Source organism: Netta rufina, assembly GCF_964035555.1.
Source record: "Netta rufina genome assembly, chromosome: 14".
Classification (NCBI taxonomy): Eukaryota; Metazoa; Chordata; class Aves; order Anseriformes; family Anatidae; genus Netta; species Netta rufina.
In genome coordinates, this window is record NC_140137.1 from 14,725,772 (window position 1) to 14,856,579 (window position 130,808).

The 130,808-nt window shown below is 61.0% G+C and overlaps 12 protein-coding genes across 20 annotated transcripts in view; 6 read left to right on the forward strand and 6 right to left on the reverse strand.

The window, feature by feature from the left end:
- Positions 1-3,071: 3,071 nt before the first annotated feature.
- ANXA6 (annexin A6) lies at positions 3,072-15,231 on the forward strand. 3 transcript variants are annotated; one of them, XM_084295075.1, is made up of 26 exons: positions 3,073-3,335; positions 5,658-5,718; positions 7,442-7,526; positions 7,724-7,818; positions 7,988-8,101; positions 8,186-8,276; positions 8,377-8,456; positions 8,533-8,589; positions 8,722-8,815; positions 9,060-9,155; positions 9,257-9,315; positions 9,532-9,654; positions 9,878-9,936; positions 10,151-10,229; positions 10,905-10,986; positions 11,139-11,233; positions 11,627-11,740; positions 11,987-12,077; positions 12,197-12,276; positions 12,405-12,458; positions 13,240-13,257; positions 13,658-13,754; positions 14,019-14,114; positions 14,326-14,384; positions 14,669-14,791; positions 14,910-15,231. In XM_084295075.1, exons 2-26 carry the CDS (start codon positions 5,701-5,703, stop codon positions 14,967-14,969), a joined length of 2,019 nt encoding a protein of 672 aa, XP_084151201.1. In that variant the 5' UTR covers positions 3,073-3,335; positions 5,658-5,700; the 3' UTR covers positions 14,970-15,231. The 3 variants fall into 3 exon arrangements, with proteins under 3 accessions (XP_084151202.1, XP_084151201.1, XP_084151200.1); XM_084295074.1 differs by having other exon boundaries at positions 3,073-3,304; XM_084295076.1 differs by lacking the exon at positions 13,240-13,257 and having other exon boundaries at positions 3,072-3,304.
- A 5,600-nt stretch (positions 15,232-20,831) lies between these two features.
- Positions 20,832-31,428, forward strand: TNIP1 (TNFAIP3 interacting protein 1). Of its 2 annotated transcripts, none has more exons than XM_084295305.1 (18): positions 20,832-21,001; positions 24,287-24,457; positions 24,901-25,023; positions 25,307-25,386; positions 25,492-25,560; positions 26,660-26,851; positions 27,091-27,185; positions 27,264-27,345; positions 27,535-27,627; positions 27,734-27,799; positions 27,944-28,075; positions 28,150-28,278; positions 28,591-28,713; positions 28,886-29,011; positions 29,416-29,496; positions 29,608-29,802; positions 29,954-30,044; positions 30,429-31,428. In XM_084295305.1, the coding sequence occupies exons 2-18, from the start codon at positions 24,325-24,327 to the stop codon at positions 30,452-30,454; spliced, it is 1,836 nt and encodes a 611-aa protein (XP_084151431.1). In that variant the 5' UTR covers positions 20,832-21,001; positions 24,287-24,324; the 3' UTR covers positions 30,455-31,428. The 2 variants fall into 2 exon arrangements, with proteins under 2 accessions (XP_084151431.1, XP_084151432.1); XM_084295306.1 differs by having other exon boundaries at positions 27,538-27,627.
- Positions 31,429-31,573: 145 nt separating this feature from the next.
- GPX3 (glutathione peroxidase 3) lies at positions 31,574-33,702 on the reverse strand. The gene is made up of 5 exons (XM_084295307.1): positions 33,497-33,702; positions 32,711-32,864; positions 32,479-32,596; positions 32,293-32,392; positions 31,574-32,195 (listed from the first exon to the last, which is right to left on the reverse strand). The coding sequence occupies exons 1-5, from the start codon at positions 33,581-33,583 to the stop codon at positions 31,989-31,991; spliced, it is 666 nt and encodes a 221-aa protein (XP_084151433.1). The 5' UTR covers positions 33,584-33,702; the 3' UTR covers positions 31,574-31,988.
- A 4,589-nt stretch (positions 33,703-38,291) lies between these two features.
- On the reverse strand, positions 38,292-40,191 carry SMIM3 (small integral membrane protein 3). The gene is made up of 2 exons (XM_084295040.1): positions 40,156-40,191; positions 38,292-39,219 (listed from the first exon to the last, which is right to left on the reverse strand). Exon 2 carries the CDS (start codon positions 39,069-39,071, stop codon positions 38,901-38,903), a length of 171 nt encoding a protein of 56 aa, XP_084151166.1. The 5' UTR covers positions 39,072-39,219; positions 40,156-40,191; the 3' UTR covers positions 38,292-38,900.
- A 1,775-nt stretch (positions 40,192-41,966) lies between these two features.
- On the forward strand, positions 41,967-52,350 carry DCTN4 (dynactin subunit 4). Its single transcript, XM_084295027.1, has 13 exons — positions 41,967-42,156; positions 42,886-42,956; positions 43,335-43,513; positions 44,419-44,462; positions 45,231-45,338; positions 46,873-46,946; positions 47,043-47,155; positions 48,463-48,572; positions 49,571-49,644; positions 50,059-50,113; positions 50,598-50,705; positions 50,997-51,094; positions 51,781-52,350. Exons 1-13 carry the CDS (start codon positions 42,022-42,024, stop codon positions 51,992-51,994), a joined length of 1,383 nt encoding a protein of 460 aa, XP_084151153.1. The 5' UTR covers positions 41,967-42,021; the 3' UTR covers positions 51,995-52,350.
- Positions 52,351-53,704: 1,354 nt separating this feature from the next.
- Positions 53,705-60,576, forward strand: RBM22 (RNA binding motif protein 22). The gene is made up of 11 exons (XM_084295085.1): positions 53,705-53,846; positions 54,355-54,408; positions 55,341-55,370; positions 56,131-56,263; positions 56,547-56,647; positions 56,864-57,036; positions 57,620-57,820; positions 58,324-58,488; positions 58,964-59,052; positions 59,597-59,728; positions 60,398-60,576. Exons 1-11 carry the CDS (start codon positions 53,793-53,795, stop codon positions 60,526-60,528), a joined length of 1,263 nt encoding a protein of 420 aa, XP_084151211.1. The 5' UTR covers positions 53,705-53,792; the 3' UTR covers positions 60,529-60,576.
- Positions 60,577-62,081: 1,505 nt separating this feature from the next.
- On the reverse strand, positions 62,082-67,645 carry MYOZ3 (myozenin 3). The gene is made up of 7 exons (XM_084295232.1): positions 67,424-67,645; positions 66,379-66,465; positions 66,131-66,285; positions 65,899-65,967; positions 65,641-65,785; positions 65,186-65,357; positions 62,082-63,303 (listed from the first exon to the last, which is right to left on the reverse strand). Exons 2-7 carry the CDS (start codon positions 66,407-66,409, stop codon positions 63,141-63,143), a joined length of 735 nt encoding a protein of 244 aa, XP_084151358.1. The 5' UTR covers positions 66,410-66,465; positions 67,424-67,645; the 3' UTR covers positions 62,082-63,140.
- A 1,018-nt stretch (positions 67,646-68,663) lies between these two features.
- On the reverse strand, positions 68,664-81,061 carry SYNPO (synaptopodin; the record flags this gene model as incomplete). The annotated part of the gene is made up of 4 exons (XM_084295461.1): positions 68,664-69,823; positions 71,213-72,606; positions 73,066-73,533; positions 80,797-81,061. The coding sequence occupies 4 exons, from the start codon at positions 81,059-81,061 to the stop codon at positions 69,044-69,046; spliced, it is 2,907 nt and encodes a 968-aa protein (XP_084151587.1). The 3' UTR covers positions 68,664-69,043.
- A 14,622-nt stretch (positions 81,062-95,683) lies between these two features.
- NDST1 (N-deacetylase and N-sulfotransferase 1) lies at positions 95,684-112,112 on the reverse strand. The gene is made up of 15 exons (XM_084295150.1): positions 112,007-112,112; positions 103,181-104,102; positions 102,325-102,807; positions 101,947-102,034; positions 101,550-101,704; positions 100,263-100,448; positions 99,891-100,019; positions 99,573-99,755; positions 99,162-99,258; positions 98,895-99,018; positions 98,531-98,705; positions 98,141-98,311; positions 97,438-97,547; positions 96,763-96,865; positions 95,684-96,594 (listed from the first exon to the last, which is right to left on the reverse strand). Exons 2-15 carry the CDS (start codon positions 103,688-103,690, stop codon positions 96,475-96,477), a joined length of 2,634 nt encoding a protein of 877 aa, XP_084151276.1. The 5' UTR covers positions 103,691-104,102; positions 112,007-112,112; the 3' UTR covers positions 95,684-96,474.
- A 6,367-nt stretch (positions 112,113-118,479) lies between these two features.
- Positions 118,480-121,401, forward strand: RPS14 (ribosomal protein S14). Of its 2 annotated transcripts, none has more exons than XM_084295189.1 (5): positions 118,480-118,604; positions 119,747-119,897; positions 120,202-120,363; positions 120,568-120,644; positions 121,290-121,401. In XM_084295189.1, exons 2-5 carry the CDS (start codon positions 119,749-119,751, stop codon positions 121,355-121,357), a joined length of 456 nt encoding a protein of 151 aa, XP_084151315.1. In that variant the 5' UTR covers positions 118,480-118,604; positions 119,747-119,748; the 3' UTR covers positions 121,358-121,401. The 2 variants fall into 2 exon arrangements, with proteins under 2 accessions (XP_084151315.1, XP_084151316.1); XM_084295190.1 differs by lacking the exon at positions 118,480-118,604 and adding an exon at positions 118,643-118,787.
- Positions 121,402-125,821: 4,420 nt separating this feature from the next.
- CD74 (CD74 molecule) lies at positions 125,822-130,534 on the forward strand. Of its 2 annotated transcripts, none has more exons than XM_084295610.1 (9): positions 125,822-125,943; positions 127,211-127,386; positions 127,600-127,691; positions 127,780-127,842; positions 128,031-128,126; positions 128,258-128,348; positions 128,870-129,058; positions 129,285-129,356; positions 129,488-130,534. In XM_084295610.1, exons 1-9 carry the CDS (start codon positions 125,873-125,875, stop codon positions 129,493-129,495), a joined length of 858 nt encoding a protein of 285 aa, XP_084151736.1. In that variant the 5' UTR covers positions 125,822-125,872; the 3' UTR covers positions 129,496-130,534. The 2 variants fall into 2 exon arrangements, with proteins under 2 accessions (XP_084151736.1, XP_084151737.1); XM_084295611.1 differs by having other exon boundaries at positions 128,034-128,126.
- A 77-nt stretch (positions 130,535-130,611) lies between these two features.
- TCOF1 (treacle ribosome biogenesis factor 1) overlaps positions 130,612-130,808 on the reverse strand; it is a 19,044-nt gene continuing 18,847 nt past the window's right edge. For all 4 annotated transcript variants that reach the window (XM_084295606.1, XM_084295607.1, XM_084295605.1 and 1 more), the window contains one exon: positions 130,612-130,808. This exon is cut by the window's right edge. The gene's annotated coding sequence lies outside the window, so the exon portion shown is untranslated.

The following is a 130,808-nucleotide window of genomic DNA, read 5'->3' on the forward strand; positions in this document are numbered from 1 at the left end:
CCCAGCATCGGTGCTGGAGGTGGGGCAGGCACAGGGGGTGCCGTGCCCAGGGCACCCAGAGCTGCCCCCATCCACGGGGCAGGGCTCCCACCTCGCCCTCCTCTCCCCGCCGCCCCCTCCAGCTCCATCCCACAGCCCCCGGGGGTGGCTCCCACGGCTCGGGCACGTCCCCGCTCACCGCCACGCCAAAGCCGAGCCCTCCCCGTCCTCCCCCATGGGGGAAAACCCCTCTGCGGGGTCGCGGCACGCGGGAGGGACCCGGGCTGGATGCACGCGAGCACTTTCCCCTGGGAAGAGGGGCCCTTCCCGGGGGGCTGCGTAGCCGAGGTGCGTGTGTCTGTGCGTGTTTGTGTGTGTGTGTGTGTGTGTGTGCACGCACGGGGCCCACGTGCTACGGGCTGGAAGGATTACAAGTCTACAAGAAGCAGCAGCCTCAAGAATCCAGCGTTGGTGGTGGTTTTTTGGGGAGGTTTTGGTGTTTCGGGCAGCATCGCGCGGCAGGGCCATGGGTAGGGTGGGAGCTGCGGCCCCATAGGAAGCCCCCCCACTGCTGGGCCCCCTTTTCTGTCTTCTTCCCCCATTTCTTTGGGTTGGGTGCCCCCACCCCCAGCAGGCACCTCAGCATCTCAGCAGGCGTTTCCGTCCTTTGTGCCGATCTTATCGGGGGAAGGAGGCAGCCAGGAAGGCAGAACCAACCCCCGTGTGCCCGCCCTGCGTCCCCGCTGCTCCACTCAGCCCTGGGGGGGTTTGGTTTTGGGTGCACCTGGGCAGGAGGTGCTGGGAGGGGGGCAGCAAACCCCCATAAAGGCTGCCCAAGGGTAAGGAGAGCTCTTTTCTCGGGACCTGCTCTGGTTTGGGCGTAGATAGGAGCCCGTTATCCAGCCTGCGAGATGCAGGGGGAAGAAACCAAACCCCCACAGCCCCCATGGAAAACCCCCTGAGCTGTCAGACGCCTCCAGCCGTGCTTTATTAAATGGGGATGCAGGAGGGGTCTGGCTGACCCGAAGCTGACAGCACAGCCTGACCCCACACAGCCCCTTCCCCATGGAGCTCGCCCCCTCTCCATCCCCGAGGTTTGGCTTTTCATTCTAGCCAGCACGGGGAGCAGGAGCCCTCAGCCCCTTCAAGCCCCATCGTTTGGGATTTTATAGGGCCAGGAACCCAGCTGGAAGCCCAGCACGCCCCCAGTCCCCACTGTGTTAGGGATCCCCAGGGGACGGGGACAGCTCCGCAGCACACCACAAATCCCACCAGGAACATTTTACCATGATAAAAAAATAACCCAAAACATATCAAAATCAGCAAAATTATTAGGATTTTCCTGGCAAGACAGGCTGCTTCCCCTGGCGGTGCTTTTGGCAAACCTCTCCAGATGCACACCAGAGGGGAAGGAGCACCAGCCCCAGCAGCATCCCTGCTGGCACTCCTGCTTAACCCCCTTGTGAGCCTCTTAAACCCCTTTGGAGCCTCCTGGCCCTCCCCTGCCCTCTGCTGACCACCCCTGCAGCAGCACTAAGGGAATTTACGCAGAAATATCTTTCCCACAGCACCTTCCAGATCGTGCACGCATGCACCCACCGCTAATAGCCTCAGGGCATCATTAGAAGGGGGTTAATTAATGCTCCCAGGCTGCTGGCGCAGGTGGAAGGAGGAACACCCTCCCTACAGCCTCCTTTCCCTGCACCAGGAGCCCCCAGCCCAATTTGTGGAGCAGATTTGGGGGAAAAACAAGCAAAAAGAAGCAGAAACACAGCCAGGGCGTAGCACAGCACAGCAAGAGCTGGCAGCTCCTTGATAGGGACACCAGAGGTGACCCCAACCTCATCAGGTAGGACACAGCCCCCCCAAAAAAAAAACAACAGGAGGAGGCCTGGGGCTGGGCTCAAATCTGTGGGTGGGGGCCACGGATTTAAAGTTATATCAGTGCCCTCGGGCCCCAGCACAGCCCCCAGGCAGGGATGTGCTAGTGGGGGGTGCTATGGGGTGGTATGGTGTGACCTGGCTGTGCCCTGGTGTTTGGGGAGAGGGGTACCAAGCCTGGGCGCAGAAAAGAGGTTAAAAGATGGCGTTTTGGGGGTGAAAAATAAAAGCAATTTAGGTTTATTTTGGGTGTTGTCTGCAACACGTCCCCAGCACGCCCCGCGGGCAGCAGCACCAGGAGCAGAGCGGGGCTGTTGTCCTGCGTGGCAGGGCGCACAAAGCCGTGCCTGTCACCCACGCAGCCTCACATGAGCGAGGTCTCCGGCCACCAACGCCACCCCAGCCCGGGCTGGGTGCCTCCAGCAGGGTCCAGCACAGCCCTGGGGGGTGTCACGCTGCACCGGGGGGCTCTGCAGCCCAGGATCCCCCTCCCAAGCCGGGCTGAGCAATGCAGCTGCCCTGCAGCCCCCTGCGATGCTGCTGCAGGCAGCAGGAGCCAAAGGGGCTGGGCTGAGAGCCAGCAGCTGCTGCCCCATGCGTTTTGGGGGGATCCCAGCTTTCCCCTGCTCCTGCTGGGGTCACTGCAGGGACATCAGAGCCTGCAGGTGCCCCGCCAGCTCCCCTGGTCCTGCTGCAGCCTCGGTGCTGGCTGGGGGAGGTGGGAGGGAGCCGGGGCTGCCAGGAGCAGCGCGGAGCTGCTTGCCCTGCATCCGCACCCGCAGCTCTGCTGCAAGGTCTGATCTCTGTGTCTGCGGCACGGGAGGGAAATTTGGGGAAATTGGCACCCCCGGAGCTGGGGTGCACTGAGCACCTCTCCCCAGCTCCCTGCAGCATCCAGCTCCAGCCCCGTGGGTGCTCCTTGCTCAGCACCTGCCCCCTGAGAGGGTCCCGGAGGGGGGCAAAGCCTCCCTCGGCGTTTGCAGGGGACAGCAGGGATGGAAGCTCCCCCAGGGAAAGGGGGTGAGTGCTGGAGCTGTCTAGCAGCGGGACCAGGTAGCGGTGCCCCCATCCCCCAGCATTAGCCAGGAAAATGGGGGCGATGACATTTCCGCAGCTGAAATGCAATCCCGGTGTCACCCTGCGCCCTGCGTGTCCCCGCGCTTGGCACGCAGCCCCCAGTGCGCACCGGCGGGGTCTCGCCCCCCCGTCCCCCCGCACCGTGGGCACCCAAAATCAGGGGGACAGGGTTGGCCTGGCGGTTGGCTCGGCGAGGGTGGGAGCACGGCTCTGACCCCGGGGGCCCGCGGCAGGCGGGGACTGGAGGCTTCTCGGTGACGTTGTGCCGAGGGGAGGAAGCAGCCGCACGGCAAGGGCGAGCGCACGGCCACGGGAGCGCCAGGAGCGTGCAGCGGGCGGCTGGTCCCCGCAGGCCTTGGAAGCACTCGTGAGTGTGCAGCGGTGTGCAAGGGGCTGAGGTGTGCAAGGGGCTGGGCTGGGGGGCAAAGCGACCGCATTTGGGGGAGAGGGGAGGCAGGAAGGGGGGCAGCCTTGGGTGGGGGCGCGCAACGCCAGCGGAGGGTCCCTCCGAGAGGTGGCTGCGGGGTGGGTGGGCACCCAGCCCCCTTTTATAATATTTTTATTATTTAAAAAATTATTTCTTTTTAATCAAAGCCTGGGGCTGTGCTGCGGAAAGAGGATTTGGGGGCGCTGCTGCGGGTTCGGGGCCCATGGGTGTGTCCCGGCCGGCCGGGGATGCGGCTTTGTCTGCTCCCGGAGCTGCAGCACTCGCAGCAGTGCCCGTCACCGAGCTGGAGCTGCCCTCCCCGTGGTGAAGCAGCCCAATTTCTGTCCCCACTGAAGTTCTGCTCGGGGAAAGGCACCGTGCACCGCCACCAAGGCGCTAAAAGCGCAGGGGACTTTTTGGCGCTGGGGTGGGGCAGGGGATGTCGGGGAGCTGCTTTGCCTCAGGGGGAGGATGGGGACGGCTGCTTTTGGCCCTGCAGAGCCCCGTTTCTGCCCCACGGGCTGGCCGAGGGGGGTGCTGGGCGTGCCACGGCCTCCATTGCGCTAGCGGTGCGGCCGTGCCAAATTGGTGCTGGGCTCCCGGGATGGGATCCCCCAACCCCAAGCCCTGGTGGGGCCACTGGGGTGTGGGGTACGGCAGGATCCGGCCAGCTGCAGCGGGCTGCAAGCTGTCGGGGGGAGAAAACAGGGTTTGGGGGAAAAAAAAAAAAAAAAGAGGTTTGGGGTAAAGGCTGCTCGCTCTGCAAAGGGCTGAGAGCAGCTGGGAAGCGGGGAGTGCCGCGGGTGGGGTGTGCATCCTTCAGGGCTTTTTGTCCAGGGGGACCCAGATGCAACCAGGGCCACTCCCTGGGTCCCTGTGGGTGCCAGACGCAGGGGGAGCCCCCGCAGCAGCGTCAGGAGCAGGGGACAGGGGCGCTGCAGGGGCTGGGTGTGGCAGGGGATCCTCCGCCGCTGCTGAGATGAGCCGGGAGGGCTCAGCCCCGCTGCTGCATGCAGCATCAAGGGGAAAAAAGGCAGGGGGGCTGCACTGCAGGGCTTTCTCCGTGATGCAGAGGGGTAAAGCTCATGAGAATCTGCATCGTTTGCAGATTAGGATCTCTGGTTCTCGTGGCTGCAGCAGCACAGGGGCACGAAAGGGTGGGGCTGAGCCCCCTGGCACCCCCCCAGCCGCCCGGCGCACTGCAGCCCTGCTGGGCACGCGGGGGGCTCGCCGAGCCCCAACCACCACGGAAGGACAGCCGAGGTGCACGGCTTCCCCATCCGAAAAGGGAAGGGCAGCGGGGAGGTGGGGGCAGCTCTGGTCTTCTGCAAAACTTCCTGCGCTCAGCCAGACGCCCGCAGAAACGTGTGGGGCAGGGGGTGCCCCGCGGCACCGGCTCGCCCGCCTCGGGTGCCCCCCGGTTCCGGCTCTCGCATGGGGTGAAGCTGGGGAAGCTCTGGTGCTCTCCCCTGCTTGCTCCCCAGCCGAAAATCCTCCCGGAGAGGCCTTGCTGCGCCTGGTGCTTCCTTGCAACGTGTCGAGGAGGGAGGCCGGGCGCTGGCTGGAGCTGGAAGGGGGACGGCGCTCGCGGCCGGAGGCGCTGAGCGGCTCGGATGACGTTCGGGGACTGGTTCCCAGCCACCCTCCATTTTCCAGCTGTTTCTCTCTTTCCGTCGGCTTTCTCCGAGCAAACCCTGCTGCCTGGGGACTTTCTCCCCGGGGGTGGGGACGCACGGAGGTGGCCGGCGGCTATAAACGGCACCGCTTGTAGAAAACAAGCCGCGGGTTACCCGAGAAACCGAGCTGCGTTTCCTGGGCTCGGCTCTGCTCGCTGGGCTGCCGGCAGCCTTCATTTGGTGTGTGGAAACCCAGGCAACGCCAGCGGGTGCTACCCAGCCCCGGAGGGCTTTCTCCAGATGTATTTAGAGCCTGGATGACCCCAGGATTTGGGGGGCTGCGGGGTGGGACCCCAGGAGCCAGGGGAGCGCGGTGGCGTGCAGCGAGGTCAGCGCTGCAGCACGGTCCCTGCGGAGGATGCTCGGCCCATTTCCACTTATTCAGCGCTTTCTTCCCCTCCCGGTTTGTCATCCCCCAGCTGGCAGGAAGCTGTGCGGGGGCACGTCTCTGCTGTGCCCAGCCTGTAGGGTCCCCGACTCGCTGCCTGGTGCCAGAAGCAGCTCGGGTCTCAATGCAGCTCACATCTGGGGAGCCCCGTCCCCATCCCAGGGGTGGGGGTGCCCAGGGTGCAGAGGGGTCGTTTTGCTCACATCTGCTTTTCTCCTCCCTCCTGCAGCTCCTCCGTGCCCTCGGCCCTGTGATCCCCGGCCCCACAAGCCATGGCACCCAAAGGAAAGGTACGGACGGGGGAGGCCGGTGGGGGCAGCAAAAAAATCCCTTTGGGGCCACGGCGGGATGGGAGAGAGAAACGGGGCTGTGGGACGGGGAGGAGGACGGACATTGCGCTGGGATTTGGGCTTCAGCTGGGGACAAACCCCGTTTGTGTCCCAGCCTGCTGCAAGCCCTCCAGCCTGGGGGGTTTCTCCCCCCTCCAGGCTTGGGGCTGAGCGAGGCAGCAGCTGCCCGAGCAGGTGTCCCCATCCCGGCGTGGGAGGGAAGCCGCGGCTGGGCAGCTGTCACCAGCTCCCCGTTCCCTTGAGAAAACCCACGGTTATCACCCCGGGTGCAATTAACCACGGCTCCCCCCCGGCTGATGAGGGGACGGAGGCCTCTAGGTGGGGAAACCGAGGACCCCTGGGGGGGTCCCGAGCCCTCGGAGCCGTGCTGCGGGGTGGGAGCGGAGCCACGCCGGGAATTTTGCCTCCGCCTGCTCGGCCCCAGCCGAGATTATTTTTAGCTGCGAGGTCCCAGACAGGCTGGGATGAGTCAGAGGCTGGAGGAGGGGACGTGGGGGGCCCCCGAGCCGCTGCAGCAGGGGGATGGAAGGGGTGGAAGGGACGGAGGCGTGGGGAGGGCGCAACCTCGGGGTGCTGCTGCCCTGCTGCGTAATGCTTCTGCACCTCCTGGACCCGTTCCCACGGGTGCAGGGGGTGATGCTCAGCGCTCAGCTCCTGCCTGAGTTTCCCTCACCCCCGGCTGCTCACCGGGCAGGGCTGCAGCCCTGCTCCCCCGGGAGACCCCAGCACCCCCCGGCCACCCTCGTCCCTTCCTTATTGCCTCCGGGCGCCTCCTTTGCCTTGCAAATCTTTATCAATTGCCTTGCAAATCCTTATCAAGGCTGAGCAGGGGAGGTGTGGGAAGGGCTGACGGGAAGCGGGGCTAAATGCAGCCCTCCAGTAAACCTGCAACACAATCTGTCCCCGGGCCTGCACGCCTCCTCCCCAAGGACAGCTGGCCTGGCACCCGCCACGGGGGACAGCAGGGCTGGCAGCACCTCCCGGGAGGGCGAGGAGCCTGGAAAATAGAGCCAGAAAAACACAGGCGGGCTGCTCCTGTTTTCCTCCAGGCCCTGCCTGCGATGTGATGTGCTGGGGCTCCCTCGGGTTCATTCCCGGAGGCACCCCCTGGGTTGGGGATGCCGGCCGCTGTCCTGCCCCGCTGCGGGAATTCCCAGCGGGAGGGTTTCTGTTCGGCTGTCCCCACGCCGGGGTCAAGCAGGGCCGTGTCTGGTTCCTTCTGCTGAGCCCCCGCGGGTGGTTTCACATCTGCTTCCAGCCAGGGACGGTGCTGGTCTCGTGCAGGGTCTGGTGCTGTGCTCATCCGGGGTAAATTCGGCGCTCAGGCGGGCTGTTTGCAGCCCTGCTGCTTCTCAGGGCTTTCTGTTTAGCAGCTCGTGGGGATTTGTAGATTTGTCTCACTGCCCAGACCCCATGTGGAGCCTGCTCCTACTCATCGTCCTGAGGGTTTCCCTGCTCGCCGCGGGTGGCGGAGGAACGACTTCCCCTCCTTTGCTTTGAATCCGACGCCTCTAATTCCTCGTGGCTGCATTGCAGGGGGCTGGCCCCGGTCCCTGCCTTCAGGGCCTCTCCCTGGGGTCCCCCTCTTGTGCCCGAGGCTGAGCTCTGCCTCCTCCAACCCTTCTGCTCCGTCCCCCTGCATCTCCTCACCTCCTCTCCCCAGGTCTACAGGGGCTCGGTGAAGGAGTTCCCGGGTTTCGATGCCAGCCAGGACGCAGAGGCCCTGTACAATGCCATGAAGGGATTGGGTACGGATGGCTTAGCAGCGTGCCAGGCCCCCTGGCTCCCCCTCCTCTTCCTCCCTGTGCTGCCCCTTGGCTCTGCTTCTCCTCCTGCCCCAGCCGGGAGCGGTTTTGGGCACGGCAGGACCATGATGCTGAGCCCAGAGGGGGGTGAGAGCCAGCCGTGAGGCCGAAGGCAGCACCCAGCCGTCTGTCCCCCGCAGGCAGTGACAAGGAGGCCATCCTCGACCTCATCACATCCCGGAGCAACAAGCAGCGCGTGGAGATCTGCCAGGCCTACAAGTCCCTCTACGGGAAGGTAACGGCAGGGACCGTCCCAAATCCGTGCCCCAAAAGCGAGCTGCAGGGGCTGCCACCCACGAGCCGTGGCCACGCTGGGAGATGCTCCCCTGCTGCGGAGCTAAAGGGGTCCCAGCCCCTTCCTCCTCATCCTCCTCCTCCTCTTCATCCTCCTCCTCCTCCTCCAGGACCTCATCGCCGACCTCAAGTACGAGCTGACGGGCAAGTTCGAGCGGCTGATCGTCAGCCTGATGCGGCCCCCAGCCTACAGTGATGCCAAGGAGATTAAAGATGCCATCGGGGTAAGGGCAGGGTCAGCCCCCCGGGACCCCTCTGGGGATTCCCAGCCCATCCCACAGCTCACCGGGCTGCGTCTCTGCCCGCAGGGCCTCGGCACGGACGAGAAGTGCCTGATCGAGATCCTCGCCTCCCGCACCAACCAGGAGATCCACGACCTGGTGGCCGCCTACAAGGACGGTGAGGGCTGGGGAAGGGCAGGGGCTGCCCCGTGTCCCCTGGGGGGCAGAGTTAATGGGATCCGGCTCCCCGAGCCCTGATCTTTTTCCTCTTCCACCAGCCTACGAGAGAGACCTGGAGGCCGACATCGTTGGAGACACGTCGGGGCACTTCAAGAAGATGCTGGTGGTTCTGCTGCAGGTATGTCCGTCTGTCCGGACCCTGCTGGTGATGGGGGACCGAGTTCAGCAGGGCTGAGCCCGTGGCTGTCCCGCAGGGCGCCAGGGAGGAGGACGACGTGGTGAGCGAGGACCTGGTGGAGCAGGATGCCAAGGTGAGGCTTCGCGGGTGCCATCCGGGCTGGGATGGGGCTGGATGGACCCGGAGCTTTGGTGGGCAGTGGGGCAGAGCCCTGTGCGAGCAGAGCCCTGATTTGGGTCCTCTCCATCCCTCTCCATCCCACCAGGACCTGCTGGAGGCCGGCGAGCTGAAGTGGGGCACGGACGAGGCGCAGTTCATCTACATCCTGGGCCGGCGGAGCAAGCAGCACCTCCGCATGGGTGAGCGCCTCCTCCTGCAGGGCTCGGGCACCTTCCCCTGCCAAGGCCACCCGCCTGGTCCCCTGGGCTCCTCTGCCAGCTGCTGGGGTGCCCTGCGTGCCCCACGAGGGCTCGTGGGGCTGGGCTGAGAGGTGGGGACGCCCAAGCCACCGGGACACCCTGCCCGTGTGCCCCAAGGGGATGCTGGCCCCGCTGCTGGCCGTCCCCAAAGGGCTCAGAGGCTTTGTCTGCTCTCATCCCGCAGTCTTTAACGAGTACCTGAAGATTTCGGGGAAGCCCATCGAGAGGAGCATCAAGGGAGAGCTCTCTGGAGACTTCGAAAAGCTGATGCTGGCAGTGGGTATGTTGGCACGGGGGGCAGATGTGCTGTCGTTGGGCTGTGCTGGGCAGTGGGCAGGGGTGCTGGGGTCCCTCCCCTCACTTTGCCCGTTTCCCCTGCAGTGAAGTGCATCAGGAGCACGGCGGAGTACTTTGCCGAGAGGCTCTACAAGGCCATGAAGGTGGGTGCCTCGTCCCAGCCCCAGGAGAGCTCCCCTCGCCACGCTGTGCACGGGACCTGCGTGTCCTGGGCTCTCTGCTCTTCCTCATTCAGACCCGGGGCTGAGGGGCAAATCCGATAGCACCCCAAATCCGAGCACCCTCCCCAAGCCCCCTTGCAGGCAGGACCGAGCGGGTTTGCTGTTCTGGGGCTTGACGTGGGGGCTCCTCCCGTGCAGGGGCTGGGCACGAGGGACAACACGCTGATCCGCATCATGGTGTCCCGCAGCGAGATCGACATGCTGGACATCCGGGAGGTGTTCAGGACCAAGTACGAGAAGTCTCTCTACAACATGATCAAGGTGAGGCTCGGGGCTTCCCGGCCTCCCTCCCCACACTGAGCCCCCTCCTCAGCCCCGGTGCTGGGGGTCCAGCTGGGAGGAGGCAGCTGGGGGAGCCCCTTTCTCCCCGTGCCCTCCCCACGGCACCATCCCGTACCCATGGCACCATCCCGTACCCATGGCACCATCCCATGCCCATGGCACGTCCCTGCCACGCACCCTTCTCACTCTTGCTCCTTTCCAGGAGGACACCTCCGGGGAGTACAAGAAGGCGCTGCTGAAGCTGTGCGGAGGGGACGATGAGTAAGACCTCCCGTCACCCCCCCGTGCACCCCTCCTTGTCCCCACGGCACAAACCTCCGGGCTGAATCCTGGCAGAGCTGGTGCCGTGGTCGGTCCCCCCGTGCCCAGCACCCAGCGGGTGCAAAACCCTTTTTGGCCAGGCTTTCTGGGGGATGGGGCAACCTCTCCGCAGGGCGCAGCTCACCGCCCGTCCCCCCTTGCCCTCCCCTTGCAGTGCCGCGGGCGAGTTCTTCCCCGAGGCGGCGCAGGTGGCCTACCAGATGTGGGAGCACAGCGCGTTGGCCAAAGTCAAGGTCAGCACCCCCAGACCACCCCTGAGCCCCCCCCTCCACTCGCCACCGCCGCCAGCTTTTGGGACCCGGCCGCTCCTCTGCGCCGCGGGGCACGGCCACCCCGCTCCCTGCCTCTCGCTCTGCGCCTTCTCTCTCCGCACTTCTGGCTCTTCGGTTCCTCGGGCGTGAGGTCGGCATGGCGTAAGCCTCGGAGGCTGCCCGGCCTCTGCACCACCACTGCGGGCTCCACTAACTCCTCTTTCTGAAGCCTCTCTCTCGCTGTGGCAGCGGGTCCCGCATGCGCCCCGGGCACCCACCCCACGGCAGGGTAGCGCAGGAGGGCGCAGACACAAAGCTGGAACCCTTTCCGCGCCCTCTCCTGGCTCTCAGCTGCTGCACCCAGCTCTCCCCGAGGTGCCTCAGCACGGGCACGGCACCGAGCAGCGCTGCGGGACTCCGGGGACTGCCTGCAGCCTCCTCCCCACCCTCTGCCCGCCTGGCTGCGGCGTGCCCTCGGATGGAGGGGCCGCCCAGGTGGCGGGGACGTCCTCCCCCAGCCCCAGGTGCTCGCACTAACCTCACCACCCGCTTGCGCATCGCCTCTCCGGGCGGCACCGTCCCCGCATCCGTCCCCCCCCCCCCGCTGCCACCACCCCGCTGTCTCGGGGCAGCCCCCGACCCCTCTGTGCCCCGCAGCTCCAAGGCACCGTGCAGCCCGCCGCCAGCTTCAACGACGACGGTGACGCGCAGGTGCTGAGGAAGGCGATGAAGGGTCTGGGTAAGCAGCAGCCCCTTCTGCTGGCACCACGGGGAGATGCTCCCCGACAGATTGGGGCAGAAAATTCACACAGGGGGATGAGGAGCTGTGGGTGGGTGGCGGTGTGCCCGGTTGTGGCCTCGGGGCTGCAGCTCTCGCTGCTGTCCTTGCAGGCACGGATGAAGGGGCCATCATCGACGTGGTGACGAAGAGGAGCAACGCCCAGAGGCAGCAGATCATTAAGGCTTACAAGGCTCACTACGGCAGGGTACGGCTGGCCCCGCTCCCACCCCACCGCCCGCGTCCTTCCCCCTCCAACTTCCTTCCCTCACTGAAAGAAATCCTGCTGGGGCCGTGGTGGGCGGCCCTGCTGTGCCCCATAACGACTCCCCCATGGCAGAATGAGGTTTTCCGAGCTGCCTCCCACTCGGGGTGCACCAGCAGCCCCAGGGAACATCCCTTCCCCTTTGTTTTTCCCCATCCTGGAGGCCTCCAGAGCCAGCGTGTCCCCAAACCCCCCCTGAATGTGACCTTAAGCAGCCCCAAGGTCTTCCCAAAAGCCTCCCCCCTCCCTACTTCTCTCCCCACTGTTCTCCCTGCTGTCACCTCGCTCCGTCCCCATGAAGGATCGGGGCTGTGAAACACCCGAATGCCTTTGCAGGACCTGATGGCGGACCTGAAATCGGAGCTGTCGGGCAGCTTGGCCAAGCTGATCCTGGGGCTCATGCTGACGCCGGCGCAGTACGACGCCAAGCAGCTCAGGAAGGCTGTGGAGGTAACTGCGGGAGCGATGCGAGCGGCTCCAGCCTGCCCAGATCGAGTGGTTTTACACCATCCATGGCAAAAGCGGGGTAGGGGAGATGTTGGCTGGATGCTGCAGGCTTTTGGCACGCTGTGGCACTGGGGTTGGAGCAGCTCATCCTTGGGGGGCACCAGCGGGGTGATGCCGTGGTGTCCCCATGCAGCCCTGGCACCCCACATCCCACATCCCACCCCCATAACCCACCCCGCTCTCTTGCAGGGGGCCGGCACGGATGAGAGCGTCCTCATCGAGATCATGGCCACGAGGAACAACCAGGAGATCGCGGCTATCAACGAGGCGTACCAGCAGGGTACGGCACGGGGGGAGCACGGGGGGCACCGAGGGGCATCCTCAAACCCATCCCGTGGTCTGGTGGGCGGTGGACCCGCAGCCGGGGTGCAGTTCTCAGCTTTCCCCCCCTGTCCGCAGCCTACCACAAGCGCCTGGAGGACGACCTGAGCTCCGACACCTCGGGCCATTTCAAGAGGATTCTCGTCTCCCTGGCTCTGGTACGGGGATGGGCCCCTGCGTGCTGCGGGGAGGGTTTGGGGGACGTGGTTTGGAGAAGACAGAGCACGGGAGCACTTGGTGGGCACCTCCCAGATGTCCTCTCCATGATTTCTGTATCCAACCACAGGGCAACCGCGATGAGGGGCCGGAGAACCTCACCCAGGCACACGAAGATGCCAAGGTAAGGAGCTTTTTTAATTACTTATTATTTATTATTATATTTTGCGCCCCGAACCCCGAGCGTATTGCATCCCCAGGGCAGCACACGGTGCTAAAATCTGGGACTTCAGCTCCGGAGGCAGCCCTGGGCTGGCCTGCAGGAGGCACCCACGTCCGTGCGGTGCATGGGATAACCCCGCAGCTCCGGCTGCTTTGCACTTCAACCCAAAAAAACCCTCACATCCTGAGCTGAGTGAGCCAGGACTGGAAGACACTGAGGCACCAGGAGTGCTGGGCCCATTGCCTGGCTCAGCTTTGGTTTCGGCTGCCGGCAGAGGGAGCGGTGCTTGGCTGGCCGCGCGCTGCAGAGAAAGAGAGAGCCAGGAACGACACGCACACGGGGACGAGCCAGGCGGGCAGCGAGCTGTCCCAGCCCCAGCTGGTCTTTTCCTGGCAAAGCCACCCCGGGCAGGCTGGTGGGAAGCAGCTGGGGGTTGTTTTCAGCCAGCCCTGCCCCGGGCAGCGTTCCCATAGGGCCCCGTTGGCCGCGGTGCTGGGGTCACACAAGGATGCTCCCCGAGGAGCATCGGGCTGGTACCCAAGCCCCAGGGGTGTGGGGCTCGCTTTGCATGGCCAAACCCCCTCCCGACAGCCAGCGGTGCTGGGACAGATCAGGCTGACCCCTGGGAGAGGTCATTTTAGGGGTTTTGGCTAGAATTCCCCCACTTTGTCAGGGGAGGATAAAGGTTGTGCAGCACCTTCTGACCCTGTTGTCTTCCTGTCTCTCTCTCTCTCTCCACCAGGTTGTTGCTGAGACCCTGGTGAGTGCCTGCCCTTTGCCTTGCACATGGCTGGGGGGGGATGCTGCGGTCCCTGGGTGCGGGGCTGGGGCTGGGGAGCAGCCCCAATACCCGGCTCCTCCGGCCACGCTCGGGGCTGCAGGGTCCATAAGTGAGGATGGGGAAAATAAAAAAGGATTTTGATTTTTTCTCCCATAAAACCCAGAGCACACTGTCTCTTCTCCCAGATAGCGTGGTGGTGCAGCTTCACACCTTCACATCCATGCACAGAAAATGCCATTTAGCTCCCCCAAAAAGCCCATAAGAGGCCACCCACCCCATTCAGGACCCGCTGTCCCGGGAGGAGCCGCCTGGCGTCCCTTCCCCTGTCCCCTACACCCATCCCCTTGTCCCCCCTCCTCACTGTTGATTCCTCTCCCAGAAACTCGCCGACGTCTCCAGCAATGACTCCAGCGACTCCCTGGAGACCCGCTTCCTCAGCATCCTCTGCACCCGCAGCTACCCCCAGCTCCGCAGAGGTAGGGTCACCGCGCTCAGCACCCACGGGTCCTGGGTTGGATGTCCCCACGGGTGACACCCGGTGTCCCCACGGATGATGGGGGCAAGGTGGCAGGAGGACAAGGCACAACCCTACATTTGGGGAGGCTGGTTGAGGTCACCCACACCCGCGTGGTCCAAAAACCTCCACGGCTGGGGCTCGGGTCCCCTGGGAGCGTTGGGGCTGGGACGAGCGGCTCGGCGGTGACCCCCCCTTTTATCCCCCCCTCTTTTTTCCCCCGTAGTGTTTCAGGAGTTCATCAAAATGACCAACCACGACGTGGAGCACGCCATCAAGAAGCGGATGTCAGGGGACGTGAGGGACGCCTTCGTGGCCATCGGTCAGTGACGGGCACGGGGCAGCAGCCCCCTCGCCTGCCCCTGCCAAGCACATCCCCACACGTCCCTGCTTCTTTGGGACCAGCATGGAATGGGGTTGGGGTGTTTATTGGGGCCGTGCCTATGCCCCTGTACCGAGCAGGGGCGCAGCTCCCGGCTGGGACGTGTCCCATGGGTGCCCCGAGCCCACCCCGTCCCCGCTGTGTGTTGCAGTGCGCAGCGTGAAGAACAAGCCGGCCTTCTTCGCCGACAAGCTCTACAAGTCCATGAAGGTGTGTGCGGGCTCTCATGCAGAGGGAGGGGGCTGTAGGGCCTCTGGGGCTCTGGGTTAACCCCCCAGCAGCAATGGGGCTTGGCCTCCCGCTGTCCCCACGGAGCAGGGCTGAGCTCAGAGCGATTCCACATCAATTTTCTGGATAAATGTGGGACGGGGCAGCTCGTGCTGTGCCAGCAGCACGTCTCCAAGGGGACAGCTCCGGCTTGGGCTGTGCCGGAGGAGCCACGAGGGTCCTGGACTGTGTTTTTTGGGGTTATATGCTCGAGCTCCTCTCCGCAGGGTGCCGGCACGGATGAGAGGACCCTGACCCGCATCATGATCTCCCGGAGCGAGATCGACCTGCTCAACATCCGCGCCGAGTTCGTGGACCTGTTCGACAAATCCCTGCACCATATGATCGAGGTGAGGGCACAGGGACACCCCTCTCGGGCTCGGCACCATCTCCAGCCTGGCCCCCGAGCCCTGGGCAGGGGCTCCAGGACCAGAGGTGGTGGTGCTGAGCCTGCTCTGCCCCCTGCAGAAGGACACCTCCGGCGACTACCGCATGGCTCTGCTGGCCCTGTGCGGAGGGGAGGACTAGGGGGCCGCGCCAGCCCCGACTTCTTCTGAGCCAGCAGCACGCACACAGCCACCGCCTGGGCCTCACTGCAGCTTCGGGGGCTTGGGGGGGTCGCTGGGGACCCCTGTGAGCCCCCCTCACTTGGAGCGGCACCGCATCGCAAGGAGGGAGGGGAGCCTCGGGGAGGGGGGGTCACCGTCTGTCTGTCTCGGTGCAGAGTAATTCGTACCCAAACGTGCCACTTAACCCAGGAATATTTACCCGCGGGGGCAAGACGGTTTTCGGTCTGGTGAATAAAACCTTACTGTCGCTGAGCGGGGGGTGAGAGCAGCCCCTATGGTTGGTTGGGATGGGGCCGGTGCGGGGTCCCGGCGGCTCCGTGCTGCTGCAGGCAGAGCTGGGGAGGGGGGACCAAGCTCCCCAAAACCCCCTGAGGCCCCCCGAGCGGCACCAGGCCAGGCACAGGGGTTGGAAACGTGCCTAGGGCTGTCCCCGAGAGCTCCAGGCCGTGCCTCTGAAAGCCCCTGGCAGGTTTCGTGCTGCTCCCCTGCAGGCTGCGGTCAGGGGCTGGGCTCTCGTGCGGATGAGGCTTGTTATAAACCAGAGATAGAAATCAGACTCGATGGCACCCACTCGCCCTCGCAGACGGTTTCCTGTGCTTTCAAGTTGCCACGGAGGCAGCCGGAGCACACATGCCACAGAGGCTACACCCCCAGCCAGTTTGTGTTTGCGCTTCCCCCGGCTCCCAGAGGAAAGAACTGGAATTTCCAAAAGCGGGAAATTCCAGCGCTTTCAATTGTTTCCAAGCCCGAACAAAAAGCCTTCAATACCCGCGTTTTCCTCAAAAAAAACAGCCCGCTGAGGGAAGGTTCACCTTCCAAAATAGCAAAGGGGCACGGGGAATAGGAACAGCGCTGCTCCAGCACCTCAAACCCCGCCGGGGTCGGGAGGCAGCAGCGTGCACAAACCACAGCAGCCAAAAGGCCTCGGCGTGGGGTGGCTGCACTCAGCCTGCCCTTGGTGCCCTCCTGTAAAACATCGTGCCACAAACACGCTTTTCTCGGGGCTGAATAACCCCAAAGAGGCTTTTTCGCCCTCTGGTAGGGGTTTGGGCTCCTCGATGTTCGCTGTGGGTGGAGGTTACCCACCCCTCAGCAGCTCGTGTTTTGGTGGGGAGCTGCCGCAAGGGCTGCGAGCAGAGCACGAGGGTGCTTTGAAGGGAGGATATGACCCTGATCCTCATCTGCCCAGCTCTTCCCGGGGCACAGCACCGTAACGGTGCAATCCTGATGGAGAGGGACCGGGGGGAGCAGAGCTGGTCCCATCCAGGCTGCGCACTGGGAGCTGTGCTGGCCCTGGGCAGCCCCTGCAGCCCCTTCCAGGCTGTGCCATAAACCCGTGATGGGTGATTCCATCGCTCACAGCCTCTTGGAGCCCCAGCACCCCACTAAGGGCCATATCCCCGCCAGCCCCCCCTCCAGAAGCCCGGCTGACCCGGGCACCCCGCTCCCTCCACACCAGGAATTCCCCTGGCACCCGCTGCCGCTCACCGCAAGGCCAGCGAGATAGCAGAGTCACGGCGTGTTTGGGGACAGGGAGGGAGAGCGAGATGGGATTTCCTCCTCCGAGGAACTCCCTGCCCTGGAAGAGCTCTCCTGGCAAGCCCTGCTGCCCAAACCCCTCCGTCTCGCTTCCTGCGCCCTCCAGCAGCTGCTCTTGCAGCTGGGGCAGAGGACAGCCAGCAAGGTTTTAATTGCTGCGAGTGCCCAGAAACAGCGTTTGGGATGGATCGAGTGGAACCTGGAGCCAGGGGAACTGCGACGAGGGAGGGCAGAATGCTCAATGCTTGTGTGTTGTTTCATGCACAGACTGCTGACTAGAAATGTGTACTAACTGGCAAAATCTTTAATCGAGTACGAATTTCCCAATCTGGGACTGTTTAGCCCACGACAAGCCTCCACACAGGGCAGGTCACAGAGCCTTCAGACGAGGCGGCTTCAGCCCTGCAGCACCCCGGCTCTGCAGGAAAAAAAGAAAAAGACCCGTGTTGCACTGCAGGAACATCTTTCCACCCGTGGGATCCAGCCCGTGGCAAATGGCAACACGGGAACAAGAGGACAAAATGTCAGGGCCAGGGGCCTGCAGCCCTGCACTGCCCAGCTAGGTTTCACCGGTTGCGACATCCAAAAAACCCCACGAGCCCTCGTTGTGTGTGCAGAGGGTCAGATCCTTGCCTCTGAGTCAGCTCCAGATCCTCTTTGGTACCGTACCTGAGAGGGGCAGGCACACGGATGCTGCCATCCCAGTGAGATGCTCCCGATTTTCACCCACCGTGCTCCCCATCCCCTGCAAGGGGGAAACTCCTCGAGTCCTGAGAGTTATTCCTCCAGCTTTTTTTCTTCCCGGGACAGAGGAGGAGGAAGCGGCGCTGCCTGCACATCTGCGTGCTGCTCGGCGGTGGGTGCTCCCCACGGCGAGCTGAGGCTGGGAAGCGGCCGAGCGATTGCAAGGGGATGAGACACGGCCTGGGCAGAGAGGGAGAGGGGAAAATCCCCTCTGTTGAAGCACGACGTTGGGATTCCGAATCATCGGAAGCTTAAAGCACGCCAAACCATCTTGGAGCGCTCCTGGGGCCTGGCTCCTGGAAGCTCTCGGGGTGTCCACAAGCTGCTGCGTCCAAAAAGAGGGCGAAACGAGGCAGGTGACAGCAGCCTTGGGACATCCCCACATCCACGAGAAGCCACAGGGCAGCCCCGAAGAAGGCAGGGGGCTGCGGGAGGCCTGGAGGAGCAGGATCCCTCCCCGACATCTCCCTGCACCGTCCCCCCACCAAGCTCTCTCCCACCCGAAGCCCTCCCGGCAGCCCACCGCCCCAGCACCTCTCCCCCTCGCCCTCCCAGACCCCCCAGGTTAATTGGAGTTGCTGATTTGCATAGGCAGCAGATCACAGCCTTCTGGAAATCCCCTGCTGCGGCCGGAGCTTCCTCCCCGGGCTCTTGCAGCGTCATCGTCGTCCTTCTGCTTTCCTTCCCCCGGCAGGGTACCGGGATGCGGCAGGTCAGTGCGGTGTCAGCAGCAGCCCCCAGCAAAACCCCACTGCTGCTGCCCACGGGCACCCTCGTGAGGACCTAAACCCACAAGGGTCCCAGGCAGATCTAACCCAGAAGGGGTCCCGGGGCCCCGCAGAGATCCGGCAGCCGCCGGCACGGCCACCCGGGGTGCCCGATCCCATCGTCTCCATGGGGTGAATGCACTCAGCTCGCCTGGCGGCATTTAGGGCAGGATTTCTTGGGTGCTGCGGGCTGCTGCTCGCTGAGGAGGGCGAACCCAAAGGGAACGTAACCCTAAAATGAGCAGAGGGCAGGAGGATTGCTCCCACAGGCTGCCCACGCTCTCACCCCGCCGCAGCACGGGCTGGCCCCGCAGGAACCAGCAGCAATGACAGTGCCTTCACGTGCACCAGGCTGAGGCTCCCCCCAAAAAAAACCCTGGTGTGTAAAAGCAGCAGCTGTGAGCTCATCCCCAGAGCTGCTCCTGCTCGCCCGTGAATCACGGCCACCGTTAGGTGAGCCCCGTGAGCACCGAGGGACCGGGGGAATGAGGAAGAAGCGATGGGACGAGAAAGCTCTGCTGTCAGCCGGCCCCACACAGGCGGAAATTTGTCCCAGCCAGCCTGGGGGTGACCCAGGAACGCAGAGAGCAGCCGGGGAAAGTGGAGAGCTGTTTGAGGGGGCAGAGCAGGGTCCCCCGTCCTCCTGGCCCTATTGCAGGAGGGATGTGCCTGGCATGTCCCCAGTGGAGATGTCAGCTCCCCCAGGCTTTCAGGGGTAACTCAGGACCACGGGTGAGGAGCTCAGCAGCTGGGTTCAGGCTCTCTCAGATAAACATTTCAGCCTGGGGTGTTTATTCCAGCTCCAGCTTTAGTTGTGAGCACCTCAGTGCACGGTCCTTGTGTCTGGCACACCAGCCTGCCTTCACCAGCAGGCACAGCTCCTCCCTGCTGCCCCACGGAGCATCCTCCTATTTCAGATGGCCAAAAAGGGGACAGAAACACATGGGGGACAACGACAGCGCCTCTTGCAAGCTGCAGCAGGTTCCCTGGGGATAAGCACCCAGCGTTTGCAAACCTGCAGCCACTCAAAGGCAACCCAAGTGATGCAAGCCGCTCCTCCAGCAGTCCCTTGGTGAATCACAGCCTCCCCGGCAGCCCCCTCCCTGCCTGCGCTGGCTGACTAAGCCCTCGCACCCCTTGGATTGGGAGGAATGGCACGGGAGAGCCCTTTAAGCGCTGCCTGGCTGCCTATCAAAACCACGCAGAGGCTGTCTGGGGCCTCCATCATGGGGAATTCCCCTTCTCCATGCCTAAAAGTAAACTCAGCTGGGCCGGGCTCCTGCAGTCGGGGATCGCAGCCGGAGGGTGCCTGCACCAAAGGGCTCGTGGGCTCCTGTCCCCTTCCCCGAGCCCCTCCGCGCCCGGCCGGGTGAGTAGCACGCAGCTTCGTTCGGTGGGCAACGGGATGGGGAAGGGGGGGATCGCAAGAAGTTTTTCGGCCCCCAGCCCCAAAGCTCTGCAGATCAGCTCTCCAGGTCACCCCTCCTGCCCTCGGAGGAACAGGACTGGGTTTGGCTCTTTTTTTTTGCTGGAGGGAAATGTGGTATCAACGGGATGCTTTCTGGGTGCATGGGATTGCAAACCCTCAGAAAACCCTCTGAAGGCGGGTTTTCTGAGGGTTTGCAGAACAAGATTGGGCCTCTGAGGTAAAACCAGTAATTTGGGGAAGAATTGGGGGAGATGTTGCCTGTTCAGGGGTGCCTGGCTGAGGAGCACAGCCCCGTCCCCACGGCACCAGCACCCCGACCAGCACCTCGGGGTGCCAGCACCTGCCCAGCTGCCTCAAACCCCAGCAGGGCTTCAAGGGCGACATCCTGCTCAGATGGAAGAACATGCAGGGAAAGGAATTTGTGTTTTAAAAAGCTTTATAACCCAGAGAGCAGCCCAAGACCTCAAATTAGCGAGGAACAATGGAAGCGAGCAAAGAATAGGGCTGGGACAGCTGGAAACAGCACAAGCCCCACGAAGGCCACCTCGGAGAGCACAACTGTATACAGAAAGGAAGCAATGTGAGGGCACAGGCTTAGTATGGGGCTTCTCCACTTTATTATTTTTATTTTTGAATACCCTTGTGGTAAAATAGGGGCAGGTGAGGCAGGCAGGTAGCATCTGAGCGAGCTCCAGAGCCCCGCAGGAGCCTGAAGGCATTCCCCACGGCTCCTGCTCCTCTGGCCCATTCCTGCAGCCCACAAAGCCGCGACCACCGGCACCGAGAGAGGATTGCTGGGCACGGGCACTGCAGCTGGAGGTGGTAATTGCTCCCCTGTAATTAGAGCCAGCTGTAATTAGAGCCAGCGGGGAATTCTCCCTGCCCCAGCTGCTTATGAGGAAAGCTCTGTTGGTCCTCCAGCACACGCTCTGAACAGACAGCCCAGGGTTTCCACAGAACCCCCTTTTTTTTTTTCCCCTTTTTTTCCCCTCACATCAGCTCTCCCCCCTCAGGACCCCAACCCACCACAGCGGGGGCTCAGAGGGGGCTTCCCACCAGGAGGGGCCCGGCCATTTTGTGTGGCTGTAAGCCGGGGGAGGAAACCGACAGCCGCGGGCCTACTGCCCACCTCACGAAAATAATAATAATAATTTTATTTTAAAAAAAAGAGCGAGGGTTCACACAGCCCCCCGCCCCCTCAGCACCGCCCCGGCCGCCATTACAGCGCGCACTGCCCTGCACCGCCACAACCCGCCCCTTTTATAGCTCGTAGCCCGCTCCGATTGGCTGCGGCGCCTGTCGGTCAAGCTGGGAAATTCCCGGGGGGGCGGGGATAGCGCTTCCGCCCCGCTTCCGGCTGGGCTGAGGGGACCGGGACCGGCACCGGGACGGGACCGGGACCGGGAGCAGGACCAGGGCCGGGAGCAGCGCTGGGAGCGGGTCCAGAACCGGCACCGGGACCGGATCCAGCACCGGGAACGGCACCGGGAGCGGGTCCAGAACCGGCAGCAGGTGGGCTCGCCCCGCGGCCGTGCCGCCGTTGCCCCCCGTAGGGCCCTCCCGGCCGCTAGGCCCGAGGGCTCTGCCCCCCCCCCCCCCCCCGGGCACGGGGCCCGCTCCTCCCCTCCCTTGGGGTCCCATAGCCCGGCCTTCCCCGAGTCCAGGGGGCTGCTACCGGGCTTGGGGTCGCCGTTTGGGGTCCCTACCGAGGGCTCGGTGTGGCCCCGGGGGCTCGGTGTGGGCTGGAGGGCTCTGCAGCGCCTCCATCCCCTTGGCCGAGCTGTCAGGGTGCTGCTGCCTGGCCCCAAGGCCAGGTTTTTATTTGCCACCTCCCGGGCGGTGAGGAAGGACGTGGAGCACCGGGGGCAAACTCCAGAGGCTCCGGCGAGGCACCGTGGCACGGCCAAGCAGGCGATAAGAGAAGCAGAGGGTGTGCGGCCAAGCAGCTGTGTCCTCTGCCATCCCTCCTGAGCACGGCAGCAGAGGTTTTTAACCCAAGGGATGTCTGGCCGTGGAGCTGGAGGGGATAAGAGGCTTGGGGCCGCGGCGTTTTGCTGCTTTCCAGCAAAATATGCAGATAAAAACACCCCCACGGCGTGCAGCTGGGCTCTGAGGGATGCTGAGGACGGGTGGCCATGCCGTGGGGGGTGATGCTGTAAGCGTGCAGGGTTTACTTTCCTCACAAGCATTCCTGCTGGGGAGGAGGCTTCCCAGGAACAGGGTGCGCCGGGGCGAGGAAAACCCCGCTCTGCATCACGGGGGGAGCTCCGCCAGCCTCGTGCCCCCTCCCGAGCACGGGGACATGGCAGAGGGGACAGGTTCTGTGTCAGGTGGGGACCTCGCAGCATCCCACGGCTCTGCTCCCCGGCTATTTAAATGCCAGGCTGTTTTCAGCTCCTCCTGGGAGTCTCCGCTGCCCACTCGCTCTGTCATTCTCTCCTCCTGCTGAGCTGTCGTGAAAATTTACTACCTAAAGGGCCGGCGGCCCCGCGTCTTCCACCCGGCACCCGCCCACGGGCAGCAAACGCCGAGCTGCCGGCGGTGACCGCGGCGTCTCGCAGCCTCTCCCAGTGCTGCCACCGAAGGGTTTTCTGCCTCCCTCCTCCGGGAGCATCTCGTGACCGGCGAGGAGTCACCGGGAGGACCCGAGTGGTTTTAATCAGACGAAAAAACCCAGCCAGCCCACCCGAAACCCGGCAGGCGTGGGGCTGGGGAGTGCCGGCACGCCTCTCTGTTGTTCTCTCTCCTCCCCCGTTTTTGGTGAAATGGGAGGTTTTTGTTGCAAGTCGCGCATTTCGGCACTCCCAGCCCTTTTAGAGAAAAAGGGAACTCTGAGAGCAGGCCTGGGAACTGTGACCTGGTCCGTGTGCCTGTCCCCGGGGTGACAGCTCTGTCCTAGGGCTTCTGTGCAGAAATTGGGCTGCCCCTTGACCCCGTGCCCCCCAGCCAGGCTCGTGCTGCCACAATGCTCCGTGCTGCCTGCGCCTTGCTCGCTGCTGAATTCTGTCTCGTGGGGGGATAATTTGCAGATTTCTCTCCCCGAGGGAAGTGATAAAACCACAAGAACTGGGAATTAGCAGAGCCTGGAGCCTTTTTTTTGGTTTCATCCAGTCTGGTTGTGGTCCACCCTGCGGTGGACGTGCTGCCACCTCCCTGAGCACCCCGTGTGTCCCGCTGTCACATTCCATGACCCCCTCCTCACCCGTGTGCATCCCTGGGCAGGGGACGGGGACGTTTCACAAGGCTGCGGTGTCACCGCGGTGCCACTGCGGTGCCAATTCAGCTGCCCGCTGGCCCCGGGAGCTGGCGGCACAGAAACTGCCCTGCTTCTTCCTCAGCTTCCTGCCAGCTGCTCTCCTCCTCCAGAAATAGCCCTCCCTCGGCCTGCCGGGGGCTGCAGCCGAGAAGCCGCCGTCCCCCCGCTGCCGTGTGCCCCCCTTTTGGGGGTGACGAGCCCCCCGTGTGAGCTGCGCCATCCTCCCTGTGCTGCGGCCCCCGGCACAGACCTGCCGGCGAGCAACCGTGCCTCCGCCGAGGCCAGGAGGTGCCGTTCCCAGGGCAGGCTCCTGCTGATGCTGTGCTTAATTACCTCCCGAGGAGGCGGCTGTTAATTGCTGCGGGTGCTGCCAGGTGGCGGCTGTCAGCCGGGAAGTCCCCAGGTTTGCCAGCCCGCCTGGGTCATCGGCCCAGATTGCGCCTGGCACGGGCACGAGCCTGAGGTCGAGACGGTTTCGGGGCTGGGCTTTCCCTTCCAAAACAGCCCCCCTGGAGCCCTTCCCATTCCCAAGCTTTGGGACGGGCACTCGGGGAGCTCTGTGGGGTCTGCCCCGTGTCCCCATCGCCCTCCTGGGTGCCGAGCCGCCCCTGGCACTGGCACAAACAGGCACCAGGGAACTGTTTTGGCAAGCGGGGCTGTGATCAGCAGGAGCTTCACCACCCATGGGAGTGGGAACCTGCTCCCACGAAGCAAGGAGTTTAACTGGGACACCCACACCAGCAAACAGTGCGCTGCCTGCAGGGGTTCCCCTCCCTCGTGCCGTGCTCCCGGCACTGACCTGGTCACCTCTGGGCACCCAGTTTCAGGAACCTGTTCCGTGGGGACCTGGTTTCTTTGTCTAAAGCCGAGGGCACGGCGTGTCCTGGCTGCTGGAGCCTCAGCCCACGGAGCTCGCAGGCTGCTCCTCACCCTGTGCCCTCTGTTATTTTCATTTGCAATGTGTGCAGTGCTGGGGAGCAGAGTGGAAGCATTTGGTGGTTTGTTGTTATTTTCCTCTTTTTTCCCTCTCCGCTCTGTTTTTGGTGAGAAATATTTGCAGAACTCTTGGTCTGAGGGGCTTTCCAGTAGGATGTTGGCAGGCTGGGTGTGTTGGTTCGGCGCAGTGTTTGTTTGCCCTGCTGCGCAGGAGGAAATTGTGACTTTGGTTTAAGACTCCGTCCCTTTCGCACTCGGGAGGAAAAAGCATTCAGCAAGAAAACACAAGCCTGGCCCCAGATCCTTCCCAGAGCCTCCTGAATGAAAAGGAGAATCCTCCCGGCTGTGGGGATGCCCCAAAAGCTCAGGGCCTCCGTCCCCAGGGGGATGCGGGTGGCTGCCACCTCCCCGGGGACCGCTGGTGATGCCCACTCTCGTGACGGCTCTCGTGGCCGTGACTCAGCCCGGCACGTTCACCCACGTGGGGTCGGAATGAGTGGAGCCATCAGGGCGAAATTCCTTCACCTGGTGCCCTCCGTGCTCGCCGTGGTGGGGACCAGGGACCCGTGGGGTGCGGAGAGGTGACGCCGTGCTCGTCCCCGCAGGGATGCCCGGCCGGGAGGTGGGCGGCTGACTGGCAGGCATGGAAGGGAGAGGCCCCTACCGCATCTACGACCCCGGCGGGGGCACGGAGGAGAATGGATCCGCGGCTTTCGAGCGGCTGATGGAGGAGAACGCCCGGCTGAAGGAGAAGATGCAGGGGATAAAGTGCATCGGTAACTCTGTCGGGAACTGCTGGTGGGCAAGGTTTGGCTGCCGGGCAGCCCCAGCCTCGCAGCCTGCGCCCCTTCCCTGGCTGTGTAAAAAGGGTGCCCAGAGCCAGGGCTTTAACACCAGAGCTTGCAGAGGGGCTGGGACCTTTGCTGAGCTCCTGGGGCGCTTTGCAGCGGGATGCAGGGCTCCAACAGCCGGGACGTGCCGGTGCTGGAACGCCCCAGCCCAGCGGTGCCACCCCCCTTTCTCCTCCTCAGCCGCCTTCCCCCACCCCGGGTTTTGCTTTCGGTGTCGTGACCCAGCTTCCGCTTTCGAGTCCTGCTTCTGCAGCCAAATTTCCACCTCCCTCGTGAGCCCTTGGGGCTCATGGCCGGGGCTGCGGCAGCGCGGGTCCCCGGGGAAGGGGGGTGAGCAGCGGGTGAGCGTCCTACTGCTGCCCCCCCAGGAGAGCTGCTGGAGGAGTCCCAGGTGGAGGCGTCCAAGCTGCGGCAGAAGGCAGAGGAGCTCGTGAAGGACAACCAAATGCTGATGGGCTCATCCGCCTTGGAGGAGCTGGTGGGAAGCGGAGGTAGGAGGCAGGAGGCTCGCCGAGCAGGGCTAGGCTGACAGCTCGGGGCAGGGATGGGGATGTGAAGGGGATTTTTCTGAGGGTCAGTGCAGGAGCACTCACCTCTGTGTTAAACAACACAACCTGGCTTCATCCCAGCCTCCTTTCCTGGGAACTGGGGGGAATTTGGGAGATGGCAGCAGGGACGGGACAGAAAAGGGGAAGCTGCATCCATGCCTGAGCTCACAGTCCCTGCTCTCTGCATCCCAAAACGCTCACGGATCTCTCTTCTCCCCTCTCACAGCCGCCGGCCCCAAGCCCAGTTCCACCCTGGCCGCCCCAGGCAGCGCCCAGCCGGAGGCAGAAGCGCGGAAATCTCCGAGTGTGAGTGCTGAAAGCATGAGCTGCTGGGGGATGCACGGCGGGGAGATGCTCCGTCCGGGGGCTGCCGCTCCGTGTCAGACCTGACCTGGCTGCCTCCTGTTGCAGGGCTCCTCGTCGGAGTTTGAGATCGTGGCCGTGGAAGCGCAGGGATTCCCCCAGGACAGCGGGAGAGCGGTGAGAGTGGGGCTGGGACCAGGCTGGTTGTGGGCAGGGGGAGCTGCACAGCCCCGGGGCTGTGCTCCCCACACCTCGCTCCGTCCCACCGTGTGCAGGGGGCTGGGGGAAAGGTATCCGTGCCCCTGCCATCTGGGGACACTGGTGTGGCAGGGATGGGAAGGGCCGTGATGGCCTGGTGAGCTGCTGGGGGTGCCCTGACTCCAGCCATCGCAGCCCCCATGGCAGCACCAAGGGGACAAATATTAGGGGACACCCTGTGCCAGGCTGGGGGCTCGTTGGACACCCGGCACACACCCGTGGGGTGATAAAGGACCAAGTGGGTGGGGTCCCTGCCATGCTGCACTCCCTCCCGTGGCAGTTTCGGGGCTGTTACCCCAGGTACAAGGCACTGGGGCAGGAGGGGCCGCTGGGGATGCCCAGGGAGTTCCCGAGGGCGGCCGGTGAGTCAGCAGGGCTGGGAGCGCTGCGGGCAAAGGTGTGCCAGCGTGTCCCCGGCTGGGAGGCAGCCAGGGCCGGGCCGTGTTGTGCCGGTGCTGCCACAGCTCTCCCAGGCATGCAGGAGTGCAGCAGCCTCGGGCAGGGAGGACGAGCCCTTTAGGGACACCCTAAAGGTTTGTGCGTAGGGAGGGGTGTGCCGTGACGCCTGAGGGTGTGCCTGACCCGAGCTCCCCCAGCCTCTGATAAATGTCCCGCACACCGCACGGGGCTGCAGGGGTTGGGCATCAAACCTTTATGAAGCCAACGCAATTTTATTAGTGCGCTGAGGGCTGCTGCAGTGCCTCTGTCCTTGGCAGGAACCTGGGTGTTGCCACGGCCTGAACGCTTGCAGTGCTGCCCTCTGCTCCTCGCTTCCTTCGTGGGTGGTGAAGAACTGTGGGGTCAGAGGAGCACAGCCTGTAGGTTTAGGGCAGGTGTCTTTGGGGCGCAGCAAGGGCAGCACTGCCCGCAGGCACAGATGCCATCAGAGGGAGGGGATGTGTGAGCAAGCAGCCAGGAGCAGGGCTGAGACACAACCAGAGACAGAAGTGCCCAACAGGGGGGCTCCGCGCTGCTCCCTGAACCCCTCTGACCCCAATTCATCCCCTTCCCTGCCCAGGACCTGGAGCCGCTGCCCACCGAGGACGCCAACCTGCTGCCCCAGCTGCAGCAGCTGGAGAGCACGCTGAGCGGCTGCACCCAGGAGGCCAGCAAGGACCAGGTCTTCGTGCGCATGGGCTACATGGCCTCCGAGCTCAAGCGCCTGGCCTCCAAGGTGCACAAGAACGAGCAGAGGACGTCGTTCCTGCAGGTGAGTCAACCCTGCCCATTTGGGGTTTTGTTTTTTTTTCCTTTTTATTTAACCAGACCCGTTTTGTAGCAGCTCTGTGAGGTGGGCACCCCCCTACAGCTGGGAATGAAGGAGGGTCTCGTGCCAGGGGCTTGGTGCACACCCAGGGAGGGTCTTGGGGCCGTCAGCTTTGGTAAAAGAAGGGTGTTTGTGTGCAATGGTGCCAGGGGGTCCTCATGCTGCTGGTGTTCGCCCCGCAGACGCTGTGTGAGACGCTGCACACTGAGAACAAGGAGCTGCGAACCAAGCTGGAGAGGGACCTGGAGCAGAGGAACCAGGCCCTGGAGAAGCTCAGGTGAGGGTGGCCGGCAGGGAGAGGATGGGGTCGCCCCGGGGGGTTTCTCCCCGCTGACCCGGGGGTCTCCGCCTGCAGGTGTGAGAACCAGGAGCTGCGGAGGATGGTGACGCTGAGCAACCAGGAAAGTGCCAAGAGGGAAGCTGCCGAGCAGCAGCAGGTACGGGGGCAGCGTTGTCCTCGGAGGGGCTGGGGAGGGAGCAGGGAGCCAGCAGACACCCGGACAGATATCCCCCACCTCATCTGGGTTCTCTCCCAGTGTGACTGGAGCACCTTCTCAGGGTCTTTAGGGAAGGGGTGGCTGTGGGAAGGAAAACGGCTTGCAAAAACCCCGCGTGTGCACCCACAGCAGAGCGGGGCAGGAGCGGAGAAGGCGCTGGGCAGAGGAGACCTGGAGGCCAAGGAGAAGAAGGTGAAGATCCTGGAGCACCAGCGCAGGGAGGTGAGGATGGGGCTGGGAGGGAGGCAGCAGCACGGAGGATCGGGGTGGGTTTGGGCTGTGGGGTTGCGTGCTGGGCCCCTGCTCAGCTGGTGCTCTCTGCCCGCAGCTGCTGGAGGTGAACAAGCAGTGGGACCAGCACTTCCGAGCCATGAAGCAGAAATACGAGCAGAAGGTAGGGCTTGGGGCTGTGTCCTCAGGGCTCATCCCTCTGCTGGGCACAGAGGGTGCTCGGAGGAGACCCCGCATGGGGAAGGGGCTCGGGGCAGTGCCTTGCTGAGCTCCAGGTGGCCCCAATGTCCCCGTTCCCTGCTGGCAGATGACAGACGTGCACCAGGAGCTGGCCGAGGCCCGGCGGGCGCTGACCGAGATGGAGGCAGAGCGGGAGCAGAAGCAGAGAGATTTCGACCGCAAGCTGCTCCTGGCCAAATCCCGCATCGAAACGGAGGAGGCGAGTCTCCGGGGTCGGGCGCTGGGAGGCTGCTGGCCCCGTCCCCCTCCCCTGACTGACCCCAAACCCTGCAGGCGGAGAAGGACAGGCTGGCCATGGAGGTGCGGGACCTGCAGCAGAGGATGCGGTTCCTGCAGGAGCAGCTGGCGCCGGTCACCAGGCAGAGGGAGTACCAGGAGAAGGAGATCCAGAGGCTGAACAAGGTGAGGGACGGGGCACGGCCCCTGCAAAATGGCTTCTGTGCTCTTCTCCTCCCTCACATCCAAAGCTGATCGTGTTCAGCCCCTTCCAGCCCAGCTCCTTGCCCAGGAGCCATGGAAGAAGCCCCCTGCCCCATGCTCACCCTCTTCCTGGGGGTGGCAGCATCAGGAGATTCCCACCCCATCCCTCTGGGCTCCCTAGAGTGGGGATATTTGTGGTCCTTCACGCCCTTTCCCAGCTGTACCCCCTTCCCACAGTCCCCCAGAGATGTCACCCACTCTGACACCCTCCGTGTCCCTCTTTTCCCTCACTAGGCACTAGAGGAGGCCCTGAACGTCCAAGCCTCCCCACCGCCCATCTTTGCTGCCACCCTGGAGCCGGCCGGGAAGGTGCCACAGCAGGAGCTGCTGACCCAGAACGAGCTGCTCAAGCAGCAGGTAGGACAGGAACAAGGGGCACGGTGGTGCTGGGGAGCTCAGCATCCTCCAGTGCTTCGCTGGACACGTGTGCCAGGGGCTTGGTGCAGCTGATGGGCTCAGGGAATGATAACGCAGCAGCGGTGCCTGCCTGGGGAGAGCCAGGCACCCACCCAGCCCTGCTTTCCACCAGGTGAAGATTTTTGAGGAGGACTTCCAGCGGGAGCGGAGCGACAGGGAGAGGATGAACGAGGAGAAGGAGGAGCTGAAGCAGCAGCTGGAGAAGCTGCAGAAGCAGCTGGTGGTCTCCAACAACCAGGTGAGCAGCGCCGGGTCCTGCGGGGGCAAGTCCCCGTCAGCACGGAGGTCACTGTGCCCACCTCAGAGCAGGAGCTGAGGAGGGATGAAGGGGGCAGAGAGGTGGTTCTGCTGCCACTTGTCCTTGCCAGAGCTGGATTGGGCAGGCTGAAGTTTGCCTGGATAGGTGACACAATGCACCCGTTGAGCCTGGCGCAGGAAGGTGTCTCTGAAAGGTGTCAGCAGCTATCCACAGTGAGCCTGACGTGGTTGTGCCCATGGGGAGGGCTCTGGGGCTGTCTCCTCCCAAGTATCTCCCTCCTGCTCTTCTCCTGGAGGTCTGGTCTGGGGAGACTGGTGCAGGCAGTCCTGTGGGGCACCAAGCATCCAGGTGGGCTCTGCACTAAGCTGTCCCCTTACCCCCAGCTGCGGGCCTCCAAGGACGACTGCCAGAGGGAGAAGGAGGAGAAGGAGAAGCTGAAGAAGATGCTGAAGCAGCACAAACAGGTGGGACGAGGGAAGAACCCCTTCTAGCCTCGGGCAGGCGGGGCTGGAGGACGGTGCTTGGTGTGGGTGGGCTGCCCTCGGGCTCTCAGCATCTCCCCCGGCTCCTCGCAGGCTTCTGGAGAGCGGCTGCACCCCGAGCCGCTGCCGGGGCCGCTGGGCCCCGCCTGCCCCATGTACCAGTACCAGTACAGCCCCCCCGTGCCTCACCCCGTCTACCACGGCTTCGACGAGTGGCAGCAGATCCGATACCCGCCGGCAATGCCGGGCGAGCACGCGCCGGGACAGAACTTCCACCATTTCCCCCCGGTGAGCACCTACCCGCGGTGGCACAACGGGGAGTACAAAGTCCCCTGGGCGAGCAGGTTCGGGGTTTGGGGTTTTTTGGGCTGCGTGGAGTGCAGCCTCGTGCTGTATGTGCCTGGTCACTCACCGGTTCTGTTTCCATCTGCTCTTGCAGCCAGAATACCCCTGGCGCCCGCCCTGCGCCATGTCCCGGAGCCAGAACGCCCCGGCCGTGCCTGGGGTGAAACCGGTCCCCAAGGATTTGGGTAAGGCTCCTTCTGCAGCCCCAGGGCCAGCACACCTGCTGGGGAGGCATGGGATGGGTTTCCAGGCAGTGCTTTCCCCTCAGCCCCCACTGATTTGAGGAGATGGGCAGCGAAGCTGCCGTGTGCAGCACCCAGCCTGGCTGTGGGGTCAGTCCCCGCTCTGTCCCCCTGCTCATCCCCTTCCCTAAAGCCCCCCAGCCACGAGGGGCTGGTAGCAGTGCTGGAAATGTCTGCGGGCGCTGCACCCCGAGCATCCCTGGGGTTTATGGCACTGGGTGGGAACGGCTGTGGGCTGGGGCCCTGCACTCCTGCCCCTCGTCCCAGAGCGAGACGCGGTGGCCGAGGAGCGGTGCTGAGGCCGTGCTGGTGTCTCTCCTGTCTCAGAACAGGCAGGCCCCGGATTGCCGTAACGCCCAGGAGCGCCGTCGCCGTGCCACAGGCTAGCAGCAGAAGGAAGTAGGATGTGTGTGTGTGCCCGTGTACATAGAGCTAGGACCTTCCTCCGGCCCTTCGCCCTGCGCGGAGCCGGAGAGCCCCGCGAGGAGAGCGCGGCGCCGCCGGAGGGCCCGCGGGTGGCATGGCCGTGTGCCCGGCTGGGCGAGCGGGGCCACATCTTCGGGAAGAGGAGCTGGCGCTGCCCAGGGGCTTCCCATGGTCCAGGAGCTTCGCCTCCTCCCCATGAGGAGCATCTCCCCCAGCGGGTCCCCTCCCGGCGCTGGGAGAGCCCGCACCCGCAGGCGAACAGCCGGGCCGAGGGTGGTTGGTGTCGTCGTATTTATTTAAGGACCGAAGCTAAGCTGAATCTCTTTTGTTTTCTTCCTGAAAGAAAAGCTTTCTCCGGAAGAGCCTCGGTGTAAATGCTCGAGGTGGGAGTTGTCTAGACTGTTTTTCCAGATTTGTTCCCATGTAGCCACGTGGCCAGAGCAAAACAGGAACCGAATCGCTGCACAAGCAACCCCGTATTTATTTATCTGAGAGCCTGCTCTGCCTGCTCAGCCCCCTGTCCCCTGCGTCCCCCCGCTCCCTGCGGCTCTGCGGCCGGGGCCAGCTGCTCCAACTCGAGCTCGCTCCAGGAAAACAAGTCTGGAGGGGGAAAAAATAAAACCCAGCCTGCAAGCGTCACTGTCACGCGCGAGCCAGCAGGAGCCGTGCAGCCGGGGCATGCTTTGCTCCAGGACCTGGGTGCTGCTTACAGCTCGCAGCAGCGCTCCTCCTGCCTGTTTTTGCCCGTGGTTTTTCCCTTCTTTGCTCTGGACTGAAACCTGATCAGTGCTCCCCTCGCTCTGCCCTGGCCCCAGCCTGGCACGGCCAGGGGCTCTGGAGCCAGGCTGATAAATCCGTGATTGCTGTAAGCCAGAATAAACACCGGGAGGTTTTCCAGCCGGGGGTGGCTGCAGTTGTCATCCCTGCCTGGAAATGCTGTCCCCTATCCTCGGCTTGTCCCCTGCCCCAGAGCCGAGGTAGGTGACGCCTGTGTCCCCTCTCTGTCCCCACCTCGGTGCCCCCCACCCCTGTCGCAGAAGCAGGGCTGCGCGTTTGCAGAGCCTTTATTTGGCATTTCTAAGGGGGGGGGAACACGGGGTCCGGCCCCCCGGGCTGGGAGAGGAGCGCGTCCCTGCGCAGCACCGCGGGCAGCCTGAATGCACTGAAGAGCTGCTCCGCGCCCGGGCAGGATCAGGCCCGGCCCACCCCACAGCAAGGGCTTTAGGGCCAGGCCTTCATGGAGATGCGGACTTCTGCCCCCGGGGGGGCGACCCCAGCACCCGCTGAGCTTTGGGGTGAGCTGGTGGCCGAGCTGCTGGCTTGGGGGGGGGTCACCAGCAGGGGTGGAGGTGGGAAGGAGGCGGTGGGGACTGGTCCTCGGGGAGAGGGACGGGGATGCAGCGTGGGGTTGGGTCTTCGGGGGGGAGAGGACATTTTGGGGTGACCCCCTCCTCCCCGGCCCTACTGCCCCCGCTGCTGCCGCATGTAGGCGATGATGTCGTTCTTCACGGTGGCGATGTTGGCGCGGTGGTACCAGCGCATGACGGGCACGCCGTCGGGGCCCACCAGGAACTTCTCGAAGTTCCACTTGATGTCGTGGTTCCGCAGGGGCTCCCAGAAGAGGTTCTTGGGGTTCCCGAACTCCTCCGCCACCGGTGGGCAGGAATTCTGCAAGGTTGGGGTGACAGGTCAGTGCCTCGTGTGTCCCCCTCCCCAAAAAGAAAGCACGCTGGGTGCTGGCCCCCCCCTTTGGCACGGCACCCACCTTCAGGAAGCTGTAGACCTTCTGCTCCTTGGCCCCGTTCACATCCCCTTTCTGGAAGAGCTGGAAGTTGGGGACGAAGCCGCCTCCTGGCCGGACGTACCTGCAGGGGGACAGCAGGGGGTGACCCACACCTCACCCGCAGGGGGGGCTCCCAAAAACCTCCTCAGCAACCCCCACGGTACTCACTTCAGCGCCGGGAGGATCTCAGAGTTCTGGCCAGGCTCCTGCTTCCCGAATTGGTTGGAGGGGAAGCCCAGGACCACGAGCCCGTAGGGCCCCAGCTCATTTTGTAGTGCATTCAGTTCTGCGCGCAGAGACAGGGCTGGGTTAATGGGGCCGGGAGCCAGGATCCTGCTGCTGGGGGGGCAGCGTCCCCCCTTCCCCAGGTCCCCAAGGCCCCGAGCTGTCCCCTCCTTACCCAGGTACTGCAGGGTGAGCCCTCAGTAGGTGGCCACGTTGACGAAGAGCACCATCTTCCCCGCGTACTTCCTGAAGGGGATGTACTCGTCCCCGTCGATGGTCAGGGCCCCGTAGTCGTAGATGGTGCCCCGCACCGAGTCATAGCATTTCACCTGCGGGACGGGGAGCGGGGTGGGGGTGTCCCAGAGCCACCCGAACCCACGGGACGGGGCCGGTGGCTGTCACCCTCACCTCTCCTGCCACCCCTGGCTGCGGTGCGCCCAGGTGGCGGCGGTGAGCCGGGCAGCTTTACGCACACACGCGTGTGCAAAGAGGTGCACGCTCACGCAGCGGGGTCAGGGCTCGGCAGGGATGGTTTTTTTTTTTCCAGCCGGGATCTCTCAGCGAGGCGAGAGGCCAGCCAGCAGCCCCAGCCTGCCAGCGCCCGCAGGAAAACAGCCCCAAAAAGGGCTGGCACCGGGCACTGGGCACCGGGCGGAGCGGGGCAGGATGGGGTCCCCAAGGAGAAGTGCGAGGGTGGAGCAGCAGGGGTTAACCCGGGGGGGGGCACCTCGCGATCCCAGGGCACCCAAAGTGGCACCCGGGGGCTATTTTGGGAGCTGGCAGGACGCAGAGTCACGGGGAGGGGGGGCTCTGCCGGGGGGGGCTCAGCCTCCGTGCGGCCGGATCCTGCTCCGCTCCGCACCCCGGGCGCACACGAGGCTTCCCCCCCGCTGCTTCCCGCGACCCCACACCACCATCCCCGCGGTCCCCCGTGCCGGGGGGGCCGCCCCCCACCCCATACCTTCTCCCTCTCCTGGCTCTGCCCCGGCTGGACGAACCCGGCCAAGACGAGGGACAAAATCCAAGCTCCCCGGCACCAGCTCCCCATGGCTGGGGGCGGCTGCGGGGGGGGGGCGGTGGCGGGCACCCCCCGATAAAACGGCACGGAGGGGCTCAGCCTCGTCGCCTTCTGCCCGTTCCCAGCCCGGTGGCGACGGGGAAATAGCGGCGGGGCCGCCCCGCGGAGCCAATCGCCGCCGGGAGGGACGGGGCCGCGCGTTAACCGTGTGCGCCCTGGGGCGGCCGCTGCGCAAAGCGCCCCCGCCCTCGGGGGGGGCGATTTTTTAAGGAGTTTGGGGTTTATTTTTTTGGGTATGGGGGAGGTGGCGGGGCCAAGGTGGTATTTGTGGGGCGTGGGGTTTGGGTTTTGTGGGGGCAACGCGCTGCGGGGTGGAAAGGGAGGGGGTGTTGGGTGGGGGGCACCACGCCAGTGGGTCACCGGGCTGGGGATGGGGTCTGGGGTCACTGGCCTGGGAGTTGGGAGCTGAGCACCACCAACCCCATCACATCCCTCCGTCAGCATCCCTCGGGAGCCTGGGCAGGGGTCTGTGGGGTCCCCCCTCAGCTCCAGTGCCCTCTCCCCCCGTGGCCGTGCTGCTCAGGGGTGCAGAGGCATCCATCGAGCTTCACGCCTGCAGCCAGAGCAAATGGGGCTTTCCTCTTCTTCCCCAAAGCCACCCCGGGTTTGGGGGGGCTTTGCCCCCCGAGCGATGCTGTGCTCAGCGGCCGGGGGCAGGGCACGGCGGTCCCTTAGCCCTCATTGTCCACAGGGACAGGAATTTCCAGGGCCTTGCTTGCCTAACCAGGGAATGCAAACATTTATCCTGGGCCGGCTCCAAGGAAATATCCGTGGTGAGGTGTAAATTCCCTTAAGCCCTTTAAAATAATTTAATGGGAAGATCGACCAGCCGGAGAGGAGCTGGGGGGAGGCTGCGGTCAGGGGGTGACCGGCCCGGGGCAAAGGGTGGCAGTGGGGGAGCCCCGGGGGACCCCAAACACCCCGCTGCCAGCACCGGCGTGGGAGTTTGTCTTTGCTAGAAAGCAGGGCCAGCCCTGCCAAGGCTTTGTCAAGGACCTCGCTGTCAGAGCAGCCTCCCGGGAAGGGCAGCGAGGCCACAGCTTTGGGGGAGGCTGGGAGTGATCCCCGTCCCACGGGGAGGGCAGGAACGGGACGTGCTGGGACAGGCTGGCTGCAAACCCACAGAGCTGGGCAGGGGGTGGGTGCACAGAGGAGCTGGGATGTGGGAAGGGGCACCCTGGGGGGCTGCATTTGGCACCCACAGGCAGCGGTTTGGGGTTTAGGGGCTGATGCTGGTGCAGGAGGGAGCAGCGGGGACGCTCACCGTGCTGGGGTGAGCGGCCCTGGGGGCTGCTCGGGGCCAGCAAGGGGAAATGCTGCAGGCAGGGACACGCTGCTGATGGGAAGCAGCTGGGATTGCTCAATAAATCGGGGAAATGGGGCTGCAGAGCACTGAACCTCCGGTCTTTTCTAGGGACAGAAGGGACGGGGCATGCCCGTGGTGGGGACAGCCAGGGCAGGGTCTCCTCCCTGCACTAGGGAGCGGTGCCTCTGGGTGGAGGGGACCCCACAGCCGGGCCGTGGGGCAGTCGCTGCGGGTCCCTCTGTCATTTGGGTGGCATTTCCCCAAGGATCAGTGGCGTAGCCCTTCCCTAGAGCCTGTCCCGGAGCGCTGCGGGGCGGTCCTTCAACTCCACACAAACAACAGCAAAAAATAAAAGTGCCTTTTTGACCTCTCCACCCCCGGCTGGAGATTCCTGGCTCGGGCAGCGGGCTGCAGGGTGGGAGATGAAATCCTCCACAACGCTCAGCCCCCACATGGGGAGCTCAGAGCCCCGAACGCCGTGCTCCTGTGGCAGGGGGTGCTCGGGATGCGCCGCTCACCCCTCGCAGACGTGGCCGTGGGCGGTGTGAGGCGGCTCCTTGCCAAAACCAGAGAGGTTGCAAGAGCCAGAGCAAGCAGGCTCGACCCTCCCCTCCCACCTCCTGGGCTCGGGGGGTGTTTGGGATGGAGGGGCTGCAGCTCGGGGCCGGCACGTCGCTCACGTCCCGCAGCCGGCGGGGCTGCACACCCTGGGCACACGGAGCTGCTCGGGGCTCCCCTCTATTTCCCATCACGGGAAGAGCCTCCCACTCCTGTTCCATGCCCTAATTGCCCCTGTGTGGCTTTGGTAGCTTTCTGTCATTCCCAGGGATTTGGGGCCGGGAGGAGGGCTGCACACAGCCGCGGCTCCCCACACATCCCCGATCGCCTCCACGCGCACGGGAGGGCTGACCCGCTCCTGAACTCCTTTTTTTTTTTTCCGAAACCAAACTAAAATAAGGGGCTGACCACGCGTGAACCTCCCTCCTCGGATGTTTTTCCTCCGGAGCCGGGCTGGAGCCAGCCCCCGCCTGCTGCAGCTGTTTGGCAGGGGGCTGAGGCTGGGGGCCAGCGGCACTTCCAGCCCCCGTCACCGCCTCCCCGGGGGCCAGCAGCATCCTGCCCCTCATCGCTCGGGTGCGCAGCACAGCACCAGGTGCTTTTCAGCCGATCACATCCAAACCCGTGTCCCCTGGCGGTGCTTGTCCCTTCTCCACAGCACCAGGGGTCCCCCCGTGCGCCCTGGCCACAGCCTGGGAGCCGGCGCGTGGCACTGGCACAGCGTCAGGCCCAGGGCAACCTCTGAACTTTTGTTCTAGGTGTGCAACGGGAGGGAAAAGCAAAACAAGCTCTGATGGGAGAGAGGCCCGGCCAGGCAGGGGAGGGGATGAGGGTGGCCGCTGGGTGCTCCCCATCTCCCTCCGGCCAGAGGAGCCCCCGGCCATGCCCCCGGCTGGGATTTGTTCTTTCCCAAAGTGGAGAAATGAGGAGCCCACGGGGTGCGAGGACTCTGCTGGTTGTTCCGCTGCAGCCAGGAGCTCAGAGGGCGGTTTGGGAGCCCGTGAGCCTCCCTTTAGGGCTTTGGTGTGGGCCCTGTGCCAGCAGCTGCTGCAGGCAACACCACCTCTACCCCCCTGGGCAAGATGTTTGGGGTCGGCTCCTGCTCTCCTCTGGAAATACATGACCAAACCTCTTAGGGCTGCACAAACCCCATCCCCTTCCCTGGGACCTGCAGGGACAGGCTCAGAAGCTGGAGCTAGCACAGGGGGGCTGCTGCCGGAGCCCCCCGCGACCCTCCCGAGGAGCCCCCACCTCCTCGGCGCGGCTGGGCAGCGTTACGCAGGAGCCGTGCAGGCGATGCGGCTGCCGCTGTGCTCCTGGCAGCTCTCGTCACCGCTCGGAAGCGAGCTGAAAAATAACATCCTGCGTCAGCGCCTCGCCGCAAGCAGCCTCCGCGTCCCTGGGGCCGGCAGCCTCCCCCCGGCACGCTCCAGCACCTGCCCTGACCCCCCCCCCCCCCCGGGCGCACACATCGCGAGCCCCCGGCTCCCTTTGGGCAGCAGGAGGCTTTTTTCTCCTGCAAAACGCCAGGCAAAGGCTGCCCAACACCTCGGGCGCTGCTCCAAGCGAGGGCCCCGCGAGGATTTGCTTCTCTTGCTGGCTCTCGGGAGGAGGAATTTCCAAGCGTGCAGCAGCCCCAGTCCAATCCCCCCACTTGTCATGCCTTAAAAATGTCTCGGCTCCCCCTCGCCCTCCCCTCCGTTGCCTCTTGTTTTGTTCCGAGTGGCTTCTTGCCTCCTTGCCCCTAACAAAGCCTCCTTTTCACTGCCTTTCCTGGAAACCTCTGCCGTGCTTCCCAGAAAACTCCCACCACAAAAGGCGACCTCACGCACACACCCCAGGAGAAAACGAGGTTCGGGGAGCTGGAAACGGCCCCGGGAAGGGCTGGGGGAGCAGCTCAGGCTTTTCCTCGGCAGCGTTTCGCCCCCGGCCAGGCTTCCCTCGCCGCCCACAGCCTGGCGCGTGGTTTTGCCTCTTCCTCTCGCGGCGCCGATTCCTGGAAGCTGCATCGGTGCCACCGCCGCTGCGGATTTCCCTGGGGGCTGCCGAGGCTGCCGGCAGCCCGGGGGGGACGGGGAGCAAGGGGGGGAGCAGAGCAGGGGCTGCTCAGACCCGGTGTAATCGCCTCCAGCTGCCGGCACCGCGTGTGCCAGCGAGGGAGGGCGAAGGGAGGAACAAAGGACAGACAGAGCCGGGTGGAGGACAAATAACTCCGGGTGGAACCTCCAGGGCTGCGGCTCCGGAGGGGAGAGCTGAGTAAAAACGCATTTCCAGGCTGGGTGAGGAATACGGGGGTGCCCCTACCCGGCACAGCCACATCCCACAGCTCCAGGGTGGCCGTCCTCGCTCCCCAGGGTCCCCATCCCCACACCGGGCTCCTTCCCCCCCCCCCAGCCCCATTTCCAGCCTTCAGCACCCAAGGGGCCGACTCCTCAGCGGTGCGAACAGGGTTTAACCCGCTTCCCACCGCCGCCTTTCCCACATCCCAGCCTGATTCACCCCGTTGCTCACGGCCCCTCTGGCGTTGAGTCACCGGGACGCCGGGTGCCGCGGGGCTCCTGCCACGTGCAGGGCTCCGGGCGAGCCGGGGTGGCTGCGGGGGCAGTGACGCAGCTCGCCCACGCCTGAGAAACGTGGCCACAGCCCCACAATGTGCTCAGCACCGCCAGGAAGCCCCCGGGCACCGGCAGCCCCTGCTGAGGATTCGTGCTGCAGGAGGCAGGGGGCCCCGCGGTGCGCCCCGACACCAAGCGCAGCCTGCATGGAGCTGCAGGACGCACGTGCAGAGCGAAGTCCTGTTTATTTTCTGGCAGTCCAAGAGATTTTCAGCCCTTCTCAGTGCCTGGGCACGAGCCCCCTTTGCTGCCTGTGCCCCAGGGAGCGGGGCAGGCGAGGGGCACACGTGCACAGGCTGCCCACGCTCCTCAACCCCGCGAGATGCGCAGGACCCAAGCGCCCCACGGAGTTCTCCTGCGGTTTCAGCCGATAGCTGGGACGTGGAAAAGCTGCTGCCAGCTGCTGCTCTGCCCTGCAGCAGGGACGGGCTCCTTCACCGACTCTTTAGCAGAGTTTCTGGATGCGCAACCAGAAGCCGCATCCCTCCTCCTGCTTCCACGCTTCTTTTCCAAGCACCCCCAGAGCTGGGACTCCCAGGATGGAGCAGCTTTGCCGGGCATTTAGGGCCGTTGCTGCCCAGCTGCTGATGCCAGGGAGGGTCCCGATGGGGAAATAACACAGCTGCGAGGGGCCGGGGTCACCAGCAAAGGCGCGCTCGGCACCGTGGGACCAAGCTGCGTCCATCCAGCCGTCACCTCCCCGTCCCCACAGCCCCCCAGCTCCGGGGCCACCGCCTCCCTGCTGCTCCCGGGGGGCTCGGTGCCTTCAGCCCGGCTCCTGCCCCATCTCCTCGTGCCCAGCCCGGGCTCACACGATGCTGTTGCGCGTGGGGTGAGTCCGCACCCGATAGATGATGACGGCGGTGGCCGGGCAGAGCACCAGGGCCGTCATGACGAGGACGGTGGCCAGGATGATCAGGACGATGACCCAGATGTCCAGGATGTGCTTGGGGAGGGCGGTGGGGTCCGGGAGGTCCATCCTGCAAGAAGGGGGGGCTCCCCGAGCCGCAGGGCGCTCAGCACCCCGGGGAGATCGCCTCCAGCCTGGGCTCCTCGGAGAGCGCAAAGCCTCGGCCAAAGCTCCTCTGGGAAGGCTGAGGGAGGATTTATGGCGCGCTCCGATGCGGCTGGATGAAAGCCAAAAAGAAAAGAAAAAAAAGTTCCCTGCTAATTGCTGCTGTAATTAGAGGAGCTGATGAAGGCAGGCGGCGTCCCACCGCTCCCCCCAGGCACTGCCCCAGCCCCGCAGCGGGGTGCCCGGGCTCTGGGGGGGGAGTGCAGGTTCCCGGGGGGCAGCGGCTGCTTCGGGCACCCCAACAGGTCCCAACCCCCCCAGCATGGCACCCCCACACCTCCTGGCCCCTCCCGCAGCTCCCCGCTGAGTCACACAGCCCGTGGCTTAATTAGCAGGGCTCGTTAATGGAATAAGGGCACAGAGGGCATCGGGGTGGTCTCGGGGTGCAAAGCACACGTGGGGCTGTGCTCCCAGCACCAGCACCCGGCCATCACAGCCCCAGCACCCACCAGCACCACCAGTACCACCACCAGCACCCATCCCAGTACCATCATCACCCAGCCCAGCCCCAGCACCCTCCCCAGCACCCATCCAAGCCCCAGACCCCATCCATCCCATGCCAGCACCCATCCGTCTCAGCCCCAGCACCCATCCCAATACCCATCCCAGCCCCAGCACCCATCCATCCTATCCCAGTACCATCCATCTCAGCCCCATCCACCCCATCCCAGCACCATCCCAGCACCCATCCCAGTCCCAGCACCCATCCCAACCCCATCCATCCCATCCCAGCACCATCCCATCCCCAGCACCATCCCATCCCATCCCATCCCATCCCATCCCATCCCACCCCGACCCCCTTGGGGTGCTTCCCCCCTCGGGGTGCTTCCCCCCTCCACAGACAGAGAGAAACCCCCCGGACCCTCCCCCTCCGTGCCGGGGGTGCCCCGGGGGCCACGCGTTTTGGGACTGGGGCCAGCAGCCCCGGGCAGCCCCGAGACCCCGTGGGGCCGATCCCCGAAGCCCCCCCCCGGTGCCCGACCCTCACCGGCGGCGGGGAGCGATCGCGTCCCGTCCTGCCCCGATCCCAAAACCCGGTCCCGGGGAGGCTGCAGGGGGAGGGACGGGGCGGGGAGGGGAAGGGAAGGGGAAGGGATGGGGCCGGGCGAGGGAGGGCAGGGCTGCGAGGAGAGGAGGGGAAGGGGGAGCACGGGGAGACCGGGGGGGGCCGGGGGAAACCGGGACACCGGGGGGGAAACGAGGGGCTGGGGTCGGGAACGGGCATGGGGGGGTGGGGATGGATAGGGGGACAGAGACGGGGACAGACACGGGGACAGGTATGGGGAGAGACACGGGGACAGATAAGGGGAAAGACACAAGGATAGACAGAGGGACAGATATAGGGACAGACACAAGGACAGACACAGGGACAGATGTGGGGACAGGTATGGGGAGACACACGGGGACAGATATGGGGACAAACACAAGGCTAGACAGAGGGACAGACACAAGGACAGATATGGGGACAAACGTAGGGACAGGTATGGGGACAGGTGTGGGGACAAACACAAGGCTAGACACAAGGACAGACGTGGGGACAGTTGTGGGGCCAGACACAGTACCAGCAGCAGGAGAGGCCCACGAGAGCGCTCGGCAGTGGGGCAGGAGGGCACGGAGCCTGGCCCGGGGCTGGCTGCTGCCGTCAGATGACGCTGCCGGGGGTTATCAGCACGCAGAGGAAGCCTCGCGGCTTCCCTCCGGAGCTGCACGCAGAGACAGGGGCTGGGGACGGGGCTGGGGGGGGCACACGCTGCAGGACACCCACGGGAAGCCTCGGTGGCATTGCCAGGACCCGAGTCCTGATGCACCTCATGCCCTCTGAGCACTCCGCGGGGTGCTCAGCACCCTCAGCACCGAGAGCTGGGGGGTTTTTGGTGGATCCCACGACACGGGGCTGCTGCTGGGTTGCTTGGTTTGGTTTGGTTTGGTTTGGTTTGGACACTGCTGCGCCCCACAGCACCCACAGGGCAGGTGGGGACCCTGCTACTAGGGTGTGCCCTGTGCCACCACGTCCTGCATGGGCAGGCGCATGCCTGACAGCACTGCACGGCCACTGCAACGCTGCAGGGGGCACACAGGTGATGCACGGCCACTGCACGCTGCACAGAGCCTTGCACAAACCCTTGCACACTGCATAAAGCCGTGCACAGACCATTGCACATTGCACAGACTCTTGCATAAACCATTGGACACTGCACAAACCCTTGCCTAACTCATTGTGCATTGCACAGACCCTTGCATGCTGCATAAATCTGTGCACAGTCCCTTGCACGTTGCACAGAGCCTTGCATAAACCATTGCACACTGCATAAATCCGTGCACAGACCATTGCACACTGCGCAAACTCTTGCGTAAACCATTGGACGCTGCACAAACCCTTGCCTAACTCATTGTGCATTGCACAGAGCCTTGCATAAACCCTTGCACACTGCATAAACGCGTGCACAGACCATTGCACACTGCACAGCCCCTTGCACGCTGCTCAGACCCTTGCACAAACCCTTGCACGCTGCATAACTCCGTGCACAGCCCCTTGCACGCTGCACAAATCATTGCACACTTGCATAAATCATTGTGCATTGCACAGCCCCTTGCACAAACCCTTGCACACATAACCCCGCGCACAGCCCCTTGCACACCGCACAGCCTTGCACACACCCCCCCCCGCTCCCTCGCGGCACCGCAGGGGTTAACCCCGCTGGTCACGTGGCCTCCACCCCCCCAGCAGGGGCGGGGCAGGGGCGGGGGCGGGGCGATGACGTGTCCCCTCCCTCCCGCGCGCGCGCGCGGTGACGTCAGCGCGGCGGCGCGGCGCGCGCGCGGCGGCGGCGGCGGCCGCACCTCCCCCGGCAAGATGGCGTCGCTGCTGCAGTCGGAGCGGGTGCTGTACCTGGTGCGCGGCGAGAAGGAGCTGCGGGCGCCGCTGCCGCAGCTGTACTTCTGCCGCTACTGCAGCGAGCTCCGCTCCCTCGAGTGCGTCTCGCACGAGGTAACGCCGGCCCGGCCGCGCCGCTGCCCTCCCATTGGCCGCCTCGCCCGTCGCTCTTTCTTATCCCGCCCCGCTATTGGCTGGCGGCGCGGCTCGGGGGGCGGGCGCAGAGCGGGGAGCGGTGGGTGTGGGAGGGGGAGGGAGCCGGCGGTGGATTGGCTGAGCGCTGGTGTCAATCTGCGCGGGGAGGGCTGTGATTGGTGGAGGCCGGCGGGGGGGGCGGGAGTTGTGAGGGGTTAGTGTGTGAGGGGAGGCGGGGGGTGACAGGGCGGGGGGAGGGCGAGAGGAGGGGCGGCCTCGTCGCCTGCTCTTGGCTAATTGCCACAGTGTTAATTAATTATAATTAAATGACCCCAGGGCAGGGGTGAGGCGCTTGGGGAGTGTGTACGGTTTGGCCTGGTGGGTGACCAAGGACCCGATAATTGTGAAAAATAAAGAAAAAAGTGGTCTATTGAAGCTTTCTGTCACAATAACGGCACAAATAAGCGGGAAGCGCCTCACGGAGCCCCCACGGGCAGCCCCGGGGGCTCAGGAGGGCCCCTGCACGTCTGGTTTGAGCCCCTCGCTTTGAGGAGCCTCCCCACGTAGGGATTAATTAAACAGCACCTTGGGCTGAGGGCAGTGGGGTCAGTTTGGGCTGGGAGGGGCCGATCCGAGCCAAACCCCACAAATATCCCCAAACCCGGAGCCTCACGGGGCGCCTGGGCCCGTCCCTGTGCTGTTCCGCAGGTGGACTCGCACTACTGCCCCAGCTGCCTGGAAAACATGCCCTCGGCCGAAGCCAAGCTGAAGAAGAACAGGTAAGGGTGGGGCCTCCGCTTCCCTCGGCCACGTGCACCTGAAGCTCTCCTCAGAAATCACATCACTCACTACATCTTAATCCGTTAGGGGACAAAGTGCCTTCCCACGATGTGCCACGTACCCTTGGTGTCATCCTTTTTTTGGTGACCTGCTCTCAAACCACAAAGAGAAGCATTATTTCTATCACCCAAATTTTTCTCATTGCTGCCATTCTTACATTGACCCTAAACTCCTCCATTCCTCTAGTGCTGCTGCATTAGATAAGAACATTTATTATTTTAATCATGATTTGCTCGTTGAAAGCATTCTCCTGTGCCTGTGGGCTGCGTTTGGGCCTTGTCAGCTCACTCTCACACATAGGCTTTCCTCTTTTCCAGGTGTGCCAACTGCTTTGACTGCCCCTGCTGCATGCACACCCTTTCTACCCGGGCCACCAGTATTCCTGCTCCGCTTCCCGATGACCCAGCCAAAACTACGATGAAGAAAGCCTATTACCTGGCCTGTGGGTTTTGCCGCTGGACTTCCCGGGATGTGGGCATGGCAGATAAGTCTGTTGGTAAGTGACAGGCAAAGGCACGAGGCTAACAGCAGGAGTCTGGTGTCTTTCGGAAGTTAAAAGATAATCAAAGGTGGTTTCTGGCTGGATGGTGGGTGTAATGTTTGCCTAGGTTTTGAGTCACAGTTGGGGAATTCACAGGAAAATGATTTGTCTCTGAAGTCTTGGCTGCAGAGCTGAGTGCGTGTAACATCTGGCCTGCTGCCAGGCTCGTGTTACCTGCCTCATGAGGAAGCTGTAAAACACAGGGCTCTGACAGTCGGTGGGCTCTGCCCCTTCTGGAGAGCTTGCTCGTTCGCCTTCAGAGTCTTTGAAGTTGCTCAGTCTAACAGCATAGAAACCTAGTTTATTTTCTGTCACTTTTGTTTACTCAGGCTTATTTCAGAGGTGCTAGTCTTTGCACTTGTTTTTTTATTCTATTAATGACAGCACTGGAACAAAGCTTTTATCTATTTCTTGACGTGTAAGGCATGCAGAAAGCATCTGTCTGGCTCCAGGAGCGAGGCTGAGTAGACCAAGCAGGTCCTCTTTGATTTCTGGTGTTCTGTGACTGTAGACTTGGAGCTGAAGATGCAGGGACACAGGCAGCTAGAAACAAGAGAGTGTTCTTGTAAACTTAATTGCATGCTGCTGGGTGCTGTGCTGAGCATCTGTCAAACAGCAGTTGCTTAAAAACACAGTATAAAAGCTGGGCAAGTGACTTCCACCCAAACCTGCCTGGGAAAAGCTTTCAGAGGTAGATAGTTATGCAGGTATGAGCTTGAAGATTTGTAATGATAAGCGTAGCGAGCATAGGGCAAGCCATGTTTCATGATTAGGACCAATGTAGTTCGAGTGTTGGTGATTTCTGTGTAGAATCAAGAAACCTTCTCCTGAGGAGTTTGTTCTTTCTCTTTCTCACGCAGCTAGTGGCGGCTGGCAGGAACCAGAGAATCCACACACGCAGAGGGTGAGTGAAGGAGAAGGCCGTGCTTAGGCTGAGGTGGCATCAGGTAGAAAGAGCTGTTAGAGGTGCTGAGCCCTCTCGATCGCTTTTTCTGCACCTGTGTAATTCTTCAGCTGCCAGGTCCAGCTCATGATCTCTATCTTGACTGAATTCAGTGGAAGGGAGGCCTCTGAGAGGCTCTTCCTTGGATGCCACGGTGTGAAATCCAAGTTCAGAAGAAACTTGGTTGCAAAGATCACGTCTAGCAGCACTGTTAAAATGAAACTAGTGGGCATGTTGTGTCTGAATGTCTTGGGGAACTGGGGAAACGTGGGGAAGGCTGCTAAGGGAGAGTGCTGCTAACCTGTGACAGAGCACATCAGATTTTGCTTTACTGGTCTCCATTTAAAACTCTTACTGCAATCAAGTTTAAAAACTTGCACATTGCTCTGGAAGAAGAAAAGGCTTGATTCTAAAAGGGGCTTATGTCCAGGTACTACCATGCAGTGTGCTTGGTGGGCTTTCTTCATGTGAACAGAACTTATTTTCTGATCAGCAGTGCTTACAGGATCCGGAAAACAGAACTGCACCTCTGTGACCTTTCCTTGCCACCAGTCAGGGCTCTGCACTAAACATAAATCAGCCTCTGGGTGGGGAGATGCTGATTGCAGCACTAACCCAAACTGCTAAGACACAGAATTAAGACACAGAAATACTGTGACGCCGGCTCCTGCAGCTGGTCTGGAGTTTGTTCTCCTTTCACTGTGTATCTGTTCCTCCTCGCCCCTGCAGATTAACAAGCTGGTGGAGTACTACCAGCAGCTGGCTCAGAAGGAGAAGATCGAGCGGGACCGCAAGAAGCTGGTGCGACGCCGAAACTACATGCCGCTGGCCTTCTCGGTGAGCTGTGAGCACCGTGCTGCCAGTGCAGGAGAAGTGATGTGCAGCAGCAGCAGCAGCTTGGAAACTTAGACAAGTGGTAGCATGATAGGGCTGCTCTGCTTTTTTATTTCTTCCTAACTGAGAACATGAAGAAAATGCGCTAGGGCACGTGGGTTTCTTTGGGGACGAGCAGTTTTGCACGCGTTGTGTATTGCCTTGCCTCACTCTCTGATAGTCCTCTCTGATAGCGCCAGAAGGGTTTGTAGCTGCCGTCTGAAGGAACACGTTATCCAGCAGTGAAATGCAGCACAACTGCACTCATGATACCGGTGGTAGCTCTCAGGATAGTTTCATACCACTGCTCGGTAACAGATCAGAATTTACCCTGCGCTTTGCTGCGTGAAATCTCAACTGAACTGAACTTTAACACTCGATTGTGGCCTGAATAACTTGTTTATTGTACCTGCCAGGTAAATGCTTACTTTGTTCAGCTAGGTGACTGCGTACGCTTGCTACTTCTCAATTAACTGTGCCTGCTCTGTGCCCTTGCTTGTGTCTTATGGCTGCATTTTTTGTCTCCGTTGCTACCTGCTGCTATTTTGGGGGCTCTCCACAGCAACACACTATACACGTAGTGGTAAGTCTCTTCCCGGTTTCTGCTGGTGTTAAAGCTCTCCCGGTACCAACTGAAGGGCAGTAACGTGTCCTGCTCGTCACCTGTCCTCAGGGCCTCTGACTTGAATGTGCCTAGAACAAAGGCACCCGAGGGCTAGCTAGTTAGAGGGGAACGTGGTACAAGAAGTACTGCTTAGAAGCAGGCAGTGCCTTTGGGTAAGTAGCATGTGATTTAAAAGCATTCCTTCACAAAGCCTGGCCAAGACACAGACATCTTAACTGCCGGGGGGGAAACGGCGCTGACATCAGTCTCCTGATCCTTGAAGAATCACCAGGGCAGACGCTCACATTTCTCATTTGGTGAGAATTGGATTTTCAGCTCTGCCCGGAAGGAAGATTGCTTCCTAACGTCTTGTGTGCTTCTCAGCTGTAGGAAGCTGGGGGGTAGCTCAGCTGTTCCTGCCGAGCCGTGGTGCCTTGCGAGAGAGTCAGAGTAACTAAGTTAGAGCTGCAAGGCTCAGAGGAAGCTGAACGCTCCAGCTGCTTCTAGGAGTGCTGCAGAGCTTCTCAGATGGACACATAATCGTGTTTACCCGGTTTTTAGGCAGTTGAACTCTGATTCTGCACTACTTGTTCAGTACAGAGAACATGTCAGTAGTGCAGGCTGGTGGTTAAGGGAAGAAACGATTTTATAAGCAGTACACACACACCTGCCTCTTCCAGTCTGCAGCGTAGTGGTAATTGTTTTCTCCTTACTAACAGCTTGAGCAGGAAAAATAATCCTGAGAGACCTTGAATACCTTTCCCTTTTTGCTTTAATTTGCTTGTTTCCCTATGCTTGTCATGCAGTTTTAAAGGGTGAGTTTGCAGGAGGTCTTTTTGTCCTGGCAGGAAGCAGGACAGAAGCTATTTTCTGACAGCACCTTTTTCCCTGTAGGACAAATACGGCCTGGGAACCAGGCTTCAACGCCAGAGGCCCGGCGCCCCGATCAGTGCTCTCGCTGGACTCTCGTGAGTTCCTGGGCTGGGGTTATCTCTGGGGGAAGGACAGGAGGTGTAGGGGAGGAGGTGTTCTCTCTGACCACATTTTCCCTTATTTTGCGTCAGTCTGAAAGAAGGCGAAGACCAAAAGGAGATCAAGATTGAGCCAGCTGATGCAGTGGAAGAAGTGGAACCTCTTCCTGAGGATTACTACACCAGACCAATCAACCTGACAGAGGGTAATGCCTTAATGTCCTGGCACTTCTGCCGTTCCCTTTTATAACATGGGCAGTGCTTGGAGACGTGCCAGTAGAGTTCCTAGTGCTCTGAGGCTTTAGTAATTTTTACATTGTTATTGAAATTGTGTGATTTTGATTTTTTTTTTTGACCTTTCAAATGGTAATTTTGATTGCAGCTCAGCTTTGTATTATATGTGAAAAGCTCAGAGCCAAAACCAACAGGCCTCTTTACTATTGTTTCCTCTTTTTTTTTGGTCTTGGTTCCTCTGCATGCGAAATGTCAAGATTTGGATGGAGGAAAGGGCTGACATTCTTTTTCAAATAGTAGCAGGAAATAAGGAAGTGGTTGTGCTGCTGGGGAGTTGGCACTTTAATTGGCCTGTTCAGTTACAATTGTGCATTATTTTGACATCAGCTTGGAACAGCTTGCGGACGCTTTAGCTGGCTCGTGATTTAATCAGCAAATATTGTAAATTGGCCCAGAAAACTGGGGAGCGAATGGGACAAAACAGCGGGTACAGGAAGCGATGTGGACTTCCTGCTGAGGTGGCTTTAAGCAGGTCAGATGTCCTCAGTAGTTCTGTGGGACCACAGAGTCCACCAACATCAGTTCATGAGGGCTTTTTGGAACGGGGCAGAGCATCTTTGTGGTAAGACTCCGTCAGAGTTGTGAAAATACGATGCTGGTGGAGAAGACAACTCACAGTGGTTCCCTGGCAGGGGGGCTGCCAGGTGGCTCGTGGCCTGTTAGGCACTGGGGTATTCACCAGGAGCCTGTTTTGGGGGAGAAACCCACGGGGAGTTTGGCCACTGTGGTTCCTTGCCTTAGGAACTATGCAGTCACTAATTCTCTGCGTGAGTCTGAATTATGCAAACTCCTTACGGAGAAGCTGGATGTTCGACTTGCGCAGTGCCCCGCTGTGGCAGTAACAAAGCTATGAAATCTGATTTGCCCTTTGCAAAAGCATGGTTTGTTTTCTAGATGTCAATAAAATACTCTTGCCATCTCAGCTGAGCTTCAAAAACAGATTGCGGTTTCTTGTTCCTCCTGGCTTGGCACTTGTATTGTACAAATGTTACCATGCCCAGTCAGGGCAGCCCTTTTTACCCCTCTTACCCTTGTGTTCATTCACTGCTAGGAACAGTGACACTTACCAGTGGCTTCTGAATTAGTGGGTGCAGGTGAAATTAAATTCTGCACAGCACACTGCACGCTTGCAGTTAGCACAGCACATATTTACAGTCTAGCTTGAGTTCCAGTGCCTGGGTAAGACTTGAACTTGGTTTGTTTTCTCTTGTGCACCCAGTGACGACCCTGCATCAGCGTTTGCTGCAGCCCGATTTCCAGCCGATCTGTGCTTCCCAGCTCTACCCACGTCACAAGCATCTCCTGATCAAACGCTCGCTGCGCTGTCGGGTAGGTGGCTAAACAGCACTTGTAGGCTCACAGGAATTGGGCTGCGGGGAAATGGGCTCTGTATTTCTCTTTAGAAGAAGCTGCTCAAATGCTTCTTGTTGTTGTAAGTTCTCTAGAACGTTCTCTCGGTGCTGTTATCAGTTACAAGGGAAACTGTCACATCTCTGATGTGACTACGAATGTGAAGGGGTAGCCACATTCACAGACACACAAAGACACAAAGGTGGATTTGCAGAAGTGTCTGTGCACCGTGCCTAGCAGAGGACTTACAGAAGGCAGCCAGTACAGTTGGCATTACAAAATTCTGCTATTATTAAAGACAAAAATCAAGTCAGTAAACAAAATATTAGTGATAAGTACCATAGAGTGGTGAAGCTGCCCCTGGAATGAAGGCAGAAAGAGTGGAAAAGCAGAGAGCTGCAAAGTAAAGACAAGCAAGAATTAAATCCAAGTTCTGCCTTTGGCTTGCTACATCATCTTCAGAAAGCTGCTTGCTTTCTCAGTGAAACGGGGATATTGATCTAGTTCCCAGGCTAATAGAGCAGTATTCTTGTAAGTATTTAAGATGCAAAATGCTTTGCAAATGCAGATTATTTTCTCAGAAATAATTAACGTCAGGCTGGGCCTGTACTGGAAGAGTAGTCTGTGAGCAGATCAGTTTTGGGTTGCAGCTGTTGGCTATTCAATGGATGTTGGAGCATAAGTCAAAAGACTGCAGTTACTTGTGCCTTCTTCCTGCTGCATTCAGTGTCTGAGTATTTTTCATCCTGGTTCTGAATCCTGTGTTTCTGAGATTGCAGTAGCTTTGCTGGAATGACATTTTCAAAAATATCAATAACTTGACACTGGTCTGACTGCGTGCACCCCACGTTAGCTGTTACGTGCGCTGTGCTAGAGGGGTAGTGCTGTGGCTGGTGGCACTGTGCCTGCAGCTCTGATTCATCAGTTTGTGACTGCACGCTGTTTTCTGGTGTTTACTAAAATATCTTTGCTTCTAGAAATGTGAGCATAACCTGAGCAAACCAGAGTTCAATCCAACATCTATCAAGTTCAAGATCCAGCTGGTTGCTGTGTAAGTAAGATGCTGGGGCTGGGGGTAACAACTGCCTACCAATGCTTGGTTAAAGCCTTGTATTTCCATTTCTTTTGTGCTTTTGATTTGACCTCTTTTATGATTGATTGTGTCATTTCTTACAATGATGTAATCGCCTTTTGTATTTATTTGGGTAAATTTTCAGTAAGATTGCTTCATAATCTGCTGAAAACTTCAGTTTGAAAGAAGGGATGGTGAGCTGTTCCAGCCCCATGTCATAGCAGGAGTTAAAAGGATTAGCCTTATATAGCAAAAGGGCACTTTATTTATCTGTTTGATGTAAGTTAAACTCTTGTAGTGTAGAACATGTCTTGCTGGATGCCTGTGACTACGTACTTAGGTTGCAGACAGCTGCACAGTTCCTTGTTCCCATTTGCTTTGTTCTCCTTGCAGGAACTATATCCCTGAAGTGAGGATCATGTCCATTCCCAACCTGCGCTACATGAAGGTCAGTGCTTTTTTTTTTTCCAGAAACGTTTTATGGTGAGTCACAGCTGAGAGGTGTGCACGGGGGATCTTTTTGGGAGCTTGCACGGTGTGATGAATGTTTCCTGAAGGCTCCGCTCCTTGCAGAGAGGGCACAGGGTTTAAGGGAGTGGTCAGAATAACGCTGCGTGTACTTGTCACTCTGCATGAGTAGATCACAGTGTGCTGTGATGTCTGGCGTTGCAAGTACATGATTATATCTGGTGAATAAAAGGTGTGGGGTTGCTCTCTGGGCTAGAGTCCAAAGACATGCATTTCTGCTATTAAAAAGAGTGCTGTGTGACATTGCCACCTTTCGTACAGAATGGGGCTCTTTGCTTTCAGTCCTTTGAGTACCTGAGACAATTTTGAAGGTGTTAATCAGTCACAGGACGTGGAGGTGCTCACAGTAAAGGTGACTTTTAGAATAATTACTTCTTGACCTGGGATTCTTGAATCTTTTCCAGGAAAGCCAAGTTCTTCTGACTTTGACCAATCCGGTGGAGAACATCACACACGTCACGCTGCTGGAGTGTGAGGAGGGAGACCCTGACAACATCAACAGCACTGCCAAGGTACTGTGCCCTCCTGATTTTATTCCTTGGAGGCTTAAATGACCATCACCAATGTAAGTGTCAGCTCATAATGCATTTTAAAATGGTGTCTGCTCACTGAATCCAGAGCCCAAGGGAGAAATGCACAACTTCCCAGGCAGAGTGGTAACTGGGCACTGTTAGAGAGGAAAGCCAAGGATGAATCACTTCTGTTAAGCCATAGTAAAGCAGACCTCAGAAGGGGAGTGCTCTGTCCTGCTCGTAGTGTAGGTGGTGAGTACTAAAAGGCTGCTTCTCTTTGTGTCATTTCAGGTGGCAGTGCCTCCCAAGGAGCTAATTCTGGCTGGCAAAGATGCTGCAGCAGAGTACGATGAGCTGGCAGAGCCTCAAGACTTCCAGGATGACCCTGAGTGAGTGCAGTCTGTTCTGTGGGCATCCTGCCCCTTAAATACTTGGCACTTGAACCAAGTAATTTGCTCTCCTCTCTCGTCAGTACTTCTTGTTACATTGACCACATATTTCGGTCAGAGATTAGCAGTGCAAATCTTTTTTTCTGTTTGTGGTTTGGACTCTTCAGGAGATGTTTGATCTAAGGCAAGGGTTGGGTTACAGGTGCTGGTACTGATTCTCTCTGGGGATACTTTGTAATCCTCTCCTCTGTAAGCAGAGGGTTCACAGGAGTGCCCAGAATTATGCAGTGGGGGATGCAACAGAGGTACCTCCAGGCCTCAGGGGGGAATATGCTCAGCAGGCTCTTACAGAGCAACTGGAGCTAAAATATTACAGCCTCTCCCTGTTGCACAACGGGGTGTGTAACTCCTGTGGCCAAAGCAGGCCTGTTCTGTGTGGTGGGTTTGTCAGCAGCTGCCAGCATGAAGGGGGTACCACATCCTGCTCACGGGGCAGGAGGGGCTGCTGTCTCCTGAAAGAAGAGCAGCAGGGAGCAAGCTACACACCAGGAGAATTGTTCTGGCAGGGCATGTGCAGCCTGCGGGCTGTAAACTGAGCATCCCTCTGACACGGCACCAGAATGAGCCTCTCCGAACAATTGTTTGAGAACTCGGCTGACCCAGTTCTTTTGTTTTCTGCCTTGCAGCATTATTGCCTTCAGAAAAGCCAATAAGGTAGGAGTTTTCATCAAGGTCACCCCACAGAAAGAGGAGGGCGAAGTGACCGTGAGCTTTAAGATGAAGCACGAGTTCAAAAACCTGGCTGCTCCCATCCGGCCCAGCGAGGAAGGCGACCAGATCTCCGAGGTCATCTGGCTCACCCACCACGTCGAGCTCAGCCTCGGCCCAGTGCTCCCCTAAAAGCTCCCGAATTGTGTCCCGGTGGCTGGCCGCAGGACGGACTGTCTGTGAACGAGTGTGCCCTGGTGAAAACTTCTGTCAGCTCCTCTGCTGTGTTCGTGTGCGCCACGTGCCCCAGCCAGGCCACGAGGAGGAGGCTGCGGGGTGGGGGTGCTGTGCTTCGGGATGGTTTGTTCTCCTCTTATCGTAGTGCCCACTAACGCTCTGCTTCCCTACACTGCCACAGGCTAGTTTAACTTGCAGCACGTGTGTCAGCACGCAGAACGAGCTAGCTTTCTCCAGGTTTGCACTACTCCTGGCTGAATTTGGCTGTGTCAACAAAAAAAAAGAACCCGTATTGGTTTTTCTTCATGTCAGCCCGCAAACCTAATGTTACGTACCTGATAGTGAATGTCTCATCTCACACAGAATTACGCCCTTCTCGAACAAGTATTTTAGGAGGTGGCAAGGTCTGCTGCATTCTGGCAAGTCTGTTGCCAGCAGCATGCTGCTTTCTTCTCTTTTTTTCTGCTTCCTTGTAGGATACCTCAAGTAACCGTGGAGCACTCGGACACGAAACCCTTTTATTTTCGTGAAAAGCCCCTGGCCCGTGTAGCTTCCTTAGCCAGGGTGATGCGTCTTTTCACAAAGGAGATGGTCGGTTTGCCCTTAAACTCCAAGTGTAGTGTACTGTAGTGTTCGTGGATTTGAGTGGTGACCAACTGCGCTGTGAGCCCGTTGTGTTGCGAGCTGGGTGTGGTAGCATGATAGATTATTACAAGCTGGGAAAGCAGATCCTGCTGCCTTGCTTTGCGGTCCTGAGAGGCTGCCTGGCAGTCTTGGTATTAATAGATGTGTGTTAAAAGATAGCAAGTGAAGAGTACTTAAACGTGGAGAGTTAAAGTTAGGTCCAGTGTACAAAAAGGAGCTGCAGAGGTTGTCCAGGTTCGTGCTTTGTCTTTTTCCAGTTGTGGGAGGGGGGAGTGAAGGAGGAAGGAGCATTGTACCGCTGGGGAAGGATCACTGGCTGCGGTGTGCCTTGGCCGCAGTCCCTGCTGCGAGCAGTGATTACGAGCAGGGCACCCAGGAGCAGATCCTTCCTCGGGAGTCTCCGCTTTCACTCCCAGCCGAGCCGTTTGCCTTCACGACCCCATTCCCATGGCCTTTGCTGTGGTGGTGGCGGGGGCCAGGCCCCCTGCCAGCCAGCTGCAGCTTCATCACTCAAAAGATGCTCGCGTGGGGCTCTGCCAGCCGGGCATTCCTGCCTGTAGCCACACTAACCTAAACACTACCCCCACCAACACCCCAAAATTGCCCCCTGGGGGGCTCCCTGCCAGCCCCATGGCTGGGGATGGCCTCGCTGTGTGTCCGTCTGTCCGTCTGTCCCTGCTCCTCTGTGAGTGCCCCCCCCCCGCCCTCCTGCTTGACTGCTGTAGTAATAAAGCCGCCTGCCTCTCGGCCTCCCGTGCTGTCCGTCGCAAATAATAACGCTAATAATCGTTAAAATAAATGAATAAATGCATAAAAATGGCAGCGCCCCCCCCCCTTCCACAGTGGTTTCTCCCCCCGTTCCCTATGGGCTCTCCCCCTCCCTCCGCGATGGTTCGGTCCCCATCTTCCCCCCACCCACCGCCCAAATGGTTTCGCCCCCAGCTCCCAATGGGTTCCCCCCCCCCCACCCCGTCCCAATGGTTCCGTCCCCCTCGCCCCAATGGTTCGGCCCCGCCCGCGGTTCTCTAGCCCCGCCCACCGCGGCGGTGCCGCCGGAAGTGACGCCACTTCCGCCTCCCCCCCGAGGCGGAGCGGCGCGGGGGCCGCCATGTCGACGTCGCTGGGCTCCAACACCTACAACCGGCAGAACTGGGAGGACGCCGTGAGCGCCGCCACGGGGGGGGGACGGGGGGGGACGGGGGGGATCGGGGGGGACGGGGACGGGCCCGTTCGGAGAGCACGGGGTGGGGCTGGGGGCGTGGGGCAGGCCCGAGGCCGGGGTGTGGGGGTGAGGGGCGGCGGGGGGGGCGGGCAGAGACAGGGAGGGACGGGCACTGACAGGGAAAAAAGGAAAAAAAAGAGAAAAAAGGGAATAAGGGGGAAAAATTGGACGGGCACTGGCAGGGGAAAGGGGAAAAAAGAGAAAAAAAGAGAAGAAGGGGGAAAATTTGGGGGAAAAAGGGGAAAAGCAGGAGCAGCCGGCCTGCCGTAGGCCTCTCACCAGAGGGATTCGGGTGGGGGCTCGGGGCTGTGCCCGAGGGCGGCTTTTTGGTGCCCTCCCAGCGCTCAGGTGGGTGACAGTCGGGCGTGTTAGCTCAGGAGGTGATTTAAGCCCTGCCGCGGTGATTTCGTTGCTAATTCCACGTTTTCTTGCTTCCTGCTCGATTCAGGATTTCCCTATTCTGTGCCAGACATGTCTTGGAGAGAACCCCTACATTCGCATGGTACGTGCCTGGTGACAGCAGCCCTGTGCTGGGCCGGTCACGGATGCCTGCCCCGGGACTCTGCGGGTCTGAGAGCAAAAATAAGCTGGAAAACAGGAGGTTGAGCTGTTTGCGCTCCCAATTAGCTGGTTGTGCACAGCAGGATCTAGTTCATACCTTTGTTGGTGTGTCATGTCACGGTGGTAGGCACAGGATGTAGGAATAAGCTGGGCAAAAAGGGGGAGGAAGGTGGCAGGAAACAGCAGAAAACAAAGCTCTGGGACCAGGAAATTGTGTGCTGCAGGGAGCGGGGAGCTGCTGGAACATTAAGTAGATGAGCACAGTTTGTGATGTGCAGGGTTTGTACCCGTGAAGGTATGCTAAGGCTGCCTTAGGGAGGCATCCTGGCAGTCATTTAAATCCTTGTTGACCTTGGTTCTGTCTGTTCAGGCTGAGTCAGGCCGTGCTGTGCCGCTTTTCTCTGTTACTGAGGATGAGGGTTTAGGTTCCCTCCTTGTTTCCTTTCCACAAATTTTGCTGAGAGCTATTACAGCGTTTTTAAGAAACATAATTTTATTGCTGATAAAAATGAAAGTTCAAAAATGGTTTTTGTGTACTTGGTTTAGGTAATTACATCACTTTTGTTTAAACATAGCTATTAATGTTCCATTTCATTTGCACCTCTCCTAGTACATGAAGCGAGGCGTATCAAACCCTGTTTAAATGAGTGATTCTAAAATGGGTTGAGAGTTTCTTAGGATTATTTTTGTCCTGTTCACCATCCAAGGAAGATTCCACTTAAGCACAAAACATGGGGGTGGGTGAGCCTTGGTGCAGCATGTAAGGGAGAGGACGCAGTGCTGTAACTGTGATGTTTTGTGGTTTTGTTTGTCTTTTTTTTGTTGAATTAATGATATTTCACATTTTATTTTTTGATTTTGATTATGTTTCAGACCAAAGAGAAGTATGGAAAGGAATGCAAGGTATGTTTGTTGTCTTTTGAAGCATGTCTAGGAGCAATACGTTGTGATGTTTATAAAATATCTGCTGCCTTCAGGAAAGTGCTTATCTGGGTTAACATCTTAACGCACACGTAACTGCGTAACATTTTAGGGCAGTCAACAATCTGCTTTGTTACGTGGCTGTTCTTGTAACAGTCAAAATATTGGTCAGACAGACCTCGGGTTTGCTCGTGTTTATCAGAATCTTTAGGTTTTGCTAATCTCATTGTACTTTATTTAAAGGTATTGCAACATTCAACTCGTTCAGTCCTTTCTGTTGCAAGTTTCTTTTTGTTGTTAAGTGGTGCATGAATAACTGGAGTTTAGGGTTTGCTGTGAACGTGTTGTTCTTGGCCAGCCAGAGATTACTGTTAGAAATAACCCAGGTTTACTTCTGAGAGGGATGGAAATATTTAAAGTTGTTGTGGCTTGATGGAAGTTAAGGTCCATCCCTGCTTCTTTTATCAGTTGTCACCTGAGGTAGGGAGAAGGTTTGAGTAGAAATCATGCTTTCCTTCCTCAGATTGCACATGCATCGGCTGCAGATGCATCTTTCCTGCAGATAACATAGAGGGCAGTGGCTTTTATCTGGACCAAAAGTCCCATAACCTCTCACTGGGCTTGCTGCTATTCCATTGACTGTTCAATTTACAAATAATTGCCAATTTATCTTTAATAATGCAAGACCCTGAATGGTAAGTTCAGTGCTTTGGGATTCAGTTCTCTGCTTTCTGTCTCTCAGATTTGTGCCAGGCCCTTCACAGTGTTCCGCTGGTGCCCTGGTGTTCGCATGCGCTTCAAGAAAACAGAAGTGTGCCAGACATGCAGCAAGCTGAAGAATGTCTGTCAGACCTGCCTGCTTGACCTGGAGTATGGTGAGCACCAAAAAGCATTAACTAAGAGAAGCAGCAGTTCTGCTTGCCTCTGAAATGAAAGTTGGTGAAATGGCATTAAATGCGTGCATGAAATTGGCATGGTTGTCTGCAGACAGACTTTGAGAAGAACAAATCTTGATGATCAGATCTCTTCCAAGATTCAGGGACGGCTCGGTGTACCTGGGCAGTAGATAAGTTATCTTTGGCTGATGCAGGATGTAGGAGCTATTTTTTGTTCTTTTGGTTTGTGCTTCATAGGGATTTTTTGCTTGTTTAATTCTAGGTTTGCCAATCCAAGTCCGAGATGCAGGGCTCTCCCTTAAGGATGAAATGCCTAAATCTGATGTCAATAAAGAGTATTACACCCAGAACATGGAACGTGAGGTAAGAAAGAGTGGTTTAATCATGTTCTGTTTGTGTGGATGTGTGCAAGGGAGGGAAGGGGCCAAATGCGCTTTCTCTGAAAAAGAATTACCCGAGTCACCTTAAAATCACATGCTTCCTTTGATTCTGCGCATTACTTCTGATGTTTTTATATTATACAGTATTTGATATTGTAACAGCTCTCAGCAAATCATTTGTCTTTTAACTTCTGTGTAGATAGCCAACTCTGACGGCACCAGGCCAGTGGGTGCGCTAGGAAAAGCAACTTCCACCAGTGACATGCTGCTGAAGCTGGCGCGGACCACGCCGTACTACAAACGTAACCGTCCTCACATCTGCTCCTTCTGGGTTAAAGGAGAATGCAAGCGAGGAGAAGAGTGTCCTTACAGGTACACGTACATTTCAAACAGTTAAATGTGTTCCCTGTGGCCAGATACTTCTTCCCCTAGGGACTGAGGAGCAGGAAATGTTGCAGTGGGTAGAGGGCACAATGCAGTGATTATTGGGGTCAGTGTGAAACCTGAAGGAGCTGGCTTGCAGCACCACTGAATGGGTCTTTGTTGTGACAGGCTCGGTGGTGAGGCATTTGCTGCGTGGTTTTGTAGTGTTTGGCCAAAGCAGTGACTGCAGCTCTTCTGCGTAGTTCATTTCGTCCCTTCGTGGCATCAGTCCCCTCCGTCAGAGGTCTTTGTGTTTGAACAAGAGGCCGTTTGAAATCCAGCTCTTGTGCTTTGTGGTGCTGAATGCTCGGCTCTCAGAAGTGCCATTCACTCAGAGCTGAAGGCGGTCCTGCCTGTAGCGTGTTGTTAGCTGCAGTCTAAGCTCTTGGGTCTTTTTGTTGCATTTTGGCCTGTTCATGTCAACAAGGTTATAAACCAGACTTTCTTTGGAGGGGAGAGGAGCAGTTTTAGTCACTCTAACCTGATGCAGCTGTGACTGGTGTTACGAAATGCTTTGTTTGCTGAACCTTAGGCACGAGAAGCCTACAGATCCAGACGATCCTCTGGCTGATCAGAACATCAAAGATCGTTACTACGGAATTAACGATCCTGTGGCTGATAAGCTGCTGAAACGAGCATCGACCATGCCTCGACTGGACCCTCCTGATGACAAGACCATCACTACACTGTATGTCGGAGGGCTCGGAGATACCATCACTGAGTCGGATCTCAGGTGTGTTGGTGCAGCTGTGCTGCTCGTGCCTTTGTATTTGATGCTTTGGCTGCTGCTCATCTTCAAGGGAAGGAAGAATCTGGCTTGCAAGGAAATAAAAACAAAAACAAAACTGGCTTTCAGTGTTCCTTAATGGGGAACTGGTTGGTGGGCAAGTAGAGAGGAGTACCAGCTTGTTGGAGAACAGATAAACAGGCGTGCTTCAAAATGCTTTGATTAAGAGAGAAATCTTAACGATGAGTCATTCTCCAGAGCTCTTGGGGGTACTGTTATGCTTTGCAACAAGGCCCCATACCTTCTGCCTAGCTAGCTGCTGAGAAAAGCTGCTGCAGTGATTTTATTGCTCCATAATGACACACGGGAGCCAAGAGACTTGATTTGTAGTGGTTGTTCTGAAGTGGTGACGGAGAAAAGAAAGGATGTGATCATATCGATTTCATCACACAAAACCTTACCCTGCGGCTAGGAGGAACGGGATTTCACATGCATGTTTTTCCACGCAGAAATCACTTCTACCAGTTTGGGGAAATTCGGACGATAACTGTGGTGCAGAGGCAGCAGTGTGCTTTCATCCAGTTTGCCACCCGGCAAGCTGCAGAAGTGGCTGCTGAGAAATCCTTCAACAAGCTCATCGTCAACGGCCGCAGGCTCAATGTCAAATGGGGAAGGTGAGTGGGGTGGGAGGTGTGCACACTCGTTACCTCTTTCTCAGATGCCTTGTGAGCATTCCCCTCAGGGGCTCAATTCTTAAGTGGAATTCATTTTTTGTGGGTCTTTGTTCAGTTTATGCAGCCCTGAGGAGCCGGATTGGACGTTAAGCTGAAGTAGGCGCTGAGCTGATACACAGTTGGGGTTCTCTTGCAGTCTCTTTCTTTCAGTAGTGGGATCTGGGTTGGATATGACACAAACTGTGTAAGGGTTGTGTTGGCTGAGGGCACTAGGTGAGTTTCACAGTTCTGCTTCTACTCCAGGCCTTGTGAACATTATTTGCATACTTTGTATCGGCCGTCTTTGGCAATGAGGTTTTCATCCTTGGCCTGAAGCAATGGATCCAGATTAGATAATGTGGAACCACTGCAGTATAAATACCTGCTTATCCTGCCTTTTCTTATCCTTGTTCTCAAATTTTTGTCTGTCCTTTAGGTCTCAGGCAGCAAGAGGAAAAGAGAAGGACAAAGAAGGTACCACAGAATCTGGGATAAAGCTGGAACCAGTTCCAGGACTTCCCGGAGGTAAGGGAGTAGTTTTCATCCCTGAAACGTTTCATGCTGACCTTCTTCCACAAGAAAGGCTGGTGTTCAGCCTCCGAGAACATTTTAAATTCAGGACACTAGAGGCACTGGTGAGCCCAGAGCAGTCACTGGCTGTGGGTTTGCAGCAGATAAAACCTGGCACGGGAAACGAGCTTTGTCTAGAAGCAAATTCTCGCTGGAAAGAGAGGTTGTCATGTGATGAGTGAAAAGTTAAGGCTGCATTAATTAATGTTACTCAGGTCCAAGATACTGGCAACCCACGCTGTTCACGTTTTTGTAATTCAATGAGTGTTGTGTGAAGGAAAAAGCAAAGCTGGTTTCTGCTGGACTAAAGTGGGGAGTGTTCCGGGGGGTTGCAGTTCTGTTCCTTGCTCCACCTCGAACATGTGGCAGCAGCAGCAGTTTGCCCTTGTGGAAGAATTGGTTGTGCCTCCTCCTCGGAGGCAGATGTGCCTGCATTTCTTGATGGAGAGATGAGGTTTTCCATAACCACAGTACGTGTTTGTTGTTTTTTTTCCTGCAGCTCTCCCACCTCCTCCAGCTGCAGAAGAGGAGGCTTCTGCAAATTACTTCAACCTACCTCCAAGTGGCCCTCCAGCTGTGGTGAACATTGCCTTGCCACCACCTCCTGGCATTGCTCCGCCACCACCTCCAGGTACTTGTTTTTCCTCTTTGATGAGGGTTTCTAAATTGGTGTTCCAGCGCAGCGGGCTGGAGGTCTGCTCCTCCTTGCTCAGCCTAACTGCAGCACTGAGGCATCCCTGCATTGATTTTTCCTGATGATACAGGCTGAAACGATGCCATAAAAGGAGCTGTCAGCACACTTTGATTAAACTGAGCTGCCTGTTGTGGTAGGTAATCACCTGCAAGTTTTCAGGCACGTTACAGATCCCTGGTATGGGTATTCACACCTGCCTGGGGCGTTTGCTGGCTGTGTAAACGCTGCACTGCCCTGAACTTCAGGGGGTATTTCCACAGCTGGTTGAACACAAGCCTGTGTTTGTGTACATGCATCTGTCTGGAGGGCTTTTTGTGGGGTGTCAGACTCTTTGGTTGCTCCACAGTTGAGCAGAAAGCATTTAGCTTGGCGTTAGTCACCCCTGCCAGTCCTCCACCAGCTCATATCTGGGACTAGGAATGTGTTGGGTAAGGATTGCTCCCAGTTCCTCTGGGAAGAGGGAAGGAATTGGAGGAATCGTGGGAGTTGGGCGCCTCTCTGAGGTGCAGCTGGTGGCCAAGCGGTTTCCATCGGCAGTTTCAAACAGCGGGACATTTGTGGGGTTTGCTCTCGTGCTGTGTCTCAACGCGACAACTCTTCCTGCAGGTTTTGGACCACACATGTTCCACGCCATGGGGCCGCCGCCTCCCTTCATGAGAGCTCCGGGCCCCATTCACTACCCGTCCCAAGATCCCCAGAGGATGGGTGCCCACGCGGGAAAGCACAGCAGCCCCTAGCACATCGTGTCACCCTTGTCATTTAAGTAAATGTCATTTTCTAGTTACCATGGTAGTGCCGTATGTTGAGCTGTGGGTGAGCTAGAGCAGCCTTATTTCCCTGCTTGCAGGCGCTGGGCAGGCTGAGCTCCGCGTCACCGTTACCGTCGATGCAGCCCGGGTCTTGCATTTAGTACCGGGGGGGTGGGGGGCAGGCAGAAGGGCTGTCGGGGGGGGGGCTGTGGATCAGGTGTACCAGGATTACAGTGCTCGTAGTGTATCCCATTTGCACACTTTTGAAATAAACTTCTGGAAAAACAAAAACCAAACCCTCTTCAAGCCCGTTTGATATCCTCAGTCTGAACACTGTGGACTATTTAAGTGTAACGAGAGACTTCTCTGTGTCAAGTAGCCACTGAATTGTGACCCCAATGACCTATTAATCGTGTAGCATTGAGCCAGGACTGAATAAGAGCTGAAAAACAAGCTTGTCAATGTGCCAAACCCATGGCTTTGCCTTACTAGCGCCACAGAATTTTTTTTTTCCTCTACTTTTTAAAGACTTGTAACAGAAAGAAACCTTCTGGTGCTTCACTTCTAATCCTGCGTGTCCCGAGCAAGAAAAGTTGGGTTGTGCAAGCAGCCCCCTGGTGCTGCAGGCGTGACCTGGAGTGACAGGTTGGCAGTTTTAACCTGCTGATGCTCCCCAGAAGGTGCTCGTGTGCCCCCCCTGCAGCTGTCAGCAGCACAGCACAGCTGCAGACTCATCCTGTGCATTTTCAGAACACGATCAGGGCTTTCAAGGCAGTTGGATAGAGTCTCCTCTGAAACTCTGAGATGGATCCAGCACCTTTTGATAAGACCTGAAACTTTTCTTTCTGTGCTCCAGCTATAGTGTTTGTCTAGGAGCAACTGCATGGAGCCTGCCTTTGAATAAGAGGTACGGGCACATGGCTAGAGGAGTTTGAGATACCTGTATGTCTGCTGCTTTCATGTAACTGATCTGTGGGCATCTTTCTGTAAAGCAAAACATGATGGACCTGTTCTGAAGACTCCTTTGCTTGTTTAAAAAAAAAAAATACATTAAATACATGAGTTTTTCAACACTTTGCTTAGACCCTGCTTCCTGGAGCAGGGCAGCTGAGGACTTTGATTTTTTCGGCTGCTGCCAAAGCCGGGGTGAGGAGTGGGCTGTGCCAGGGGGTCCATGGCACCAGCGGCAGGGCTGCAGCACAAGCTGGCCTTCCCTGGAGAAAGGGCTGAGCTGTGGGCACAGGTAATTAATTTTTGTCAGGTGAGAGACATCCCAGGCAGTGTTGGGGGACAGAGGCACACTGAGGGATCAGGAGGGCTGTGCTGTGTGCTGCTGCTCTGTCCCCAAGGCTCCAGTCAGGGCCCGTGAGCGCTGCAGACAGACCTTGAATGCAAGCAAGGTGTGCATTACAGCTAGCTAGCTATTTTCTAACCAGGTTCCCCAGAGGTGTGTGTGTTCTGCAGCTGATGGACAGAGGGAAGAGAGGTGTGTTTAGAACAGGACAGCAGTCGTACATCACAAATGTTTAATGTTAGAGGACTAGACCTTTATTCTTTACATTTGCTTATCCCCTCATGCTTCTGTGGGAAGAACAGAGAAATGCAGGTGTCCTGCCTCAATGCTGTGTTGTCACAGCAGAATCCCTGCACGGCATTACAGTGCGCTGTACAAGCCAGGCAGCTGTTAACTGCAGCATTACCACAAAATTTACTTACCTGGTTTAACCACAGCGGTGGAAAAAAATACTTTTATCCCAGTGCTCCTGGTTTCACGGGACTAAATAAGGGTGACAGGAAGAACTTGACAGAAGCAGTTGTAGAAAGCGTGTGCTGTGTCAGGGATCTTTGGTAGCAGCTGGCAGGGTTTTCCCTAAGTTTTTGTTTGCTTTCCTACGAACTTCTAGCTGCGTGTCCCACCGCTGAAAAAACATTGTGTAGTCAAATCCCTACTGCTGATTTTTGCATTTAAGAAGTCCGTGCTTGCTGTAGGGACACAACTGCACTGCTTTTCCTTCCTACTGATGCTGAAGTTGCTCAGATCCCCCAGCAGTTTCTTTCAGACTCCTCAGACTGGCGCAGTTGTGGACCAGCTGTATGAAGCAAACCTGGCACCGGAGGATCGAAGGGCTGAGAGGTTTGAGCGAGGCGTGCAGGTGGGAAGCCCAAAAAACAGCAGTCATGTGCTAGCCAGGAGCTTCTGGAAAAAGTGGCACAAGTTTCCAGCTCCTGGTGCTCCCCTCCCTGTCTGGGCAGCGCAGTAAGCAGGCAGGTGACCAGCTCATCCTTGGTGTTGTCCAGCCAAGCCTCAGCTCACTGCTTTTAACGTGCTGATGCCTCTGGTTGCTTGTCCTGCTGCTGTCCTGCAGTCCTCACCTCCTTTCCGTGTCCTTCGGGTGGAATTCCTCCCCGGGGGCACCACCTGTCGGAGCAGGGCTTGTGTGCCAGCGCTTGTTCAAACCCCGAGGAAAAGGAGGACGATCCGAGACCTCTAGCTTGGCTTTCCCGAAATGCTAGGCGAGGACACTCACCCCCCTCTCCCCTACTACGGCTGAGTCTAGCGAGAAAAGCATCCGCGGCGCCAGGGAAGGGAGCGGGAGGTGCTACAGCTCGTCGCTCTCCGGCAGGACCCGCGCCCAGCCCTGCGGCACTCTGTTGAAGTTGGGTCTCTGGGCGAGCAGCTCCAGACCGCTCAGGGGGTCCAGCTCGGCGGCGGGCACGTAGAAGAGGTCGCTGAGCACTGCTCTGTCAAACGGGGTGGGAGTCCTGCAGAGCAAGACAAGTGAACTTAGCACATCGCAGAGAGGCTGCGCGTGGTGGAAAAAGCGTGTTTTATCTCGAGGAGCCCAGCAGCAATCGGTGATAGCCGTGACAAGCGACCACCCTCTTTTTTTCAACCCCCGGGATGCTGTTACAGCCTCTGCTCGCCCCGCAAGGTGCTTCCCTTGCTCAGAGCACACTTCAGCTCTGGGTGTGTGAGTGCCCGTTGCTGTACGGGGAGGGAGGAAGCGTGCTGCTGCCTCACCACGGGCTCTGCCAGCAGCCAGAGATGTGAAAGGGCTCGGATTAAGAGAGCAGGTGGTGGTGATGGACCCACCAGCGACTTGCCTGCAGCTAATGTGTTGTTCAGGGGCCGAGGCTCCTCCTGCTGCCTCCTGATTGCTCTAGCACATGTGCAGGCTTTCTCCTGGCCCCCGTTCCAGCCAGCCTTTTGGGACAGCTTCTCCACCTCTGACTAAGAGGAGGAGCAGTGCGGGGGCAAGAGCTGTCATCCCTTCCCGGAGAAATGCGCGGAGGGAGCGGGGATGAGAGTGCCAGCTCCCCGGCCGCCAGGAATGTTGGTTTTGGAGCGGCGCAGCACGGCTGACCTACCAACGAGGCAGGGCTGGGAGTGTTTGCCTTGGGAAGCTGCTGGAGCATGAGTAATGTGGCACTGTTTTGCAACAGTGTCCTAGCGAGAAATTAGCGGGGGAAAGGTAAAAGAGGGGGGTTTGCTCCAGAAACAGCCTCCTTTCTGCGAAAAGACAGGCGCTTGCAGAGCTTTGTTCTCGCTCTCTCCTCGAGTGGCACACCGTAACGAGGTCCCTGCATCACAGCCCGGATTTTTAAAGCTGGGATTAAAGCCGCCCGCCTCCCTGCGGCTGCTGTTGAGGTGGTGAACTTGGCCTTGCCCCGGGACACAGGCAGGCCGTGCTGGGATTCACCTAGCTCGAGGCGAGGCTGCTGGCTAGCCGGGCTGCTCCCAAAAGCGTTTCTGTGCCGTTTGGTATTTGACGAACTGAGGAGGGAGTTAAAAGCCAACAGCTTGGAAGATCATGAAAAGCCCCGTGAAAAGCAGCTTGGCTGTCTGAGTCTTCATGCCTCAGTGAAGAATTAGAGGAGGTGGCAAGAGGCTCGGTGTTAAATTAGCATCCATCTGTATTAAATAACAGCTCGGGCCTTGAAATAGAAAGGCAGCGTGCGAGAGGGGAGAAGCGGCTCAGGGGAAAGCATTATTCAGAGCCGTGCCCTTGCTTCGGTCCCTGCCCACAAACAAATGCTGAGGCAGGAACGGGAGAAATGCTGGAAGCAAAGAGCTGAGCACCTGCAGCAGCTCCTCCGACATCGCAGCGGGGCTACCTGGGCCTCTCCTTGCCTTCTCCTTGCCTTCCCTTGGCTGCCCGCTGGGTTTCCTCTCCCTCAGCTCTGCCCCAGTGCTGCCCAGTACAGCCCAGTGCAGCCCAGTGCTCTGTCAAGCTTTCAGAGGCGTGCAGAGGAAAGGTGGAGGTGGTGCCAAGCTTTCTAAGCTCGGCAGCGATGTCCCCCACGGCTTAAATCCGTGGGGATGCTGCTGGAGGGGCAGAGCTGGGAGCTCCCGTGGGATTTGGGGCGCTCCCAGCTTGCCCACAGCCCTTCACCCTCCTGAAGGAGGCTCCCAGCGAGGAGCAGAGACAAGACCTTCAACCCCAAGCACGCGTTTGGAAGGGATCTGGTGACCTCTGAGCACCCTGTGGGGGGATTAACCCCGTACCCCCGCGCTTCCAGCAGCTGCTCGGGCACCTGGGGAAATTCGGAGAGGTTGGGGCTGCCCCTGCTGCCCCTCCACCTCCAGCTGCTCCTGGCGGGGAGCACGGACGGACGGTGGCACCCGCAGCTCGGCCGGCCTTACCTGTTGAAGCTGATGAACTCCCCGTAGGAGGGTCTGAGGGGCAGCTGGTTCTCCCTGCCCACAGCCTTGTCCTTGTCGCCAAGGAGCCCCTGCCAGGGGGAGCGGTAGCCCTTGGGGATGGCGGTGACGTTGAACTTCTCCGGGGGCACTTCTCGGAGGGGCCCCGAGTACCCTGCCAGGGGGAGAGGCGGCGTTTGCTGCTGCAGGGCGAGCCGGGCGGGGGGGTCAGGTGTATAAGAACAGAGCCGTGCTTATCTATCTCCAGATCCAAGGATGCAGCAGGGCTGCTCCCTCTTGGTCCCGTAACCTCCAGGGCTTTTGGGATCACTGGGACGAGGAGAAGTCCCCCCAGGGGGTGTCTGGGCACCCAGTGAGGGAGCAGGGCCAGAGCTGGGGGGGACTCCTGGGGCTCACGGTGATCCCAGCGGGGTCAGTTTTGGGGTGTGAGCGCTCACCTGGGGCCAGGTTGTCCGGGTTGAGGACTCTGCCCATCTGCAAGACTCTCTCCGACTTCTTGGGCACCTCCGGGGGGCCGCCCTGGGGCGACGCCGCCACGTGCAGCTCCGAGTGGAAGCTCTGCTGGCCCTCGGCGTCCCCAGCCTGCGGAGGGAAGGCTCGGGGCTCAGCACCCGAACCAGCAGGATGGGGGCAGGATGGGGGCAGGATCCCCGTCCCGCTGAGCAGGGGGACCTGCTGCCTCCCCGGGTACCCACCGGCCGCTCGTTCGCCGTCCCCTCCAGCCCGGCTTTCTCGGTGCCGTGCGAGCCACCCGGCGCTGGGAGCTGCAGGGAGGGAGGAAAAGGGTCGGTGGGGGAATGTGGGGCACCCCCTTGGTGTCACCCACACTGCCAGACGTCCCCTCTCCTCCCCTTTAGCCTCAGTGAGCGTGGCTGCTCCGCTGGAGCCCTGCAAGGAAGGGATGCGAGGGTGGAGCTGGGCTCCCACCTTCTTGTAGCCGCTGGGGTGCTCGAAAACGAAGCGCTGCATCCGCCTCTGGCGCTGCTGGAACAGCTGGGAGCCGCGGTTGGTGCTCAGGGAGAGCTCCTCCAGCATCACGTCCTGCGGCGTGCTCACCTTCTTGCCCAGGTCCAGCTGGGGCGCTGGGGACACCAGGGGAGAGGGTGGCACAGCTGCTGGGTGCCCCTCGCACGGTTTGGTGGCGTTCCCTGTGCCCCCCCCACGCGCACACTTACCATCTCCAGGGTCTGGTTTCATGATGGTCATCGCCCGCTGCCGCGCTCCTGGGGCAGGGAGATGGGATGGGGACGGCTCCCGGCCGGCTGCAGGAGAGAGGTGGCCGCGGGTGAGGGCTGGGCACGGGGAGCAGTGCCTGGGGTCACCCCTTTTCCCTGCCTCGGGTGCTTGGGGGCTCCCCACGGCACCCCCCGGGGATGTGCAGGGCCCAGGGGTGCCCCCGTTGACCCGTGGGGGAGAGCAGAGCCGCGGTCGTGTGCTCAGCACCTCGGGGTGCTCGCGCTCCGTGTCCCCCAGCCCAGCTTTGCTGTTGTCCCTTTTTCATCTCGCCCCCACCGGAGCTCCTGGGGACGCTCAGCACCGCCCCACGCCCGGCATCTTCCCTCTTTAGGGCAGAAAATGTCCCCAGCACCAGTGTCCCCAGGGCTGAGTCCCGCTCGGAGCAGCACCCCCAGGCCGAGCAGAGGTGCTGACAGCCCCGCAGCGACTCAGCAGAGCTATTTTCAGCTCCCGGGCAGTGCAGGACCTGCAGCCCCGACCCTACAGGGCCAGCCCAGCCCTGGTAGCAGGGTGAACCAGGCTGCAGGGACACCTCCTGTCCCCCCCGGTGGGGCTGGGGGGCTCCTCAGCTCCCAGCTCCTCTCCTCGGGGGCAGGATGGAGGTGCCCCCCCTGTGCCACCCACCCAAAATATCCCGCAGCAGCCGGGATGTGCAACACAGAAAGCAGCACGGAGAGTTTTGGGGGCTTGGTGTTGGGTGCATCCCGCATCTCTGGACTCGGACTGAAGCTGTCCCCATCCCCTAAAAGCCCCCTGGGCAGCGCAGGGCCCCCCAGGGCTGGTTCCTGGCACAGGGCTCCCCGCCAGCTCCGTGTCCGAAATCTCCCATCCTCGGCTGGAGACCCCAGGACCCCCTCACCCCTTCTCTCACCCCCCTCCCCGCTCCCTCTGTGCCCTCCCTGTCCCATGGGACACCCCATGGCTGTCCCCACACCCTGCGCGCCCCCCACCCGCTGACCCAAATTTGGGACCTCACCCCCCTACCTGCCCGGGGGGGGCTCCTTGTGATACCGGGGCGATGCGCTCTGCCCGGGCTGGGGACGAGGACACAGCCACCAGCTTTTGGTGGCCCCAGCTGGCTCCGTGCGGCACCCGGGGCTCCGTGCTGCTCGCCCCGAGCCGTGCCGGGCTCCGACCGGGGTGCCAAGGTCCCGGGGCAGGCCAGCAGTTATTTCTGGCTGAGAAAGGGGGAGGAGCAGGGTGAGCCCTTGGGGACCGCCGCGGTGTCACCCCGGCACCGAGTGGGGCTGATCCTTGGGGCGCAGGACGGTGTCACCAGCAGGAGGTGGCCGCACGTGTCCGAGCCCCTCGGGGCGGGTGGGAGGCAGGCAGGCGGTGGGATAAGGTGGGGTTAGGTCCCTTTATTGCTGAGCTGGGTACACAACGGGGTGGCGAAGGCGGTGGTGGGGAAGGGCAGCTCCTGGGGGGGCGGAGGGGCAGGGAGCAGGGACGGGGTTGCCCCCACGGCGTGCCCCAGGGAAGGGATGGGGTGGCAGGGGGTCCCCTACCTGGGGCCGTGCCCCGATGGCCCACGCACGCTGCGTCCCCTGGGCATGGGGTCGCTGCCTTGGCACCTCCCAGCACCTCGGACTGGCTCCTGCTTTTGGGGGAAGTGCTGTGAGGGCCCGTTATTGCCCTCCTCGTGCTCTGCCACATAACCCTGCCCACCCTGCTGCCCCCCTCCCCATCACCCTGCGCACCCACCCGCCAGCACCGTGCCCCTGAGCTCTGCCCCGTGCAGGGAGCTGCCTCCCGTGGGACCCCCAAACTGTCCCTGGGACCCTCTCAGTGTCACCTCCTGCACCGAGACCTCCTCCAAACCCTCTGCAACCCGTACCGCTGCCTTCTGACCCCCACAACCCCCCCATCTCTGTGCCCTCCATCTCTGCCGGGTCCCTCGGTCCCATAGGGTGGGGATGGGGTGAGCCCGGGGCTGGGGACAGGGACAGTGCTGGGGACAGGGACGGTGCTGGGGGTGGCGCTGGCCCTCTCTTAGCCCAGGCGCAGAGCGAGGTAACCTGCCCACGGTCCCCTCGGCACGGCAATAAATAACTTTGGCTCTCTTCGTCATCACGGGGGAGGAATTTGGGGGGATTTGCGTGGAGATAGGGTCAAAAAGTTGAAAAAAAAGCAAGCAGGATTTGGGGACCAGGGGAATAAAACATGAATTTTCCTCCTCCAGATCTGGTTTTGGCCGAAACCAGCCGGGTCAGACCCTGCTGGGAGAGGGAGTCCTGGCCACGGCACCCACCCGAGGGGTGCGTGGTGACCCCGTGGGGGTGCCAGCACTGCTGGGGCCACCCTGGGAAACCAGAGCTGGGGGGCGCCGGGCACAGGGGACACCCAGGGGCTGTGTCCCCCCCGCCAGCTGCCCTGCTCTCCCTGCTGACCACGCAGTCCTGCCCCGAAAGGTTAGGCTGGTAAAAATAGAGCCGGGCCATGGGACCGCGGGCAGGTGGGAGGCAGCTGACCCCGGCGGCACGCCGATGGGGACGGGGACGCTCCGCGCATCCCCAGCCCCTGCCCGTGCCTCTCCCTGCCCGGGGACCCCCTCGGGTGGCACTGCGGGGGGCTGGCGGTGCGGCGTGGCCGGGGCCGGCTGCTCTAGGAGGTGCAGGGGGCCCCCGAAGGCAGCCCCCCAGGTTTCAGCCTCAGGCTCCCGGTCCAGCCGCGGGGACACAGGTTGAAGCTGTGGATGCCCGGGCTCTTGGCCCCCGAGTCTTCGGAGTCAAGGGAGACGTCCGAGTCCGTCGGGGACCGGGAGCTGTAGCGCTTGGCTGGGGAGCGCGCGCCCACCACCGGCGATGGCAGCGGGCTCTTGGGGGTCGGGGACAGCCCAGCAGAGCCTGGGGACAGCAGGAGCCGGCGTCCCTCTGCCCAGGAGGCTCGGGACACCCCGGGGGAGGCACAGGAGCGGGGCCCGTCCACCCGGGGCGATGGCAGGGGGCTCTTGTAGCCGGGCGAGGGGCTGCCCGGTGCGGCCGGCACGCTGCAGGCAGAGGTGGCCACCTGCGGGGCTGGGGCTCTGCACCCCTCCGGCCGGGGGGATCGGGGCAAACCGGGCGACCCCATAAGCTGGGGGCTGGCAGCCGGCGGGGTGAAGGGCCGGGAGCCCTCTGTCCCCACGGCTTTGGGCGAGGAGCTCTTCCTGCGGGCAGCGTTGATGATGTTCCTGGCGAGCCGCGCTTGCATCTGCCGGCTGGCCCGGGGGTCGGCGTCCTGCCGCAGCGGGGACAGGGACCTCTCGCTCCACGGCGGGGATCTGGGGGGGCCCTCATCCAGCTCGGGCACCGAGGCCGGGCTGGCCCAGCCGTCCAGGCTGCCCTGGCGCCGCGCAGATCGGGGCGTCCAGGTGGGTGAGGCGGGGAGGGACGTGCGCCTGTCCTGGAGGGGACAGAGAGCAGGTTAGCGGCCCCACCGGGGTGGGGAAGGGGGCAGAGCATCGGTGTTGGGGAAAAGGGGTGAGAAGCCAACAGGTCTGATGCCCCACTGTTATCACAGATCATTTTTGAAGCCCTGGAGAGTGAAGCAGAGCTGCAGGCAGGTGCGGGTACATGGGCGCATCCCCCTGCGCCGCAGTGCTGGGGCTGGGTTAAATCCCTGCAAGAAGGCTCCTGCACCTGCCTGGGTATTTGGGGCCATTTACGACCCCCCCGAGGGTGTGCTTCATCATCCTTGCCCCAAATAGGAGCCAGGATCTGTCTCTATGTGCTGGTGGCACAGCACGGCGGGGCAGAGCCCCCTGAGGTGCCAGGGGTCCAAGCCCCCAGTGCCGAGCACGGCGAGGCTGCACCGCCCCGCAGCTCCTCCCGAGGCAGCAGGAAAGAGAAGAGACAGTCTGACAGTGCACGAGAGTGTATTCAGAAAGAGGGGGGGAAAAAAAGGCAGGAGAAATAAAAGCACAGTCGAAAGGCAACTCGTTAATGCGGAGAGCAGCAGGAGAGAGGGGCTCACGGAGCTCGGCGCAGGCAGCCCCCTGTCCCCATCCCTGCCCTGGTTGATTTTTCCCCCTGCAGAGGCTGGGGCAGGCACGGGGCCATCAGCCAGGCTGCGAGGAAGCCAGAATCTGGGCGAGGGGCACCTCTGCTCCCGGGGTGAGCCAGGAGCACCCCGCACGTGCTGGCACAGCCGTGGGAACTGCCTGCAGACCGCCGGCACCGAGCCCTGCCCGTGCCCGTCCCTCGTCCCCCCGCTGCGCCCGCCTTGCTCAGCACCAGCCCCAGCAGCTCAGGGCCTCTGCCTGCCCGGGGAGCTGCTCCCAGAGCTGGTGGCTCTCCTCGGCGGCGTGGGAGCAAAGAAGGAGAAGTCCCTAGAGAGCAGCAGGAGAGACAGGAGCAGGCACAGTGAGGCTTTGGTACGAGGAGGCTGGGAGCTGGAGGGGCTGGAAATGCAGGAGGCGAGAAAAGAGACGGAGGCAGAGCTGTGATGCTCCGGAAAGTTTCCAGGCAAGAGAAGAGAGGAAGCACCGGAGGCACTGCGGGGCGGCCGGGCTCCTGTCACCACCTGGGGGGCCCTGTGCTTTATGCCCCCGGCCCCTCTTGGCACAAACACGTGGCCCCTGGCGCACCGGGGGGCTCGGCACCGCGTCCTCTCGCCCCCTGCACCGCCCTGGAAGCCGTTCAGCTACTTCTTTTTTTTCCTTTTTTCCCCCTTTTTTGGCTCGGTTCGGCCGTGAGCAATCGGAGAGGACTCGGCCGGCGGAGGGGAGCCCCCAAAACCCTCTCCGTGGTCTCTCCGCCCCCGCTACTTGTAGTAAAAGGAAGGTTTCCACACCTGCGCCTCGATCCCCGCGTTCCTGGTGGAGTAGGAGGGCCGGGGCGCCTGGAAGCCCCCCTTCACTCGGCGGCACGGCGAGGCCAGCAGCAGCTCCGCCGAGGCTCCGGGAGCGGGGAGGCTGCTCGCAGGCAGGGGCAGAGCCCCGCTGGCACCGGGGAAGGGGCCGGAGGCCGCCCCGCCGGCAGGAGGCTGCCAAACGGGGGAAGGAGGCAACGGAGAGGCCGGGCAGGACGTTCGCTGCGGGCAGGGGTAGGCGTCGGGAAGGGAAGGTCTGGGCGGTGGCACGGCCCTCGGCGGAGCTTTGGATGGGGAGAGGATGAAGAGCGAAGGCTGGAGCTGGTAGGGCTGGTGCTTGGAGAGCTCCAGCTCCCTCTGGGACGCCTCGTTCTCCGCCAGGGTGTGGGCACCGCCGCCGTAAAGAGACGCCGGGGGGGTTTTGGAGGGCCTGCAGGGACTCTGCACGGGGTGCCTGGAGACCATGGGCGAGAGGCAGGCGGTGGCGTCGTACTTCCAGGAGGGAGGCAGGGACATGGTGGGCGACGGGGAGCGCAGCAGGTCGGGCTGGGAGGGAGCCTCGATGATGAACTTCTCCATGCGGGACTGCCTGCGGGCAAACAGCTCGGCCCCCTTCCCCCTGGCTTCGGTGAGGTTGTGGCTGGGCTGGGGCTTGGGTTTGGGCTGGATGCGGGGGGATTTGAGGCAGGACGACCACGCCGGGGCATCGTCGGCCGCTGCGAGGTGCTGCCCGCCCCTGGCCGCGCTGCTGGGGACGAAGTTGGAGGCTTCTGCCCCCAGGGCGAAGGGCTCGTCCTCGGCACCGGGCTCCCCGTGCTCCTTCTGCTTCTTCCTGCTGTCCGCGCTCTGCACCAAATCCAGCAGGTCGGGGTTGGGGCCCAGCTTCGGCTTCTCCACGAAGGTGAACATGGACTTCTTGTGGGCCCTGCGGGCCGCCGACTCCTCCAGGATGCCCGTTTTGGGCAGGGGGGGCACGGCCCCCGCCCCGTGCACGGGGCTCTGCAGCACCTTCTGCTCCACGGGGGGGTACAGGGCCGAGTAGGCGGGGGGCGAGCGGACCCTGCTGAGCGGCGGGGGGCTGCCCAGCGTCTCCGCGTAGGTGGGCGGCGGGGGCAGCTCGGTGGGGGCAGGGGGGGCTCTCTCGGGGGGCTGGCTTGGGACTCCCTCGGGACCCTGGCTCGGTGTGGCGGGCGTCTGGGTGCCGAACGGCCTGGCCGTGCGGTTCTTCACGGGCTTGGGCTTGGCCAGGGTGAGGTGAACCTCGTAGTACTGCCTGCCCCGAGCCCCGTTCTGCGCCTGCCCGGAGGGGGTGGCTGTCCCCACGGGTGAGCTGGCTGTCCCCAGGGGGGTGCTGGCTGTCCCCACGGGTGAGCTGGCTGTCCCCACGGGTGCGCTGGGCATCCCCATGGGCTCACTTGGCATCCCCATGGGCACGCTGGCTGACCCCATGGATGTGTTGGCCGTCCCCATGGGTGCGCTGGGCATCCCCATGGATGCATTGGCCATGCCTGTGGGCACGCTGGCTGTCCCCATGGGCACGCTGGCTGTCCCCATGGGTGCGATGGCTGTCCCCATGGGTGTGTTTGGCGTCCCCATGGGTGAGTTTGCCATCCCCATGGGCGTGCTGGCTGTCCCCACGGGCACACTGGCTGTCCCCATGGGCGCACTGGCTGTCCCCACGGGCACACTGGGCATCTCCACAGCTGCATTGCCTGTCCCCAGGGTCACGCTGGCTGTCCCCACAGGCGTGTTTCCTGTCCCCACGGTTATGCTGGCTGTCCCCACGGGTGTGTTACCCGTCCCTATGGTAACGCTGCCTGTCCCCACGGGCGCACCGGCCACCTCGCCGTTCTTCTGCTCGGGGATGCGCACGCTCTGCGGCGGCACGGGAGCAGCCACGCTCCCCCCCATGCCATCCTGCATCCCTCCAAGCCTCCCTGCCTCTCCCTCTGCCCTCTCCCTCTCATGCAGCCCGTTGGTGGCGGCCGGTGCCATGTTCTCCTTCAGGTAGACGCTCAGCGGGACCTGCTGCGCGTCGGCAGGCTCCGGTGGCGTCCCCCCGGTGCCGTGCCCCTCGCCCTCCTCCATGGCTCCTTGCCGAGGCTCCGGGCTCAGCGGCAGCCCCGTGCCATGCCCCGCGCCGGTGCCGGTGAGCCCGTCGACGCGCTGCTTGCGGCGGTGGAAGAGCAGCACGCCCTTGGAGCTGGGGCCGGGCGCCGTGGTGAGCTGCGCCACGATCCTGCGGCTCCGCGCCTTCGCCTCCTTCAGCTCCTTCTCCGAGAGGCTGGAGCTGCGGGAGAGACCTGGGGAGAGAGCAGAGAGGGGAGGGGGTTAGCGGGGCTCGGCACCCCCTGCAGCACCCACGGCCCCTCCTCGAGGCCCCTCACCAACAGCAGAGGGAGGCGTGGGGCTGGGGTGGGAAGGGGGGACCCCGGTTTGGGGTAACGGGGGTCTCTCCCACCCAGCACAGCACCTGCCCGAGGTGCTGGGCTGCAGTTCTACACGGCGGTGTGTTCCCAAAGCCACCAAAGCGCGGGGGCACGCAGAACCCTGCCCCACCTCCTAATTTCAGAGCCTTATTTCAGCTGGAACACGCTGCCTACGGGAGCAGGGACTTGTTCCTGCTGGAAACAACCCCTGAAGCCCCGAAGACAGCCGCTGCCGGGCTGCCCTGGCCATTGCTCCCCCCGAACAAGGACAAGAGGAGCAGCGCGTCCCCGATCCCTGCCGGCCGCGGGACAGCTTATCTTGCAGGGCTCTGTGCGCCGATGGCAGTGACCGTATGGGAAAGGAATTTCTCCAAAGGCTTCGGGAGGTTTCAGGTTGCAGCTCGCAGGGTTTCAGCCCCCGGCTCCAACACGCATGGGGCAGGGAAGGGGCCAGCATGTGTCCCCTCTCCCAAATCCCTGTGCACAGCCCCGTGCGGGCAGGAGAACGAACCCAACGGGGCAGCATCGTCCCCCAACACCTCTCCATGGGGCTGGTGGCCAGCCCAGGGCTTCTTGGTGCAGCAACACGAGATGGCAGCAGCCGACAGGAGCCGTGCACAGCCTGACCCCGTCCGACGCAGCCCGCAGCTCCGCGCCAGCCCCATTCCTTCGGAGCCCATAAAAGTGCTAAAAACAGCCGGCCGAGCGCCTGCTGAACCCGCTGAAAGCCCCCGTGAGAGCCACCGGGCTTCGGGAGCGCTGGCCAAAAGGTCAGGGTGAAAGCCCTTCCCAGACACCGGGAGGATGTGGAGCTGCCGGGAAGGCATTTTCTCGGGGTGAGACATTTCCTACCAGCGCGCCCTGAAACGCCCGCGGCCGCGCACGTCTGCCCGGGCAGCCCCAGCCCCTCCGAGGCCACTGCCAGCTCCCACCCTACACATTTGGAGCTGTCCCCGCTGCAGTGGGGTTGGGGCAGCCCCCAGCCTCCTCTCTGGGGGCTCCTTCCCCTGCTCGCCCTGTGCCCGGCAGCGCGGCCCCGTGCAGGGGCTGGAGGTGGGTGGCCGGGGCTGCCCGCCCCAAACCCAGCTCCTCCGGGCGCAGGCAGCGTCCACTCCCCTTTCCCTTCATGTGTTTTTCATTTTCTTGCCTTCTGTGCCGCTTGGGAGCCTTCCAGGATATTTTAAGCGGTGGTTCAGCCTACCAGCGAGGGAAGGGATGAGTGACTAAGCCAAATCCTTCCAGAGAGCTCGTGGGGAAGCGAGAAGGCTTCTCCGTGCTGGGCATCTCCTCTTCCTCGCCCTGCAGCCCTCCTGCCTTCCCTTCCTATCCCCAGCACAGCCTCGAGGCCGGTCCCAGCCCCGGCACCCCTCAGGCGTGCAGGGTGGCCCCGCCACCTCCCAGCCTCGGTGTCCCCGTGCCGTGGCACCCATGGGTGGCACCTCTCCCTCCAGCCTAGGGCCCTTGCTGGCGGCTTCCCCACACCTCCAAAACATCCCCCAGAGCAGCACCCATCCCTCGCATGCCACGTCCTTATGGAGGCTCACAGCATTTTGACCTGCTTTAGGTTGCAGCAGGATGAAAGGAGCCCCAGGCTGGGCAGCTGCTGGGAAATGCCACATTTATGGGGTGCCAGGGGACTCCTGCAAGTCTCCGAGCCCCGCAAGGAGCAGCACGCAGTGCCCGGCCACCAACCCCTTGAGCAGGGTGCAAATCCCTGCCCTTCATCTCGGTGCTCTGCAGAAACAGCTCAGCCCCCAGCCGGTGCGGAGGAAGGGGCTGGAGAGGAGGAGGAGGAGGAGGAAGAAGAGGAGGAGGAGGAGGAAGGAGCACCAAGCTTTCGGGCGGCCCCACCGCGGGTGGCTTTTAAGCCGGGCCAAGGGGAGAGGAGGGCGAGAAACGCCAGTGGAAACTCTCCTGGATGATGATCCCCGTCTGCAGCAGCGCTGCTGGCATCCCAAACCTCTCCCTCCCGCGGCCGGGCATTGTTTTAAGGCAACTTTTCTATTTGCCTTGGCGGCGGCACAGAGCGGGGAAGCGGCTTCCTCCGGCAGGCGGCGAGGCCGGGCTGGCTGGAGGGCGGCCAGCACCGCGGGTCCCGCTCCTCTGCGTGCCCTCCCCGTGTTTATCCGCGGGGCGGCGGGGAGAAGGGGGCCGGGAAGCTGTTGGGAAACCGGCCGCAGGCTCCAGATGTCGGAGAATTTCGTGCCCCGACCCCAGCAGCCCGGCTCCCTTGGAGGCCGAGGCCGCCGAAGAAGCGCAGCTCCCCGCGGAGACGTTTGGGAGCCTCTCGGCCTCGCTGCTGCCTCTCAGCAGCAAGCAGGGGGGCCTCGGGGGTGTCCTCCGTGCTGGAGGGATGACTCAGCCCTGGGGCAGAGATTTCCCACTTGGACCGGCTGCCGGCAGAGCCCCCGCAGCCCCGTGCTGCCAAGCAGAGCCGGGATCTGCCCCCAGGATCTGCCCCCGGGATCCCACACGGACATGCCTGATCTGCCAGGATCTGCCCCCATGGACCGACCCCAAGCCCCCAGGCAAATGCCAGGGGCCACCTCCTGCCTCCAGCCCGAGCTGCCCGCCCCTGCAGCCCCTGCTCTTGGCTCCATCCTTCCCCGTGCAGACAGACAGACAGACAGACAGACAGACAGAGCTCCAGGTGCCACAAACATCCCGGTGCTGCGAGGAGGGGCGTGGGGCTGCAGGGAGCCCCGGGCAGCTTGGAGAGGAGGTGAAAGCAAAACCCCGTGCAGCCAAGGGCATCCGAGGTTCGCACGGTGCTGGGAACAGGCTTCCTGCCACGCACGGGAGCCTGGCCCAAAGCTCGTGTCCGCAGGGTGAGTGGCTCTCACCGCGCTCTTCCCCTCTCCCTTCCTTCCTTCCCACGCCGCTCACCGGCTCGCCAGCGCTGCCTCTCAGGAAGGAAACGTCTCCCAACCCCAAATGTCCCCGCTCCTTCCACGAACAATGAACCCAGCTCTGCCAACACTCCGGGGACATCCCCAAGCCCCGCGCTGCTGGGATGCCGGGCCAGGAGGTGAGGTGCTCCCTGGCACGTGTGAGCACCTTGAGCATCATTTCAGCGCCGAGCTCTTCATCTGGGGCCAGCACGGCCCCTAACTCTGTCCATATTCCTACCTAGGTTCTTGTCCTAAGCTCTCCAGCCGCCCCAGGACTGAGTTCCAGCAGCAGCCCCAAAGCGCCGGGCTTCCCAGCCTCTCCCCGAGCTGTCAGGCGCCCCGCACCAACACTCTGCTCTCTCCCGCAGTGAGGGTGATGAGGGCGATGAAAGGCATTTTTGTTGTTCCCCCTTCCTGGCCAGATGGGAATAGAAAAATCCTTCTGGCTCAGCTTTCCGCGCAAAGGATGGGGCCCCCCTCGCCGGGCTACTGGGGAGCATCTGAAAGGCATCCAGCAAAGGCTGGGGTTGCCATCCGACCCCAAATGATGCTGGAGGACGTCTCACACCCAAACGCAGCCTGTCCTGCCCTAACACCAACCCCCAGAGCTGGAATGAGGCGAGGAGCTGGCCCCGGATTGCCAGGCAGGGAGATGCCCCAGGCCCAAGTGTGATGTACTCAGCTCCACCGTGCTGTGAATGAGCCCCAAAGCAGGGAATTATGCAGCAATCTTGGGAAGAAAAGCGGTGATTTTGGGGCTGTCACCTGCCAGGGCCGGGCGGCCACAAGCACCGGGTGTGAGACGTCCTCGCAGGGAGAAGCCACGAGGTACCCGAGGGGAAACGTGAAACCTGGGGCCCTGCTGGCACCTGGCACATCCACGTGGGCTCTGACCTGCTCCTGGCCGGGGTGCTCGGCCGCCCCAACACCACGGCGCCTTGGCCAGCCCGAAAAAACCCAGCCACGGCCGGGTGGTGCTGGGGAGGGGGCACCCCGTGTGTCCACCCCACTGCTGAGGGCTTTGGACACCGCGGAAATTAAGCAGGTTTTGGGGCAGGGAAGCCAGCTGGCCTCCTGCCCCAACTACAGCTGTGCAGGGCGCACAGACCGCTCGCATGAAGCCTGCTCTTCCCTCCAGCTCCCAGTTATCCCAAATAATCTGCTGCTAGGAAAACAAGAAGGGTAGCACCAGCAGGCAGTCTGGCTAGCTGGGAACAATTAACATGCACGGATAAAAATATGACAATTTTCTGCCTCGTTCCCAGCTTCCAGCCCTCCCATAGCCTGGATATAACAACTCCATCGGGTTTTTTACCCGTGCTGGCCCCGGCAGACCCCGAGACCCCCTGTTCGGGTGGTGGGAGCAGCCCTGAGCTGCCTGGCAGGGCGCAGAGCGCGGGGCCTCTCCTCGCGGGTGCCTCTGCCAGCGACAGGATCTGGCACAGCGAGAAAATTCGATTCGCTTGCAAGTTTTCCCTGCGCTCAGCTCGCGAGGGCTTTGCTGGATTTGGAGCTCTCTGCCTCCCCGCTGCCCCGCGCTGCTCCTGGCTCGCGGCCGTGCCCCGGCTTTGCCCAGCCCTCAGCACCCAAACTCACCCTGATTCTGCCTGAAATCTCCCCAAAGTCTCCGAGCAGCGAGTCCCGGGGCTCCCATCTCCCAGCGGAGGGGAAAAAGGGGATGGGTTGGGGCTTTTTGCTTTTTTTTTTTTAGGGCACAGCAGCCGAGGGGATGCAGCGGGCAGCACCAGCCCTGCTCGCATCCACACTGGGGAAGGAGAGGCTGCTGCTGGCACCGACGTGGAGCCAGCATTTCCCCCGGACGGCCAAAATGAAGCTGTCAGCTCTCCCAAAAGAGGCTGGAGCGGGGCAGCCCTGCCATCCATCCATCCATCCACCCACCCCCCCCGCAGCGGCAGGGCCAGGGGCACCCCGTGGGCACCCCGTCCGTGTCCTTCCCCGTGCCCGCCGCACCCCGGGGGCGCACAGGGGGGGGCTCCTTCCCATGCAGACCAAACCACGCAGCCCTCCTCACCCCGCTGCGCCCCCCGGACCCCCACACCCCCTTCTGCACCCCCAAACCCCCGCGCCCCCCCGTGCGCCCCCAAATCCCCGCGCCCCCCCGTGCGCCCCCCGTGCGCCCCTCATAACCCCGGTCCCTATCCCAGCCCCCCCGACCCCCTGCCCTCCTGCTCGCTTCCCCCGTGTCCCCCCCGCCCGATTCCCGTCCCCCCCCGTCCCCGGGGCAGCCTCTGCCTGCCGCCCCCCCCCCTACCCGCGGTGCCGGTGCCGGTGCCGCCGCCCGACTGCACCGGGGGAGGAGGCGGCGGGCAGGAAAGTTGCGGCAGCTCCGCCCTCGGAGAGGGCCCGGGGGGGGGACGGCGGGCGGGGACCGGGCGGATCGGGGCTGCCGTGGGTCCCTCCGGCCCTGCCCGTGCCCGTCCCGGTGCAACGGAGCGGCTCGGGTCGGGTGGGGGGGGAGCAAACCCGACGGGACGGGACGGGAGGGGATGGGGATGGGGATGGGGACCCCGCTCCCGGTGCCCTGATGCCACCCTGGCACCCCCCCGGGACACCCGGCCCTGCTCGTCCCATCCCGCTGGGTCTGCCCTGAGCCCCCCGGGGGGGGGTGAGAGCGGCCGGAGCATCCCATCGATCCCCCCCTGAGCATCCCCTGGCGCCCTGAGCATCCCCTTACCCAATTTGAGCACCCCTTTAATGCCCTGCGCACCCCCTTTCCCCTGCCCCTGGCCCCCCCAGTACCCCCAGTGTCACCACCTGGGGACCTGCTCCCCACCTCCGCTGCCGGGGGGATGCTCGGCGCCACCCCACGCACCAAACCCTGCCCCGCAGGATGGGCTCCTGGCCTTATTTATTTATTTTTTTTTGCCTTTCTAATTTCCTTTCTTCCTGCCGGTCCTTGCTTTTTTATTTATTTATTTTTTTTTTTGGTGTGCTTTTCTGGTTTTTGAGGGAGCCTGGCGCTAGCCTGGCAGCCCCCGGGGAGCGAACCCTTCTGGTGATTTGCACAGCAGACGGAGAAACCAGTCCTGCCTCTGCGGCTCCCAGCCCGAGCCTCGAGCCGGGGCTCCCCGTGCTCCCCAAAAGCTGCCGACCTGCCGGGTGGCTCTGCACAGCTCGGGGGCTCCCCTGCACGAATTTTGGGTGGGGATGGGTGCAAAGAGCCACCAGACAAGGGGAAAAGGAGCAAAGCCGGCGCCTCCTGACACCCCCCGGGGATGCTCTTGCCAACGGAGCCACCTGCTTGGTGCCCTGCCCCTCACGGACGTGCAGGGTTAGGGTTTTTTTTTTGGGGGGGTTTGGGGGAAGCCCCGGTGCTGCTGCAAGGGCTGGGGACCCTCGGTGCCATCCTGCCTGGAAAAAATGACGGCGGCACCGGCGGTGATCTCAGGCGGAGGAGGAGGAGGAGGAAGCGGGGCAGACGCGCTCTTTCCAACAAACCTGCTGAGTTACTTGAAAATTCCAGCCTGGCAGCGGGACTGCTGGATCGCAGCTCGGGCTGGGAACACGCTGAGCCCGGACAGGGGCAGGCCTGACCTTTTCGGCTGCGTATCGACCGTCCCGAGCAGGGGGAGGACCGGGAGGGCTGGCTGGGGCTGCCCCCTCTGCGCACCCGGCCCCGAAATGCCGCGGGCGCATTTAGCAGGAGCGGGGACGAGGTTCCCATCAGCAAGCCCCCGTCCCGTCCCCGGGGTGCTGCCTTTGAGGGCTTGGGGTACCCGAAAGGAGGGAGGCCAGGGGATGGATTGGGGAAACCTGGTTCATTTTGAGCCCCTCTGCGTGAAGGGGGAGAGGTTGGTGCCATTCCTCCCCGGGTTCGGGGGCTGCTCGGGGAAAACAACCCCCCCCCCCGAGCCCAATTCCCAGCGGGATGGGGACACACCTGCCCCAGCAGCTGAGGTAACAGCTGCTCGGGAGAGAAATAGGCAGAGGGCTGGAAGCAGGGCTTAAAAATGGGCCTGTAGGAGGGCGGGGGTGACCCTGCCGGAGCATCTCCCCCGGGAGCATCTCCCCAGGGACACGAGAGGGGCTGCGGCCGGAGCAGGAACCCCCCCGCTGCCTCCCCCTGCTCCCGGGGGAAGCCGCAGATTCCTGTAGGGTTTTGAGGCCATGGAGATCATCCCAAAATGAGCCCGTGCCAGGGCTCAGCGGGGAGGCTGGGACCTCAGATCCCAGTTTTTTTTGGGGGGGAGGAGGGCAGAGGGTGGCAGGAGGGGGTTTTGCTTACTCGCTTTCCTCGGCTCGCTGGCGGGGTTGATGAGGACTCTCTTGATCTTCACCACCCTCCACTCCTGGCTGGGGTCAGCCGTGGGGCTGGCGGCTGTGGGGAGCAGCTCCGGGGCAGAGTCGGGGGATTTTTGGGGAGCTTCAGGCTCGGCCCCCACAGCCAGGCAGCCTCCAGTGAGTTCGGCATCTGGGACATCACCCCTGACCCCATGGAGCTCCCTGCTGCTTGTTTGCCCTGCCAGCAGCCCCGTGTGCCCCTCCGGCATCCTGCCGGCCGCCTTCACTGCTTTTGGGAGCGGTGCTCAGCGACCCCTCAAGCCCCCAAAGAGCCAGGGCGCTGCTCATAGTCCAAGGGCTGCTCGGGATGCAGGGGGAGCGTGGGGGGCTCAAGGCGATGGCCACGCATCAGCCCCTCGCTCCCCTGCTGCACCCAGGGGTGTTCCTCTCCCAAATCTAGTGTCCGGCTCTGGGGTGTGCTCCGGGATCCCAGCCGAGGAGCTGTCTTCAGGGGGTGTCACCCAGGGGGGGGGGTTTTGCAGGAGTTTCTCCTTTCCAGCCAGGCACAGCAGCGGCATCCCAGGACCTGTGTGAAGGGAAGGGGAGCGCTGAGTGCCTGCACCGAGCTCCTCTGCCCTCACATCCCAACCTGGGCTCCAGCCCCAGGGCGAGGAAGCCCCCCCCGGGATGCCGATGCTCCCTGGGATGTGGAGGTGCCCCTATTCCACCCCACAGCCCCGTGTCACCACACCGAGAGGCGAAATGCTCACACCCAGGGCCCTTTTGGGCCGGGGTCTGCCCAGGCAGGAGTTTTTGGAGAGGAAGGGCTCCAGCCTGCTGCCTGCCCAAGCTCCGCGGCAGCCCTGGCTCCGTCTCCATCCCGCTGCAGAGCGCGGCTCCCCGCTAACAAAGCCGGGCTGTGTTTAACCATTGAGTGACTCACGGCTCCGGGACAAGCAAGGGCAGAGCCGCTTCCCTCTCCTCCCGCTCAGCACCAGCACGGCTGGGGCACGGCCTGGCTCCGGGGACAGGATACGCGGGGAAATTCCTCTGCCCTGAGTCCCCGGCGCAGCCACCCCGCAGCAGAGCAGGAGGGAAGGGAGGTGCTGCCCGCCCGACCCCAAATCCGCCCCAAAACGCTGCCGGGATTTTCAGCCCCACGAGCATCCTGCGGCTCCCTCCGGGGCGCACGGCCCGTCTGGGGGACTCTGCCTGCTCCTGGCGAGGTTGGTTTGGAAAAAGAAAGGGAAAAAATAAAAATAATAATTAAAAAAAAAAAAAAGGCAGGCCATTTTGAAAGCAGGCAGCGAAAGCTTGGCTGCGAGGATTTCAACCAGGCTCTTGGGCATTTCCCAAGTGAAACGCTGCATTTTTTGGAAAATGCCCAAAGGAAATCTTCTGTCACTCCTGCAATCCTTCCCCCTGCCTTGCTCGGCCGGCGAGGGCTCAACACGGATTTGCAAAGAGATCCTGGGGGGGTGGGGGGGTAGATTTCAGCGTTTCTCTTCCAAAAAAAAAGGGATCTCACCCTGCTCTTTCTGCAATTCGGGGCCCCTGTAGTTGTGGAGAGCCACCACGTCCACCAATATGGGTAGGGAGAGCACCCACCCGTGCCAAATTGGGGCCGGGGAGGCGTTTTGGGGTGCCCCTGTAGGGCAGCAGGGGATGCTCAGCCCGGCAGGCAGCAGAGGGGGGGGCGGCGGTGCTCCTAGGGAATGTGTGAGCTGTGAAACGGTGCCAAGGGAAGGAAGAGTAAAAAAAATATAAATCTATCTATATCCCCAAATTCGCCAAGTGCTGAAATCTGGTGGCAGGAAGACCTCTTGCTCTCCGCTATCTGTCCCTGCCCACTCGCAGGGGTCTGACGAGCAGCCCCCCCCCCCACCCGCCTCTCTCGCAGCCTGCTCCCCCCCCTCCCTCCCCAAATTGAGAAGGGAAAACTAAAGTTAACTTTCCACCTCCCACACAAATATTCTTGGCAGGCGCTGCTGGCACTCGGGCTGCCAATCCCGGGGATGCGAGCCCTGCAGAAAGCCTCCCCCCGGCTCCGTCTGCCCGCAGCTCCCCGAGGACCCCCCCAAAACCTGGCTTGGGGGTGGGTTTTGGGGCACCACGGTGACCTGGGTGCTCCCGTCCCAGCTCCGCACGTGGGCACTGGGTGGATAAATGGGGGTAAATTGGGGTGCCCCCCACCTGCGGGGCCACGGGGATGCTGTGGGGCAGGGTGTCCGTCCCCAGGCTCTGTCCCCGTGTCCCCGGACACATCGCCGCCCTCCGCTCGCTTTCCATCACCCCTAAATGCGGCCGGGCAGGGGGTGGGATGGGGGGGGGACGGGGTGTGAAGGCTCTCGGGTTTCCCAGCGGGGCGCTGTCACTCAGGCAGGCCCCTGCTGCCCAGACTTTCAGTCCCCAGCTCCGGTCACAAGATCGGCGCCTTCCCTTTCCAAAATAGCCCGGGCGCAGCGCACCCAGCTGGGGACTTTTGCACCTTTGGGTGCCAGCAGCTGAATGTCCCGGGGTGTGTGTGTGTGTGTGGGGGGGGGGAGCTTGGCGCAGCATCTCACCCCCCGACACCAAAATTCCTGCAGTGGGGACCCCGGGATGGGGGCGCAGGGCTCTGCTCCTGCCACCACCTGCCCCAAACCCCTTCAGGTTGCTCCCCGCGCGATTCCTGCACCGTTTTCACGAGCTGTGAAGCAAAAAGCCCCAACCCCACTGCCCCCTGGGCTGGGTGACCCTGTGGCACCGTCCCTCCACAGCCAAGCACCAGGATCGGATGCGTCCCACAGGATAAACGTGGCAGCCCCCCCGTGTTTCGGTGAGGGAGCCCCCACGGAGCCGTCCCCGTGGTGCTGCGCCGTCACCCAGCGGTGTCTGGAGCCGTGCCCAGGTCACCCTGTGCCCGGCTGCTCGCCCTTCTGCTGCAACCCAATATCACCCCCGGGTCCCTGCAGGCACGGCCGAGCCCCCAGCACCATCCTGTGCCCCCCAGCACCCCCTCTCTGCGTCCCCACGCCTGGCAGGCTGCGGGGGCTGGGGCCGGCTCGGTGCCACCCCGAGCAGAGCGGGGCTGGGATGGCAAAGGGATGGATGTGGCCAAGCCCTGGAGACACCAGGGTGCTCCCTCGGCACCACAGGTCCCCGGGCCACCAAGCTGGGACGGATCCTGCCCCGAAATGAGCCGAGGACGGCCCCAATCCATGGGGCTGGCAGCGGTGGTGCTGGGGTAGCTCGGAGCCAGCAGCGTGCCGGGGAAAACAAAAGCCTTCTGCAGCCTTCTGCAGCGCTGATTTACTACCTGGACGGAAACCGGGGTGGAAAAAACAACATTCCTGAGAGCTTGTCCCCGTGCAACCCCTGCCAGCCCCGGCGTCCCCGAGCAGTGGGACAGGGACAGGGGGAGGTCGGGGCGCGTGGGGCGCTGGTCCCGTGGCCGCGCCGTGCCCCGCGGGGGGTTGCACCTGCCAAAAATCAGCACCCGGGTGGAGCTGTGCTTACCGGTGGGGTTTGGAGGTCTTCCTACTCCCTGTCCTCCCCAACGGGGCCACCCGGAGCCGTGGTCCTGCTGAGCATCACGGGCACGGCCGCGGGCAGGGCAGGACCCGCCTGGTGCCGGGACGCACGGCTCAGCGCCGCGCGGGGCAGGTCGCTGCCTGCCCTGCCCTTTGCTTATCTTGGACCCTGCGAGGCCGGAGCCGGAGCTCGGTTTGATCCCCCGAGCTTCCTGGAGGTGAGGACGGCCCCACCCCGGCTGTCAAATCTGCCCGGGAGCACTCTCAGGGTGGTTTCGGGGAGGAAAGCGCCAGCTTGGCTGAGCCGGAGACCTCGGGTGCCACAAGCAGGGTTCCCGTGCCACCGAGGTGGGTGGGTGGGGGGCCTCGGGGACCCCTGGCCAGCTCTGTGCAGGGTTCGGGGTGCTCGGCTGGAGCCCTGGCGGGTGGCTGGGGGGAGCCAGGGGTAAAACCACAGCTTGGCCTCTCCAAAGCCAAAACCCCATGGCTCGGGGCCGGGCAGGACGGATCCTTCGCCCCTCTCGCTGCTGAGTGTGTGCTGATGAACGCTCGCTAATTAGGCACAGCCCCGCTGCAGCAGCACGGAGGGGGTGTGCTGGGGCTGCCTCCCCCTGCAGGTTTGCTTCACGGCCCCTTCACCCAGCAGGAAAACCCCCCAGCAGCTCCGAAATCCAGTTTTGGCGACCTCCGCGCGTTCGGAGCAGGGTGACGGAGGGATGGAGCAGCTCAGCCCCGCACAAACCCCATCTGCTGGTCCCACTGTGACCCCCCCCAGCCTGGGGGAGGCGGGTGGGGAAGGGGGGCCGGGTGCTGGGAGAGGGGAAGCAGCTCCTGCACCCCCAGCGCTTTGCTTTGTGCCCCCCAGGAGGCAGGGGGGGAGCGCGAGGACAGAGGGCTGCACACACAGCCGAGCCTGGGGACAGCCAGAACCACAACAAAAAGGACAATTTACCATTTTAGGGACTGAGAGCACTGAGCACGGGACCCTCTGAGCTCCCCGGGCAGCGCTCAGGGACGGCCCATGGGAAACAAAACCCCCCAGGAACGCAGCCAAGCGCAGCGCACCCACGTTCCCAGCCCTTGGCCCGGTGGCACTGTGGGATGGTGGCCTTGGGACACGGGGTTTGCTCCGTCCCAAGGCTCCGGGCAGGAGCAGGGGGGAGCAGGAGGCAGCAGAGCCCCCTTGGGCTGTGCCCAGCACCGGAGCCTTGCGCCCCGGAGCATCCCCGTGCGGTGCCGCGCGCTGCAGAGCGCAATGGAAGGGTTTTAGGATGGGGCTGTGGGTGTGTGAGGGGCAGAAATGGGGGCGATGGAGCTGCTGGAGCCAAACCCTGCACAGCCCCTGCCTGTCCCCAGGGTCTGGGGCTGTGCCCGAGGGGGCACCGATGCTCCGGGGTGGGGGGACACGGCTGCTGCCCCCCAGCCAGCTCTGCTCTCTCCCTTCCCCTCCTGCTCTGCCCCTTCCATCACACACAGCCCCACGGCAGCTCTGCCCTCCACCCAGAGCCCCGTGCCCCCCAAATCTGGGGTCCCGTGCCCGTGTCCCCCCCCCCGTATCCCAGTACCTGTGTCCTGGCCGGGGGCCGGCAGCGCCCGGCTCTCCTCTCCCCGCTCTCCTGCAGCCGCTGTGCAGGGCAGGGAGAAGCTGGGGGGGGGAGAGAGGGGCGGGAGGAGGGGAGTGGGGAAATGAAACTTTAATAGCACAGAGCCCCTTTTGTTTCGCAGCATATGGGATATTTCATACATGCTGAAGGCATTAACCACCTATGCGCTCCGAGCGCTCGCAGCCCCCGCGCTCGGCTGCGGGGCACGGCTGGAGGCAGCAGCAGACGGCCCCCGGCCCCCGGTCCCAAACTGCCTCGGGGTGGGGGGGGAGCCCGAATAGCAGCCCTGCATCACCCCCTGCTTGGCTTTGGGTAGCCAAATATCCCAAATTCAAGGCCATGTCCCCGTTGTAGGGACATGTGCGTGCCAGCGATGGAGATCCATGGGGTGTGAGACCCCCAAATCCTCCCCTCCCGTCTCACCCTCTGACTTGGGGACACGGCAGTGACACAGGGGACTGTGGGGCTGTGGCTGATGGTGGCAGAGGGGCCGACAGCTCGCCCCATCCCTGAGACACTCAACCATCCCTGAGAGCAGCGAGCAGGCACAGGATGGCTGGAAAAAGCCTGTTCTGGGTCTCCTCGCTGTGCCTCCCTCCGTGGCACGCGGGGACAGACCACGGCACCCCTAAATCGGGGTGGCACCACTCGTGCGAGGGCATCCCTGGCGTTGCACACCCCTCCCCATACAGGAGATGTCAGCTCCGACCCCACGGGCAGGAGAGGACGCGGGCGCACGGCCAGGGCGCAGCCACGGTCAATTGGTACTTTGTCCGGTGTTTATCCAGTCGGACCCTAATTTGAAATAAAAAACACGGCCCGTAAAAGGCCTTTACAGCTCTTCAGAGCTCGTAAACCTGCAGCGGCGGAGTAAGGGGGCCGGCTGATTGGGGGCAGCCAGGAAAATTTATTGCAGATTTCGGTAAGTTAAACATTGCAGCGCGGCGAGCCCCGGGGCCGCCGTGCTGAGCAGGCTCCCAGCGGCAGGGACGGGACAAGGGGAGCTTTATGGGGGCAGGAGAGGGGAGGGGGCTGGGGGGCAGTGGCTGCGCCAGGACCCCGCTCGCCCCTCGCCATCGGATGCGGCACGGAGCGCGCCGGCTGCACCCCAAATGCCAGCACTGCCACTACAGGGAGCCCCAAAAACATCCCCCAAACCCAATTTTGGACTCGTTTATAATGCTAGGGAGACTTTGCAGCAGCAGGATCCTGAAGCCCCAGGTGCTTTATCCAAGGTGAGGGGATGGATGCGGGCTGTGTGCCCCTAACCCCAAGCCGCATCACCCCGGTGCGCTCCTCGCCAGCATCCCCGGGGCCATGCGAGGCTCACGGGGGCAGAAACCCCAACCCCATCTGTGCCACGGGCTCGGTGGGGACCTCGCTGCAAGCCCGGCCTCGGGCAGGAAGAACGGGGAGCGGGGCAGCCGGGCTGGTCGTGGGAGTCACGAGAATTGGGAGAGAATGAGAGGAAGCGGCCGGGGTGGGGACCGCGCGCGGGGAGGTTGGGCAGCGGGGGGAAGGCATTTTTCCTCGCCAGCGTCTTGGCCGCTTTGGTGTGAACTGCTATAAATTTGCTCCTTATCTCTCGGACCATTTCATGTTTTCATGAAAAGAAAATAGTCTGCAGGAAAAAAAAATATAATAATAATAAAAAGCCGTCGATAAAGCATCCCTTCGGCGCGGGGAGGAATGCAAAACGCCTCGTAGCCACGGGGCCGGGGCTGGCGGCGCGCTGGGAAAGCGCCGAGACGGGGCAGGGCCTTGGCTCGGCCACCCCAGGGCTTCCTGGCACGGGGTGGTGTCAGCACCCATGGGTGCCCTTCTCCTGTCCGCACCCAGCCCCGGGACGGGCACTGCCCCCTGCCTGCCAGCTCCTTACAGCGGTGGCCTTGGACCCCCCCAGGGGGCTGTGGCTGCGCTGGCAGGAGCCCAGGTGGTCCCACAGCCCTCACCTTCACCCGCATCACCGCCCAACATCGCCATCATCACCCCGTGGTTGTGTGTCCCTGCTCAGAGAGCATCCTCCCGGTGCCAGCAGCGAGGCCACGGCTCTGCCATCCCCACCTGGGGACGGCACAGCCACATCTGAGGCCCAGCGTGGTGGTGAGGCAGCAGAGCAAACATGCAAGAAAAAAAAAAAATGTGACAGCGAAGGGGATTTTTCAGGGCGGGGAGGAACGGTTAGCGCTGCGTTTTGTTTTGTTTTCCTTCGGTGATGTTTCGTTTTCTGTTCCAAGAGATCAGAAAAGCCGTTTCCAATGAACAAAAAAAAAATAATAATAAAATCAAACCCTTCTGTTTCACCACGCAGCTCAGCGTCCTCACACATGAGCACCCCCAGGTGCCAGCCCCCTCCTGAAGCCCAGCTCTCCCCCCAGGGCCGTGCCGTGCCAAATGCCACCACCCCACGTCCCTCCTGGCCCTGTCCCACACTGCGCGTCCCCTCTCCTTGGGGCAGCGCGCTGCTCGCGGGGCCGGCGTGTGGAAATAGGATGTGCGTTCCCGTGCCAAAACATGCACGGAGCACATGCCAGCAACGCCTGTGCCGCCGCACAGAGCAGGCTGTGTAGTGGCGGGGCTCACAAGTGGCTTTTGTTGGAGGGTTTTGGCCCCGCCGGCTGCTGCGCGCTGCTGAGGGGCCGCCGGGTGCCCAGCGCTCCGCCAGGGGTTGGTGCTTGCTGAAATCAGGGTGTTCCCAGGTCCTCCCCAGTTTTATTTTTTTTTGCCACCTGTCCATGCACCGGCTCTTTCCTTTTGGTGGGGCACTTTTGTGCCTGTCAGAGCTGGAAAAATGTTGTAGCACAAAGCTGGGGCTGCTCGGCTCACGGCACGGGCTGGCAGTGCCCAGGGCAGGTTTCTCCACCGGGGACGAGGACGGTGGCTGTGCAAGGGACACGTTTGGATGCGTGCACCCAGCATCCAGCCCCAGGGCACTGGGGTTCAGGGCACGAATGCCCCCAGCCCTTGTCCCCGCAGTGGCTCCCGGCAGCTCCGGGGGCTCCGTCGCAGCCCCGCCGCCGTCTGACGCAGGCGGCTCCGCTTCCAGACGGTCCTCACCCCCCCCGGGCTGCAGCTGGAAGAAAGCCCCTTTGTTCGGCTCTGCAAACACAGCCCACGCTGCTGGCGGACCCCAGTGCCTGCCCTGACCCCCACCACCCCAAAACACAGCCAACCTGGCCCAAAAGGGGACGGGGACGGGGCAGCCCCAAAGTCACCTCTCCGGCTGGGATGGGTGCACGAGAAGGTCCGTATGGGCGCATGGGCACGGTGTGATCCTACAGGGATGGACAGACAGACGGGGGGATGCTCCGCAGATAATTCTCATGGCCAGGACCTTTATAGGGACATAACGGAGCTCACCAGGCTGGGACGGTGCTGCTAATGGGAAGCAGGCGCTGCCCCCCGCCGCCAGGTCCCCTCTCCCCTCTGGGGGTCAGCTCGTGTTTTCTCAAGAGCTGATTGCCGAAAAATTGGAGGCTGTGTGCCCGTGGGGTCGGAGCAGTTTGGGGCCAGCCCCAGGTGGGGAGCACGGGCACGGGGAGCCCCGGCAAGTGGAGCGAGGGGGCTGTGAAGCCTCCGGGTGTGCGCTGGCGAGGCGGGGAGGAAACCAGAGCACAAAAATGCGATAACCAGACGCGAGCCCTGGCCCTGGCGCGGCGCTGCTCCCGCCGCCGCGGGTCAGCCCCGCAGACTGTTTATGGAAAAGCCCGAGTTTAGCGCGAAATCCATCTCCCGCTTCCTGTTGATCGCCGGGAGCCAAGCGCCGCGCTCGCCAAGGGCTGCAGCGGCGCAGGGGGGGGAGCTGGGTGAATGAGAGAGGGGGGCGCCGAGCGCAGGGCAGCACCGAGCCCCCCACAGGTCCTGCTGTGGGGAGGACTGGGGGGCACTGGGAGATCAGGACAAAGGCTCTGAGCTGCCTGGGGGGGACCGGGCAGCCCCCCAGCAGCGGGTGCCTCGCAGCGAGGAGCCTGCAGTGCCAAGGGCGTGCGCCCAGGGCCAGCACCGCCGCTGCCGAGGTTGTCCCAGGCAGGAGCGGAGCCAAGCGGGGCCGAGCTGCGGATGCTGCTTGCTGCCTGAGTCATCGGCCGTGGCCAGCCCGGAGCGAGGCAGAGCCGGGCCTGAAATCCTGAAATCTGGCCTCTTTTTCTCAGAAGCCATGCGAAGAGCATGAGAAAAAAGCTGGGGGAAGGGGAAGCACCGAATGCGCCAGGCTGCTCAAATCTCCCGTCCTTCAAAGAGCCCCGACCGGAGATAGGGGCAAAGGTGGGGGGGGCTCCAACTGATGGGGACAGCCATGGGGAGCCCCCTACCCCCACCACGGGGCTCCAGAGACCCCCCAGTGCCCCCTGCTGCTCCCCACGGGGGCCGTGAGCGGGAGGGGGCCGGCAGGCGGGTTGGGGAGCGGGGTGCTCATGTGGCCACCAGCTGCTTGGAAAGCATTCCCTGGCTCCAGGTCAGAAGTACAGATTTTTATAATTATTAGCCCTCGGTAATTTACCATAAAATATTTATTCTGGCTCACTCCGAGGCGTTTGAATCGTGTTGGGTCTGCGTGTGCATGTGGAGGCTGGGTGCTCTGCTCCCAGCCCCGAGGAACACGCACGGGGCTGTGTGTGGCCCCGGGCAGAGACCCCCAGCAGCAGCCCGGGGTGGGGTCCAGCCCCCCCCTCCCGGTCCTATATGTCCCATATCCCCTCCCCATCGCCACAGGGCCCCCCGCAGCCCATCCTGGACCCACAGCAGCTGTGGGAACACCTCCTTCTCTGGTGGCCTTGGGGACAGCGTGTGGCAGGGCTGTGGCTTCGCACACGGCCAGGACCCGCGTGGCACTGGGTAGGGGAGCAGGCAGGGGGTGCCCTGCTTGGAAGGGGCAACGAGGAGAAACCAGCCCAGGAAGGCTGCTGGGGGCACAGGGTGGGGTGGGGATGGTGGGGAGGGACGAGGTGGGGAGGGGCCGTGTGTCCCCCCCCAGCTGGCGGTGATGCACAGCGGGGGCTGCCCGTGGCATCCGAGCGCGCCTGGGTGGTCGCTGGGGCAGGGCTGGGGGCGTCGGGCTTTGGGGATGGGCTGGGGGGGTCTGGGGGGGCTGAGAGGTGCTGAACCCACTGTTTGGGGCGAGGGGGATGTCCCCCAGCACCCCTCCCAGCAGGATGGGGCCCCGCGGGCAGGCGCAGCTCTCCGAGCCCCCGCGGTGCGCGGGGAGGGACTGGAGGGGAAACTCAACCCAGATGTGCGACAGCGGGAAAGCCTCGGCGATCCCCTGCCTGCACCTAGGGCTGGAAGTGCCGCTGGGCACAGCCCTGCCCCTGGCTGCAGCTTCGCCTCCCTTGCTCCCCGGGTGCCCTGCCGAGGAGCCGTGGGTGCTGTCCTGGGGAGGAGGCGGAGAGGGACCCGTGGGGATGCTCTGAGTAACACCGAGCCTTGGGGCAGGGATGCGAGCAGCCCCTGGTGAAGGGGATGAACCACGGAGATGGGTGTTTGGGGTTTGGTTCTGCAGGCAGCAAAGCCAGCAGTGTTGGCTGGGTGACCAGGTTGGCCCCCACAGTGTTCCCTGCCTAGCAGACAGCCGGGCACGGGACGCCGTGCGCTCCCCTGCTGCCTTCCTGCATTATTAAAGCCGCACCTCCTATCAGCCCCCATCTTTTTCCACGGGCACTGCACCTCCCAGGAGACTCCCGGCCCTGGCTGTGCCAGCAGCAGGGGCAGGACTCGCAGAAGGTGCAGGGAGCACCCACGGCACCTGGCGCAGGGACACCTCGCCCTCAAATATCCCTCTCGTGCCCTGTGCCGGCGATGCAGGACGCAGCCCCCAGCGCTGCTTGCTGCACACACAGCAGCACCACAGCTCTGAAACCCCTCTGCCAGCCTCGTGCCCTGGGTATCTAAATATATGTATACATTTACAGGAGGTGCACGGTGTGAGAAGCTTTCCAGAGACTTCGCAGCCGAGGGGTCCGTGACCTCCCAGGAAAAAATCCGCGGACATTTTTCAGATACCAGGCTCCGGCGTCGCTTCATGGCAACATGCAACTACGTCACTTGGGGTCACGGGACATCAGAAGAAATATTTTGCATGGCTCTCGTTCAAGGAGAGGCTCTTCCTTGATTACCCTCTCTAAACAAACCCAGCCTCACTGTAGTTCTCCTGGAAAGCTCTCCAGGCACAGGGCTTCTTCCCCGGCACCGTCGGGTCCGGGCACGGGACCTGGGGCCCCGCAGGAAGCTTTGGGATGGAGCTGAGAGCGGGGCTGCCCCGGAGCTGATGCTCCAGGTGTGTCCCTGAGGGCAGGCAGACTGAAATCTTCACATCACCTGGATGTGACCTCCAGCCAGCTGGTGCCGGGGAGACTTCCCTGCGGGGAGCAAACAGCCCCCCAGGATCTGGTGACTGCAGTTATTTACGGGGTGCAAGCACGCCCCTATTGCGCCCTGCGAGGGAGCAGCTGCTGTGGCTCTGCCCGCTGCAGGGCTGCAGCCCGGGCAGGTTTGCTCTTGCCCTGCTCGATGCTTCCACGCAGCTCCGGAGGCCGGTTCCTGGTGGCAGTCACTCTCATTTCTACCAACAAAGCTCTGCAAAGCTTGATTTCAAAGCTCGCACAGCGGCACATCCACCCCTGCACCCCTGTCCTGGCTCGAGATGCTGCAAAGCCCATCCCCAGCCCCTGCCTTCCTCCTCGCCCCCCCAGAAGGCTCGGCAAGACACGTTTATGGGTTTTTCTAACTCAAGCGAGGCTGCGAAGCTGCAAACTCCGCTCTGCTCCCTCCTTTATGAGCAGGACATTCAGGCACTCCCTCCCTGGGCCGCGCACCGTGCGGCTGAGCCGCGCTCCCTGGTAGCAGATGGGGGAGCAGGGGGCCATAAATCACCCAGCTCGCCAGCCCTCTGATCAGGCAGATCTCCCGGGCAGAAACCCGTGAATCTCACGGCTTCCCTCTCCTCCTGCAGCTCCCGCTCCCCCTCGAGAACTTTCCGCGGGAGCTTTTGGAGCCGGGCTCCTCCGTCCCCTCCTGCCAAGCCCCGCTCCTGGCGGCCAGAACGGCAGCACGGGGCTGTCGGGAGCACTGCGCTTCTCCCGGACAGAGCCTGGCCCTGACGCGGCTCTGCCGAGGCCGTGGGGTGCCCGGCACCGTGTACCAGATTTTTTGGCACCGCTCCTGCACCGGGGATCCTCTGGAGCACCCCTGTGCACCCCCGAGCACCCAGGGAGGATGCGGGATGCGCCATGGCACGGCCAGGGGATGCGTCAGGACGCGGGGATGTGCCAGGCACGGCTCGAGGTGGCCTCATGGAGGGACTGAAGCCCCATGTGGCTCACTGAGGGCATCGAGTGCCTGCAGGGGGAGGCTGCAGCACCCCTGGGTGCAGCGGTTCTGGGTCCCCCAAAATGCTGGCCGGGGCTCCCGCTTCTCCCCGCAGCGCCCTGCCAGCCCCAGCCGCTCCAGCCCCTGGCCCCTGCCCAGCCCGGCCCAGATTTCGCCTCGTTTGCGCATTTTCCACAGACGCAGGAGCTGGAAAACACCCCCGGTGCCAAAGGGCCAGGGGAGGTCGGAGCCTTCCTCCTGCCTGCTGCCCTCCTCCTCCTCCTCACCCACACGCTGGGGCTGCTGCAAGGCGCTGAGCCCGGAGGCGCATCCCACGACGCCCCAGCCACCCCATCCAGCTCCTGACCCCGTTAATTAACAAGCAATTAACTCCGGGCAGCAGCTGGTCCCACCTGCAGCAGGCTGGATGAGGCGGGGGGGTGCACGGCCCCAAGCTGGCAGGGGACAGAGGGACCTCGTGCCACCACGGGGCAGGGGCTGAGCCACCTTCTCCCGAGCAGGTCCGTTTTGGGGAGAAAACCCCGGGGAACGGGCACAGGGCGCGTGGCTGGGATTTGCTCCAGCACGGCTGAAAATCAAAACCCTAAAGCAGAGCGGGCAGCCCCGGGGCAGGCAGCGGCCCCCTCCTCTCCGGCCCCGCACATCGTTTGTCACTCGGACAGGTTCAAACAAACCCCGCCGCTGCCCGGCTGGGATTAATTAGGCTCCGGCTTCGTTTCCTCCAGCTTTCTGCAGGGGCCGGGGAGGAGGGGGAAGGCAGCAGCCAGGCGGGCTGGCTCTGTAGGAAAAAAGGCCAGAGGGGGTTCCTTGACGGAGCCCCCAAAGCCCCAACGCTTATGGCCGTGAAGCTGTGCTGTGCAGGGCAGGGTTTTGGGGTCCGGGGCAGGGTTTTGGGGCACCGCAGGCTGTCCCAGGGGCTCCTGCAGCCGTCTCTGCCCGGTGTGTGCATCGTCAGCACCCCAAAAACCGGGTTGTGCCCCAATTTGGGAGCAGGGGGAGCACAGGGTGGTCCCAGCTGAGGGGACACGAGGCCGGGGAACGGGGCAAGGCTGCGGGTGCTCGCCGCGGGCTGTGCAGCGCGGCCGGGTCCAGCGCTAGACGGCTGCTGCCACCTCGTGCATGGAGCCGTGAGGCTGCTCCCAAATCCACCTCTTTCCTCCCCAAATCCTCCCCCAAGCCCTCGGGCTGCCCGGGGCCATAACCACCAAACAGCCCCGTGCCATGGGAACGGGACCGGGTCCAAAGGGGCCAGGTGCCACCCCCCAGCACCCCCGGCCTCCATCCGAGCACCGGGGACCCCCACAGGGCCCAGACCTCAAGGAAAATGAGGCTGGGGGCCTCGCTCCCTCCCTGCTTGTGCTTGGGGGAAAAAAGGGACACGAGGCCCCGCGAGCCCCAGCACAGCCCTGGCTCCCCCCGCCTCCCCCAGCCCCTACACGGGTGCTGCTCCTGCCCAGCACCCCCAAAAAGCTCCAACCCCACGCAGAAATGTTGGAAACCAGGAGCTCTCCTGGAAACGCAGGACGTCCCCTTCCAGCCAGAAGAGCAGGGAACGAGGCACAACCAGCAGCTAAAACCAGCGCACCCCCTTTTATTTTTATTAGCAGTCAGTTCAGCAGGACCTTACAGCAGCGACTGGGACGCTCTGAACGCAACCCCGGGGACGGGCTTGGACGGAGCCGAGGAGCCGACGGAGCACAGCGGGGGCTGGCTCGGGTCCCCAGCACCCCGAATTCATCCGTGCGCCCCCAAATCTCCCTGGGGCTGGAGACAGCACGCGTCCTTCCCTCCTCCCCGTCCTCTCCCGTACCTTTGGCTGCTCCTCCGGCGATGCTGTGCTGCCCGGGAGGGGGGCAGGCAGCCCCCTGGTCCCCACGGGAAGGGGGTGCCCACGCCGCACCCCAAAACCAGGCAGCTCGGGGCCGCACAGCACCCAAATCCCCTCCCTGCACCCCAGCTGCTCCCTGCCCCAGCCTTTGGCACACGCATCCCGGAGAGGCCACGAGGAAATTGAGGCATTGAGGCCCTTCCCCACAGCAGCCCAGTATGGCTCAGTGGGGGCACTGGTGCACTCACACACACACACACACACACACACACACGCTCACACTCACAGCCGGGGATGGGGACGGGGACACGCTGGCAAACCCCGCTGATGAGAGGTGGCAGCAGACACCCAGACACACGGACGGGGGGTGAGGGAGAGGCAGAAGCGGGGCTGCAGCTCCTGCACGTCACTGCTGCGGTCTGGAGCCACGGCTGTGCTTGGGAAACCTGCCCCAGTGTCCCCCCCCCACACACCCCCCGATTTTTGTCCACGTCGCGTGTAAAAGCTGAGACCACGTAAAACCCTCGGGGTTCAGGTACAAATTCTGGCACCGAATTAAAACAAAACGAGAACGAAACGAGCCCTCCCCTCCAACCCCCCCGCCCCCCCCCCCCACGCCCCGACGTTATTAAAATACTTTTAGCTTTTAATATTCAAGAGGTTCCAAGTTCTCAGCATCCTTCCGACTGCAGTTATCTCAAAGTCTGCCCCGTCCCGCAGGCCGCCGGGCGCCTCGGGGCTGTACCACAGGAACCACCACGGGTGTAAAACACCTCGGGCAGGGGCTGCGAGCACCCCGCACCCTTCTTCTGCTCCACAGCGGTGCCCCCGCACTGCTCACAGACCAGGAGGAGGAGGAGGAGAGTGAAAACGAACGGAGACGACCAAGGAAACAGCATCCGAGTCCGTGAAACAAAACGGCGCCTTTCTTCCCGATTTTTAGAGCTGGGTTTGGGGGGAATTCCAGAAAATCCCCGATTCCTGCCGTGAGGGGCAGGGTCACTTCGTGTGTCGGCTCTCCAGCAGCTCCTCTCCTCTGCTCCAGCTCAGCACCAGTCACCTCCAGCACGCCCGGAGCTGCTCCTCCCTCCATCACCTCCTGAGGAGGCGCAGAACAGCTCTGCTGCCGCTCGCAGGCCCAGGGGACTCAGGGCCAGTTTTGGGCTGAGAAAGGGGGAATTTGTGCCAATTCCCAGCTTCTCCCATCAGAGCGGGACGGGAAAGGACCTCACCACCAGGCCCCGGAATTAAAAAGGAAGAAAACGAGAAACAAAACGGCCGTGGGGCAGGCGGAGAGGTGCCAGGAGCCCGGTGCCCAGGCAGCCCTGCTCGGGGGCCGCGGGGGGGCTGCGGGGGTCCCCTGGAAGGTTGCAGCTGGATATTGCTCAGGGCCGTGTTGGTGCTGGGGGCGGCAGCTACCTGGTGCTCTGCAGCTCCTCCCGCAGCCAGGTGGGCAGAACCTGCCCCATTTTGTACAGGAGCTTGGAGAGCTCGATGTTATGGTCCCGGTAATAGTCCCGCAGGAAGGCTCGCGACTGCAAGGGGAGGAGAAGGTGGAGGAGGGTTAACGGGACGGGACGATGCGCCCAGACCCGACCCCAGCACCCGGCAGGGCCCTGCCCCATCCCAGCTCCCACCCTGCCGCGTGTTTCGGGCACAGCACCAGCAAAACCACCGTCCCGGGAGGCTTTCTGCGTACTCACATCCGAATCCATCTCGGGGTACTTCCTCCCTTTGCTCTTCCCCAAGCATTTGGTTTTCCCTCCTTCCAGCAGCTGACACCAGAAACCTTTCTTTGGGTCAAACCTGTGAACGGAGAGCTCTGCCTCACCCAGGGCTCCCTGCCCCAGCCTTCTCCAGGGCTGGTGGCAAGCCCCACTGCCCGGCTGCTGCTCCTGAGCCTCATTGTAATTAGCAGCCCAGCTAATAGCTCGTTAACGACCAACCTGTACAACAGGTTTTCCCTACAGCCGGACAAAAATGCATTTCTTACTTACACTGCCCTGCTGCGAGGAAGCACGGGAGCTGTGTGGGCTTTTGGCTGGTATTTGCTGTGCCCTCCAGCCCTGGACACCCTCAGCACCCCGCAGAACCCTGGCCCACACTCAGGGTGGCCAAACATGCAGGCCAGACCAGCACAGAGGTAAATTATTGTGTTTTTCTAGGAGCTCTGAAGGGTTCTGCTTCCTATGGTGGACTTCGGTGTCTGAAAGTGTTTTCGGTGTCTGCTCCAAGCTCCCAGGGGCCGGGTGCTGCCCCGGGACAGCTCTGTGCTCCCGTTTCCCCGAATTTACGGGAGCAACGCCCTGCTCTGTGCCCTGGGGAACAGCAGGTTCCCTCTCCAGGCCAAGGAAGGGATTGCTCAGGGCGGGACTTACGCCAGGGTTTTGTGGTAATCGATGAAGTTGGTCACCCCGAGGAATTTCTGGACTGTTTCCATCACTTTGGCAGGTTCTGTTCGGAGCAGCTTGCCGTCCAGGACAAGAATCTGCGAGGAAGAAGGCAGGGCTGTGAGGTTTCCACCTCCCGCTGGCTCCCAGCCCTGCTCTCCTGAGGCGTAACAACGCCTGCTCCTCTCTTCTTCAACGCTTCCCCGAGTGTTTTGCCACCTCAGAGCCAAATCTGCCACGAGTCTGCGCAGCCTCCCCTTTTGAATGCCAAGGGTGAACATGTCCAAGTGCTCACTTACCTTGGCTGCTGGAAAATTAAACGCAAATAAAAGTCAGAGCCAGGATCTACCCAGGACAAGATGAGAGCTTCAGCTCAGGGCTGTCCAACCCACAGCCAGCCGGGATTACATTACAGCAATTATGCCAGAACCAGACAGCTAACAGGCCTCGTAAGGTTGAACGACGATGGAAAAATCATTCAGGAGCTGGGCAGCATCGCCTGACGCGGCCCCTACACCGCCAGCAGCACACTCTGCCTCCCCACGCAGGTCACAGCAGGGTCGGGATCTAGCCCCGATTACCCCTGAGGGCAGCTCGAAGCCAGGAACAGCTTGGCTTGCTATTTTTGTCCCGCTCCAGTGCTGCGGTGAGGCTGGCGGGGTGAGCGGGGTGCCACGGCTGTTGTCCCTACCTGGTTGGCGTGGAAGCTGTTGAGCCAGCGCTCGATGTGCGTGGCGTACCAGCCCGGCACCAGGCAGCGGTTCTGCAGGGCCCGGAGCTTGGCAGCAGCCTCGGGCCCGGCCGTGATCACCTCGTGGAAGGTGTACTTCAGGGCCACCGGGTCGTCGTGGGCTCGCTGGTGCTGTCAAACACGAGCAAGGAGGGGTTGTTCCCAGAGCAGACACCCGCGGGACACAAACCCCGGGCTGCCCACGAAGCTCTGCAGCTCCTCTTGAGCTTCCCGCTCAGCTCGGTGCCAAAAATCAGGGATCCTGGAGCCAGCACATGTCCCACACCGAGCTGGGAGGGGGAAGCTCGCAGCCCAGTGGGAGCTGGGGGCGAGGCAGAGCAGGAGGCTCACCTGGTACCAGGAGTAGGCTCGATCTGCAGGGTTGATGAGGATGGTGATGACTTTGGCCTTGGGCAGCAGGGCCGCAGCTCGCCGGGGAGCAACTTCGGAGTCAAAGTAGTTGGCACTTTTTTCAAAGTAGAAATCGGAGGTGGTGTTGGAGGGGATGGGGAAGAACTCCATGTACCTGGGGGACGGCAAGGGGCAGAGCTGTGTGGGATCCATCCCACCTTGCAGCAGCCGGGCTCCCCCAGCCCCTCAGCCCAGAGCCCAGAGGCTGTGAGGGTGATGGGAAACCCCCACGACGATGCTCCTGCTCCCAAAGGGCCCAGCACTCCCGGCTCTGCCCCCGTGGCAGGGAACCACCAGGACCTACCAGTCAATGCCCTTGTGGTAGTTGTGTCCGTTGAAGAACTGTATCTCCTCGAAGGTCTCTGAGCTGGGGTAGTTGCTGCTCAGGTCCGGGTGCATCCCCAAGAAGAGATAAAGGGCAGTTGTTCCTTCAGACAGAGAAAACTGGAGCTGATTTGGGCCAGACCTGCTTTGCTTCGGGTCAGCAGGGCTGAGCGGAGCTCGTTGTGGGGTGCAGGGGACCCGGCATGCCTCTCGGCATGCACACAGCACGGGGGGTGCAGGGAGGTACCTGTTTTTTGGGGCCCGATGATGAGAAGCTTTGGGAAGCGGTCGCAGGTCTTTTCTTTGGACCAGATGTCTTTGTGCCGCTTGTCCTCACAGGGATCCTGAAACACAGAGGAGGAGGAGGAGGAAGGTCAGGGACGGGGCGGCCTGGATGGACCCTACACTGCGACTCAGCTGCTCGGGCAAAGCACTGGGGTTATTTCCAGGTCTGTGGGGCAAATTCTGCCCTGGCACTGCCTGCAGAACCACAGAGAGGTGGAAAAAAAAACCACTTATCCATGGGATCGCAGGAAAATGCAGGCTGGGAGGAAGCTGAGGAGGCCACTCAGCCCAACCTCCTGCACAGATCAGGGCAGCTATGCCCCCTTTCCCTCTCCTTGGGGCATCAAACCGGGCTGCTCCCCCTGTTCCCTACCTGCCACAGCGGATCCTTCTCCTCAGAGAAGATCTGGAAGTATTTCTGTGCCAGCTGCACGGGCGGCAGCGTCTGCAGCTTCAGGTTGGTCCAGGAGTTGAGGAAGCGGACCAGGTGCTTGAAGGTGTACAAGCCCAGGCGGTCGTTGCCGTAGTTGGACAGATGGGTCATGAAGATGCTGATCTGAAGAGGAGGGGACGCAGCAGGGCTTAGCAGAGCCTCACCCGCCCTGCACCAACAGGCAGGGTGCCCTGCTCTGTCTGGGATCGTTGGGGACACTGCTTTATGTGCCACTGTCCCCAGGCAGGCAGTACTCACGGGGTTGAGGAGCACGGTCAGGAACAGCTCGCCCCCGTTGATGATTTTGTCCAGCTCGCTGGAGCCCCCGGGGTACTCGTTGTAGAAGATGGTGTGCGTGAAGAGCCCGCAGGTTTGCCGGGGGAGGACCTGGGGTGAGGGAGAGACGTGTCTGGAGCAGGTGGAGGAGCCGGGGCAAGGAAACAAACAGCCACACGGCCTCCTCCTGGAGTCTGGGGCTGGATCCCAAACTAGCAAGGGATCCTCGATCCCTCAGCCTCCTCCAGCTGGGGCTGAAGTAGCCGAGCCGCCCAGAAACCACACAGCAAGATTTTGGAGAGGAGAATCTCCTGCAGAGGAGAGAAGCAGCAGAGCTGCAGCCCGGCCACCTACCATGATGCCGTTGTGGATGAAGCCGCGACGGTAGCGAGCGGGTTTCAGGTGGGGGTACTCCTCCGTGCTCGTCACTTTGATCGACCAGACCTGCTTCCAGGCTTCGTACAGCTGCACGTGCACGGGGTAGACACCCGAGTGGTGGGGGGCCACCGCGTACCCCATGTCGGTGGGGATGCCGTGCTCCTGCAGGGGAAGGATCGGGGTCTGGGTGAGCAGGGAGATCCCAAAACCGCAGCCTCCCGGCTCAAACCAGCCTCCCCCCAAGAACTGCCCAGCCCCAAGCACCTGGACAGCAAGCAGGGCAGGTTGTACCCGTGCACCCCCTCTAAACCAGGGCAGTTTCCAGAAAAAGGGGGTCCAGGAGCAGGCACGCTGGGTGGACACTGGCTGCTCCTGGACTTTCCTCACCTCTGCCACCTCATCATTGAGGCCAGCACCAGCAAAGCTCGTCAGTGGAGACCGAGCAGCCAAAGCTACACAGGGCTGTGGTGCTGGTGTGCAGCAGGAGATATAAAGCAACGTGGAAATTTTAAGCTGGACACCATGCCCGTCTCTTTCAGCGCAAGTCGAGATGGTCCAATCCCTCTCTTTAATTAAGCACCTCTAATTAACAGACAGGGAATTCAGGTTGGCCTGAAGAGCCGTCTCTCAGGCCGTAGGACCCAATTTGTTATTACTGGGTCTGCCCTTACTGGGCTTGGATTGACGACGGTCATGAGCAGCTCAGTTGATCACAGCATGACTTGGTGTCAACGCTGCCTCTATCCGGGCCCGATACAGGTTTTTCCAAGAGGCCAGACGATCCCCAGCCAAGCCAAAGGTCAGAGCCTGCCCTTAGAAAGCCAGCGAGTCCCTCAACACCTCGGCCTGCAGAGGGAGCTCCCCGCAGCCGGCGCCTCCCCGACGCAGCCGCGCTGACCCCGCTCCGGGATGCCACAGGGGCCAGCGCCAGGGCAGCATCAAACCACACCGCGCTGAACAGAAACCTCAGGCTTGGGTGAAGTCCAAGGCACAAACCCAAGAGGCTGCTTCCCTCCGTAGCCCTCTGGGTGTGCTCTCTGCCTTCCCACTAACGCTGCCCCAGGGCAGGCAGCGGTGCTGGCCATGCAGGCACAGCTGCAGCCACGCAGGGAGCAACGTGGGGACACTTCCACGGCCCAGCCGAGGGGCCACAGCGGGCCAGGCCATCGCCTCGGATCCTGCAGCCTACAAAAGCTCTTTGTAACCCCTCGCCCCATCCCATCCCGGCCCCATAAGCGCCCCCGCCGGCGGCGTCTTACTCACGACAGCGAATTTCTTGTTTAGGGTCATCTGCTCGGCCAGCACCGACTGGTTGTGGAAGAGGTGTGGCTGCATGTGGCTCCACATGTGCGGGAACCACCAGAACTCCTTCACGTAGGACAGCAGCAGGTCGTCGCCTTCGTCCTCGGCGTCAGTACCTGCAGGGATGACACTTGCTGTCACTGCAGGGTACACAGAGCTGAAGGGAACCCTGGAACAGGGCAGAGAGCAGCTCACGTGGAGATAGGGAATGGGCACGGGGTCCTAGCATGGGGTGCCAGCTGTGAGAGGCTCTCTCGGGGGAGTAGAAAGGCTCCTGGACAGGGGTGGTGTCGTGCAGCCCCTCTCCGCTCCTTTTTGGATTGGGATTTTTGGATTCACAAGCCCTCGGCCTCCTCACCTGTGTGGAAGAATTTCCCTGAGTATCCCAAGTTGAAGGTGAAGTTGGGGATGTGGGTGCGCAGCTCGTTCTGCGTGTCGAACAGCGCCTGCGAGGGGGGAGAGAGAGCACAACAACCTCAGCCAGGGGCGGCAGGGCACAGCCTCACCACCAAACCTGCAGCAAAGCGGGGCAAAAACCTTCACCCCTGAAAGCCCTGAGAAGGCTGCAGCGGCAGCACTCCAGGAAAGGGGCTCCCAGGGGCCAGAGGATGCTCTGAGAGCAACAAAACTCATCCCCGGAGCCAGCAGCATCCCAGAACAAGCACAAAAAGCTCCTGGACTCCCCCCCAGCCCCACGCAACCCTCTGCCCACCCAACCAGGACGTAAGAGCAGCACCTTGACGTCTTCCACCTTCATGCGGGTGCCCTCCTTGCCCACGAAGATGTCGTCGATGTCCACCAGGATGTAGCGGTCGAGGGGCAGCGAGAGCCTCTTGCCCGTCAGGAAGGAGACGGCGTCGACGAAGACCAGCTTGTGCAGCCAGAAGCTGAGGTTGTTGCCGAAAAGCACCCTCTGGATGCCGTCGTGGAGGCCCAGGTCCTGCATCACCGTGGTGTGCAGCGCCGCGTCCACGCTCATGTGGGGGATGGACTCGGCCGACTTGGTTTTGGCCAGGAGGACGGGCTCGTAGGTGGAGTGGTTGGACTGGAAGACGGTCCAGTCCTCGCCGGGCAGCACGCCCTTCTCCACCTCGCTGGGCCGCGTGGTGTACAGCAGGGGCGACTTGGGGTTGATGCTGCAGTCCTTCAGCGCCAGGTTGGAGTGGAGGAAGAGGGGGAAGCCCTTCAGCTGCGCGCTCAGCAGGCTGTTCTCGTTGGCCTGCCGGGGGAGAGACGGGTTAGATGAGGCAGGGCAGAGATGGGGAGGCTGGGGAAAAGGGTGTTTGGAGAGCCCAGCGCCACGTAGCTTTGCTTTTTGTTGTTTCTAGTCTTTTTTTCTCAGCCCCGCAGCCTGGCCTGGCTCTGCAGGGTGCTCCTGCCCACCCCAGGCGTGTTCCCTCCCCCTGTGCCCCTGCCAGGTCCCTCCCCTCTTCTCTCCCTCACCTGCAACCATCTGCAGACCCGCCTTTCCCACCCCCTGCAGCGCCTCAACAGCGCAGGGGGACCTGCAGAGGGACAGCCCCGGGCCAAACTCATCCCCAAACCACCACCCTGCTGGCTCTGGCCCCTGCTGCAGCAGCTCAGCCCCGCACCTTGAAGAAGCCGATGATGCCCACGCCGTACTCCACGCAGTATTTGTCCAGCAGCTCCCGGTTCCAGGCGTCCAGGTTGACGTACTTGAGGATGTTCTCGTAGATGATGAGGGCGAAGCGCCCGCGGTCCTTGTCGGTCAGCGTGGGCATGTCCCCCTTCCCCGGGGCGATCTCTGTCCTGTACTTGAAGCGGCTCGACTCCAAAATAGCCACGATCTCCTGGCCCAGCTGCGAGTAGAGGCTCTCCACGAACACCAGCACCAAGGGGTCCGTGCGGGAGGAATCGGCCACCTTCAGGGCCTTCAGCGGCAGCAAGCGGGAAGGGGCGACCTTGGGTTCATCGCAGTCCGGCCCCGGCACGTCCCCGGAGGGCTCCAAGCCCCTTTTCCAGCCATATAAATAATAGGCCGAGACGAAAACGCTCAGCAGGCAGAAGGCGAAGAGCAGCAGCAGCACCACCTGGGGAGACACCTGGCGGATACCCCTCCGCGCCCTCGCCAGCACGCTCATCCTTGCATCCACGGGCGAGTCGGGGCCCCCCCCAAAAGCCCTGCCCGCTCCCCTCCCCTCTCCAGCCCCAGGGGAGGGGAAGAGACGTCCACCACCGCCCCGATACGAAAAGGAGCCGAAGGAGCTGGAGCAAGGCGACTAAGAATAAATTAAAAAGCCCCGCGGGGCGCCCGTGCGCGCGCAGGCTCGCTCCCCTCCGGCAGCCCGGCGTCCCTCGCCGCCCGCTTCATGTCACCATGGCAGAGGCACCGAGGGTCCCCGTGGCCAGCCGAAATCCCGGCGGCAGCGGCCGCGGCCCCGCAGCAGCTCCATGGGCTCAGAGGGGCGAGGGGGCGGCGGGCGGCCTCGGCGCGGCGCTGGGCGGGCGGGCGCCCATGGCGGCTCCCCGGGGCTCCCGGCTCCGCGCGCTGCCCTGCAAGAGAGAAAAAAGGGGTGAGAGGACAAAGAGGGGGGCACGGCGAGCGCAGACCCACACCTCGGAGGTGGTTTAGGCGGGCGTGAGGCTCCGGCAGCTCCCTCGGAGAGGTGCCGGCGTGCTGGGGCTTGCAGTGAGAGCGCCTCGAGCGCGCGGCGGGGCCGGGATGCTCGCGTGCCGCGAGGTCCCGGTGTTGGTGGGGGCACCGGGGGGTCCCCAGAAGCCCCAAACTCGGCTCCGGGATCCAGCTGAGCCTTTCTACCACGCAGCAGTGCCGCTCCTCCCTGCCCTGCTGCGGGCACGTGGCCCACACCCTTTTATTCTGTGCCGGTCGGGTCCCTCGGCACGCGCCGTGCCCGCTTTCTCCCTGCTTTATGGCACCCAGCGAGAGCCCGGCTGCTCCAGGGATGAAGCAGGAGCAGGGAAACCGAGCGCCCCTTGTAGATCCTGCGGGACCCCAAGCACCAGGAGGGGGAGGCTGCAGGCACAGAGCTGGCAGCGGGGCGAGCAGGGAGCTGGTACGGGGATGAAAGACCCCTCTGGACAGCCGGGACCCCGCTGCCCTCCTCGCCCCACACGTCCCCGAGCCGCGGCCCCCTTCCAGGCACGGCCGGTGGCAGGGGAGGGCTGAGGGCAGGCAGCCAGGCGCCGCGGGCAGATCCCACCAAGGTCAGCAAGACAAAGCCGAGGGGAAGGCGAAGGCGAGCGGGGGCGTCCCCGTGGAGCCAAAGGGACCTTGGGAATTGTTCTTTTTTTTTTTCCCCTTTCCCTGTAAAAGGGCTGCTTAAAAAAAAAAAAAGAAAAAAGAGGAGGAAAAAAGGAATAGCTCCGGGCCGAGCCCCTTCCCCGAGGGAGCAGGCTGGGGGCGCAGCCAGGCAGGGCTGGGCAGGGGGCAGACGAAGCTAATCCGGGCGGTAACGGGATTAAACGTGGCCAGCTGAACGGGGATTACACGCTGAGGCTTTGCGGGGTAATCCTGTCATTCCTGCCCTTACCTGCTGCAGGGGCTGCCCCGCGCCCGGGCTGCTCCCAAACCTCCCAGCAATGGGAGAATGAAAAACAAAATAAAAAAGCCTGAAGTTTTGGGGAAAAAAAACAGCACCCAAACATGGGGCAGTGAGGGAAAGGGGTGGACACGGGGACACAGCGGGCACGGAGCTCACCCTTTACCCTACAGAGGTGAGCGCCAAGCCGAATGCCTCCCTCCTGGCCCCGAAACGCTCTGCTGGTGCTAAAAATACCCTGCGAGGGCTTTTCTCTCCTTCATTTCCCCCCAGTTTCAAAACAAACAAACCAATGACACCCTTGCCCCTCTCCTGCCTCCCTGGGGAGTGAGGCTGCTCGCACCCGAGCCCCCAGCCCCGGTGTCCCGGGGGCTGCATGAATCCCACTGCCTCCTCCCCAGGGAGCTAAATGGGAAGAGAATAAGAAACTTAATGGAAAAAGTCATTAATAAAGATGATTTTGTCGCCTGGATTTATTTCTCCTGTTATTTGCAGCCACCAGGAGTAACCCAGCAAGGGAGGAGGAGGATGCAGAGCTGCTGGGTCTGTTTTTGGGAGCACGGCACTGTCAGATCCCACTGCCAGCCTGCCGTGGGTTTGGGTCCAGGACAGAAGTTGTTCTGCACACCAACGGTTTTGCTCTGTTTTTCTAAAAATAAAGAAACAAAACCGGAAGAGTAAAATAGGAAAACAAAAATAATCAAAAGAGCTGGCAAGGGGACAGCGGGAGCTAAACTTCCTCTTAACCTGGTTCTCAGAAGCTGCTCAGGTGCCTCCTGCAACCCACGGTGGTTACTGAAGAGACAGCAGCCAAAAACCCCGCAGCCCCAGCCCCACGTGCAGGGGCACAGCCCAGAACAAAGCCCGGGCACCGTGGCACAGGGCAGGGCTAAACCAGAAAGGACCATGAGAGGAAGGGCTGTGAAAACACCTCCGTCCCTTTGAATTTTGAAGGGCAGAGCTAAAAAGGGGGGAGAGGGAGAGGAAAGGCGTTCCCCCACGCGGGGAGCACCCGCTCGGCGGCTGGCTTAGCGCCGGTGCTCGTAATCCGGGAGGCTGACAAACAGCATCAGCATCACGGCAGCCTGCGATGTACCGGGGGTGCCGCAGGTACAGGCAGCACGCATCGAGGTGGTGCACGAGCCCTGACCTCAGATCAATCAGCTGGCCCGGCACGGGGGGTGAGCTCCGAAAGGAGGGAGTGATGTGGCTGAGGAGGGGGCAAATCTCCCCCGTGCCTCCCTTGCACGGCTTCGGGAAGGGCTGCAGGGGATGCAGCCAGCACCGACCTTCCTGGGGGGCAGCCCCCAGCCCCACAAGGGCAAGGACCCCGTGCCCAGACCCCAATCCCAGCAGCTCGCAGACCCCATGGCTCAGACAACCCGCGGAGATGTTCCCCAAACATCCCACCCGCCCCACCGGCACCCTTCGGAGGCGCTGCCCCCCCAGGGACCCTTCTCCCTTCTGTCCCCCCAGATTTTGGGATGGGGACGTGACCCCGGGATAACCACCGCGCTCCCGCACGTAAGCGAGCCTGCGGGGTTAAGCCTGGCTGGACGAGGATTTAGGGGCAGGACGTTAATTGCATTGCTCAGCTCAGCAATTTGGAAACACTTCTGCCTGCTCCAGCGCCTCCCTTCGCCCCCCCAGAGGCCCTGGGGTCTCGCACAGCCCCATAGACACCCCAAGGATGGTGGGTGAGCCGTGAGAGACGCACGACGCCAGCCAGATCCCCCTTAAAATGTTTAAAATCCCTCTGCGGGGAGCTCCCTTCGCTCTGCCGGTGATATTTGGGCCGAATATTTGGGCCGATATTTGAGGCCGTTTTGGCCAAGCCGGCCCCGTTCTCGCCGAGGAGAGCTGCGCGGCCGCTACCGGGGCGGTTGGGTGAGGCCAGAGCAGGAAGGGCTCAGCCCCAGATTACGCACGGGCTGCTTAAGTGCTTAGCAAGCAGTAGTTACAGCACCCCGGGGATGGGGACAAAGTGCTCACCGGAGGATGCTGGCGTGGTTGGCCCCGTCCCGCGGCCCCAAAAGGTGTGAAATTCAAAATAAAAAAGGACAAAGGCGGCCACGGGCGGCCCCCAGCTTCACCCAAGGGGAACAAAGAGGCAGGAGACGACAAGGTGATTTTGGGGGTTGGATTTGGGTGATCTTTAAGGTCCCTTCCAGCCCGAGGACACCACGTGGAGATTTGGGGACTGAACCCAGCTCCAGGAGCCCAAGGCCAGGCTAGAATTGGGGCTCCCCCAGAAAGGCAGAGGAGCTCTGTAGGTTCCTCCTCCTGGTGTGGGTTTTTTGCCCTTGAAGCCTCAGAAACGCCTGCACTCATCAGGAACCTGTGTTAGGAAGGGGAGCCTGGGGAATTCGCCCCAACCCTAATTGAAAGAGACGCTTAACGAGGAGAGTTTCTTTTGTCTGTTAATTGAAACGGGTTCTGACTGACAAAACTCTCCGTGAATTTTAAGTGGGTTCACGGGGGAAGGAAAAAATCCCCTCGATGAATCAGATTGTACTGCTTTGAAATGCGCCGTGTCCGTTCTCCTGCTTCTCCGAGTGTCCAAGAGCCTTTCTGGATGAGCAGGGTCTGAATTTCAAGCACCTTCAAGAAGAGAAAGGACTGAAGGAAAATAATCTTACGTGAATTTTTACACTTCACAGGGAGCAGGCAAGGAGTCACACTGCACTATCACCTGCTATGAGGACACCAACCCCAAAAAACACCAATTAAACCCCCTCCAATGCCAACTTCTGCTATTTCCAGCGCTGCTTGACCAGGTTTTCCCTGGTCCTACAGCAAATTGAAGAGGAGGGAGGGCTGAGCTCAGGCTCTGCACAGCTTCTCCCCCACAGGCTGCCCCTTCCTCGCAGAGCTTTTGGGGATGCTCCCTCTGGTCTCTGTCCAGGGGCAGCCTCCCCAGGAGGAGTGCTGCCTCCGAAGGGCCAGGGAAGCTCCAAGGAAGGCTGTGGCTCCCCAAATCCAGCCCCTCGGGGCAGGCTGGAGGGACGCTGCCTGGCCCAAGGTCAGGGGCCAGCCCAGGCAGAGGTCGGATCTTTTATTAGAGCGACGGAGGCAGTTGGGAAAGCTGGCACGGCCGGGGCACGCGGGCATTCCTCCGGCCCCAGAGCACATCTGCTTTTTCCTGAAGGTATTAGCCGGGCTAATAAAAGACATTACCTCTCCGCCCAAACTTTGCCACCCTTAAAATGTAGCAGAGGTGGCCGCGGTGCCCACCAGCCCTGGAGAAACACAAACAGAGCCCGGGAGCAGGTGCAGAGCACAGGGGGCACTTGCAGGATTTATTTCCAGCCTCTCACCCATCCCTGGTAAAGCCCAATTTGCCCCCCGTAAGCACAGCATCGGGGCTGCTGGTCCCCAGCCTGCACGAACCCGGGCAGGATCTCCACGTGCAGCCTGTTGCATCAGCTCTGCCTCATCCTCCTCCTCCTCTTCAGGGGCTCCGAGCAAACGCACGAGGAGTGATCCCACCCGCAGCACCCCGCTGCTCACGCTCACCCCAAAGCTCACCCCAAAGCAGCCCAGGAATGACTGAGGCTGAGCAGTCGCCCACCCCAGCCCACCCCAGCCCACCCCAGCCCACCCCAGCCCCCTCGCTGCCCAGCCTGCAGGCGCGGGCAGGGTTTTACGGCTGCGGATCGATTCGTCTGCTGCCAGCCCTGCCATTCCAGTCGATGGCTTTTTGCAGGGAAACAAAATGAATCACCGGCTGCCGGCTGCCCTCTCCTTCCAGCCGCGCCGTGACTCACCCAGCCTCGCCAGGGGTCCGGTGGAGACGGTGGCTCTGCTCCTCCGTGCACCACGACGGGCACAGCGAGGGCGTGAGGGGGGCCCGACACACACAGTCCTCGTGAGGAGGCACTTGGGGACCCCAAGGTCTGCGACAGGCCCTGAGAAAGCAGCGGCTGACGTCCCCTCCGCCCTGACCCCACGACACGACTACACCCTGCCTCCTCCTGCTCCGAAACCACCTGCACGCACGGGGCAGGCACTGTAAAAATGGAAAAGGCAGCAGCAGCACCGCACCACCTCCTGGCACTGGAGGAGCCCAGGAGGTCCAGAAAGTCCAGCAGGGCTAACCACACACCATAGACTGGGAACCGCAGCCCTCCGTGGCCATAAAGCCATCGCAAGATGTAGGCGCGATATTTCACCACGACACAGCACGGAGAAAAATAATATTAATCATTCTCCCTTCGCTCCAGCCTAGTTTCTGACTTGCGAGGCATCTTCCTTGCTTCTGCTGTTGCCGTTACCACCAACAGCGCGTTAAAATCCGCCCTGCTTTACAGCACTGACAGCTCGACGTGGAAAGAAAAGGGAAGGAACGAGCCCACCTCTAACAGGCAGCCTGTTGAGCTGGGATGGATTTCCCAGCCTCACCTCAAACAGACACAAAACGGAGCCGCCAGCTTCCCAAAGACGCAGGAAACGGGGAAAGAGGGGCAACACGCAGCGTGTCGGAGCCCTGCCAGCACCGCCCGTGCCCCGCCGCAGCCAGGGGATGCAGCACGGGGGGGATCTGCAGGCTGCAGCCCCCAGGTGGGCTCACACAGGGTCTTGGGGTGATGTGTACCCACACACCGACGCCCCCACAAGGGGACATCCCATACAAACATCGCTGCTGCCACCTTCGTCACTCCCCGTGCTCACACGGGTGGAGAGAAGATGCTCGGCCACCCCGCCAGAGGCCAGCGAGGATTTTTTTTTTTCCTGTCCTATCACGCCACGCACGTTTTTTTTGCTATTGTTTAATTTCCTTCTTCTCCTCCACCCACGGCAAGATCCCTCAGAAGCGAGGAGCTTATTTCCTATCGAATTCCTCCCGGCTGTTGGATTTGGAAAACACCCCCTTCCTCCGCCGTGCTCCCCGCGCGCGCGGCCAGCGGGAGCAGGCACGGAGCTCACTCAGCTCCCTGCTCGCGCCTCAGCCCCAAATCAGCCAGCTCAGCCCCGGTAAAACACACACACTGCTGAGACTGAAGGAAGCAAGATGCTGCTTTGTTGCAGGAAGAGATGCTGGTTCAGGGCAGAGCTGCTGGTTCAAGGCTGCCGCTGACAAAGCGCTGGCGAGCGCAGGTAGAGCGAGGACCCAGCAGGGACGTGGGGAGGGAAAGTCCCTGCTCGCAGGAGGACCCCAGCCCGCCAGGAGGGGTGAGCTGACCCCACACATCCCCACCAGCAGCCTCGGAGAGAAGCAAAGCCTTCCAGGTGACAGCAGTGGCCAAGCTGCACGGCTTCGGCACCGCTGGGGACCCCGGGCTGTCCCCCAGCGAGAGGGGACAACCTGTCTGCACAAAGGCAAAGGCGGAGACAAAAAACAAAAGATTTTGGGGCAGGAAAGAATACAGCTACGCATTAAAGCTCCGGGAGTTCACTCCTGGCTGACTAAATACCAGGATCTCCTCTAGAGGGGATTATAAGGTGCTTTCTGGAGACTCCAGCCAGAAGAGCAAAGCCGCGCCAAGTGACAGGAGCGGACCATTACGGCGCTTCTTGGCTGCGCTGCCTGGATCTCCTTTAATCCGTTATTATTTTTAATTAATGTCGCTTATGCTCTTCTGGAGCGGGGACACCACAGGCCTCACAACCCACACCTTTCACACCCACGTTGCAGCTCGGCTCTGACCTCTCCCAGCGCCGGTTTGCATCATCCCCTGGTACCGCACAGAGGTCAGGAGCCCTTCGGAGCCCGATGCCCAGGCAGCTGCGGAGCGAAGGTATTCGTATCCACCCTGCACGGCTCATCCTGCTCCCTCTGCTCTTCCACAGCCCCCAGCGTGGCACACTGGGGATGGAAAGCTTGGGGGACCCCGAGGGATGCGAGGCCTGATGGAGCCAGGAGCTTGCAGAGCTGTGAAGTTGTGAAGGGGGTTGCGGGTCTGGGGAAAGCAAGCCCTGCTCCTTCCTCACTCCCCGTTAGCTCCGTGAGCCAGGCAGCAGCAGGAGGACAGGAGGAGAGCCCAGACACCCAAACACAGGCACCTGCGTCGTGTCGTGGTGGTGAGCTGCCCCCCAAACCTGCGGATCCCAGGGGAGCTCCATGAGCCCCACAGCTTGGCCGGGTGCTGGCTGCAAGGGGCAGAGAGGTGGTGGCGCTGGGCACCTGCTGGGAGGTGGTGGGATGGAGACGTGTGGGGCTGGGCTGCGGGGCTGTGCTGAGAGACCGGGGGGCTTCCAGGCACGGCTCCCACTGAGAGGGGCCACAATGGGGAGAGGCACAGCACAGCGGGACCGGGACCGGGACCAGGACCGGGACCGGGACCGGGACCGGGACCGGGACCGGGACCAGAACCGGGACCAGAACCGGGTCCAAAACTGGGACCAGGACCAGCACCGGGTCCAGAACTGGGACCAGGACCGGGTCCAGCACCAGGATCAGGACCAGGACCGGGTCCAGGACCAGGACCAGCACCGGGACCAGGACCAGGACTGGGACCAAGACCGGGTCCAGGACCAGGATCAGGACCAGGATCAGGACCAGAACCGGGTCCAGGACCAGGACCAGCACCAGCACTGGGACCAGGACCGGGACTGGGACCAGGACTGGGACCAGGACCGGGTCCAGCACCAGGACCGGGACAAGGACCAGTACCAGCACCAGTACCAGTACCAGCACCAGGATCAGGACCAGGACCAGGACCAGGATCAGGACCAGGACCAGGACCAGGACCAGCAGCACCGGATCCCCTCAGCCTCTCCCACCCGGAGCAGCAGCAGCCCCACCACCACCACCAGCAGCAGCAGCACCAGGCCGGAGCTCGGCGTCCCCGCGGCCTCGCCGCCCTTTGTCTGCGGGCCCCGCTCCTCCTGCCTGCTGCCTGCCTGCCCCCGTCCCCATTGCCGTCCCCGTTCCCTTCCCCGTCCCCGTTCCCGTACCTGCATGCCCGGCCGCGGGCCCCGCTCCTGCTCCGCTCCGCGCCGCCGCCACCGCCACGGCCCCGCCGCCGCCGCCGCTCGGCTCAGCCCAGCCCGGCCCGGCCCGGCCCGGCCCTGCCCCGCAGCCAGCGCCGCCCCCGGGCCCGCCTCCCGCAGCCTGCCCCCTGCGGGCCGACACGGCCGGGGATGGGGCTGGGGAAGGGGCTGGGGTCGGGGATGGGCCCCCCCGAGGTCTCCGTGCCCTCAGCACGGAGCCCGGCCCCCGCCGTTTGTCCCCACACGGTCCCAGTTTGGCGGCGGTCCCCGCCCCGTGGTGCTGAGGGGATCCGCGCTCAGCCCCCGTCACGTCGAGACACAGGGTGTTATCTTCAGCTGTGCCATGATCTCCCCACAAAAAAAGTCCCCAAAAGGGTCCCCCAAAGGGTCCCAAGCCACCCCCCGGGGCTGGGATGTGTTTGATCCCCTCAGTGAGGTTCCCATCGGGGCCCTTCTCCCACCGCTGCTCCCTGAGGCGAGCACAGCGGGGTGTCCTGAAGGATGCAGCCCCAGCCATGTTTGGTGTAATTGGTGTGCCGGGCTGCTGTCTCCCATAAAAAAGCCCTTTTATTTTTCTCTATGCACACTCCACGTCGCATTTTTGAAGCTGGTTAAGCCCAAGGTCGTCCCCGTCCTCCTCCCCAGCTGCAGGACCCAGGGCTGATCTCACAACAAATTCCAGCTCTCCCACCCCAACTCCAAGGTGTACATCTGAGGCAAGGGCTGGCTGCCCCCAGGACCCTTGTGCACACACAGATTCCCTTCATTCCTCAGAGAGGGGAAAAATAGGGGCTGCCGGGGGCTCTGCAGCCATGTGGAGACACAATCCCATCGGGAAGGAGTTTGTGCTGGGTGGCACGAGCTGCCCAGGTCGGGCTCGCCAGCACACACCGTGTGGCTGCAGAGGGCCCCGAGCAGGGCTGTGCCCACCCGTGGTACGAGGACCCTGCTTCCAGGGCTGGGTCAGCCCCTGGGGGCAGCCCATGAGGGGCTGGAGGGATTTTGGGGTGCTGCAGAAGGGCGCGGGGTAGCGTGGGCTCGTCTCAAAGCAGAGGAAATGCGTGGAGCTGGATGAGCTGATTCAGAAACGGAGAAACAAGACAAAGCAGAGGAAGGAACAGCTGGGAGCTCCGCACCCGTCCGACCTATCCCCAAGGCTCTGAGCTCCCATCCCGGATTTTGACGTGTTTGCGTACGACAGGGGAATGCCTTGCCAAGGCATTTCAAAGCAATGCTGAGAACAAAACACCTTCTCTGAGATCTCCCTACATCCGTTCCAAGGCATGACAGGAGCTCGTGCTGCGCCTGCAGGGCTGTGTCTGCTCCCAGCCCGGCTGGGTGCATTACCCACACCCCGGGGCAGCTGCACGGCATGGGCATGAAGAAGACCCCACGAGGTTTCGTGTCCAGCCCACGGGGACGAGACGCAGCAGAAGGTCTGTCTGGAGTTTGGCTCTGGCAGCACGCTCTGGGAGAGCTTCCTACTCGATGGGAGGTGAGGAAGCAATTTCAATCAAATGAAACAAGCAGATAAACAAAACAAAACAAAACAAAAAAAAAAAAAAGGGAAAAAAAAGAAAAGGAAATAATAGGGAAGGAGATGCAAAGAATCGCAGACTATTATGACTGCAAATTTTCTAACGCACTCTGAAGTCAAAGACTCCTTATCCTTAAACATTTCACTTCTCTCACAAGTATTTTCTCCAAAGATCTCTGAATATCATGCCTAAGCCAAAGTTACTTGAAAGCTCGGAAAATAAAAAGGGACAAACAGGAAAATTTTCAACTGTGAGCTGCTGTAAGGAATATTAAAGGAATTTTTTTTTCAGCCTTAAACGATTCGCAAACTCAGCCTGAAAGAGTATCTGCACTAGGAATAGCTTTCTGAGGCCAAGCTAACCTCTGTCAGAGTTTTAACAGAGGAAACTCATGTACAAATCATCGAACAAAAAGCCAACGATGAGTAATCAAAGGCACACACCAAAATCTGAGGACAACCTCCAGAATCCACAGTCTCCAGTGGTAAAATTTTCCACTGAACACTTACTTCGGAGAAAAAGGAATTTGTTGAACACTCACTCAGGCATCTGCTAATACAATTTTTTCAAAAAGAATGACCTACTCGCTGGACACAGAAGGCTGCTCATAAATACATTCATATTTATTAATACCAGTTCCACTGTTTTACATGAATATCAGACAGCTATTTTTTTTCCCCTCTCTCCTGTTTGCAAATAGAGTGGAAACCAGTTCCTTTCCTGCATACTTTGACTTGCAGGCTCCTCTTCAGCACATCTGTTGGAAAGAAGTTTAGCAGCTTTCCTCTGCATTGTCTCCAATTTATTAATCAACACCTTCAGCTTCCTACTGAGTTACAGCCAAATTACAGTCCCCTTGAAGTCCATGGCAGCACTTCCACCAACTTCATTAGGACCAGACACCGGCTCTTGAAGTCTCTGCCAATTCCTTAAGTGCTTTAACTTCAGTGTTGGAGATTTCTTTTTTTAATCTTCTTATGCCTGTTTCTGACACATCGTTCTACATGTGTGCATGCACAAACGGCATTTCTAAAACTAAGAAGCCCGATGGCCTTAGAAGTGAAAGGAAAAACTTTTCTTTCTTTTTTTAAACCCGTGAATGGCCCTGAATTTCACTTTATCAGCGTTATTAGAGGAATGATGTCAATGTGAGGGGCCTGGAGCTGTTGCCGACCAGCCCCACGAGAGTCCCAGGCGCAGACCCTGCTCCACACCAGGCAGATGGCAAGAGTTCAGCCTCCAGGAATAACTTCGTCCTCTTCTTCCTCCAGTCTCCGTTTCAAGGCCATCAGTGAGGCCATCGGTCTAGCAGCAGCACGCAGCGAGTGGGAAACTGGGGCTGGTTTCCACCAGGGCCAAAGCCTGGGCAGGATGAGGGATGGAGAGCAGCATTCCCATTTCAGCTCTCAGGCTCCCTTTTTGTTTAGTCACTGGCTGAGTTACGAAATCCGCTTGCAGCATCACCCTGTCTGTGGGTTTCCCATGGGCTGGAGAGGCTACAACCAAGGAGCAGCTGGAATTTTAATTACATGTTTAAGAACTAAATCTGAGGGATTTCTCAAAGCAAATACACATCGTCTCTGCCACTGACCTCGCTGTGGCCTGAGCATCCTTCCCACCAGGCTGGAGGACGCAGTCCTAGAGTCCCTGCCGGGTGCCCCTCCTGTGAATCATCCCAGCCTGGGAATGTTCCTGGGTCCTCGGCAGCCTGGTCCTGGCTGGCATTTGGGCAGCTCCCCTGCAGACACACCAGGACTGGTGCAAAGCCTGGGGCAAAGAGAGAGGGGAGAAATCCTCCCTGGGAGTAGGAAAACCCCATCCCGCAGGGTGCCTTGAGGGATTGGGCCCAGCCTGCTTCCCAGCTGCTCTGGGGCTGTGGGCAGCGTTGCACTGGGAAGCGCTGGGTTGTTGGGGTTTTTTGGAGGTTCATCTGGAGCGCCAGTGGTTGTGTCAGCCCGTTACCCCACACGTGGAAGCTCGCCCGTTTCCGTGCCTCTGGCTTGCATCTGTTCCACAAGGACATCATCTGCAGGCGGGTGCGAGCCTCGGGGAAGATCAGCGCTGTCTGCCCTGTGCACGCACACGGGGCTGCACTGAGCAAGCAGAGAAACAGCAAAAAGGGGAGGAAAGATCCTCAGGGAGGTGAGATTCAAGGCAGGAAAGGCAAAACAGAGGGAAACCCAGCCCCTCAAATCAGCACCCCTCAAATCTGGGTAAAAATAGGGCACGGAGGAGTCCCTGCCATCGGGATTTGTGTCAGAACAGAGGGCAGGCAAAGGGCAGCAGTGACGGGGGGATCAGCCTTGCCCAGGCCACCAGCCCTGTCCTTCCCCTCGTCAGTCAAATCAACCCGCAGTCGGTGTCACTGGAGCCCCTGGCTGGAATTACAGCAGTCCTGCCAATGTATATTTTAAAAGACTATCATTCAATATTTAAACAGGAAGATCCCTGGTGCAGCGGCAAGCTGCTAATGAAGAGAGGAGCAGGCAGGGTGGCCCACGGAGCTAAGTGGGCTTTATCATTCCTGGGAGGAGGCACAGGGAGGTGCAGGGAAGCCTTATAGAACAAACCTCTTCTCCCTGGAGGGACCTTGCATGCTTGGCCAGAGAAGGGAAAAGATACCCTGAAAGATGTCGGCCTTGCTGGGCACGTGGAAGCTCCCCTAAAAAAATTTCAACACCCCAGGATTGCTCAGCCTTCCTAGCCCTCTTCATCAGAAGCAGAAGGCGGTGCTATCCAAGGGGACTCAGCAGCAGACAAATGCATTGCACTGGCCTCTTTTCATGCCAGAGCAAAAAAGCACCAGGCAAGGCACTAAGGGGATTCAAAAGTTTCCCACCAGCCAGCAGCAAATTCCTTTGTCCAAGCAGGGGCATTGGACCCTCCCTGCAGAAGGGTTTTCAGGCCTTCAGATTGTGCAATCCCTCCAGTGGAACAATTACATGGAGCCTCCCTCAGACCTCATCTACAGCCATCTGCTTCTCCTCTGCTCCCCTGGTTTCACTGAGGAGGTATTTAGAGAAGCGGGGCAGGATCAGGCCCAGGAAGCGTATCGCAAGTGCTATTAAGTCAGGTTCAATCTGTCTTTTTTCCAAAGGTCTTTGATGTTTCCCATCTTTACTCTCCTGAGCCCCATTTAAATCAGTTGGAGCTGATTTAAATATTCACTTGCTGGATTGCCGTAATGTAAAACTTTACAAATTTACATTCTATTTGCTGTAGAGGTGTAAGAAGTCTCCCCAGATAATTGTTCCAGGAGGGAGTCCCGGCACCATCATTCACAGCTATAAAGTCTGTGCCACTTACATCAGCCTTCTGACTTCCCAGCAGAGAATTATGTGTATTTAAATATCTCCCATTAGCTCGTAAAGAGAAAATGCTCCAAAGACTTATGCATACTAAAGTCTCTATGTACATCCCCTTACGGGTAAAATTCCCGAACACCTCCTTATAGTCTTATAGCGATGACTTTTCTGTGAGAATGATAGGAAGCGTTGTGCAACCAGCTCTTAGAGGAGGAAATAAGGCAGACAGTAACAACATTAGAAACCTGCTTGATTCCTGCAGAAATTTGTTAGGACAAAGAAGCACGTACAGCTGGGCTACATTAGCAGGTAAGCCTCATCTAGGAGTCTCCTGGGATCAGGCAGCTGAACAACGAGGTTGAAGGTCTAAGATGTCAACAGAGATGTTGATTGTAGAGCGTCTCCCTGTTTGGTTTTCTTTAATGGGTCAGGCAAGGTCACTGCACATTAAGCTAGGGCTTTAAGGTCTTAATCGGAAGCCTTGAATTGAGCGGTAGCTGTTCTCCTGGATGAAGACGTTAAGCTTAGACCTGGTGCTGTCAATACCTGGGAGTCTTGCGGGTGGATGGGGTCTTGGTGGAGAAACAGCCCTGCCCTGCACGACTCCAGGCCTTTCCAGCGTTCTGGAGCTAACATGCCTGAGCTTTTCCTACAGCCAATGAACCCGGGCGGCTGTCTGGATCCCACAGGAGATGCAGTTGTGCTCAGCCACCCGCCAGCAGTGCAGAAGGAGCAGCTGGTGCCCGGCCTCTGCCGGGACCTCCCAGGCATGGTGCCAGCTCTGCCCGGTGCCAGGGCAGCTGCTGGGCCCTGAGGTCCCGTCCCCACGCACGTGCTGCACCAAATCCTCCCGCTGGTTTGTGAAACCACTCCGGGCATGCGCTTCCAGGGGTCCCGTGCCAGGAGCAGAGCCATAATGTGCTGAGGGAGGCCCTGGGGTGGATGTAGTTATGCCAATACTAAGTGCTCCCCGTCTCATTTATTTTGCTTCACTGAACTGCAACGAGCAGTATGTTATACGGGAGGCACTTGCCACATTGTCTATGCTACGTTTGAACAGAACTTCGATGCGTGCACAAAGCCCAACGGAAAGCTCTGCACTGCGGCTTCTGCTTCAGGATGGCTTCTGTCAGTGAAACCAGGTTAAAACAGAGACCTGACGGCCTCCTGGGACAACGGGCAGAGGGGCTGACACAGGGCTGGTGGCCAGCTGAGAGCCCTGGTAGCCCACACTCCTGGCACACACACCGACCCATGCCACCACAGCTGGGCCGTGTGGCACCACTGTGTAGTGCTTAGGAAGACGTTTAATGACGGCAAAACGCCGTCCAATGGGACCGAGAAAGGCTCTGAGGGACCGCATCCCTCTGAAGCGTGGCGCCGCCATCTTGGGGAGGGGACAGCTGTAAGGCGACCGCCGCCATCTTGAAGGGGGCGGTGCCGGGGAGGGGGCGGGGGTGCGCCGCCATCTTGAGGAGGGCGGTGCCGGTCGGGGCGGGCGCCGCCATGTTGGGGAGGGGCACACTGAGCGGCGAGCTCCGCCATCTTGAGCAGGTCAACCCCGGTGGATGCGGGCGCCGCCATCTTGAGGAGGTCAGCTACGGCGCGCGGGCGGAAGCCGGCCTCCCGCCGCCATCCCTTCCGGCTGAGCGCGGCCCCTTCCGCCCCCCGCGCGCTGCCACTTCCTTTCCAGCGGCGGCCGCCGGAGCAGACGGGCGGGTGAGTGAGGGCCGCCCGCCGCCATCCGACAACATCCGCCTGTCCGCGGCATCCCCCGGCTCCCCCCCGGCTCCCCTGGCCCGCCCCGCTCGCCGCCCGCTTGCCCGGCCCCGGGGCTGCCCGAGGGAGGCGGTCCCGGCGGAGCGCGGCGCTAGGCCGCGGCCGAGCCGGGGGCTGGCGTAGGTGGGCGGCCGGCGGAGGGCCGGGGTGCCGGGAGGGGCATGGCACGGCCGGAGGGGGGGAAGGGGAGAAGGGCTGGGGGGATGGGGGCTGCACTGGGTCTGGCAGCGGCTTCTTAGGGCCTCCTGGGTGCCGGGTCCACGTCCAGCGTGTGCTCAGTGGGGTGCTGAGGAGCAGCAGGCGCATTCCTTTGGGGCAGAGCCTGGCAAAAACTGCCCGTGGGTTAGTGCTCGCTTTGCTTGGGGAGGCGAGTGCTGCTGGGCTTTACGAGCCTGTAAGCAGTGGAGTTGCTTTGGGACAGTAACGTCGATGCAGCCTTTCGCTGGGCATGCCAGAAAAAATTGTTGGAGTGGCTCTGTAGTGGCCTTTTAGACCTTGATTTAACGGGGTTACATGCTGTTCCTAAGCAAACAGGAGGCCACCAGGCTAAGGTTTGTGGATAAAAGTAGGTCATGCCTTGAGTTCATTTTCTTAATGAAGTCACTATATTTTTCTCTGCTGCAAAGCACCTACTCTAGCTGGTGTTTGGCAAAAGAGGCAAACAGGCAACCATCTCTTTGTGCTTCAGGAGCAGATGTGTGGGTTCGCCAAGCACCTAACCAAACATTCCTGATTGCTCCATTTGCCACCATTCATGTGAGGTGTAGGCCTTAAAGGCAGAAGCACCAGCAGCTTGAGACCCCTCTATGCAGTTGTGGGTGCTGGCCTGCTTGCCAGCATACAGCAAAGCTGTAAATCCTTGTTTGGTTTTCTTTTTTATTATTATTATTATTATTATTTTTAAGATGTCCAATTATACCTCAAAATTGCCAGATTCATTTTGCCATCAGGAACTCAGTTGTCCTGCTTTGTAGGAGGTTGCAGTTCCAGCGCAGCTCATAAAATCCTTTAAGAGAATGCTGCGAAATCTATTATCACGCATATTTCATGTACTAATGCGTTATTTTGTTGGTTTTGTTCAGAAATGGCACCCCGTAAGGGCAAGGAGAAGAAGGAAGAACAGGTCATCAGCTTGGGACCTCAGGTGGCTGAAGGAGAGAACGTGTTCGGCGTCTGCCACATCTTCGCTTCCTTCAATGACACTTTTGTCCACGTAACTGATCTCTCTGGCAAGTGAGTATTGCACACTGGTCGCCTCGCTGCAGTACCTGGCTTTCTCACTATTGAAAACAAAGATTGTATTTGACAAGAAAGTCCACGGCAGCCCTCGAGAAGCTATAAGATAAGATGCTTTCTGTTTGTAATCATAGATGTCTTGCTGTGCACCTCTGTGGTGAATATTGTGCTCGAGGCACTGCAGAGTGGCTTGCTGATCCAGCAGTGTGTCAAAATGGCTCATTCCATGACCACGCTGAAGCTGGTTTGTAGGAAGGAGAATGGAATTCCTTTTTCTGAACGTGTTCTTTTCTGTTTACAGGGAAACCATCTGCCGTGTGACTGGTGGCATGAAGGTGAAGGCTGACAGAGACGAGTCCTCTCCCTATGCAGCTATGCTGGCAGCTCAGGATGTCGCCCAGAGGTGCAAGGAGCTGGGCATCACTGCCCTGCACATCAAGCTGCGGGCAACCGGTGGCAATAGGTACGTTGGGGGGGCGGGCACTGGTATGCAGAGGGTGTGCCTGGTCTTGAAACCAGTTCGGTTTGGGTCTGAGACAGGAGGAAGGTGAGTTCCAGTATTGGGACGTTCTGAAGTGAGGAAACTGATTTTTTAAATGAATTGTTTGTGAATTGTGTTCAGCTTGTGAATCTTTAAGAGACTGATGGCTGTGATTCTCCCTTCCAGGACCAAGACTCCCGGTCCTGGTGCCCAGTCAGCCCTGAGAGCTCTGGCCCGATCCGGGATGAAGATCGGCCGTATCGGTGAGTGATGGAGCTGCTGCGTGGGTGGCACCGTGTGTCAGTGTGGGGCCTCGCTGCTAAAATAAGGTTTTGAGGAATTATGAAGCAGAAGGAGCTCTGGGCCTATATGCCACATGGTTCTTTAATTGAAGACTCACCAGGAGGTGGCGTGAGTTGGCTCCGGATTCCAAGTGCTTGGCTCCATGATGGGCCTGTGCTGGAACTGCTTGTGCCAGAGCTGTTGGGTTACCTGGAAGTACCGTGCTGGTCGTAGTCATTACTTACTCATTCTTAAACTGAGTTCCTCAAACTGTTTGAGGGAGAATCCTGAACTTTGTAGGGGAGTTGCAAGATGTGGTACTGCCGGCTGCCCTGAAAGTCGCACTGTGTGTGGTGTGTTTCTTCAGAAGTGCTTGGTTTAGGTGGGCAGGAAGATGGGGATTTCTGCGTCCTTGGCATTAAAATCCTCGGGTACCAGCATTTGGTGATTTCACAGATACTTTACCTCCCGTGGACTGTTCTGTCAGTGCGTGGCTTCTACAACAGCTGCTTGCTGAGGTGCAGGATGTTGGGGCTGACTGCTTGGGGTGGGTGGCTTTGCCCAGTTGTTTTTTTGGGGTTCCTCTGGAAGCTAACTGCTTGTTTTTTGTTTCTTTGCTCCCGCAGAGGATGTCACTCCCATCCCCTCGGACAGTACTCGCAGAAAGGGTGGTCGCCGTGGACGTCGTCTGTAAACAATGCTGCACCTTTCATTATTAAAGCTCTCTTACAAACCTTTTCTCTGTGTGTTTGCTTGCTGAGGCGTGCTCTGAAGTTGAGCAGCTTTAGTCTGATGACAGCCACAACAGAGGTGCTGTGTGTGCTTGAATGTACACCAGAAAAGCTTCTAAAATGACTGAAATTACAGCTCCCTCAGCTGCTCTGCTGATGCGTTTATGCTGCCAGATGTATTTCAGAAAAATGACTCCTCACTTCCCGGCTGTGCCCCGCTTCCTGCACTGATGTTTACCTTACACTGAACGTGCTGCCATCACGTAGAATAAATGCCCGTTTCCACCTCTTAAAATGTTCTCTTCGCAGCTCTCCAAGCTTTTAAATTACTTGTTTTTGTCACCTTGGCTATAGAAAGATTTCAGACCAAGGAAAGGTGTGGGCATAGGGAGAAGTATAGTTTAAGATGGCTGAGTTCCTGCATGCTCACGGTGTCAAGCTGATGGTTAAAATAGTGGCTTCTGCCTTTCAGGAGATGAAATTATCAGAATTCCTCCTGTGAGATGGTGACCACAGCCCTAATACTGCGCAGTGCCTGCGGTGACGTGGGTCAGTCTTGTGCTCTCCTTTGATCTCGAGGGCAGGGCAGCAGGCAGCTTATTTCAGAGGCAGGTTCTCCTCAGCTGCAATTCCATGCTCTGCGGTGGGAGTCTGTCTTGGCAATGAGTGAGCACTTCTAAAACAGTTGTCCAGGAATACTTGCAGTCAGGTTTAAGCGATGGTAGCTGCGTCTTAATCAGGATTGATGGAGAACTTAATTTTTTTAGCACAGTTCCATGGCAAATATAGATCATTGTATAAATGATGATGTGTGGCCTATAAATGAAGCTGGAAGGCAGTGTCCTGGGCCCTTGGACAAAATCTGTCTCAAGATCCTGATGTCTGAGAACTTCACTCCTGTCCTGCAGGCTTTCCCACACCTTTGTATCTTAAAATACTTCACAGGATTCCTTCACCCACCCACCTCCCTCGTTACCAGAAAGGATACCTTGACCAGCAGCTTTGTCGGAGGCGCTCTGCTTTCAAAGCAGGCTCTGTTCCAGTGAGGCCGCTTACCCCAAACGAGATCCAGGGCACATTGCTCCTGCCGAGCTCCGTTTTCAGCTCCCCAGCTCTCACAGTAAAAGGGGATGTAAGTCGGTGGAGGAAATGAGACTGATCTGAAGCCATGGCGCGCCTTACTTTCTGTAGTTAAAAAAGCTTGGATGCTTGTGGTTTCGGAGTTAGTCACGATCTCTTCGAGGTGTCCCTGCTGTGGAAAAGAAAGCTACGCTTGTCAGCGAGCTAACGAGCGGTGGGTTTTCTGCAAGCTGTTGCTTAATACATGACTTCCCGTTTGTGTGGAAAAAAAAATCTCTGCCGGGCCCCATGTTCCTAAGCCAGCATTTCTCTTGGCATAGCCGGGGTGTTTTGTTTGTAATTTTATACGCGGCTGTGGAAAACTTTAGAAATAAACTTTCCCTTCTGCCTTAAAAGTGCATTATTGCAGTTTAAATAGCCATTTTCCTGTACTCTAAGTGTTCTTTGAACTTTGTGTGGAGAAAATGCTGAAAAATTGAAGCCAACAGTGGTTTGTTCAGGCAGCACGGAGCTGAATGTAGTCTGGTGCTGAGGAGGGGACGGGGCAGAGCTGTGCGATCTTTATTAAAAAAATAATCCTGAATACAGTTAAAATACAGTTAAACCTTGTTGTTGTTTTGATGTTAAACTGTCCACGGTGATGTTAATTGGGCTGCTTCGGGAGGTGGGTGTTTGGGGAAAGCTCTGGGAAGCACAGCCGCCGTGCCGGGAGCTCGGAGAAAAGGGAAGGTGTGCTGAGAGCAGCTTTGGGTCTGCCTGGCTGAGCCCTCCCACGCAGGAGGGTCAGGGCTGGCCGCAGGGTTGTGTCCCCACAGGACCGGGGGCTGTAACCCCAATTCATGCCTCGCTTTTCTCCACCAGTTGCTCAAGCAGCCGCTGAGCCCTTCCTCGGTGAGCCAGGGGCTCCTGCTGCGCCGAGCACGGTGCGTGGGCTGGGCGCTTAATGGCAAACTGTTTTATTTTTTCAGCTGATCTGACGTCTTCGGAACAACCTCCCGCAGCAGCGTGAAATCCCCCAGAAGAGAAAACAGCAAATGAGGAAGAGAAAGAGGAGAGCCGGGCTGTGGTGGGAGCACAGGGCCCGGGGCCCAGCAGGGCCTCCTGGAGAGGCCTCGTGCGCTTTGTGCCCCTTCTTGCCCCTGTAGAGCTGGTTTATCTCGTGCAGTCATGTGTGAATCCGCCAGTCCTGTAAAAATACCCCAAAAACAGAGCCGAGAGGTGGCAGGCACGTGGCAGCGATGGGTTTGTGTTTGCTGGTGGCTCCCAGGGCCCTGTGAGAGCCCCCAGCTCTGTGCCTGCTGTCACGGGCTGCTAGAACCAAGCCCCGTCAGGGCAGCATCCCCGGGGATATTTCCACCGACATGTCTGAAATAAAGGCTGTGAGGCCTGGGTCAAGGCCTTGGGGCAGCACACAAGTGGGAACCAAGCCCCCAAACTGCTCCTCATCCCAGATGTCAAAGTGGCTCGGTTTGCCCCCAAAAAACACAGCCGAATCCCCAGCCCCTGTAACAGCATCACAGCTCTCATGGGCGGCACACAACGGAGCTGTGCTGACTGGGCTGGGGAGGGATTTGGGATGGTCTCGGTCCATGGCGGGTGGACAGGACCCCGGGGCTGGGGGGGATGTGGGGCTGGGGGCTGCACCCCGCTGGTGGGGGCTGGGCACAGCCCTGAGGCGATGGAAGAGACAGTGGGGAAAATAAATAAATAAATAAATAAATAAATAAATAAATAAATAAATAAATAAGTAAATAAAAGGCTGAAAGCTGCTAAAGGGAAGGTCGCCATCTTCCTAGGAAAACCGGTAACTTACTTCTGTAAAACTTCAAATGCCACAGCCGTGTGTGCAAAGTAGAAGTGTTTTTTTTTTATTATTACTTTTAATTTTATTTTTAATTAAAACCCTGCGTGCAGAGCCAGGGCTGATGCAGTGCTGAAAGCCCCGCGGGGGGCTCGGTGCCAGGGGCAGGCCCGGCTCAGGGCTCGGTTGCAGCCCTCTCCCCCCACGGCTCATGGCCCGCAGCACGGGGCAGAGCTCCATGAAATCGCTGCTTTCGCTTTCCAAATTCCTGTTCTCGCTCCCCACTTCCCCCTTCGGGCCAAAAGCTGTGGTGGTGCCACGGCCCCGGGGCTGGGGGCTCGCAGCCCCGCTCCCCCTGCACCCAGCGAGGGGCCGAGGAAACCAAATCCCTGGGATCCCCTCTGTGCCTCCCCGGGCTGGAGATGTTACCGGGTGGTTTTATGGGATTTTTTCCCTTTTGAATGCCCAGGGTGTGTTGCTGGTTTCTACAGACGTGCTAAAGTGTTGCTTGCCCTCAGAGCAGCGGAAGTTCTTCATTAATCTTCATTAATTAATGCCTGCCTCTGGGGCCGGTGCAAGGGGGCTTGTGCGAGCCCCTGCCCCAGTCCTTGGGGGTGACTCCAGTTATTTCCCAGGCCACATTTCTCAGCTGCCTGGCTGAGATTTTTATTTTATTTTTTTTTTCAGTGCAGTCCCTGCTGGCACAGAAGTCCCAGGGAAATGGGAATATTTGCTAAAGAAGCCCTCTTTTCCTCGTCCCAGCACCACAACATCGTGCAGCAGGAGCTGTGTGCCGAGGGCTGCCCAGTGACTGGTGACACCTTTATCGCCACCCCTTTAATTTCGTTCCCAGTTCTGCTCTCCCTGCCTGCAGCCCTGCTGGGTCCTACCTCTGGGGCCGTGGAGCTGTAGGGCCGTGCTCCTGCTGTAAAATCCCTCTGTAAAATCACCAGCACTGTGCAGGGACGGGGGCTGCACGGCCCCATTGTGGTGTGTGGGATCCAATTTGTGGGGCTGCTCCTCCTCCCTCGGCTTTGGGGTGGGGGCTGTGGGGTGGGGGCTGCTCATGGGCACCCCAAACCCACCGCAGGCAGGGTGTGAGGGCTTGGGAACACCCGGCAGCTCATTAAATGGTGCCCCTCAGCCCCTTTGGTGGCTGGGAGCCCTCCCCAACGCACCCCACATCCCACTTTCCCCATCCTATACCCTGTACCCCACACCCCATCCCCTACCCCTGGGGACCCCAGAGCCCCGTGGTGCTGTGCCGGGTGTCACGGCGTGGTGGTGGGACGGGAGGCGATGCCCGACGTGGTGGCAGCGAGATATTTGGGATAGGAGCGAGATATTTGGGATTGCACCCAGCTGCAGTATTCGGGACGGGCCCCGGCATCATCTCTGGACCCGAGACCTTCTGAGCAAAGCTCTGCCTGGCAACAGCTGATGCGGTGCCAGCAGCCAATGGGGCTTTTTTTTTCCTGCCCCCCCCCCCGCCGGGGGTGGCAGTGGGGGGGTGCCCCGGGGGGGTATTTCCAGCCCTGGCCCCCCCCAGGGCTCTCATTTCCCCATCGGGTTTGGGTTCGGTGCCGACGGTGCAGCCATGGCCGAGGAGCAGCGGGACCTCATCTCCGACCGCGGCAGCGGGGTGCTCCCCGTCGGGGACACCCAAAGGTGCTGGGGGGGTCCCAGAGGGGGGGGCACAGGGGACAGAGGGGCTGTGGGGCAGTTGGGGTCACGCTGGGGGGCTACATGGGGTGAGGTTGAGCGAAGGCGGCTGCGGCGTGGCCATGGGGTGGAAGGGGTCACGGCATGGATATGGAGCAGCGTGGTGTGGCTATGGGGTGGGGGTGGATTGGGGGCCGAGGGGGGGTCGCGGAGGGTTTTTTGGGGTGATTGGGGTATGGGGTGGGTATGGGGTGGGTGGGTTCACGGTGTGGTGGTGGGGCAGTGGGGTCATGGCGTGGCTGCGTGGTGGCTGGGGGCATGGCGTGGCTGTGGGGCCGAGAGCTTCGTGTGCTGGTTGTGGGGTTTGGGGGGGGTACAGCGTGGCTGTGGGGTGAGAGGGGGTCCTGTCCTGGCTATGGGGTGAGGGGGGGTCCTGTCCAGGCTGTGGGGCAGGTCCCCATCCCCGTTATAGGGGCGGGCAGGTTCCCCTCTGGTTATAGGGCGGACGAGGGCACAGCATGGCCCCACAGCCCCATGGGGCCACCGCCATGCCCCAGCCAGCCCCCACCTCCCAAACTCTTTGGCCCCCCCGGTTTAACACCCCCAGCCAATGAAAATCCCGGGAGCGGTGACATCATCGGTCACCAGGCAGACAGCCTGGCAGCGGGGCCAGATCCCGACATGTGCAGGGAGCACCCTTGGGTGCTGCACCCCGCAGGGCACGGGCGGCTCCCTGGGGCAGGACATGGTCCAGAAGGGCTCAGGGCCAGGCCACGTAGCCATTTTCTGCCTTTTTTTCTTTTTTTTTTGGCTTCTGTGCATGATCCCAACACCACACCCTGGGCACGCATCCGGGCTGCGGCGAGCGGGGGCTTCGCTCCTCTGCTCTCTCCAATTTTTGTACCAAATAAGAAATAATTCAGGGCGTGTTTTCTGACCCCAGGGACCAGCCAGGCTTCGGGCGGCCTCACCGCCCCACGTAGGGCTGTACCCCAGACACCCCAGCCCCGCGGGTGCCCCCACGTGTCCCCACCTTGGTTTCAGTTCCTGGTGCGCGGCGGCCACCCGAGCGCAGCCGAATCGCTCGTGCAGCACCCGGCCGTGCCCAGGGGGGGGTTGCATTTGTCTGGGTGCGAGCGAGCTCCTCGGAGCAGGATTTGGGGAGGGTTTGGGGACAGTGGAGACCACAGGGCTCCTCCACAGGGCATTGGGAAGGGATTTGGAAATGCGCACCGCGATGGTGACCGGGTCCCCCCCCCCGTGTGTCCCGCAGGTCTGCCTTCGGGCGCAGAGCCGCCCTGTCCACGCTGTCCATCCTGGTGGCCCTGCTGATCGCCGGCCAGGCCGTCACCATCTACTTCGTGTACCAGCAGAACGGGCAGATCAGCAAGCTGACCAGGACCTCCCAAAACCTGCAGCTGGAGGCGCTGCAGCGCAAACTGCCCCAGAGTCAGTACCCCCCCGGGGCATCGCCGTGATGGGGAGGGGACGGGGGGAGGCACTGGGTCCTGCTCTGCCACCAAAGCCAGGAGACAGCGAGGGCTTGGTGGTCCCTGGGGGTGTGGGGATCCCTGCTAGGACCACCTGGAGCCAGGGGATTAAAACGGGGGGGTGACAGCGAGGGGCTGTGCCCTGCTCCTCACACCGCTCCCCCCTCGGCAGACAGCAAGTCCGCCAGCAACATGAAGATGTCGATGGTGAACACCCCCCTGGCCATGAGGGTCCTGCCTCTCGCCCCCTCCCTAGACAACACGGTAAGCCACGCTGCGGCCACGTGCCCCAAACTGTGCGGGGTCAAAGCCCCCCCTGGTGCTCACCCCCACCTCTGCTTCCCTTCCCCAGCCCGTGAAGGACATGGGGCCCCCCAGCAACAAGACCGAGGACCAAGTCAGGCACCTGCTGCTGGTAAGCTGCCCCGGGAGCTCCACCGAGCCCCACGATGAGGCGATGGGACCCTTTTGCCAGCTCTGCTGGCTGGGACTGGGATTTCCTTGGGCTCCTGGAGCTCCCGGGTTTGGTGATGGAAGCTGGGCTTCCCCCCACCCCGTCCCCACGTTCTCCTCCCTCTGTCTCACCCCGCGTGCCCTCTGCAGCAGGCTGACCCTAAGAAGATGTTCCCGGAGCTGAAGGACAGCCTGCTGGGCAACCTCAAGAGCCTGAAGAAGACCATGACCGACGCAGACTGGAAGGTCGGTGCCAGTCTCTGTCCTCCTGCCCTTCCCTCGCTGCCACGGCCTGGGGGGGGGCAGCATAAATCCTGCTGCAACCGGGGCTGGAGACCCTGGGCAGCCCCTGGCTAACGCCGCTCCCCCCTCCACAGTCCTTCGAGTCCTGGATGCACAAGTGGCTGCTGTTCGAGATGGCCAAAAGCCCCAAGCCGGACGAGCGTAAAGCCATCCCGGCGGAGAAAGGTAACCGGGGTGGGGGCCCTGAGCTGGCGGGGGGGTTAGGGCTGACCCCAAAGGCAGCTGCACCCCTTGTCCCCTGCCTCTTGACCTCTTCCTCCTGCGGTCAGCCTCCCCTCGGAGGCCCTTGGGGAGAAAAAGCAAGGCTGAAAAGCCAGAGCAGCGCCTGGACCCCTCGGGGTTTGGTTACCCCGGGGCTTCAGGGGGATCACTGAGGGGGGTAAAATTAATTAGCCGCTTCAGGGAGCTCGCTGAAGTTAATTAGCTGCTCGAGGCGGATCTCTAAAATTAATTAGCTGCTTCTAGATGAGGAGGCAGGGTCACGGTGCTTGCTCCCACCAGGGGAGACGGGTTTCCTTGGGGAAATCCCAGCGAGGCCACGCTCCCGACTGCTGCTGCTTCCCCAAATGGGCTCGCCCCACTGCCTGCCCCCTGCTGCAGCCCTTTGGGCTCCCGGGGGGTAGCAGAGCCCGAGGGAGCAGCTCACGGCCTCTCCCGTCTGTTTTTTTTTTTTTTTATTGCCCTAGTGCAAACTAAGTGCCAGGCAGAGGCCGGTTTTGGTGGTGTCCATCCGGGTCGCTTCCGCCCCGAGTGCGATGAGAACGGGGACTACCTGCCCAAGCAGTGCCACGCCAGCACGGGCTACTGCTGGTGCTGCTACAAAAACGGCACCAGGATTGAGGGCACGGCCACCCGGGGAGAGCTGGACTGCTCGGGTAGGTGGCGGGGCGAGCAGCGTGCCCAGCTCACAGTCAGGGAGAGGAGAGGGCGAGCACGGGGCTGGCACCCGTCCCCTCGACTCCCGGTGCCCCAGGAGATAAGGAATCGCATGAATCTTCCCCCAAAATACAATTAAAGCCCCGTGCGCCGTGCTGCCGAGCCCCCGGGGTGCTGGGTGAGGCCGTGGGGGCTCCACGCTGAGCTGCTGCTGTCCCCCTGCAGGGGCCGCGCTGACGGAGCCCGACGAGATGATCTTCTCCGGGGTGGACATGCTCAAGCTGGGCGCTGAGAAAGGTGAGAGAAAGGGGTGGGCTTCGGGGATCCGGGCATGGGAGGGGATGGGGACACAGGTCTGGGTTTGGGGGGGATGAAGGGGGCAGAGAGGGCTCAGTGCTGATCCCTCCCTTCTCTTTCTCTCCCAACAGCCAAGTAGAAGAGGACACCCGCAGCTGCCCACGCGGCGTTCAGCACCCCAGCTCGGGTTTTTTTTTTGCTCTATCCCCTTTCTGCTCTTCCCTCGCTTTCCCAAACACCCACGGGCACTCCTCCTCCCCAGTGATCGCTTCCCCTCCCCTGCTCCAGGGCCTGGCCTGGGGTTGATGAGAGTTGGCCGGGGCTGTCCCCAGGATAAATGCTACAGAGGAAACGTTTCCTAAAACTGGAGGTGGAGCAGGCTGGAAGCATTTTCAGCCACAGCAGACCCCCAGTCCCTTTCCCTGTTGCTGATGGGGTACGAGCTGCAGTGAGGGCGTTGTGTGAAGGACACCACCTCGTTCCCAGCCCTGTGCCTGGCCCCCAGGGCACTTCTCCCCCAGCCCAGGCTCTGCGATTGCTCCTGCTGAAGATCGAGCCACTAACGCCTGCTTTCTTGGCCTGAACAACCATTAAACGCAGCAAAACCACCTCCACCAGCTTCTTAACTAAAGCCTGTAGGTAGGGGCTCTGTTAGCCTACTAAAGCTTCCTATTTCTGGTGTTTTTTTCTTAATACTCAGTTTTGTAGGGATAGGTGCCTTCAGCTTCTCCCTTCAGGGTGGGGTAGCAGTGGGAATAGGAGCCAGGCCTGGAGGCAGAGGGGCTTTTAATCTTCCTGACCAATCTGATATTTCCTTGATAAACGATGTCACAAGCTAATTATTTCAAATAAACTTTTGAATAAGAAAGCCTCAGAAGCAAGCAGCCCCAGAGCTGGGTACTTGCCCTAACGAAGACTTCAGGAAAAGAAAACTGCAGGGCCCCTGCGGGCACACTGGTACACACCATGTTCCTTACCCCACTTGTCCAGTGGCCCCTGCCCAGCTCTGTGGAGGCTGAAATCACCTTCAAGGGCATTTGGGAGGGGTTAAGGGGGTGCAAGGAGAGCTCCCTGCTGTGCCCATGCCTCGCACGTGCTGAGGGTGGCAGCCAGCAGAGCCCACAGCCAGGCTGCACGGCCTGAGAAGGAGCAGGAGGGGGCAGGTCCTTCCTTCCCCACCTCCAAAACCCCACAGGGTTGCCCCCCCACCAAAGGGCTCCTCGCTCCTCTTCCCTCAGACACACCTGAAGCCAAGTCTGACCGTTCCTTTTATTTTGTATTCCATAAAAAAAGGAAAAAATATACATATGCAGCCTTGGCTGAGAACAGCTGCTGGAAACAGCTGCTCAGTGCAACTCCCGGGACACGATAACCATTCCCATCAGGGTTAGAATAAAAACTAAACCGAAACAGCTCTCTTCCATGGGCAGCAAAAGGACTGACACCACGAGT

Excerpts from the sequence above, each read along its gene's own strand:
- ANXA6 (XM_084295075.1), top strand. Across the intron at positions 8,457-8,532 it reads TGCTGGTGGTTCTGCTGCAG|GGCGCCAGGGAGGAGGACGA; the intron begins GTATGTCCGTCT and ends GCTGTCCCGCAG. Across the intron at positions 14,115-14,325 it reads GGACGCCTTCGTGGCCATCG|TGCGCAGCGTGAAGAACAAG; the intron begins GTCAGTGACGGG and ends TGTGTGTTGCAG.
- TNIP1 (XM_084295305.1), top strand. The coding sequence starts at position 24,325 with ATGGAAGGGAGAGGCCCCTACCGCATCTACGACCCCGGCGGGGGCACG. Across the intron at positions 27,800-27,943 it reads AGCAGAAATACGAGCAGAAG|ATGACAGACGTGCACCAGGA; the intron begins GTAGGGCTTGGG and ends CCCTGCTGGCAG. Across the intron at positions 28,714-28,885 it reads ACGAGCTGCTCAAGCAGCAG|GTGAAGATTTTTGAGGAGGA; the intron begins GTAGGACAGGAA and ends GCTTTCCACCAG.
- SMIM3 (XM_084295040.1), bottom strand. The coding sequence starts at position 39,071 with ATGGACCTCCCGGACCCCACCGCCCTCCCCAAGCACATCCTGGACATC.
- DCTN4 (XM_084295027.1), top strand. The coding sequence starts at position 42,022 with ATGGCGTCGCTGCTGCAGTCGGAGCGGGTGCTGTACCTGGTGCGCGGC. Across the intron at positions 42,957-43,334 it reads GCCAAGCTGAAGAAGAACAG|GTGTGCCAACTGCTTTGACT; the intron begins GTAAGGGTGGGG and ends CCTCTTTTCCAG. Across the intron at positions 43,514-44,418 it reads CATGGCAGATAAGTCTGTTG|CTAGTGGCGGCTGGCAGGAA; the intron begins GTAAGTGACAGG and ends TTTCTCACGCAG.
- RBM22 (XM_084295085.1), top strand. The coding sequence starts at position 53,793 with ATGTCGACGTCGCTGGGCTCCAACACCTACAACCGGCAGAACTGGGAG. Across the intron at positions 56,264-56,546 it reads CCTGCTTGACCTGGAGTATG|GTTTGCCAATCCAAGTCCGA; the intron begins GTGAGCACCAAA and ends GTTTAATTCTAG. Across the intron at positions 58,489-58,963 it reads CTCAATGTCAAATGGGGAAG|GTCTCAGGCAGCAAGAGGAA; the intron begins GTGAGTGGGGTG and ends TCTGTCCTTTAG.
- MYOZ3 (XM_084295232.1), bottom strand. The coding sequence starts at position 66,409 with ATGACCATCATGAAACCAGACCCTGGAGATG. Across the intron at positions 65,358-65,640 it reads CCCGGACAACCTGGCCCCAG|GGTACTCGGGGCCCCTCCGA; the intron begins GTGAGCGCTCAC and ends TCCCCCTGGCAG. Across the intron at positions 63,304-65,185 it reads GAGTTCATCAGCTTCAACAG|GACTCCCACCCCGTTTGACA; the intron begins GTAAGGCCGGCC and ends CTTGCTCTGCAG.
- NDST1 (XM_084295150.1), bottom strand. The coding sequence starts at position 103,690 with ATGAGCGTGCTGGCGAGGGCGCGGAGGGGTATCCGCCAGGTGTCTCCC. Across the intron at positions 100,449-101,549 it reads TAAACAAGAAATTCGCTGTC|GAGCACGGCATCCCCACCGA; the intron begins GTGAGTAAGACG and ends CTTCCCCTGCAG. Across the intron at positions 96,595-96,762 it reads ACCCCGAGATGGATTCGGAT|TCGCGAGCCTTCCTGCGGGA; the intron begins GTGAGTACGCAG and ends CTCCCCTTGCAG.
- RPS14 (XM_084295189.1), top strand. The coding sequence starts at position 119,749 with ATGGCACCCCGTAAGGGCAAGGAGAAGAAGGAAGAACAGGTCATCAGC. Across the intron at positions 119,898-120,201 it reads GTAACTGATCTCTCTGGCAA|GGAAACCATCTGCCGTGTGA; the intron begins GTGAGTATTGCA and ends TTCTGTTTACAG. Across the intron at positions 120,645-121,289 it reads GATGAAGATCGGCCGTATCG|AGGATGTCACTCCCATCCCC; the intron begins GTGAGTGATGGA and ends TTGCTCCCGCAG.
- CD74 (XM_084295610.1), top strand. The coding sequence starts at position 125,873 with ATGGCCGAGGAGCAGCGGGACCTCATCTCCGACCGCGGCAGCGGGGTG. Across the intron at positions 127,692-127,779 it reads CCCCCTCCCTAGACAACACG|CCCGTGAAGGACATGGGGCC; the intron begins GTAAGCCACGCT and ends TCCCTTCCCCAG. Across the intron at positions 127,843-128,030 it reads AAGTCAGGCACCTGCTGCTG|CAGGCTGACCCTAAGAAGAT; the intron begins GTAAGCTGCCCC and ends TGCCCTCTGCAG.